We start from the raw sequence: 144,179 nt of genomic DNA on the forward strand, positions 1-144,179 counted from the left end.
AAACAAAAGGCGACATACTGTTTTTACAGGAAACGCATTTCAATACTACGGTCCCCCAAACAACTTCCAGAGGGTTTTTCCACAGGCGTATTATGCGTCTTGCCCCACAAAAAAAAGAGGGGTAGCGGTCCTATTTAAGCATACTGTCAAGTTCTCGTTAAAACAAGAGACTGCTGACCCAGAAGGGAGATACATTATCCTACAGGGCACCCTGTCGGGTGTGGATGTCACTCTTGTTAACATTTACGCCCCAAACGAAGGCCAGGCCAAATTCTTAAGAGATCTATGTGACCTTATAGACCCCCAAACTCGAACTACATTGTTACTAGCAGGAGATTTAAACATGATAGCAATGCCGGAATTAGATAGAACAAGCCCCACAGGGACTCCACATCCCCGGGTCACGGAAAAAAATGCCAGAGAATTTAGACAGATAATGAAGGAGTTCTCCCTGACAGAGATATGGAGGGCCCAGCACCAGGGGCAGCGGGACTACTCCTATTTCTCCCCCCCCCCCCACACCAAACCTACTCAAGGATTGATTATTTTCTGGGTACTAAAGACATCTTCCAGGCAACCTCCCAGTCAGACATAGGATCAATATCTTGGTCGGATCACGCCCCGGTCTCGCTGACACTCTCCCTCCCCTTCTATAGAACTAACCAATACAATTGGAAACTGAACGATTCTCTGTTAAACCAAGTAGATGTAGAAATAGAGATTAAACAAAAACTCAGAGAATACTTCACGCTGAATAAGGGCTCTGTAGAGTCACCAGCAATGTTATGGGAAGCCCATAAGGCGACAATCAGACGGAATATCATCTCCATAGCATCACATAAGAAAAAAATAAAGCAAAAACTCTATAATGAGCTAGCGGAGAAAGTCCAACTCCTGGAGCAGAAACATAAAACTAATCCCTCAAAAAAACTATTCAAATTGCTAGATAAAACCAGATCTGAACTTAAGCAGACCCAAATGGATGAGGTGGAGAGGGCGTTGCGGTGGACCAAACAAAACTATTATGACAAAGATAATAAAGCCGACCGTTTACTCGCCTCCAAATTGCGCGGTATGAGAGCTAAATCCCAAATATCAGCTATTCTGACTAAATCAGGTACGAAGACACATTGTGAGATGCAAATAGCGAACGAATTCTCAGATTTTTATAGCAAACTATATAACCTAAATTTCCCAAAAAACAAATCCTCAGACGCGGAGGCTATCTATACATACTTGGAAGCGTGTAAACTTCCGACACTTTCGGAAAGTAACCTCTCAGACCTAAATAAGGAAATATCCCCAGAAGAATTGATAGATGCAATCGCCCAATTAAAACCCGGCAAAACGCCAGGCCCAGATGTGTTCTCCAATCAGTACTACAAAAAATTTAAGTCGGTTCTGGCCCCGTATCTACTCGATGTGTTTAATGCGTTTCTGGAAGGAACAGTCATCCCACCATCTATGTCTAAAGCTAATTTAGCAGTCATACCAAAGGAAGGGAGAGACCCACTACAGTGTGGTAACTATCGCCCCATAGCCCTCCTTAATTCGGATCTAAAACTGTTCAGCAAAATTCTAGCAAATAGACTGAACCCCCATACTCCCAAGCCTAATACATATAGATCAAGTCGGGTTTATTTCCGGCAGACAGGCTTCAGACAATACTAGGAAAATTATAGACATAATCGACCATGTACATCTCTCATCCACGAAGGCCATCCTGTTGAGCTTGGATGCGGAAAAAGCATTCGACAGGATTAGGTGGGACTTCCTAGACCAAACACTAATTAAATATGGATTTAAGGGCCCATATCTTGAAGGGGTCAGAGCCCTATACAGATCTCCCACGGCCGTAGTGAAACTCCCAGGAGGAGACTCAAACCCTATAAAAATAAAGAATGGTACTCGACAGGGATGCCCCTTGTCTCCGCTTCTGTTTGCTCTCTCTATTGAACCTTTGGCAGCAACAATCAGAGACGAAAAAAATATAAATGGAATTGTAATAGGAGAGACAAACTATAAAATATCCCTATTTGCTGACGACATTATCCTAACTCTCGCCAACCCTTTGATTTCACTCCCGAACCTACATTCACAACTAGATAAATTCAGCAGAATCTCGGGATATAAAATTAACATGGATAAGTCGGAAGCATTGAACCTAACTCTATCAGATCCAGAAGTTAAATTACTACAAGCACATTTTAAATATAAGTGGAACTCCACAAAGATCAAATATCTAGGAATCCAAATAACAAGGGAGTATAAATTGCTATACATACATAATTATCCACCCTTATTTGAGAGGCTTAAAAAGGACCTCCAGAGCTGGAACGAATACAAGATATCTTGGTTAGGAAGAATAGCCACGATCAAAATGAATATCCTACCAAGGCTCCTGTATTAATTCCAGACTCTTCCTATAGATATTCCAATGCCGGAGCTTAAAAATATACAAAACAGAATTTTCCAATTTATCTGGCAAAATAAAAGACCCAGGGTAGCTAGATCTATTATGCTAGCCCCCAAAGATAGCGGAGGCTTGGCAGTCCCGGATATCATTAAATACTATTTGGCGGCCCAACTCAAACAAGCAATAATGTGGAATAACGATCCAATCACAAGTTGCTGGGTGGGACTTGAGTCTACCTATACGAGACCTCTCTCTCTCCCGGCCGCTATGTGGACCGAGAGGGGAGGAGAGACCCTCTTGGAAACATTAAAACTGGGAGCAATGAAATGTACATGGCGGATATGGTCTAGAAATAAAAATAAATATGGTCTGACAGCCAGTCCAACACTACTAACCCCTATATTCAACAACCCGGAATTCCCCCCAGGCTGGCTCCCACAGGGACTCGGTAAATTCAAGACGTTAAAGCTGATGGTAGCTGACGACTTTGTAGATAACGGTATAATTCAATCACTCCAGGCGCTGGAGAAGAAACACCAAATCGTTAATATACCAGTGTTTGGTTTCCTTCAAATCAGGCACTACCTGCAATCAGTCTCCAAAGATTCGGCATTCAAACCTTTAACACATTTTGAAAGACTGTGTAGGAAAGGATATTACTGTAAAGGGCTGATTTCTGAGATATATCTGGGCCTGGCGCGATCAGCGGGTTGTTCCCAACATAGCTATATGGTCAAATGGGCAGAGGATCTGAATACAGAGATCGATAGAGAAGACTGGGTGGACATTTGGGAGGTAGCTGCAAAAACGTCAATCTGCACCACGATCAAAGAGAATATTTATAAAATTCTATTTCATTGGTACCTAACCCCGAGCAGGCTGGCTAAGATCTTCCCCGGGTCCCCGGATTTGTGCTGGAGGGGATGCGGGCAAAAAGGAGATATGGTTCATATTTGGTGGAGTTGGCCAAAAATTCACGTATTCTGGGTCATGATACAAACATTGATCAGAGAGTACCTAGGGGTGGAGGTTGGGGTGGAACCGCTGACCATGGTGCTGGCCAAACCAATAGATGAATTAGGAACGGCAGAAAGTAAGATGATCACTCATGTAATGACGGCTGCCCGCTGTGTTATTGCGGCGGCCTGGAAAAAGGTGAACGCGCCTTCTAGGCAGACTGTCTTACGGAGACAAAGGGAAATAAAGATGATGGAGCTCCTCACAGCACAGTTGAGCCAAAAAACTGACAAATTTCACAAAATTTGGGAAATATGGCCAGGAAATTAGGGACCCCACAGAAATAAATACAGAGAGACCAGACAAATGGGCTCTCCCCCCCCCCTTTCCACCCCCACCCACCCCCCCATCTTTTTCTTCTTTCCTACGCTCTTCTCTTTCCTTTGTTAAGTTCACGAGAGACGCTCACGGAAGCGGCTGCTTCCCTAACACAACCGGAAATAAGAAGACAGACCACATAAGCAGTGATGACGAACTGTTAATGCTTTTTGTTGTATGGACAAGTGACACTGTTAAAACATCACATGTATTCCAAGGTCAAATATTTGTTATGTCTCTCCAAAACAATAAAAAAAATTGAAACTAAAAAATCTGCTTTTCTGGCGCAATTTCTTCTCAATCTTAAAAACTGCCCGTAGGGGATATTATTTTTCCAAGTTTGCAGGTGATTGCTTTAATAGTTGCGATAACTGTTGGAATCAACTTTAAAAAAAAAAAAAAAAAGGTTTTTGTTAAAATTTGGTTTTCATCATGAAATAAAACAATATCAAGGAAGTCTATATAGTGTTAATATCAAACTTGTGTGAAAGTGTCAGATTTAGGTCATTCCTACTGTATTTATAAAAGAGATAAAATCCATCAGTAAGGTCTCGCTCCCTTTCCAAATGAATATTAGATCATCTATAAATCACCTGTATACAACTATATTACCAGCAAAGGGATTATTTTCCCCGTTAAATTCTTCTCCCAGATCCCCGTGTACAAATTCGCAAAACGTGGAGCAAATTGTGTCCCTGTGGCCATAACGCATGTTTTTTTGGTAAAAATTCTCTTCAAATAAAAAATAATTATTTATAAGTATAAAATCCATATTTTCCAAGATAAAATGATTTGGTGACTCAGTCAGCAGGGGGTCTGTGTTAAGGAACTTTATATGTTCAATGCTTGTGTATAATGCATCAACATCACAAGTTACGCAGATACAATCTTCATTCCACTTTATTTCAAGGTGTTGTGTGTCTCTGACACAGCATCGAGGGTTGCTAACATATGGTTGTAAAAAGAAGTCGACATATTCTGACATGTTTGATGTAAATGAACCAATTCCTGAAACTATCGGCCTGCCCTTTAAACAATGATTTATTATTAAGGTATTAAGAGCAGGACATAATTATATATATATATATATACAAATTAACCCAAGTCAAACACTAGCGCACCTTTGTTCACCTACAGTAGTTGTTCCATTTTCTGCTGTTATTGTACTTACAAGATAACAGAGAAGTGAACAGATAAATGCAGCGCCCCAATTGAAAAATAAGTAAATGTCATACTTCAACCAGTTAAATTACAAATGTTAAAAGTGAAATTGTCTGTGTTACCCAAACCAAGAGGTGTGTGATTGGGGCAGGGTTATACAGAGAAGTATCAGCAATAACAGAAGTGACATTCTCTGTTACCCAAACCAAGAGGAGTGTGATTAGGGCAGGGTTATACAGAGAAGTATCAGCAATAACAGAAGTGACATTCTCTGTGTTACCCAAACCAAGAGGTGTGTGATTAGGGCAGGGTTATACAGAGAAGTATCAGAAATAACAGAAGTGACATTCTCTGTTACCCAAACCAAGAGGAGTGTGATTAGGGCAGGGTTATACAGAGAAGTATCAGCAATAACAGAAGTGACATTCTCTGTTACCCAAACCAAGAGGTGTGTGATTAGGGCAGGGTTATACAGAGAAGTATCAGCAATAACAGAAGTGACATTCTCTGTGTTACCCAAACCAAGAGGAGTGTGATTAGGGCAGGGTTATACAGGGAAGTATCAGCAATAACAGAAGCGACATTCTCTGTTACCCAAACCAAGAGGTGTGTGATTAGGGCAGGGTTATACAGAGAAGTATCAGCAATAACAGAAGTGACATTCTCTGTGTTACCCAAACCAAGAGGAGCGTGATTAGGGCAGGGTTATACAGAGAAGTATCAGCAATAACAGAAGTGACATTCTCTGTGTTACCCAAACCAAGAGGAGTGTGATTAGGGCAGGGTTATACAGAGAAGTATCAGCAATAACAGAAGTGACATTCTCTGTGTTACCCAAACCAAGAGGAGTGTGATTAGGGCAGGGTTATACAGAGAAGTATCAGCAATAACAGAAGTGACATTCTATGTGTTACCCAAACCAAGAGGAGTGTGATTAGGGCAGGGTTATACAGAGAAGTATCAGCAATAACAGAAGTGACATTCTCTGTGTTACCCAAACCAAGAGGTGTGTGATTAGGGCAGGGTTATACAGGGAAGTATCCGCAATAACAGAAGTGACATTCTCTGTGTTACCCAAACCAAGAGGTGTGTGATTAGGGCAGGGTTATACAGAGAAGTATCAGCAATAACAGAAGTGACATTCTCTGTGTTACCCAAACCAAGAGGAGTGTGATTAGGGCAGGGTTATACAGAGAAGTATCAGCAATAACAGAAGTGACATTCTCTGTGTTACCCAAACCAAGAGGAGAGTGATTAGGGCAGGGTTATACAGAGAAGTATCAGCAATAACAGAAGTGACATTCTCTGTGTTACCCAAACCAAGAGGTGTGTGATTAGGGCAGGGTTATACAGAGAAGTATCAGCAATAACAGAAGTGACATTCTCTGTTACCCAAACCAAGAGGTGTGTGATTGGGGCAGGGTTATACAGAGAAGTATCAGCAATAACAGAAGTGACATTCTCTGTTACCCAAACCAAGAGGTGTGTGATTAGGGCAGGGTTATACAGAGAAGTTTCAGCAATAACAGAAGTGACATTCTCTGTTACCCAAACCAAGAGGAGTGTGATTAGGGCAGGGTTATACAGGGAAGTATCAGCAATAACAGAAGTGACATTCTCTGTTACCCAAACCAAGAGGAGAGTGATTAGGGCAGGGTTATACAGAGAAGTATCAGCAATAACAGAAGTGACATTCTCTGTGTTACCCAAACCAAGAGGAGTGTGATTAGGGCAGGGTTATACAGAGAAGTATCAGCAATAACAGAAGTGACATTCTCTGTGTTACCCAAACCAAGAGGAGTGTGATTAGGGCAGGGTTATACAGAGAAGTATCAGCAATAACAGAAGTGACATTCTCTGTTACCCAAACCAAGAGGAGTGTGATTAGGGCAGGGTTATACAGAGAAGTATCAGCAATAACAGAAGTGACATTCTCTGTTACCCAAACCAAGAGGTGTGTGATTGGGGCAGGGTTATACAGAGAAGTATCAGCAATAACAGGAGTGAAATTCTCTGTGTTACCCAAACCAAGAGGAGTGTGATTAGGGCAGGGTTATACAGAGAAGTATCAGCAATAACAGAAGTGACATTCTCTGTGTTACCCAAACCAAGAGGTGTGTGATTGGGGCAGGGTTATACAGAGAAGTATCAGCAATAACAGAAGTGACATTCTCTGTGTTACCCAAACCAAGAGGTGTGTGATTGGGGCAGGGTTATACAGAGAAGTATCAGCAATAACAGGAGTGAAATTCTCTGTGTTACCCAAACCAAGAGGAGTGTGATTAGGGCAGGGTTATACAGGGAAGTATCAGCAACAACAGAAGTGACATTCTCTGTTACCCAAACCAAGAGGTGTGTGATTAGGGCAGGGTTATACAGAGAAGTATCAGCAATAACAGGAGTGAAATTCTCTGTGTTACCCAAACCAAGAGGAGTGAGATTAGGGCAGGGTTATACAGAGAAGTATCAGCAATAACAGGAGTGAAATTATCTGTGTTACCCAAACCAAGAGGAGCGTGATTAGGGCAGGGTTATACAGAGAAGTATCAGCAATAACAGAAGTGACATTCTCTGTTACCCAAACCAAGAGGAGTGTGATTAGGGCAGGGTTATACAGAGAAGTATCAGCAATAACAGGAGTGAAATTATCTGTGTTACCCAAACCAAGAGGAGTGTGATTAGGGCAGGGTTATACAGAGAAGTATCAGCAATAACAGGAGTGAAATTATCTGTGTTACCCAAACCAAGAGGAGTGTGATTAGGGCAGGGTTATACAGAGAAGTATCAGCAATAACAGAAGTGACATTCTCTCTGTTACCCAAACCAAGAGGAGTGTGATTAGGGCAGGGTTATACAGAGAAGTATCAGCAATAACAGAAGTGACATTCTCTGTTACCCAAACCAAGAGGAGTGTGATTAGGGCAGGGTTATACAGAGAAGTATCAGCAATAACAGAAGTGACATTCTCTGTGTTACCCAAACCAAGAGGTGTGTGATTAGGGCAGGGTTATACAGAGAAGTATCAGCAATAACAGAAGTGACATTCTCTGTGTTACCCAAACCAAGAGGAGTGTGATTAGGGCAGGGTTATACAGAGAAGTATCAGCAATAACAGAAGTGACATTCTCTGTGTTACCCAAACCAAGAGGAGTGTGATTAGGGCAGGGTTATACAGAGAAGTATCAGCAATAACAGAAGTGACATTCTCTGTGTTACCCAAACCAAGAGGAGTGTGATTAGGGCAGGGTTATACAGAGAAGTATCAGCAATAACAGAAGTGACATTCTCTGTGTTACCCAAACCAAGAGGTGTGTGATTAGGGCAGGGTTATACAGAGAAGTATCAGCAATAACAGAAGTGACATTCTCTGTGTTACCCAAACCAAGAGGAGTGTGATTAGGGCAGGGTTATACAGAGAAGTATCAGCAATAACAGGAGTGACATTCTCTGTGTTACCCAAACCAAGAGGAGTGTGATTAGGGCAGGGTTATACAGAGAAGTATCAGCAATAACAGAAGTGACATTCTCTGTTACCCAAACCAAGAGGAGTGTGATTAGGGCAGGGTTATACAGAGAAGTATCAGCAATAACAGAAGTGATATTCTCTGTTACCCAAACCAAGAGGTGTGTGATTAGGGCAGGGTTATACAGAGAAGTATCAGCAATAACAGAAGTGACATTCTCTGTTACCCAAACCAAGAGGAGTGTGATTAGGGCAGGGTTATACAGAGAAGTATCAGCAATAACAGAAGTGACATTCTCTGTGTTACCCAAACCAAGAGGAGTGTGATTAGGGCAGGGTTATACAGAGAAGTATCAGCAATAACAGAAGTGACATTCTCTGTGTTACCCAAACCAAGAGGAGTGTGATTAGGGCAGGGTTATACAGAGAAGTATCAGCAATAACAGAAGTGACATTCTCTATTACCCAAACCAAGAGGAGTGTGATTAGGGCAGGGTTATACAGGGAAGTATCAGCAATAACAGAAGTGACATTCTCTGTGTTACCCAAACCAAGAGGAGTGTGATTAGGGCAGGGTTATACAGGGAAGTATCAGCAATAACAGAAGTGACATTCTCTGTTACCCAAACCAAGAGGAGTGAGATTAGGGCAGGGTTATACAGAGAAGTATCAGCAATAACAGAAGTGACATTCTCTGTTACCCAAACCAAGAGGAGCGTGATTAGGGCAGGGTTATACAGAGAAGTATCAGCAATAACAGAAGTGACATTCTCTGTGTTACCCAAACCAAGAGGAGTGTGATTAGGGCAGGGTTATACAGAGAAGTATCAGCAATAACAGAAGTGACATTCTCTGTTACCCAAACCAAGAGGTGTGTGATTAGGGCAGGGTTATACAGAGAAGTATCAGCAATAACAGAAGTGACATTCTCTGTTACCCAAACCAAGAGGAGTGTGATTAGGGCAGGGTTATACAGAGAAGTATCAGCAATAACAGAAGTGACATTCTCTGTGTTACCCAAACCAAGAGGTGTGTGATTAGGGCAGGGTTATACAGAGAAGTATCAGCAATAACAGAAGTGACATTCTCTGTGTTACCCAAACCAAGAGGAGTGTGATTAGGGCAGGGTTATACAGACAAGTATCAGCAATAACAGAAGTGACATTCTCTGTTACCCAAACCAAGAGGAGTGTGATTAGGGCAGGGTTATACAGAGAAGTATCAGCAATAACAGAAGTGACATTCTCTGTGTTACCCAAACCAAGAGGTGTGTGATTAGGGCAGGGTTATACAGAGAAGTATCAGCAATAACAGAAGTGACATTCTCTGTGTTACCCAAACCAAGAGGAGTGTGATTAGGGCAGGGTTATACAGAGAAGTATCAGCAATAACAGAAGTGACATTCTCTGTTACCCAAACCAAGAGGAGTGTGAGTAGGGCAGGGTTATACAGAGAAGTATCAGCAATAACAGAAGTGACATTCTCTGTTACCCAAACCAAGAGGAGTGTGATTAGGGCAGGGTTATACAGAGAAGTATCAGCAATAACAGAAGTGACATTCTCTGTGTTACCCAAACCAAGAGGAGTGTGATTAGGGCAGGGTTATACAGAGAAGTATCAGCAATAACAGAAGTGACATTCTCTGTGTTACCCAAACCAAGAGGAGAGTGATTAGGGCAGGGTTATACAGAGAAGTATCAGCAATAACAGAAGTGACATTCTCTGTTACCCAAACCAAGAGGAGTGTGATTAGGGCAGGGTTATACAGGGAAGTATCAGCAATAACAGAAGTGACATTCTCTGTTACCCAAACCAAGAGGAGAGTGATTAGGGCAGGGTTATACAGGGAAGTATCAGCAATAACAGAAGTGACATTCTCTGTTACCCAAACCAAGAGGAGTGTGATTAGGGCAGGGTTATACAGAGAAGTATCAGCAATAACAGAAGTGACATTCTCTGTTACCCAAACCAAGAGGTGTGTGATTAGGGCAGGGTTATACAGAGAAGTATCAGCAATAACAGAAGTGACATTCTCTGTGTTACCCAAACCAAGAGGAGTGTGATTAGGGCAGGGTTATACAGAGAAGTATCAGCAATAACAGAAGTGACATTCTCTGTTACCCAAACCAAGAGGTGTGTGATTAGGGCAGGGATATACAGAGAAGTATCAGCAATAACAGAAGTGACATTCTCTGTTACCCAAACCAAGAGGAGTGTGATTAGGGCAGGGTTATACAGAGAAGTATCAGCAATAACAGGAGTGACAGTCTCTGTGTTACCCAAACCAAGAGGAGTGTGATTAGGGCAGGGTTATACAGAGAAGTATCAGCAATAACAGGAGTGACATTCTCTGTGTTACCCAAACCAAGAGGAGTGTGATTAGGGCAGGGTTATACAGAGAAGTATCAGCAATAACAGAAGTGACATTCTCTCTGTTACCCAAACCAAGAGGAGTGTGATTAGGGCAGGGTTATACAGAGAAGTATCAGCAATAACAGGAGTGACATTCTCTGTGTTACCCAAACCAAGAGGAGTGTGATTAGGGCAGGGTTATACAGAGAAGTATCAGCAATAACAGAAGTGACATTCTATGTGTTACCCAAACCAAGAGGTGTGTGATTAGGGCAGGGTTATACAGGGAAGTATCAGCAATAACAGAAGTGACATTCTATGTGTTACCCAAACCAAGAGGTGTGTGATTAGGGCAGGGTTATACAGGGAAGTATCAGCAATAACAGAAGCGACATTCTCTGTTACCCAAACCAAGAGGAGTGTGATTAGGGCAGGGTTATACAGAGAAGTATCAGCAATAACAGAAGTGACATTCTCTGTGTTACCCAAACCAAGAGGAGTGTGATTAGGGCAGGGTTATACAGAGAAGTATCAGCAATAACAGAAGTGACATTCTCTGTTACCCAAACCAAGAGGAGTGTGATTAGGGCAGGGTTATACAGAGAAGTATCAGCAATAACAGAAGTGACATTCTCTGTGTTACCCAAACCAAGAGGAGTGTGATTAGGGCAGGGTTATACAGAGAAGTATCAGCAATAACAGAAGTGACATTCTCTGTTACCCAAACCAAGAGGAGTGTGATTAGGGCAGGGTTATACAGAGAAGTATCAGCAATAACAGAAGTGACATTCTCTGTTACCCAAACCAAGAGGAGTGTGAGTAGGGCAGGGTTATACAGAGAAGTATCAGCAATAACAGAAGTGACATTCTATGTGTTACCCAAACCAAGAGGTGTGTGATTAGGGCAGGGTTATACAGAGAAGTATCAGCAATAACAGAAGTGACATTCTCTGTTACCCAAACCAAGAGGAGTGTGATTAGGGCAGGGTTATACAGAGAAGTATCAGCAATAACAGAAGTGACATTCTCTGTTACCCAAACCAAGAGGTGTGTGATTAGGGCAGGGTTATACAGAGAAGTATCAGCAATAACAGAAGTGACATTCTCTGTGTTACCCAAACCAAGAGGAGTGTGATTAGGGCAGGGTTATACAGAGAAGTATCAGCAATAACAGAAGTGACATTCTCTGTTACCCAAACCAAGAGGAGTGTGATTAGGGCAGGGTTATACAGAGAAGTATCAGCAATAACAGAAGTGACATTCTCTGTGTTACCCAAACCAAGAGGAGTGTGATTAGGGCAGGGTTATACAGGGAAGTATCAGCAATAACAGAAGTGACATTCTCTGTTACCCAAACCAAGAGGAGTGTGATTAGGGCAGGGTTATACAGAGAAGTATCAGCAATAACAGAAGTGACATTCTATGTGTTACCCAAACCAAGAGGAGTGTGATTAGGGCAGGGTTATACAGAGAAGTATCAGCAATAACAGAAGTGACATTCTCTGTTACCCAAACCAAGAGGAGTGTGATTAGGGCAGGGTTATACAGAGAAGTATCAGCAATAACAGAAGTGATATTCTCTGTTACCCAAACCAAGAGGAGTGTGATTAGGGCAGGGTTATACAGAGAAGTATCAGCAATAACAGAAGTGACATTCTCTGTTACCCAAACCAAGAGGTGTGTGATTAGGGCAGGGTTATACAGAGAAGTATCAGCAATAACAGAAGTGACATTCTCTGTTACCCAAACCAAGAGGAGTGTGATTAGGGCAGGGTTATACAGAGAAGTATCAGCAATAACAGAAGTGACATTCTCTGTTACCCAAACCAAGAGGAGTGTGATTAGGGCAGGGTTATACAGAGAAGTATCAGCAATAACAGAAGTGACATTCTCTGTTACCCAAACCAAGAGGTGTGTGATTAGGGCAGGGTTATACAGAGAAGTATCAGCAATAACAGAAGTGACATTCTCTGTGTTACCCAAACCAAGAGGAGTGTGATTAGGGCAGGGTTATACAGAGAAGTATCAGCAATAACAGAAGTGACATTCTCTGTTACCCAAACCAAGAGGAGTGTGATTAGGGCAGGGTTATACAGAGAAGTATCAGCAATAATAGAAGTGACATTCTCTGTGTTACCCAAACCAAGAGGAGTGTGATTAGGGCAGGGTTATACAGGGAAGTATCAGCAATAACAGAAGTGACATTCTCTGTTACCCAAACCAAGAGGAGTGTGATTAGGGCAGGGTTATACAGAGAAGTATCAGCAATAACAGAAGTGACATTCTATGTGTTACCCAAACCAAGAGGTGTGTGATTAGGGCAGGGTTATACAGAGAAGTATCAGCAATAACAGGAGTGACATTCTCTGTTACCCAAACCAAGAGGAGAGTGATTAGGGCAGGGTTATACAGGGAAGTATCAGCAATAACAGAAGTTACATTCTCTGTTACCCAAACCAAGAGGAGTGTGATTAGGGCAGGGTTATACAGAGAAGTATCAGCAATAACAGAAGTGACATTCTCTGTTACCCAAACCAAGAGGTGTGTGATTAGGGCAGGGTTATACAGAGAAGTATCAGCAATAACAGAAGTGACATTCTCTGTGTTACCCAAACCAAGAGGAGTGTGATTAGGGCAGGGTTATACAGAGAAGTATCAGCAATAACAGAAGTGACATTCTCTGTGTTACCCAAACCAAGAGGAGCGTGATTAGGGCAGGGTTATACAGAGAAGTATCAGCAATAACAGAAGTGACATTCTCTGTGTTACCCAAACCAAGAGGAGTGTGATTAGGGCAGGGTTATACAGAGAAGTATCAGCAATAACAGAAGTGACATTCTCTGTGTTACCCAAACCAAGAGGAGTGTGATTAGGGCAGGGTTATAGAGAGAAGTATCAGCAATAACAGAAGTGACATTCTCTGTGTTACCCAAACCAAGAGGAGAGTGATTAGGGCAGGGTTATACAGAGAAGTATCAGCAATAACAGAAGTGACATTCTCTGTTACCCAAACCAAGAGGAGTGTGATTAGGGCAGGGTTATACAGAGAAGTATCAGCAATAACAGGAGTGACATTCTCTGTGTTACCCAAACCAAGAGGAGTGTGATTAGGGCAGGGTTATACAGAGAAGTATCAGCAATAACAGAAGTGACATTCTCTGTTACCCAAACCAAGAGGTGTGTGATTAGGGCAGGGTTATACAGAGAAGTATCAGCAAAAACAGAAGTGAAATTCTCTGTGTTACCCAAACCAAGAGGTGTGTGATTAGGGCAGGGTTATACAGAGAAGTATCAGCAATAACAGAAGTGACATTCTCTGTTACCCAAACCAAGAGGAGTGTGATTAGGGCAGGGTTATACAGAGAAGTATCAGCAATAACAGAAGTGACATTCTCTGTTACCCAAACCAAGAGGAGTGTGATTAGGGCAGGGTTATACAGAGAAGTATCAGCAACAACAGAAGTGACATTCTATGTGTTACCCAAACCAAGAGGAGCGTGATTAGGGCAGGGTTATACAGAGAAGTATCAGCAATAACAGAAGTGACATTCTCTGTGTTACCCAAACCAAGAGGAGAGTGATTAGGGCAGGGTTATACAGAGAAGTATCAGCAATAACAGAAGTGACATTCTCTGTTACCCAAACCAAGAGGAGTGTGATTAGGGCAGGGTTATACAGAGAAGTATCAGCAATAACAGAAGTGACATTCTCTGTTACCCAAACCAAGAGGTGTGTGATTAGGGCAGGGTTATACAGAGAAGTATCAGCAATAACAGAAGTGACATTCTCTGTGTTACCCAAACCAAGAGGAGTGTGATTAGGGCAGGGTTATACAGAGAAGTATCAGCAATAACAGAAGTGACATTCTCTGTTACCCAAACCAAGAGGAGTGTGATTAGGGCAGGGTTATACAGAGAAGTATCAGCAATAACAGAAGTGACATTCTCTGTGTTACCCAAACCAAGAGGAGTGTGATTAGGGCAGGGTTATACAGAGAAGTATCAGCAATAACAGAAGTGACATTCTCTGTGTTACCCAAACCAAGAGGAGTGTGATTAGGGCAGGGTTATACAGAGAAGTATCAGCAATAACAGGAGTGACATTCTCTGTGTTACCCAAACCAAGAGGAGTGTGATTAGGGCAGGGTTATACAGAGAAGTATCAGCAATAACAGAAGTGACATTCTCTGTTACCCAAACCAAGAGGTGTGTGATTAGGGCAGGGTTATACAGAGAAGTATCAGCAATAACAGAAGTGACATTCTCTGTGTTACCCAAACCAAGAGGTGTGTGATTAGGGCAGGGTTATACAGAGAAGTATCAGCAATAACAGAAGTGACATTCTCTGTTACCCAAACCAAGAGGTGTGTGATTAGGGCAGGGTTATACAGAGAAGTATCAGCAATAACAGAAGTGACATTCTCTGTTACCCAAACCAAGAGGTGTGTGATTAGGGCAGGGTTATACAGAGAAGTATCAGCAATAACAGAAGTGAAATTCTCTGTGTTACCCAAACCAAGAGGAGTGTGATTAGGGCAGGGTTATACAGAGAAGTATCAGCAATAACAGGAGTGACATTCTCTGTGTTACCCAAACCAAGAGGAGTGTGATTAGGGCAGGGTTATACAGAGAAGTATCAGCAATAACAGAAGTGACATTCTCTGTTACCCAAACCAAGAGGAGTGTGATTAGGGCAGGGTTATACAGAGAAGTATCAGCAATAACAGAAGTGACATTCTCTGTTACCCAAACCAAGAGGAGTGTGATTAGGGCAGGGTTATACAGAGAAGTATCAGCAACAACAGAAGTGACATTCTCTGTTACCCAAACCAAGAGGAGTGTGATTAGGGCAGGGTTATACAGAGAAGTATCAGCAATAACAGGAGTGACATTCTCTGTGTTACCCAAACCAAGAGGAGTGTGATTAGGGCAGGGTTATACAGAGAAGTATCAGCAATAACAGAAGTGACATTCTCTGTTACCCAAACCAAGAGGAGTGTGATTAGGGCAGGGTTATACAGAGAAGTATCAGCAATAACAGAAGTGACATTCTCTGTGTTACCCAAACCAAGAGGAGTGTGATTAGGGCAGGGATATACAGAGAAGTATCAGCAATAACAGAAGTGACATTCTCTGTGTTACCCAAACCAAGAGGTGTGTGATTGGGGCAGGGTTATACAGAGAAGTATCAGCAATAACAGAAGCGACATTCTCTGTTACCCAAACCAAGAGGTGTGTGATTGGGGCAGGGTTATACAGAGAAGTATCAGCAATAACAGAAGTGACATTCTCTGTTACCCAAACCAAGAGGAGTGTGATTAGGGCAGGGTTATACAGAGAAGTATCAGCAATAACAGAAGTGACATTCTCTGTGTTACCCAAACCAAGAGGAGTGTGATTAGGGCAGGGTTATACAGGGAAGTATCAGCAATAACAGAAGTGACATTGTCTCTGTTACCCAAACCAAGAGGAGCGTGATTAGGGCAGGGTTATACAGAGAAGTATCAGCAATAACAGAAGTGACATTCTCTGTGTTACCCAAACCAAGAGGTGTGTGATTAGGGCAGGGTTATACAGAGAAGTATCAGCAATAACAGAAGTGACATTCTCTGTTACCCAAACCAAGAGGTGTGTGATTAGGGCAGGGTTATACAGAGAAGTATCAGCAATAACAGAAGTGACATTCTCTGTTACCCAAACCAAGAGGTGTGTGATTAGGGCAGGGTTATACAGAGAAGTATCAGAAATAACTGAAGTGACATTCTCTGTGTTACCCAAACCAAGAGGAGTGTGATTAGGGCAGGGTTATACAGAGAAGTATCAGCAATAACAGAAGTGACATTCTCTGTTACCCAAACCAAGAGGAGTGTGATTAGGGCAGGGTTATACAGAGAAGTATCAGCAATAACAGAAGTGACATTCTCTGTGTTACCCAAACCAAGAGGAGTGTGATTAGGGCAGGGTAATACAGAGAAGTATCAGCAACAACAGAAGTGACATTCTCTGTTACCCAAACCAAGAGGAGTGTGATTAGGGCAGGGTTATACAGAGAAGTATCAGCAATAACAGAAGTGACATTCTCTATTACCCAAACCAAGAGGAGTGTGATTAGGGCAGGGTTATACAGAGAAGTATCAGCAACAACAGAAGTGACATTCTCTGTTACCCAAACCAAGAGGAGTGTGATTAGGGCAGGGTTATACAGAGAAGTATCCGCAATAACAGAAGTGACATTCTCTGTGTTACCCAAACCAAGAGGAGTGTGATTAGGGCAGGGATATACAGAGAAGTATCAGCAATAACAGAAGTGACATTCTCTGTGTTACCCAAACCAAGAGGAGTGTGATTAGGGCAGGGTTATACAGAGAAGTATCAGCAATAACAGGAGTGACATTCTCTGTTACCCAAACCAAGAGGAGTGTGATTAGGGCAGGGTTATACAGAGAAGTATCAGCAATAACAGAAGTGACATTCTCTGTGTTACCCAAACCAAGAGGAGTGTGATTAGGGCAGGGTTATACAGGGAAGTATCAGCAATAACAGAAGTGACATTGTCTCTGTTACCCAAACCAAGAGGAGCGTGATTAGGGCAGGGTTATACAGAGAAGTATCAGCAATAACAGAAGTGACATTCTCTGTGTTACCCAAACCAAGAGGTGTGTGATTAGGGCAGGGTTATACAGAGAAGTATCAGCAATAACAGAAGTGACATTCTCTGTTACCCAAACCAAGAGGTGTGTGATTAGGGCAGGGTTATACAGAGAAGTATCAGCAATAACAGAAGTGACATTCTCTGTTACCCAAACCAAGAGGTGTGTGATTAGGGCAGGGTTATACAGAGAAGTATCAGAAATAACTGAAGTGACATTCTCTGTGTTACCCAAACCAAGAGGAGTGTGATTAGGGCAGGGTTATACAGAGAAGTATCAGCAATAACAGAAGTGACATTCTCTGTTACCCAAACCAAGAGGAGTGTGATTAGGGCAGGGTTATACAGAGAAGTATCAGCAATAACAGAAGTGACATTCTCTGTGTTACCCAAACCAAGAGGAGTGTGATTAGGGCAGGGTAATACAGAGAAGTATCAGCAACAACAGAAGTGACATTCTCTGTTACCCAAACCAAGAGGAGTGTGATTAGGGCAGGGTTATACAGAGAAGTATCAGCAATAACAGAAGTGACATTCTCTATTACCCAAACCAAGAGGAGTGTGATTAGGGCAGGGTTATACAGAGAAGTATCAGCAACAACAGAAGTGACATTCTCTGTTACCCAAACCAAGAGGAGTGTGATTAGGGCAGGGTTATACAGAGAAGTATCCGCAATAACAGAAGTGACATTCTCTGTGTTACCCAAACCAAGAGGAGTGTGATTAGGGCAGGGATATACAGAGAAGTATCAGCAATAACAGAAGTGACATTCTCTGTGTTACCCAAACCAAGAGGAGTGTGATTAGGGCAGGGTTATACAGAGAAGTATCAGCAATAACAGGAGTGACATTCTCTGTTACCCAAACCAAGAGGTGTGTGATTAGGGCAGGGTTATACAGAGAAGTATCAGCAATAACAGAAGTGACATTCTCTGTTACCCAAACCAAGAGGAGTGTGATTAGGGCAGGGTTATACAGAGAAGTATCAGCAATAACAGAAGTGACATTCTCTGTGTTACCCAAACCAAGAGGTGTGTGATTGGGGCAGGGTTATACAGAGAAGTATCAGCAATAACAGAAGTGACATTCTCTGTGTTACCCAAACCAAGAGGTGTGTGATTAGGGCAGGGTTATACAGAGAAGTATCAGCAATAACAGAAGTGACATTCTCTGTGTTACCCAAACCAAGAGGAGTGAGATTAGGGCAGGGTTATACAGGGAAGTATCAGCAATAACAGAAGTGACATTCTCTGTTACCCAAACCAAGAGGTGTGTGATTAGGGCAGGGTTATACAGAGAAGTATCAGCAATAACAGAAGTGACATTCTCTGTTACCCAAACCAAGAGGAGCGTGATTAGGGCAGGGTTATACAGGGAAGTATCAGCAATAACAGAAGTGACATTCTCTGTGTTACCCAAACCAAGAGGAGTGTGATTAGGGCAGGGTTATACAGAGAAGTATCAGCAATAACAGAAGTGACATTCTCTGTGTTACCCAAACCAAGAGGAGTGTGATTAGGGCAGGGTTATACAGAGAAGTATCAGCAATAACAGAAGTGACATTCTCTGTTACCCAAACCAAGAGGTGTGTGATTAGGGCAGGGTTATACAGAGAAGTATCAGCAATAACAGAAGTGACATTCTCTGTGTTACCCAAACCAAGAGGTGTGTGATTAGGGCAGGGTTATACAGAGAAGTATCAGCAATAACAGAAGTGACATTCTCTGTGTTACCCAAACCAAGAGGTGTGTGATTAGGGCAGGGTTATACAGAGAAGTATCAGCAATAACAGAAGTGACATTCTCTCTGTTACCCAAACCAAGAGGAGTGTGATTAGGGCAGGGTTATACAGAGAAGTATCAGCAATAACAGAAGTGACATTCTCTCTGTTACCCAAACCAAGAGGAGTGTGATTAGGGCAGGGTTATACAGAAAAGTATCAGCAATAACAGAAGTGACATTCTCTGTTACCCAAACCAAAAGGAGTGTGATTAGGGCAGGGTTTTACAGAGAAGTATCAGCAATAACAGAAGTGACATTCTCTGTTACCCAAACCAAGAGGAGTGTGATTAGGGCAGGGTTATACAGGGAAGTATCAGCAATAACAGAAGTGACATTCTCTGTTACCCAAACCAAGAGGAGAGTGATTAGGGCAGGGTTATACAGAGAAGTATCAGCAATAACAGAAGTGACATTCTCTGTTACCCAAACCAAGAGGAGCGTGATTAGGGCAGGGTTATACAGAGAAGTATCAGCAATAACAGAAGTGACATTCTCTGTGTTACCCAAACCAAGAGGAGAGTGATTAGGGCAGGGTTATACAGAGAAGTATCAGCAATAACAGAAGTGACATTCTCTGTTACCCAAACCAAGAGGTGTGTGATTAGGGCAGGGTTATACAGAGAAGTATCAGCAATAACAGAAGTGACATTCTCTGTGTTACCCAAACCAAGAGAAGTGTGATTAGGGCAGGGTTATACAGAGAAGTATCAGCAATAACAGAAGTGACATTCTGTGTGTTACCCAAACCAAGAGGAGAGTGATTAGGGCAGGGTTATACAGAGAAGTATCAGCAATAACAGAAGTGACATTCTCTGTTACCCAAACCAAGAGGAGTGTGATTAGGGCAGGGTTATACAGAGAAGTATCAGCAATAACAGAAGTGACATTCTCTGTTACCCAAACCAAGAGGAGTGTGATTAGGGCAGGGTTATACAGAGAAGTATCAGCAATAACAGGAGTGACATTCTCTGTGTTACCCAAACCAAGAGGTGTGTGATTAGGGCAGGGTTATACAGAGAAGTATCAGCAATAACAGAAGTGACATTCTCTGTGTTACCCAAACCAAGAGGAGAGTGATTAGGGCAGGGTTATACAGAGAAGTATCAGCAATAACAGAAGTGACATTCTCTGTTACCCAAACCAAGAGGAGCGTGATTAGGGCAGGGTTATACAGAGAAGTATCAGCAATAACAGAAGTGACATTCTCTGTTACCCAAACCAAGAGGAGTGTGATTAGGGCAGGGTTATACAGAGAAGTATCAGCAATAACAGAAGTGACATTCTCTGTTACCCAAACCAAGAGGTGTGTGATTAGGGCAGGGTTATACAGAGAAGTATCAGCAATAACAGAAGTGACATTCTCTGTGTTACCCAAACCAAGAGAAGTGTGATTAGGGCAGGGTTATACAGAGAAGTATCAGCAATAACAGAAGTGACATTCTGTGTGTTACCCAAACCAAGAGGAGAGTGATTAGGGCAGGGTTATACAGAGAAGTATCAGCAATAACAGAAGTGACATTCTCTGTTACCCAAACCAAGAGGAGTGTGATTAGGGCAGGGTTATACAGAGAAGTATCAGCAATAACAGAAGTGACATTCTCTGTTACCCAAACCAAGAGGAGTGTGATTAGGGCAGGGTTATACAGAGAAGTATCAGCAATAACAGGAGTGACATTCTCTGTGTTACCCAAACCAAGAGGTGTGTGATTAGGGCAGGGTTATACAGAGAAGTATCAGCAATAACAGAAGTGACATTCTCTGTTACCCAAACCAAGAGGAGTGTGATTAGGGCAGGGTTATACAGAGAAGTATCAGCAATAACAGAAGTGACATTCTCTGTTACCCAAACCAAGAGGTGTGTGATTAGGGCAGGGTTATACAGAGAAGTATCAGCAATAACAGAAGTGACATTCTCTGTTACCCAAACCAAGAGGAGTGTGATTAGGGCAGGGTTATACAGGGAAGTATCAGCAATAACAGAAGTGATATTCTCTGTGTTACCCAAACCAAGAGGTGTGTGATTAGGGCAGGGTTATACAGAGAAGTATCAGCAATAACAGAAGTGACATTCTGTGTGTTACCCAAACCAAGAGGAGTGTGATTAGGGCAGGGTTATACAGAGAAGTATCAGCAATAACAGAAGTGATATTCTCTGTGTTACCCAAACCAAGAGGAGTGTGATTAGGGCAGGGTTATACAGAGAAGTATCAGCAATAACAGAAGTGACATTCTCTGTTACCCAAACCAAGAGGAGTGTGATTAGGGCAGGGTTATACAGAGAAGTATCAGCAATAACAGAAGTGACATTCTCTGTTACCCAAACCAAGAGGAGTGTGATTAGGGCAGGGTTATACAGGGAAGTATCAGCAATAACAGAAGTGATATTCTCTGTGTTACCCAAACCAAGAGGAGTGTGATTAGGGCAGGGTTATACAGAGAAGTATCAGCAATAACAGAAGTGACATTCTGTGTGTTACCCAAACCAAGAGGAGTGTGATTAGGGCAGGGTTATACAGAGAAGTATCAGCAATAACAGAAGTGACATTCTCTGTTACCCAAACCAAGAGGAGTGTGATTAGGGCAGGGTTATACAGAGAAGTATCAGCAATAACAGAAGTGACATTCTCTGTGTTACCCAAACCAAGAGGAGTGTGATTAGGGCAGGGTTATACAGAGAAGTATCAGCAATAACAGAAGTGACATTCTCTGTTACCCAAACCAAGAGGTGTGTGATTAGGGCAGGGTTATACAGAGAAGTATCAGCAATAACAGGAGTGACATTCTCTGTGTTACCCAAACCAAGAGGTGTGTGATTGGGGCAGGGTTATACAGAGAAGTATCAGCAATAACAGAAGTGACATTCTCTGTTACCCAAACCAAGAGGAGTGTGATTAGGGCAGGGTTATACAGAGAAGTATCAGCAATAACAGAAGTGACATTCTCTGTTACCCAAACCAAGAGGTGTGTGATTAGGGCAGGGTTATACAGAGAAGTATCAGCAATAACAGAAGTGACATTCTCTGTGTTACCCAAACCAAGAGGAGAGTGATTAGGGCAGGGTTATACAGAGAAGTATCAGCAATAACAGAAGTGACATTCTCTGTGTTACCCAAACCAAGAGGAGTGTGATTGGGGCAGGGTTATACAGAGAAGTATCTGCAATAACAGAAGTGACATTCTCTGTGTTACCCAAACCAAGAGGAGAGTGATTAGGGCAGGGTTATACAGAGAAGTATCAGCAATAACAGAAGTGACATTCTCTGTGTTACCCAAACCAAGAGGAGAGTGATTAGGGCAGGGTTATACAGAGAAGTATCAGCAATAACAGAAGTGACATTCTCTGTGTTACCCAAACCAAGAGGAGTGTGATTAGGGCAGGGTTATACAGAGAAGTATCAGCAATAACAGAAGTGACATTCTCTGTGTTACCCAAACCAAGAGGAGTGTGATTAGGGCAGGGTTATACAGAGAAGTATCAGCAATAACAGAAGTGACATTCTCTGTTACCCAAACCAAGAGGTGTGTGATTAGGGCAGGGTTATACAGAGAAGTATCAGCAATAACAGAAGTGACATTCTCTCTGTTACCCAAACCAAGAGGAGTGTGATTAGGGCAGGGTTATACAGAGAAGTATCAGCAATAACAGAAGCGACATTCTCTGTGTTACCCAAACCAAGAGGTGTGTGATTAGGGCAGGGTTATACAGAGAAGTATCAGCAATAACAGAAGTGACATTCTCTCTGTTACCCAAACCAAGAGGAGTGTGATTAGGGCAGGGTTATACAGAGAAGTATCAGCAATAACAGAAGCGACATTCTCTGTGTTACCCAAACCAAGAGGTGTGTGATTAGGGCAGGGTTATACAGAGAAGTATCAGCAATAACAGAAGTGACATTCTCTGTGTTACCCAAACCAAGAGGAGAGTGATTAGGGCAGGGTTATACAGAGAAGTATCAGCAATAACAGAAGTGACATTCTCTGTGTTACCCAAACCAAGAGGAGAGTGATTAGGGCAGGGTTATACAGAGATGTATCAGCAATAACAGAAGTGACATTCTCTGTTACCCAAACCAAGAGGAGTGTGATTAGGGCAGGGTTATACAGAGAAGTATCAGCAATAACAGAAGTGACATTCTCTGTGTTACCCAAACCAAGAGGAGTGTGATTAGGGCAGGGTTATACAGAGAAGTATCAGCAATAACAGAAGTGACATTCTCTGTGTTACCCAAACCAAGAGGAGTGTGATTAGGGCAGGGTTATACAGAGAAGTATCAGCAATAACAGGAGTGACATTCTCTGTTACCCAAACCAAGAGGTGTGTGATTAGGGCAGGGTTATACAGAGAAGTATCAGCAATAACAGAAGTGACATTCTCTGTGTTACCCAAACCAAGAGGAGTGTGATTAGGGCAGGGTTATACAGAGAAGTATCAGCAATAACAGAAGTGACATTCTCTGTTACCCAAACCAAGAGGTGTGTGATTAGGGCAGGGTTATACAGGGAAGTATCAGCAATAACAGAAGTGACATTCTCTGTTACCCAAACCAAGAGGAGTGTGATTAGGGCAGGGTTATACAGAGAAGTATCAGCAACAACAGAAGTGACATTCTCTGTTACCCAAACCAAGAGGAGTGTGATTAGGGCAGGGTTATACAGAGAAGTATCTGCAATAACAGAAGTGACATTCTCTGTGTTACCCAAACCAAGAGGAGTGTGATTAGGGCAGGGTTATACAGAGAAGTATCAGCAATAACAGAAGTGACATTCTCTATTACCCAAACCAAGAGGAGTGTGATTAGGGCAGGGTTATACAGAGAAGTGTCAGCAACAACAGAAGTGACATTCTCTGTTACCCAAACCAAGAGGAGTGTGATTAGGGCAGGGTTATACAGAGAAGTATCTGCAATAACAGAAGTGACATTCTCTGTGTTACCCAAACCAAGAGGAGTGTGATTAGGGCAGGGTTATACAGAGAAGTATCAGCAATAACAGAAGTGACATTCTCTGTGTTACCCAAACCAAGAGGAGTGTGATTAGGGCAGGGTTATACAGAGAAGTATCAGCAATAACAGAAGTGACATTCTCTGTTACCCAAACCAAGAGGAGTGTGATTAGGGCAGGGTTATACAGAGAAGTATCAGCAACAACAGAAGTGACATTCTCTGTTACCCAAACCAAGAGGAGTGTGATTAGGGCAGGGTTATACAGAGAAGTATCAGCAATAACAGAAGTGACATTCTCTGTGTTACCCAAACTAAGAGGTGTGTGATTAGGGCAGGGTTATACAGAGAAGTATCAGCAATAACAGAAGTGACATTCTCTGTTACCCAAACCAAGAGGAGTGTGATTAGGGCAGGGTTATACAGAGAAGTATCAGCAATAACAGAAGTGACATTCTCTGTTACCCAAACCAAGAGGAGAGTGATTAGGGCAGGGTTATACAGAGAAGTATCAGCAATAACAGAAGTGACATTCTCTGTGTTACCCAAACCAAGAGGAGTGTGATTAGGGCAGGGTTATACAGGGAAGTATCAGCAATAACAGAAGTGACATTCTCTGTTACCCAAACCAAGAGGAGTGTGATTAGGGCAGGGTTATACAGAGAAGTATCAGCAATAACAGAAGTGACATTCTCTGTTACCCAAACCAAGAGGAGAGTGATTAGGGCAGGGTTATACAGAGAAGTATCAGCAATAACAGAAGTGACATTCTCTGTGTTACCCAAACCAAGAGGAGTGTGATTAGGGCAGGGTTATACAGAGAAGTATCAGCAATAACAGAAGTGACATTCTCTGTTACCCAAACCAAGAGGAGTGTGATTAGGGCAGGGTTATACAGAGAAGTATCAGCAATAACAGAAGTGACATTCTCTGTTACCCAAACCAAGAGGAGAGTGATTAGGGCAGGGTTATACAGAGAAGTATCAGCAATAACAGAAGTGACATTCTCTGTGTTACCCAAACCAAGAGGTGTGTGATTAGGGCAGGGTTATACAGGGAAGTATCAGCAATAACAGAAGTGACATTCTCTGTTACCCAAACCAAGAGGAGTGTGATTAGGGCAGGGTTATACAGAGAAGTATCAGCAATAACAGAAGTGACATTCTCTGTGTTACCCAAACCAAGAGGAGTGTGATTAGGGCAGGGTTATACAGAGAAGTATCAGCAATAACAGAAGTGACATTCTCTGTTACCCAAACCAAGAGGAGAGTGATTAGGGCAGGGTTATACAGAGAAGTATCAGCAATAACAGAAGTGACATTCTCTGTGTTACCCAAACCAAGAGGAGAGTGATTAGGGCAGGGTTATACAGAGAAGTATCAGCAATAACAGAAGTGACATTCTCTGTGTTACCCAAACCAAGAGGAGAGTGATTAGGGCAGGGTTATACAGAGAAGTATCAGCAATAACAGAAGTGACATTCTCTGTTTTACCCAAACCAAGAGGAGTGTGATTAGGGCAGGGTTATACAGAGAAGTATCAGCAATAACAGAAGTGACATTCTCTGTGTTACCCAAACCAAGAGGAGAGTGATTAGGGCAGGGTTATACAGAGAAGTATCAGCAATAACAGAAGTGACATTCTCTGTTACCCAAACCAAGAGGTGTGTGATTAGGGCAGGGTTATACAGAGAAGTATCAGCAATAACAGAAGTGACATTCTCTGTTACCCAAACCAAGAGGTGTGTGATTAGGGCAGGGTTATACAGGGAAGTATCAGCAATAACAGAAGTGACATTCTCTGTGTTACCCAAACCAAGAGGAGTGTGATTAGGGCAGGGTTATACAGAGAAGTATCAGCAATAACAGAAGTGACATTCTCTGTGTTACCCAAACCAAGAGGAGTGTGATTAGGGCAGGGTTATACAGAGAAGTATCAGCAATAACAGAAGTGACATTCTCTGTGTTACCCAAACCAAGAGGTGTGTGATTAGGGCAGGGTTATACAGAGAAGTATCAGCAATAACAGAAGTGACATTCTCTGTTACCCAAACCAAGAGGTGTGTGATTAGGGCAGGGTTATACAGAGAAGTATCAGCAATAACAGAAGTGACATTCTCTCTGTTACCCAAACCAAGAGGAGTGTGATTAGGGCAGGGTTATACAGAGAAGTATCAGCAATAACAGAAGTGACATTCTCTCTGTTACCCAAACCAAGAGGTGTGTGATTGGGGCAGGGTTATACAGAGAAGTATCAGCAATAACAGAAGTGACATTCTCTGTTACCCAAACCAAGAGGAGCGTGATTAGGGCAGGGTTATACAGAGAAGTATCAGCAATAACAGAAGTGACATTCTCTTTGTTACCCAAACCAAGAGGAGAGTGATTAGGGCAGGGTTATACAGAGAAGTATCAGCAATAACAGAAGTGACATTCTCTGTTACCCAAACCAAGAGGTGTGTGATTAGGGCAGGGTTATACAGAGAAGTATCAGCAATAACAGAAGTGACATTCTCTCTGTTACCCAAACCAAGAGGAGTGTGATTAGGGCAGGGTTATAGAGAAAAGTATCAGCAATAACAGAAGTGACATTCTCTGTTACCCAAACCAAGAGGAGTGTGATTAGGGCAGGGTTATACAGAGAAGTATCAGCAATAACAGAAGTGACATTCTCTGTTACCCAAACCAAGAGGAGCGTGATTAGGGCAGGGTTATACAGAGAAGTATCAGCAATAACAGAAGTGACATTCTCTGTGTTACCCAAACCAAGAGGAGAGTGATTAGGGCAGGGTTATACAGAGAAGTATCAGCAATAACAGAAGTGACATTCTCTGTTACCCAAACCAAGAGGTGTGTGATTAGGGCAGGGTTATACAGAGAAGTATCAGCAATAACAGAAGTGACATTCTCTGTTACCCAAACCAAGAGGAGTGTGATTAGGGCAGGGTTATACAGAGAAGTATCAGCAATAACAGAAGTGACATTCTCTGTGTTACCCAAACCAAGAGGAGTGTGATTAGGGCAGGGTTATACAGAGAAGTATCAGCAATAACAGAAGTGACATTCTGTGTGTTACCCAAACCAAGAGGAGTGTGATTAGGGCAGGGTTATACAGAGAAGTATCAGCAATAACAGAAGTGACATTCTCTGTGTTACCCAAACCAAGAGGAGTGTGATTAGGGCAGGGTTATACAGAGAAGTATCAGCAATAACAGAAGTGACATTCTGTGTGTTACCCAAACCAAGAGGAGTGTGATTAGGGCAGGGTTATACAGAGAAGTATCAGCAATAACAGAAGTGACATTCTCTGTTACCCAAACCAAGAGGAGTGTGATTAGGGCAGGGTTATACAGAGAAGTATCAGCAATAACAGAAGTGACATTCTCTGTTACCCAAACCAAGAGGAGTGTGATTAGGGCAGGGTTATACAGAGAAGTATCAGCAATAACAGGAGTGACATTCTCTGTGTTACCCAAACCAAGAGGTGTGTGATTGGGGCAGGGTTATACAGAGAAGTATCAGCAATAACAGAAGTGACATTCTCTGTGTTACCCAAACCAAGAGGTGTGTGATTAGGGCAGGGTTATACAGAGAAGTATCAGCAATAACAGGAGTGACATTCTCTGTGTTACCCAAACCAAGAGGAGTGTGATTAGGGCAGGGTTATACAGAGAAGTATCAGCAATAACAGAAGTGACATTCTGTGTGTTACCCAAACCAAGAGGAGTGTGATTAGGGCAGGGTTATACAGAGAAGTATCAGCAATAACAGAAGTGACATTCTCTGTTACCCAAACCAAGAGGAGTGTGATTAGGGCAGGGTTATACAGAGAAGTATCAGCAATAACAGAAGTGACATTCTCTGTTACCCAAACCAAGAGGAGTGTGATTAGGGCAGGGTTATACAGAGAAGTATCAGCAATAACAGAAGTGACATTCTCTGTTACCCAAACCAAGAGGAGTGTGATTAGGGCAGGGTTATACAGAGAAGTATCAGCAATAACAGAAGTGACATTCTCTGTTACCCAAACCAAGAGGAGTGTGATTAGGGCAGGGTTATACAGAGAAGTATCAGCAATAACAGAAGTGACATTCTCTGTTACCCAAACCAAGAGGAGTGTGATTAGGGCAGGGTTATACAGAGAAGTATCAGCAATAACAGAAGTGACATTCTCTGTTACCCAAACCAAGAGGAGTGTGATTAGGGCAGGGTTATACAGAGAAGTATCAGCAATAACAGAAGTGACATTCTCTGTGTTACCCAAACCAAGAGGAGTGTGATTAGGGCAGGGTTATACAGGGAAGTATCAGCAATAACAGAAGTGATATTCTCTGTGTTACCCAAACCAAGAGGAGTGTGATTAGGGCAGGGTTATACAGAGAAGTATCAGCAATAACAGAAGTGACATTCTCTGTTACCCAAACCAAGAGGAGTGTGATTAGGGCAGGGTTATACAGAGAAGTATCAGCAATAACAGATGTGATATTGTCTCTGTTACCCAAACCAAGAGGAGTGTGATTAGGGCAGGGTTATACAGAGAAGTATCAGCAATAACAGAAGTGACATTCTCTGTTACCCAAACCAAGAGGAGTGTGATTAGGGCAGGGTTATACAGAGAAGTATCAGCAATAACAGATGTGATATTGTCTCTGTTACCCAAACCAAGAGGAGTGTGATTAGGGCAGGGTTATACAGAGAAGTATCAGCAATAACAGAAGTGACATTCTCTGTGTTACCCAAACCAAGAGGTGTGTGATTAGGGCAGGGTTATACAGAGAAGTATCAGCAATAACAGAAGTGACATTCTCTCTGTTACCCAAACCAAGAGGAGTGTGATTAGGGCAGGGTTATACAGAGAAGTATCAGCAATAACAGAAGTGACATTCTCTGTTAACCAAAGCAAGAGGTGTGTGATTAGGGCAGGGTTATACAGAGAAGTATCAGCAATAACAGAAGTGACATTCTCTGTTACCCAAACCAAGAGGAGTGTGATTAGGGCAGGGTTATACAGAGAAGTATCAGCAATAACAGAAGTGACATTCTCTGTTAACCAAAGCAAGAGGAGTGTGATTAGGGCAGGGTTATACAGAGAAGTATCAGCAATAACAGAAGTGACATTCTCTGTTACCCAAACCAAGAGGAGTGTGATTAGGGCAGGGTTATATGAAAAGTATCAGCAATAACAGAAGTGACATTCTCTGTTACCCAAACCAAGAGGAGTGTGATTGGGGCAGGGTTATACAGAGAAGTATCAGCAATAACAGAAGTGACATTCTCTGGGTTACCCAAACCAAGAGGAGTGTGATTAGGGCAGGGTTATACAGAGAAGTATCAGCAATAACAGAAGTGACATTCTCTGTGTTACCCAAACCAAGAGGTGTGTGATTAGGGCAGGGTTATACAGAGAAGTATCAGCAATAACAGAAGTGACATTCTCTGTGTTACCCAAACCAAGAGGTGTGTGATTAGGGCAGGGTTATACAGGGAAGTATCAGCAATAACAGAAGTGACATTCTATGTGTTACCCAAACCAAGAGGAGTGTGATTAGGGCAGGGTTATACAGAGAAGTATCAGCAATAACAGAAGTGACATTCTCTGTGTTACCCAAACCAAGAGGAGTGTGATTAGGGCAGGGTTATACAGAGAAGTATCAGCAATAACAGAAGTGACATTCTCTGTTACCCAAACCAAGAGGTGTGTGATTGGGGCAGGGTTATACAGAGAAGTATCAGCAATAACAGGAGTGAAATTCTCTGTGTTACCCAAACCAAGAGGAGTGTGATTAGGGCAGGGTTATACAGAGAAGTATCAGCAATAACAGGAGTGAAATTCTCTGTGTTACCCAAACCAAGAGGAGTGTGATTAGGGCAGGGTTATACAGAGAAGTATCAGCAATAACAGAAGTGACATTCTCTGTTACCCAAACCAAGAGGAGAGTGATTAGGGCAGGGTTATACAGAGAAGTATCAGCAATAACAGAAGTGACATTCTCTGTGTTACCCAAACCAAGAGGAGTGTGATTAGGGCAGGGTTATACAGAGAAGTATCAGCAATAACAGAAGTGACATTCTCTGTTACCCAAACCAAGAGGAGTGTGATTAGGGCAGGGTTATACAGAGAAGTATCAGCAATAACAGAAGTGACATTCTCTGTTACCCAAACCAAGAGGAGAGTGATTAGGGCAGGGTTATACAGAGAAGTATCAGCAATAACAGAAGTGACATTCTCTGTGTTACCCAAACCAAGAGGTGTGTGATTAGGGCAGGGTTATACAGGGAAGTATCAGCAATAACAGAAGTGACATTCTCTGTTACCCAAACCAAGAGGAGTGTGATTAGGGCAGGGTTATACAGAGAAGTATCAGCAATAACAGAAGTGACATTCTCTGTGTTACCCAAACCAAGAGGAGTGTGATTAGGGCAGGGTTATACAGAGAAGTATCAGCAATAACAGAAGTGACATTCTCTGTTACCCAAACCAAGAGGAGAGTGATTAGGGCAGGGTTATACAGAGAAGTATCAGCAATAACAGAAGTGACATTCTCTGTGTTACCCAAACCAAGAGGTGTGTGATTAGGGCAGGGTTATACAGAGAAGTATCAGCAATAACAGAAGTGACATTCTCTGTGTTACCCAAACCAAGAGGAGAGTGATTAGGGCAGGGTTATACAGAGAAGTATCAGCAATAACAGAAGTGACATTCTCTGTGTTACCCAAACCAAGAGGAGAGTGATTAGGGCAGGGTTATACAGAGAAGTATCAGCAATAACAGAAGTGACATTCTCTGTGTTACCCAAACCAAGAGGAGTGTGATTAGGGCAGGGTTATACAGAGAAGTATCAGCAATAACAGAAGTGACATTCTCTGTTACCCAAACCAAGAGGTGTGTGATTAGGGCAGGGTTATACAGGGAAGTATCAGCAATAACAGAAGTGACATTCTCTGTGTTACCCAAACCAAGAGGAGTGTGATTAGGGCAGGGTTATACAGAGAAGTATCAGCAATAACAGAAGTGACATTCTCTGTGTTACCCAAACCAAGATGAGTGTGATTAGGGCAGGGTTATACAGAGAAGTATCAGCAATAACAGAAGTGACATTCTCTGTGTTACCCAAACCAAGAGGTGTGTGATTAGGGCAGGGTTATACAGAGAAGTATCAGCAATAACAGAAGTGACATTCTCTGTTACCCAAACCAAGAGGTGTGTGATTAGGGCAGGGTTATACAGAGAAGTATCAGCAATAACAGAAGTGACATTCTCTCTGTTACCCAAACCAAGAGGAGTGTGATTAGGGCAGGGTTATACAGAGAAGTATCAGCAATAACAGAAGTGACATTCTCTCTGTTACCCAAACCAAGAGGTGTGTGATTGGGGCAGGGTTATACAGAGAAGTATCAGCAATAACAGAAGTGACATTCTCTGTTACCCAAACCAAGAGGAGCGTGATTAGGGCAGGGTTATACAGAGAAGTATCAGCAATAACAGAAGTGACATTCTCTGTGTTACCCAAACCAAGAGGAGAGTGATTAGGGCAGGGTTATACAGAGAAGTATCAGCAATAACAGAAGTGACATTCTCTGTTACCCAAACCAAGAGGTGTGTGATTAGGGCAGGGTTATACAGAGAAGTATCAGCAATAACAGAAGTGACATTCTCTCTGTTACCCAAACCAAGAGGAGTGTGATTAGGGCAGGGTTATAGAGAAAAGTATCAGCAATAACAGAAGTGACATTCTCTGTTACCCAAACCAAGAGGAGTGTGATTAGGGCAGGGTTATACAGAGAAGTATCAGCAATAACAGAAGTGACATTCTCTGTTACCCAAACCAAGAGGAGTGTGATTAGGGCAGGGTTATACAGAGAAGTATCAGCAATAACAGAAGTGACATTCTCTGTGTTACCCAAACCAAGAGGAGAGTGATTAGGGCAGGGTTATACAGAGAAGTATCAGCAATAACAGAAGTGACACTCTCTGTTACCCAAACCAAGAGGAGTGTGATTAGGGCAGGGTTATACAGAGAAGTATCAGCAATAACAGAAGTGACATTCTCTGTGTTACCCAAACCAAGAGGAGTGTGATTAGGGCAGGGTTATACAGAGAAGTATCAGCAATAACAGAAGTGACATTCTGTGTGTTACCCAAACCAAGAGGAGTGTGATTAGGGCAGGGTTATACAGAGAAGTATCAGCAATAACAGAAGTGACATTCTCTGTGTTACCCAAACCAAGAGGAGTGTGATTAGGGCAGGGTTATACAGAGAAGTATCAGCAATAACAGAAGTGACATTCTGTGTGTTACCCAAACCAAGAGGAGTGTGATTAGGGCAGGGTTATACAGAGAAGTATCAGCAATAACAGAAGTGACATTCTATGTGTTACCCAAACCAAGAGGTGTGTGATTAGGGCAGGGTTATACAGAGAAGTATCAGCAATAACAGAAGTGACATTCTCTGTTACCCAAACCAAGAGGAGTGTGATTAGGGCAGGGTTATACAGAGAAGTATCAGCAATAACAGAAGTGACATTCTCTGTTACCCAAACCAAGAGGAGTGTGATTAGGGCAGGGTTATACAGAGAAGTATCAGCAATAACAGGAGTGACATTCTCTGTGTTACCCAAACCAAGAGGTGTGTGATTGGGGCAGGGTTATACAGAGAAGTATCAGCAATAACAGAAGTGACATTCTCTGTGTTACCCAAACCAAGAGGAGTGTGATTAGGGCAGGGTTATACAGAGAAGTATCAGCAATAACAGGAGTGACATTCTCTGTGTTACCCAAACCAAGAGGAGTGTGATTAGGGCAGGGTTATACAGAGAAGTATCAGCAATAACAGGAGTGACATTCTCTGTGTTACCCAAACCAAGAGGAGTGTGATTAGGGCAGGGTTATACAGAGAAGTATCAGCAATAACAGAAGTGACATTCTGTGTGTTACCCAAACCAAGAGGAGTGTGATTAGGGCAGGGTTATACAGAGAAGTATCAGCAATAACAGAAGTGACATTCTCTGTTACCCAAACCAAGAGGAGTGTGATTAGGGCAGGGTTATACAGAGAAGTATCAGCAATAACAGAAGTGACATTCTCTGTTACCCAAACCAAGAGGAGTGTGATTAGGGCAGGGTTATACAGAGAAGTATCAGCAATAACAGAAGTGACATTCTCTGTTACCCAAACCAAGAGGAGTGTGATTAGGGCAGGGTTATACAGAGAAGTATCAGCAATAACAGAAGTGACATTCTCTGTTACCCAAACCAAGAGGAGTGTGATTAGGGCAGGGTTATACAGAGAAGTATCAGCAATAACAGAAGTGACATTCTCTGTTACCCAAACCAAGAGGAGAGTGATTAGGGCAGGGTTATACAGAGAAGTATCAGCAACAACAGAAGTGACATTCTCTGTTACCCAAACCAAGAGGAGTGTGATTAGGGCAGGGTTATACAGAGAAGTATCAGCAATAACAGAAGTGACATTCTCTGTTACCCAAACCAAGAGGAGTGTGATTAGGGCAGGGTTATACAGAGAAGTATCAGCAATAACAGAAGTGACATTCTGTGTGTTACCCAAACCAAGAGGTGTGTGATTAGGGCAGGGTTATACAGAGAAGTATCAGCAATAACAGAAGTGACATTCTCTGTTACCCAAACCAAGAGGAGTGTGATTAGGGCAGGGTTATACAGAGAAGTATCAGCAATAACAGAAGTGACATTCTGTGTGTTACCCAAACCAAGAGGAGAGTGATTAGGGCAGGGTTATACAGAGAAGTATCAGCAACAACAGAAGTGACATTCTCTGTTACCCAAACCAAGAGGTGTGTGATTAGGGCAGGGTTATACAGAGAAGTATCAGCAATAACAGAAGTGACATTCTCTGTTACCCAAACCAAGAGGAGTGTGATTAGGGCAGGGTTATACAGAGAAGTATCAGCAATAACAGAAGTGACATTCTGTGTGTTACCCAAACCAAGAGGTGTGTGATTAGGGCAGGGTTATACAGGGAAGTATCAGCAATAACAGAAGTGATATTCTCTGTTACCCAAACCAAGAGGAGTGTGATTAGGGCAGGGTTATACAGAGAAGTATCAGCAATAACAGAAGTGACATTCTCTGTTACCCAAACCAAGAGGAGTGTGATTAGGGCAGGGTTATACAGAGAAGTATCAGCAATAACAGAAGTGACATTCTCTGTTACCCAAACCAAGAGGAGTGTGATTAGGGCAGGGTTATACAGAGAAGTATCAGCAATAACAGAAGTGACATTCTGTGTGTTACCCAAACCAAGAGGTGTGTGATTAGGGCAGGGTTATACAGGGAAGTATCAGCAATAACAGAAGTGATATTCTCTGTGTTACCCAAACCAAGAGGAGTGTGATTAGGGCAGGGTTATACAGAGAAGTATCAGCAATAACAGAAGTGACATTCTCTGTTACCCAAACCAAGAGGAGTGTGATTAGGGCAGGGTTATACAGAGAAGTATCAGCAATAACAGATGTGATATTGTCTCTGTTACCCAAACCAAGAGGAGTGTGATTAGGGCAGGGTTATACAGAGAAGTATCAGCAATAACAGAAGTGACATTCTCTGTTACCCAAACCAAGAGGAGTGTGATTAGGGCAGGGTTATACAGAGAAGTATCAGCAATAACAGATGTGATATTGTCTCTGTTACCCAAACCAAGAGGAGTGTGATTAGGGCAGGGTTATACAGAGAAGTATCAGCAATAACAGAAGTGACATTCTCTGTGTTACCCAAACCAAGAGGTGTGTGATTAGGGCAGGGTTATACAGAGAAGTATCAGCAATAACAGAAGTGACATTCTCTCTGTTACCCAAACCAAGAGGAGTGTGATTAGGGCAGGGTTATACAGAGAAGTATCAGCAATAACAGAAGTGACATTCTCTGTTAACCAAAGCAAGAGGTGTGTGATTAGGGCAGGGTTATACAGAGAAGTATCAGCAATAACAGAAGTGACATTCTCTGTTACCCAAACCAAGAGGAGTGTGATTAGGGCAGGGTTATACAGAGAAGTATCAGCAATAACAGAAGTGACATTCTCTGTTAACCAAAGCAAGAGGAGTGTGATTAGGGCAGGGTTATACAGAGAAGTATCAGCAATAACAGAAGTGACATTCTCTGTTACCCAAACCAAGAGGAGTGTGATTAGGGCAGGGTTATACAGAGAAGTATCAGCAATAACAGAAGTGACATTCTCTGGGTTACCCAAACCAAGAGGAGTGTGATTAGGGCAGGGTTATATGAAAAGTATCAGCAATAACAGAAGTGACATTCTCTGTTACCCAAACCAAGAGGAGTGTGATTGGGGCAGGGTTATACAGAGAAGTATCAGCAATAACAGAAGTGACATTCTCTGGGTTACCCAAACCAAGAGGAGTGTGATTAGGGCAGGGTTATACAGAGAAGTATCAGCAATAACAGAAGTGACATTCTCTGTGTTACCCAAACCAAGAGGTGTGTGATTAGGGCAGGGTTATACAGAGAAGTATCAGCAATAACAGAAGTGACATTCTCTGTGTTACCCAAACCAAGAGGAGTGTGATTAGGGCAGGGTTATACAGAGAAGTATCAGCAATAACAGAAGTGACATTCTCTGTGTTACCCAAACCAAGAGGAGTGTGATTAGGGCAGGGTTATACAGAGAAGTATCAGCAATAACAGAAGTGACATTCTCTGTTACCCAAACCAAGAGGTGTGTGATTGGGGCAGGGTTATACAGAGAAGTATCAGCAATAACAGGAGTGAAATTCTCTGTGTTACCCAAACCAAGAGGAGTGTGATTAGGGCAGGGTTATACAGAGAAGTATCAGCAATAACAGGAGTGAAATTCTCTGTGTTACCCAAACCAAGAGGAGTGTGATTAGGGCAGGGTTATACAGAGAAGTATCAGCAATAACAGAAGTGACATTCTCTGTTACCCAAACCAAGAGGAGTGTGATTAGGGCAGGGTTATACAGAGAAGTATCAGCAATAACAGAAGTGACATTCTCTGTGTTACCCAAACCAAGAGGTGTGTGATTAGGGCAGGGTTATACAGAGAAGTATCAGCAATAACAGAAGTGACATTCTCTGTTACCCAAACCAAGAGGAGAGTGATTAGGGCAGGGTTATACAGGGAAGTATCAGCAATAACAGAAGTGACATTCTCTGTGTTACCCAAACCAAGAGGAGTGTGATTAGGGCAGGGTTATACAGGGAAGTATCAGCAATAACAGAAGTGACATTCTCTGTTACCCAAACCAAGAGGTGTGTGATTAGGGCAGGGTTATACAGAGAAGTATCAGCAATAACAGAAGTGACATTCTCTGTGTTACCCAAACCAAGAGGTGTGTGATTAGGGCAGGGTTATACAGAGAAGTATCAGCAATAACAGAAGTGACATTCTCTGTGTTACCCAAACCAAGAGGAGTGTGATTAGGGCAGGGTTATACAGAGAAGTATCAGCAATAACAGAAGTGACATTCTCTGTGTTACCCAAACCAAGAGGAGAGTGATTAGGGCAGGGTTATACAGAGAAGTATCAGCAATAACAGAAGTGACATTCTCTGTGTTACCCAAACCAAGAGGAGTGTGATTAGGGCAGGGTTATACAGAGAAGTATCAGCAATAACAGAAGTGACATTCTCTGTGTTACCCAAACCAAGAGGTGTGTGATTAGGGCAGGGTTATACAGAGAAGTATCAGCAACAACAGAAGTGACATTCTCTGTATTACCCAAACCAAGAGGAGTGTGATTAGGGCAGGGTTATACAGAGAAGTATCAGCAATAACAGAAGTGACATTCTCTGTTACCCAAACCAAGAGGAGTGTGATTAGGGCAGGGTTATACAGAGAAGTATCAGCAATAACAGAAGTGACATTCTCTGTTACCCAAACCAAGAGGAGTGTGATTAGGGCAGGGTTATACAGAGAAGTATCAGCAATAACAGAAGTGACATTCTCTGTTACCCAAACCAAGAGGAGTGTGATTAGGGCAGGGTTATACAGAGAAGTATCAGCAATAACAGAAGTGACATTCTCTGTTACCCAAACCAAGAGGTGTGTGATTGGGGCAGGGTTATACAGAGAAGTATCAGCAACAACAGAAGTGACATTCTCTGTATTACCCAAACCAAGAGGAGTGTGATTAGGGCAGGGTTATACAGAGAAGTATCAGCAATAACAGAAGTGACATTCTCTGTATTACCCAAACCAAGAGGAGTGTGATTAGGGCAGGGTTATACAGGGAAGTATCAGCAATAACAGAAGTGACATTCTCTGTGTTACCCAAACCAAGAGGAGTGTGATTAGGGCAGGGTTATACAGAGAAGTATCAGCAATAACAGAAGTGACATTCTCTGTGTTACCCAAACCAAGAGGTGTGTGATTAGGGCAGGGTTATACAGAGAAGTATCAGCAATAACAGAAGTGACATTCTCTGTTACCCAAACCAAGAGGTGTGTGATTAGGGCAGGGTTATACAGAGAAGTATCAGCAATAACAGAAGTGACATTCTCTCTGTTACCCAAACCAAGAGGAGTGTGATTAGGGCAGGGTTATACAGAGAAGTATCAGCAATAACAGAAGTGACATTCTCTCTGTTACCCAAACCAAGAGGAGTGTGATTAGGGCAGGGTTATACAGAGAAGTATCAGCAATAACAGAAGTGACATTCTCTGTTACCCAAACCAAGAGGTGTGTGATTAGGGCAGGGTTATACAGAGAAGTATCAGCAATAACAGAAGTGACATTCTCTCTGTTACCCAAACCAAGAGGAGTGTGATTAGGGCAGGGTTATACAGAAAAGTATCAGCAATAACAGAAGTGACATTCTCTGTTACCCAAACCAAGAGGAGTGTGATTAGGGCAGGGTTATACAGAGAAGTATCAGCAATAACAGAAGTGACATTCTCTGTTACCCAAACCAAGAGGAGCGTGATTAGGGCAGGGTTATACAGAGAAGTATCAGCAATAACAGAAGTGACATTCTCTGTTACCCAAACCAAGAGGTGTGTGATTAGGGCAGGGTTATACAGAGAAGTATCAGCAATAACAGAAGTGACATTCTCTGTGTTACCCAAACCAAGAGGAGAGTGATTAGGGCAGGGTTATACAGAGAAGTATCAGCAATAACAGAAGTGACATTCTCTGTTACCCAAACCAAGAGGTGTGTGATTAGGGCAGGGTTATACAGAGAAGTATCAGCAATAACAGAAGTGACATTCTCTGTTACCCAAACCAAGAGGAGTGTGATTAGGGCAGGGTTATACAGAGAAGTATCAGCAATAACAGAAGTGACATTCTCTGTGTTACCCAAACCAAGAGGAGTGTGATTAGGGCAGGGTTATACAGAGAAGTATCAGCAATAACAGAAGTGACATTCTGTGTGTTACCCAAACCAAGAGGAGTGTGATTAGGGCAGGGTTATACAGAGAAGTATCAGCAATAACAGAAGTGACATTCTCTGTGTTACCCAAACCAAGAGGAGTGTGATTAGGGCAGGGTTATACAGAGAAGTATCAGCAATAACAGAAGTGACATTCTGTGTGTTACCCAAACCAAGAGGAGTGTGATTAGGGCAGGGTTATACAGAGAAGTATCAGCAATAACAGAAGTGACATTCTCTGTTACCCAAACCAAGAGGAGTGTGATTAGGGCAGGGTTATACAGAGAAGTATCAGCAATAACAGAAGTGACATTCTCTGTGTTACCCAAACCAAGAGGTGTGTGATTGGGGCAGGGTTATACAGAGAAGTATCAGCAATAACAGGAGTGACATTCTCTGTGTTACCCAAACCAAGAGGAGTGTGATTAGGGCAGGGTTATACAGAGAAGTATCAGCAATAACAGAAGTGACATTCTGTGTGTTACCCAAACCAAGAGGAGTGTGATTAGGGCAGGGTTATACAGAGAAGTATCAGCAATAACAGAAGTGACATTCTCTGTTACCCAAACCAAGAGGAGTGTGATTAGGGCAGGGTTATACAGAGAAGTATCAGCAATAACAGAAGTGACATTCTCTGTTACCCAAACCAAGAGGTGTGTGATTAGGGCAGGGTTATACAGAGAAGTATCAGCAATAACAGGAGTGACATTCTCTGTGTTACCCAAACCAAGAGGAGTGTGATTAGGGCAGGGTTATACAGAGAAGTATCAGCAATAACAGGAGTGACATTCTCTGTGTTACCCAAACCAAGAGGAGTGTGATTAGGGCAGGGTTATACAGAGAAGTATCAGCAATAACAGAAGTGACATTCTGTGTGTTACCCAAACCAAGAGGAGTGTGATTAGGGCAGGGTTATACAGAGAAGTATCAGCAATAACAGAAGTGACATTCTCTGTGTTACCCAAACCAAGAGGAGTGTGATTAGGGCAGGGTTATACAGAGAAGTATCAGCAATAACAGAAGTGACATTCTCTGTTACCCAAACCAAGAGGAGTGTGATTAGGGCAGGGTTATACAGAGAAGTATCAGCAATAACAGAAGTGACATTCTCTGTTACCCAAACCAAGAGGAGTGTGATTAGGGCAGGGTTATACAGAGAAGTATCAGCAATAACAGAAGTGACATTCTCTGTTACCCAAACCAAGAGGAGTGTGATTAGGGCAGGGTTATACAGAGAAGTATCAGCAATAACAGAAGTGACATTCTCTGTTACCCAAACCAAGAGGAGTGTGATTAGGGCAGGGTTATACAGAGAAGTATCAGCAATAACAGAAGTGACATTCTCTGTTACCCAAACCAAGAGGAGTGTGATTAGGGCAGGGTTATACAGAGAAGTATCAGCAATAACAGGAGTGACATTCTCTGTTACCCAAACCAAGAGGAGTGTGATTAGGGCAGGGTTATACAGAGAAGTATCAGCAATAACAGAAGTGACATTCTGTGTGTTACCCAAACCAAGAGGTGTGTGATTAGGGCAGGGTTATACAGGGAAGTATCAGCAATAACAGAAGTGATATTCTCTGTGTTACCCAAACCAAGAGGAGTGTGATTAGGGCAGGGTTATACAGAGAAGTATCAGCAATAACAGAAGTGACATTCTCTGTTACCCAAACCAAGAGGAGTGTGATTAGGGCAGGGTTATACAGAGAAGTATCAGCAATAACAGATGTGATATTGTCTCTGTTACCCAAACCAAGAGGAGTGTGATTAGGGCAGGGTTATACAGAGAAGTATCAGCAATAACAGATGTGATATTGTCTCTGTTACCCAAACCAAGAGGTGTGTGATTAGGGCAGGGTTATACAGAGAAGTATCAGCAATAACAGAAGTGACATTCTCTGTTACCCAAACCAAGAGGAGTGTGATTAGGGCAGGGTTATACAGAGAAGTATCAGCAATAACAGATGTGATATTGTCTCTGTTACCCAAACCAAGAGGAGTGTGATTAGGGCAGGGTTATACAGAGAAGTATCAGCAATAACAGATGTGATATTGTCTCTGTTACCCAAACCAAGAGGTGTGTGATTAGGGCAGGGTTATACAGAGAAGTATCAGCAATAACAGAAGTGACATTCTCTGTTACCCAAACCAAGAGGAGTGTGATTAGGGCAGGGTTATACAGAGAAGTATCAGCAATAACAGATGTGATATTCTCTGTTAACCAAAGCAAGAGGAGTGTGATTAGGGCAGGGTTATACAGAGAAGTATCAGCAATAACAGAAGTGACATTCTCTGTTACCCAAACCAAGAGGAGTGTGATTAGGGCAGGGTTATACAGAGAAGTATCAGCAATAACAGAAGTGACATTCTCTGGGTTACCCAAACCAAGAGGAGTGTGATTAGGGCAGGGTTATATGAAAAGTATCAGCAATAACAGAAGTGACATTCTCTGTTACCCAAACCAAGAGGAGTGTGATTGGGGCAGGGTTATACAGAGAAGTATCAGCAATAACAGAAGTGACATTCTCTGGGTTACCCAAACCAAGAGGAGTGTGATTAGGGCAGGGTTATACAGAGAAGTATCAGCAATAACAGAAGTGACATTCTCTGTGTTACCCAAACCAAGAGGTGTGTGATTAGGGCAGGGTTATACAGAGAAGTATCAGCAATAACAGAAGTGACATTCTCTGTGTTACCCAAACCAAGAGGTGTGTGATTAGGGCAGGGTTATACAGAGAAGTATCAGCAATAACAGAAGTGACATTCTCTGTGTTACCCAAACCAAGAGGAGTGTGATTAGGGCAGGGTTATACAGAGAAGTATCAGCAATAACAGAAGTGACATTCTCTGTTACCCAAACCAAGAGGTGTGTGATTGGGGCAGGGTTATACAGAGAAGTATCAGCAATAACAGGAGTGAAATTCTCTGTGTTACCCAAACCAAGAGGAGTGTGATTAGGGCAGGGTTATACAGAGAAGTATCAGCAATAACAGGAGTGAAATTCTCTGTGTTACCCAAACCAAGAGGAGTGTGATTAGGGCAGGGTTATACAGAGAAGTATCAGCAATAACAGAAGTGACATTCTCTGTTACCCAAACCAAGAGGAGTGTGATTAGGGCAGGGTTATACAGAGAAGTATCAGCAATAACAGAAGTGACATTCTCTGTGTTACCCAAACCAAGAGGTGTGTGATTAGGGCAGGGTTATACAGAGAAGTATCAGCAATAACAGAAGTGACATTCTCTGTTACCCAAACCAAGAGGAGTGTGATTAGGGCAGGGTTATACAGGGAAGTATCAGCAATAACAGAAGTGACATTCTCTGTGTTACCCAAACCAAGAGGAGTGTGATTAGGGCAGGGTTATACAGGGAAGTATCAGCAATAACAGAAGTGACATTCTCTGTTACCCAAACCAAGAGGTGTGTGATTAGGGCAGGGTTATACAGAGAAGTATCAGCAATAACAGAAGTGACATTCTCTGTGTTACCCAAACCAAGAGGTGTGTGATTAGGGCAGGGTTATACAGAGAAGTATCAGCAATAACAGAAGTGACATTCTCTGTGTTACCCAAACCAAGAGGAGTGTGATTAGGGCAGGGTTATACAGAGAAGTATCAGCAATAACAGGAGTGACATTCTCTGTGTTACCCAAACCAAGAGGAGTGTGATTAGGGCAGGGTTATACAGAGAAGTATCAGCAATAACAGAAGTGACATTCTCTGTGTTACCCAAACCAAGAGGAGTGTGATTAGGGCAGGGTTATACAGAGAAGTATCAGCAATAACAGAAGTGACATTCTCTGTGTTACCCAAACCAAGAGGTGTGTGATTAGGGCAGGGTTATACAGAGAAGTATCAGCAACAACAGAAGTGACATTCTCTGTATTACCCAAACCAAGAGGAGTGTGATTAGGGCAGGGTTATACAGAGAAGTATCAGCAATAACAGAAGTGACATTCTCTGTTACCCAAACCAAGAGGAGTGTGATTAGGGCAGGGTTATACAGAGAAGTATCAGCAATAACAGAAGTGACATTCTCTGTTACCCAAACCAAGAGGAGTGTGATTAGGGCAGGGTTATACAGAGAAGTATCAGCAATAACAGAAGTGACATTCTCTGTTACCCAAACCAAGAGGAGTGTGATTAGGGCAGGGTTATACAGAGAAGTATCAGCAATAACAGAAGTGGCATTCTCTGTTACCCAAACCAAGAGGAGTGTGATTAGGGCAGGGTTATACAGAGAAGTATCAGCAATAACAGAAGTGACATTCTCTGTGTTACCCAAACCAAGAGGAGTGTGATTAGGGCAGGGTTATACAGAGAAGTATCAGCAATAACAGAAGTGACATTCTCTGTGTTACCCAAACCAAGAGGAGTGTGATTAGGGCAGGGTTATACAGAGAAGTATCAGCAACAACAGAAGTGACATTCTCTGTATTACCCAAACCAAGAGGAGTGTGATTAGGGCAGGGTTATACAGAGAAGTATCAGCAATAACAGAAGTGACATTCTCTGTGTTACCCAAACCAAGAGGAGTGTGATTAGGGCAGGGTTATACAGAGAAGTATCAGCAATAACAGAAGTGACATTCTCTGTGTTACCCAAACCAAGAGGTGTGTGATTAGGGCAGGGTTATACAGAGAAGTATCAGCAATAACAGAAGTGACATTCTCTGTTACCCAAACCAAGAGGTGTGTGATTAGGGCAGGGTTATACAGAGAAGTATCAGCAATAACAGAAGTGACATTCTCTCTGTTACCCAAACCAAGAGGAGTGTGATTAGGGCAGGGTTATACAGAGAAGTATCAGCAATAACAGAAGTGACATTCTCTCTGTTACCCAAACCAAGAGGAGTGTGATTAGGGCAGGGTTATACAGAGAAGTATCAGCAATAACAGAAGTGACATTCTCTGTTACCCAAACCAAGAGGTGTGTGATTAGGGCAGGGTTATACAGAGAAGTATCAGCAATAACAGAAGTGACATTCTCTCTGTTACCCAAACCAAGAGGAGTGTGATTAGGGCAGGGTTATACAGAAAAGTATCAGCAATAACAGAAGTGACATTCTCTGTTACCCAAACCAAGAGGAGTGTGATTAGGGCAGGGTTATACAGAGAAGTATCAGCAATAACAGAAGTGACATTCTCTGTTACCCAAACCAAGAGGAGCGTGATTAGGGCAGGGTTATACAGAGAAGTATCAGCAATAACAGAAGTGACATTCTCTGTGTTACCCAAACCAAGAGGAGAGTGATTAGGGCAGGGTTATACAGAGAAGTACAAGCAATAACAGAAGTGACATTCTCTGTTACCCAAACCAAGAGGTGTGTGATTAGGGCAGGGTTATACAGAGAAGTATCAGCAATAACAGAAGTGACATTCTCTGTTACCCAAACCAAGAGGAGTGTGATTAGGGCAGGGTTATACAGAGAAGTATCAGCAATAACAGAAGTGACATTCTCTGTGTTACCCAAACCAAGAGGAGTGTGATTAGGGCAGGGTTATACAGAGAAGTATCAGCAATAACAGAAGTGACATTCTGTGTGTTACCCAAACCAAGAGGAGTGTGATTAGGGCAGGGTTATACAGAGAAGTATCAGCAATAACAGAAGTGACATTCTCTGTGTTACCCAAACCAAGAGGAGTGTGATTAGGGCAGGGTTATACAGAGAAGTATCAGCAATAACAGAAGTGACATTCTGTGTGTTACCCAAACCAAGAGGAGTGTGATTAGGGCAGGGTTATACAGAGAAGTATCAGCAATAACAGAAGTGACATTCTCTCTGTTACCCAAACCAAGAGGAGTGTGATTAGGGCAGGGTTATACAGAGAAGTATCAGCAATAACAGAAGTGACATTCTCTGTTACCCAAACCAAGAGGAGTGTGATTAGGGCAGGGTTATACAGAGAAGTATCAGCAATAACAGAAGTGACATTCTCTGTTACCCAAACCAAGAGGAGTGTGATTAGGGCAGGGTTATACAGAGAAGTATCAGCAATAACAGGAGTGACATTCTCTGTGTTACCCAAACCAAGAGGTGTGTGATTGGGGCAGGGTTATACAGAGAAGTATCAGCAATAACAGAAGTGACATTCTCTGTGTTACCCAAACCAAGAGGAGTGTGATTAGGGCAGGGTTATACAGAGAAGTATCAGCAATAACAGAAGTGACATTCTGTGTGTTACCCAAACCAAGAGGAGTGTGATTAGGGCAGGGTTATACAGAGAAGTATCAGCAATAACAGAAGTGACATTCTCTGTTACCCAAACCAAGAGGAGTGTGATTAGGGCAGGGTTATACAGAGAAGTATCAGCAATAACAGGAGTGACATTCTCTGTGTTACCCAAACCAAGAGGAGTGTGATTAGGGCAGGGTTATACAGGGAAGTATCAGCAATAACAGAAGTGACATTCTCTGTTACCCAAACCAAGAGGAGTGTGATTAGGGCAGGGTTATACAGAGAAGTATCAGCAATAACAGAAGTGACATTCTGTGTGTTACCCAAACCAAGAGGAGTGTGATTAGGGCAGGGTTATACAGAGAAGTATCAGCAATAACAGAAGTGACATTCTCTGTGTTACCCAAACCAAGAGGAGTGTGATTAGGGCAGGGTTATACAGAGAAGTATCAGCAATAACAGAAGTGACATTCTCTGTTACCCAAACCAAGAGGAGTGTGATTAGGGCAGGGTTATACAGAGAAGTATCAGCAATAACAGAAGTGACATTCTCTGTTACCCAAACCAAGAGGAGTGTGATTAGGGCAGGGTTATACAGAGAAGTATCAGCAATAACAGAAGTGACATTCTCTGTTACCCAAACCAAGAGGAGTGTGATTAGGGCAGGGTTATACAGAGAAGTATCAGCAATAACAGAAGTGACATTCTCTGTTACCCAAACCAAGAGGAGTGTGATTAGGGCAGGGTTATACAGAGAAGTATCAGCAATAACAGAAGTGACATTCTGTGTGTTACCCAAACCAAGAGGTGTGTGATTAGGGCAGGGTTATACAGGGAAGTATCAGCAATAACAGAAGTGATATTCTCTGTGTTACCCAAACCAAGAGGAGTGTGATTAGGGCAGGGTTATACAGAGAAGTATCAGCAATAACAGAAGTGACATTCTCTGTTACCCAAACCAAGAGGAGTGTGATTAGGGCAGGGTTATACAGAGAAGTATCAGCAATAACAGATGTGATATTGTCTCTGTTACCCAAACCAAGAGGAGTGTGATTAGGGCAGGGTTATACAGAGAAGTATCAGCAATAACAGATGTGATATTGTCTCTGTTACCCAAACCAAGAGGTGTGTGATTAGGGCAGGGTTATACAGAGAAGTATCAGCAATAACAGAAGTGACATTCTCTGTTACCCAAACCAAGAGGAGTGTGATTAGGGCAGGGTTATACAGAGAAGTATCAGCAATAACAGATGTGATATTGTCTCTGTTACCCAAACCAAGAGGAGTGTGATTAGGGCAGGGTTATACAGAGAAGTATCAGCAATAACAGATGTGATATTGTCTCTGTTACCCAAACCAAGAGGTGTGTGATTAGGGCAGGGTTATACAGAGAAGTATCAGCAATAACAGAAGTGACATTCTCTGTTACCCAAACCAAGAGGAGTGTGATTAGGGCAGGGTTATACAGAGAAGTATCAGCAATAACAGATGTGATATTGTCTCTGTTACCCAAACCAAGAGGAGTGTGATTAGGGCAGGGTTATACAGAGAAGTATCAGCAATAACAGAAGTGACATTCTCTGTGTTACCCAAACCAAGAGGTGTGTGATTAGGGCAGGGTTATACAGAGAAGTATCAGCAATAACAGAAGTGACATTCTCTCTGTTACCCAAACCAAGAGGAGTGTGATTAGGGCAGGGTTATACAGAGAAGTATCAGCAATAACAGAAGTGACATTCTCTGTTAACCAAAGCAAGAGGTGTGTGATTAGGGCAGGGTTATACAGAGAAGTATCAGCAATAACAGAAGTGACATTCTCTGTTACCCAAACCAAGAGGAGTGTGATTAGGGCAGGGTTATACAGAGAAGTATCAGCAATAACAGAAGTGACATTCTCTGTTAACCAAAGCAAGAGGAGTGTGATTAGGGCAGGGTTATACAGAGAAGTATCAGCAATAACAGAAGTGACATTCTCTGTTACCCAAACCAAGAGGAGTGTGATTAGGGCAGGGTTATACAGAGAAGTATCAGCAATAACAGAAGTGACATTCTCTGGGTTACCCAAACCAAGAGGAGTGTGATTAGGGCAGGGTTATATGAAAAGTATCAGCAATAACAGAAGTGACATTCTCTGTTACCCAAACCAAGAGGAGTGTGATTGGGGCAGGGTTATACAGAGAAGTATCAGCAATAACAGAAGTGACATTCTCTGGGTTACCCAAACCAAGAGGAGTGTGATTAGGGCAGGGTTATACAGAGAAGTATCAGCAATAACAGAAGTGACATTCTCTGTGTTACCCAAACCAAGAGGTGTGTGATTAGGGCAGGGTTATACAGAGAAGTATCAGCAATAACAGAAGTGACATTCTCTGTGTTACCCAAACCAAGAGGTGTGTGATTAGGGCAGGGTTATACAGAGAAGTATCAGCAATAACAGGAGTGACATTCTCTGGGTTACCCAAACCAAGAGGAGTGTGATTAGGGCAGGGTTATACAGAGAAGTATCAGCAATAACAGAAGTGACATTCTCTGTGTTACCCAAACCAAGAGGAGCGTGATTAGGGCAGGGTTATACAGAGAAGTATCAGCAATAACAGAAGTGACATTCTCTGTGTTACCCAAACCAAGAGGAGTGTGATTAGGGCAGGGTTATACAGAGAAGTATCAGCAATAACAGAAGTGACATTCTCTGTGTTACCCAAACCAAGAGGAGTGTGATTAGGGCAGGGTTATACAGAGAAGTATCAGCAATAACAGAAGTGACATTCTCTGTTACCCAAACCAAGAGGTGTGTGATTGGGGCAGGGTTATACAGAGAAGTATCAGCAATAACAGGAGTGAAATTCTCTGTGTTACCCAAACCAAGAGGAGTGTGATTAGGGCAGGGTTATACAGAGAAGTATCAGCAATAACAGGAGTGAAATTCTCTGTGTTACCCAAACCAAGAGGAGTGTGATTAGGGCAGGGTTATACAGAGAAGTATCAGCAATAACAGAAGTGACATTCTCTGTTACCCAAACCAAGAGGAGAGTGATTAGGGCAGGGTTATACAGAGAAGTATCAGCAATAACAGAAGTGACATTCTCTGTGTTACCCAAACCAAGAGGTGTGTGATTAGGGCAGGGTTATACAGAGAAGTATCAGCAATAACAGAAGTGACATTCTCTGTTACCCAAACCAAGAGGAGTGTGATTAGGGCAGGGTTATACAGGGAAGTATCAGCAATAACAGAAGTGACATTCTCTGTGTTACCCAAACCAAGAGGAGTGTGATTAGGGCAGGGTTATACAGGGAAGTATCAGCAATAACAGAAGTGACATTCTCTGTTACCCAAACCAAGAGGTGTGTGATTAGGGCAGGGTTATACAGAGAAGTATCAGCAATAACAGAAGTGACATTCTCTGTGTTACCCAAACCAAGAGGTGTGTGATTAGGGCAGGGTTATACAGAGAAGTATCAGCAATAACAGAAGTGACATTCTCTGTGTTACCCAAACCAAGAGGAGTGTGATTAGGGCAGGGTTATACAGAGAAGTATCAGCAATAACAGAAGTGACATTCTCTGTGTTACCCAAACCAAGAGGAGTGTGATTAGGGCAGGGTTATACAGAGAAGTATCAGCAATAACAGAAGTGACATTCTCTGTGTTACCCAAACCAAGAGGAGTGTGAATAGGGCAGGGTTATACAGAGAAGTATCAGCAATAACAGAAGTGACATTCTCTGTGTTACCCAAACCAAGAGGTGTGTGATTAGGGCAGGGTTATACAGAGAAGTATCAGCAACAACAGAAGTGACATTCTCTGTATTACCCAAACCAAGAGGAGTGTGATTAGGGCAGGGTTATACAGAGAAGTATCAGCAATAACAGAAGTGACATTCTCTGTTACCCAAACCAAGAGGAGTGTGATTAGGGCAGGGTTATACAGAGAAGTATCAGCAATAACAGAAGTGACATTCTCTGTTACCCAAACCAAGAGGAGTGTGATTAGGGCAGGGTTATACAGAGAAGTATCAGCAATAACAGAAGTGACATTCTCTGTTACCCAAACCAAGAGGAGTGTGATTAGGGCAGGGTTATACAGAGAAGTATCAGCAATAACAGAAGTGACATTCTCTGTTACCCAAACCAAGAGGAGTGTGATTAGGGCAGGGTTATACAGAGAAGTATCAGCAATAACAGAAGTGGCATTCTCTGTTACCCAAACCAAGAGGAGTGTGATTAGGGCAGGGTTATACAGAGAAGTATCAGCAACAACAGAAGTGACATTCTCTGTATTACCCAAACCAAGAGGAGTGTGATTAGGGCAGGGTTATACAGGGAAGTTTCAGCAATAACAGAAGTGACATTCTCTGTGTTACCCAAACCAAGAGGTGTGTGATTAGGGCAGAGTTATACAGAGAAGTATCAGCAATAACAGAAGTGACATTCTCTGTTACCCAAACCAAGAGGTGTGTGATTAGGGCAGGGTTATACAGAGAGCTATCAGCAATAACAGAAGTGACATTCTCTGTGTTACCCAAACCAAGAGGTGTGTGATTAGGGCAGGGTTATACAGAGAAGTATCAGCAATAACAGAAGTGACATTCTCTGTTACCCAAACCAAGAGGAGTGTGATTAGGGCAGGGTTATACAGAGAAGTATCAGCAATAACAGAAGTGACATTCTCTGTTACCCAAACCAAGAGGAGTGTGATTAGGGCAGGGTTATACAGGGAAGTATCAGCAATAACAGAAGTGACATTCTCTGTGTTACCCAAACCAAGAGGAGTGTGATTAGGGCAGGGTTATACAGAGAAGTATCAGCAATAACAGAAGTGACATTCTCTGTTACCCAAACCAAGAGGAGTGTGATTAGGGCAGGGTTATACAGAGAAGTATCAGCAATAACAGAAGTGACATTCTCTGTGTTACCCAAACCAAGAGGTGTGTGATTAGGGCAGGGTTATACAGAGAAGTATCAGCAATAACAGAAGTGACATTCTCTGTTACCCAAACCAAGAGGAGTGTGATTAGGGCAGGGTTATACAGAGAAGAATCAGCAATAACAGAAGTGACATTCTCTGTTACCCAAACCAAGAGGAGTGTGATTAGGGCAGGGTTATACAGAGAAGTATCAGCAATAACAGAAGTGACATTCTCTGTGTTACCCAAACCAAGAGGTGTGTGATTAGGGCAGGGTTATACAGGGAAGTATCAGCAATAACAGAAGTGACATTCTCTGTGTTACCCAAACCAAGAGGAGTGTGATTAGGGCAGGGTTATACAGAGAAGTATCAGCAATAACAGAAGTGACATTCTCTCTGTTACCCAAACCAAGAGGAGTGTGATTAGGGCAGGGTTATACAGAGAAGTATCAGCAATAACAGAAGCGACATTCTCTGTTACCCAAACCAAGAGGTGTGTGATTAGGGCAGGGTTATACAGAGAAGTATCAGCAATAACAGAAGTGACATTCTCTGTTACCCAAACCAAGAGGTGTGTGATTAGGGCAGGGTTATACAGGGAAGTATCAGCAATAACAGAAGTGACATTCTCTGTGTTACCCAAACCAAGAGGTGTGTGATTAGGGCAGGGTTATACAGGGAAGTATCAGCAATAACAGAAGTGACATTCTCTGTGTTACCCAAACCAAGAGGAGTGTGATTGGGGCAGGGTTATACAGAGAAGTATCAGCAATAACAGAAGTGACATTCTCTGTTACCCAAACCAAGAGGAGTGTGATTAGGGCAGGGTTATACAGAGAAGTATCAGCAATAACAGAAGTGACATTCTCTGTGTTACCCAAACCAAGAGGAGTGAGATTAGGGCAGGGTTATACAGAGAAGTATCAGCAATAACAGAAGTGACATTCTCTGTTACCCAAACCAAGAGGAGTGTGATTAGGGCAGGGTTATACAGAGAAGTATCAGCAATAACAGAAGTGACATTCTCTGGGTTACCCAAACCAAGAGGAGTGTGATTAGGGCAGGGTTATACAGAGAAGTATCAGCAATAACAGAAGTGACATTCTCTGTGTAACCCAAACCAAAAGGTGTGTGATTAGGGCAGGGTTATACAGAGAAGTATCAGCAATAACAGAAGTGACATTCTCTGTGTTACCCAAACCAAGAGGAGTGTGAGTAGGGCAGGGTTATACAGGGAAGTATCAGCAATAACAGAAGTTACATTCTCTGTTACCCAAACCAAGAGGAGTGTGATTAGGGCAGGGTTATACAGGGAAGTATCAGCAATAACAGAAGTGACATTCTCTGTTACCCAAACCAAGAGGTGTGTGATTAGGGCAGGGTTATACAGAGAAGTATCAGCAATAACAGAAGTGACATTCTCTGTTACCCAAACCAAGAGGAGTGTGATTAGGGCAGGGTTATACAGAGAAGTATCAGCAATAACAGAAGTGACATTCTCTGTTACCCAAACCAAGAGGAGTGTGATTAGGGCAGGGTTATACAGAGAAATATCAGCAATAACAGAAGTGACATTCTCTGTGTTACCCAAACCAAGAGGAGTGTGATTAGGGCAGGGTTATACAGAGAAGTATCAGCAATAACAGAAGTGACATTCTCTGTGTTACCCAAACCAAGAGGAGTGTGATTAGGGCAGGGTTATACAGAGAAGTATCAGCAATAACAGAAGTGACATTCTCTGTTACCCAAACCAAGAGGAGTGTGATTAGGGCAGGGTTATACAGAGAAATATCAGCAATAACAGAAGTGACATTCTCTGTGTTACCCAAACCAAGAGGAGTGTGATTAGGGCAGGGTTATACAGAGAAATATCAGCAATAACAGAAGTGACATTCTCTGTGTTACCCAAACCAAGAGGAGTGTGATTAGGGCAGGGTTATACAGAGAAGTATCAGCAATAACAGAAGTGACATTCTCTGTGTTACCCAAACCAAGAGGAGAGTGATTAGGGCAGGGTTATACAGAGAAGTATCAGCAATAACAGAAGTGACATTCTCTGTGTTACCCAAACCAAGAGGTGTGTGATTAGGGCAGGGTTATACAGAGAAGTATCAGCAATAACAGAAGTGACATTCTCTGTGTTACCCAAACCAAGAGGAGTGTGATTAGGGCAGGGTTATACAGAGAAATATCAGCAATAACAGAAGTGACATTCTCTGTGTTACCCAAACCAAGAGGAGTGTGATTAGGGCAGGGTTATACAGAGAAGTATCAGCAATAACAGAAGTGACATTCTCTGTGTTACCCAAACCAAGAGGTGTGTGATAAGGGCAGGGTTATACAGAGAAGTATCAGCAATAACAGAAGTGACATTCTCTGTTACCCAAACCAAGAGGTGTGTGATTAGGGCAGGGTTATACAGAGAAGTATCAGCAATAACAGAAGTGACATTCTCTGTGTTACCCAAACCAAGAGGAGTGTGATTAGGGCAGGGTTATACAGAGAAGTATCAGCAATAACAGAAGTGACATTCTCTGTTACCCAAACCAAGAGGTGTGTGATTAGGGCAGGGTTATACAGAGAAGTATCAGCAATAACAGGAGTGACATTCTCTGTTACCCAAACCAAGAGGTGTGTGATTAGGGCAGGGTTATACAGAGAAGTATCAGCAATAACAGAAGTGACATTTTCTGTTACCCAAACCAAGAGGTGTGTGATTAGGGCAGGGTTATACAGAGAAGTATCAGCAATAACAGAAGTGACATTCTCTGTGTTACCCAAACCAAGAGGAGTGTGATTGGGGCAGGGTTATACAGAGAAGTATCAGCAATAACAGAAGTGACATTCTCTGTTACCCAAACCAAGAGGTGTGTGATTAGGGCAGGGTTATACAGAGAAGTATCAGCAATAACAGAAGTGACATTCTCTGTGTTACCCAAACCAAGAGGAGCGTGATTAGGGCAGGGTTATACAGAGAAGTATCAGCAATAACAGAAGCGACATTCTCTGTTACCCAAACCAAGAGGTGTGTGATTAGGGCAGGGTTATACAGAGAAGTATCAGCAATAACAGGAGTGACATTCTCTGTGTTACCCAAACCAAGAGGAGAGTGATTAGGGCAGGGTTATACAGAGAAGTATCAGCAATAACAGAAGTGACATTCTCTGTTACCCAAACCAAGAGGTGTGTGATTAGGGCAGGGTTATACAGAGAAGTATCAGCAATAACAGAAGTGACATTCTCTGTTACCCAAACCAAGAGGTGTGTGATTAGGGCAGGGTTATACAGAGAAGTATCAGCAATAACATCAGTGACATTCTCTCTGTTACCCAAACCAAGAGGAGTGTGATTAGGGCAGGGTTATACAGAGAAGTATCAGCAATAACATAAGTGACATTCTCTCTGTTACCCAAACCAAGAGGAGTGTGATTAGGGCAGGGTTATACAGAGAAGTATCAGCAATAACAGAAGTGACATTCTCTGTGTTACCCAAACCAAGAGGAGAGTGATTAGGGCAGGGTTATACAGAGAAGTATCAGCAATAACAGAAGTGACATTCTCTGTGTTACCCAAACCAAGAGGAGTGTGATTAGGGCAGGGATATACAGAGAACTATCAGCAATAACAGAAGTGACATTCTCTGTTACCCAAACCAAGAGGAGTGTGATTAGGGCAGGGTTATACAGGGAAGTATCAGCAATAACAGAAGTGACATTCTCTGTGTTAACCAAACCAAGAGGAGCGTGATTAGGGCAGGGTTATACAGAGAAGTATCAGCAATAACAGAAGTGACATTCTCTGTTACCCAAACCAAGAGGTGTGTGATTAGGGCAGGGTTATACAGGGAAGTATCAGCAATAACAGAAGTGACATTCTCTGTGTTACCCAAACCAAGAGGAGTGTGATTAGGGCAGGGTTATACAGGGAAGTATCAGCAATAACAGAAGTGACATTCTCTCTGTTACCCAAACCAAGAGGAGTGTGATTGGGGCAGGGTTATACAGAGAAGTATCAGCAATAACAGAAGTGACATTCTCTGTGTTAACCAAACCAAGAGGAGCGTGATTAGGGCAGGGTTATACAGAGAAGTATCAGCAATAACAGAAGTGACATTCTCTGTGTTACCCAAACCAAGAGGAGTGTGATTAGGGCAGGGTTATACAGAGAAGTATCAGCAATAACAGAAGTGACATTCTCTGTTACCCAAACCAAGAGGTGTGTGATTAGGGCAGGGTTATACAGGGAAGTATCAGCAATAACAGAAGTGACATTCTCTGTGTTACCCAAACCAAGAGGAGTGTGATTAGGGCAGGGTTATACAGGGAAGTATCAGCAATAACAGAAGTGACATTCTCTCTGTTACCCAAACCAAGAGGAGTGTGATTGGGGCAGGGTTATACAGAGAAGTATCAGCAATAACAGAAGTGACATTCTCTGTGTTACCCAAACCAAGAGGTGTGTGATTAGGGCAGGGTTATACAGAGAAGTATCAGCAATAACAGAAGTGACATTCTCTGTGTTACCCAAACCAAGAGGTGTGTGATTAGGGCAGGGTTATACAGAGAAGTATCAGCAATAACAGAAGTGACATTCTCTGTGTTACCCAAACCAAGAGGAGTGTGATTAGGGCAGGGTTATACAGAGAAGTATCAGCAATAACAGAAGTGACATTCTCTCTGTTACCCAAACCAAGAGGAGTGTGATTAGGGCAGGGTTATACAGAGAAGTATCAGCAATAACAGAAGTGACATTCTCTGTGTTACCCAAACCAAGAGGTGTGTGATTAGGGCAGGGTTATACAGAGAAGTATCAGCAATAACAGAAGTGACATTCTCTGTGTTACCCAAACCAAGAGGAGAGTGATTAGGGCAGGGTTATACAGAGAAGTATCAGCAATAACAGAAGTGACATTCTCTGTGTTACCCAAACCAAGAGGAGAGTGATTAGGGCAGGGTTATACAGAGAAGTATCAGCAATAACAGAAGTGACATTCTCTGTGTTACCCAAACCAAGAGGAGTGTGATTAGGGCAGGGTTATACAGAGAAGTATCAGCAATAACAGAAGTGACATTCTCTGTGTTACCCAAACCAAGAGGAGAGTGATTAGGGCAGGGTTATACAGAGAAGTATCAGCAATAACAGGAGTGACATTCTCTGTTACCCAAACCAAGAGGAGTGTGATTAGGGCAGGGTTATACAGAGAAGTATCAGCAACAACAGAAGTGACATTCTCTGTGTTACCCAAACCAAGAGGAGTGTGATTAGGGCAGGGTTATACAGAGAAGTATCAGCAATAACAGAAGTGACATTCTCTGTTACCCAAACCAAGAGGAGTGTGATTAGGGCAGGGTTATACAGAGAAGTATCAGCAATAACAGAAGTGACATTCTCTGTGTTACCCAAACCAAGAGGAGTGTAATTAGGGCAGGGTTATACAGAGAAGTATCAGCAATAACAGAAGTGACATTCTCTGTGTAACCCAAACCAAGAGGTGTGTGATTAGGGCAGGGTTATACAGAGAAGTATCAGCAATAACAGAAGTGACATTCTCTGTGTTACCCAAACCAAGAGGAGTGTGATTAGGGCAGGGTTATACAGGGAAGTATCAGCAATAACAGAAGTGACATTCTCTGTTACCCAAACCAAGAGGTGTGTGATTAGGGCAGGGTTATACAGAGAAGTATCAGCAATAACAGAAGTGACATTCTCTGTTACCCAAACCAAGAGGTGTGTGATTAGGGCAGGGTTATACAGAGAAGTATCAGCAATAACAGAAGTGGCATTCTCTGTTACCCAAACCAAGAGGAGTGTGATTAGGGCAGGGTTATACAGAGAAGTATCAGCAATAACAGAAGTGACATTCTCTGTTACCCAAACCAAGAGGAGTGTGATTAGGGCAGGGTTATACAGAGAAGTATCAGCAATAACAGAAGTGACATTCTCTGTTACCCAAACCAAGAGGAGTGTGATTAGGGCAGGGTTATACAGAGAAATATCAGCAATAACAGAAGTGACATTCTCTGTGTTACCCAAACCAAGAGGAGTGTGATTAGGGCAGGGTTATACAGAGAAATATCAGCAATAACAGAAGTGACATTCTCTGTGTTACCCAAACCAAGAGGAGTGTGATTAGGGCAGGGTTATACAGAGAAGTATCAGCAATAACAGAAGTGACATTCTCTGTGTTACCCAAACCAAGAGGTGTGTGATTAGGGCAGGGTTATACAGAGAAGTATCAGCAATAACAGAAGTGACATTCTCTGTTAGCCAAACCAAGAGGTGTGTGATTAGGGCAGGGTTATACAGAGAAGTATTAGCAATAACAGAAGTGACATTCTCTGTGTTACCCAAACCAAGAGGTGTGTGATTAGGGCAGGGTTATACAGAGAAGTATCAGCAATAACAGAAGTGACATTCTCTGTGTTACCCAAACCAAGAGGTGTGTGATTAGGGCAGGGTTATACAGAGAAGTATCAGCAATAACAGGAGTGACATTCTCTGTGTTACCCAAACCAAGAGGAGTGTGATTGGGGCAGGGTTATACAGAGAAGTATCAGCAATAACAGGAGTGACATTCTCTGTTACCCAAACCAAGAGGAGTGTGATTGGGGCAGGGTTATACAGAGAAGTATCAGCAATAACAGAAGCGACATTCTCTGTTACCCAAACCAAGAGGTGTGTGATTAGGGCAGGGTTATACAGAGAAGTATCAGCAATAACAGGAGTGACATTCTCTGTGTTACCCAAACCAAGAGGTGTGTGATTAGGGCAGGGTTATACAGAGAAGTATCAGCAATAACAGAAGTGACATTCTCTGTGTTACCCAAACCAAGAGGAGTGTGATTAGGGCAGGGTTATACAGAGAAGTATCAGCAATAACATAAGTGACATTCTCTCTGTTACCCAAACCAAGAGGAGTGTGATTAGGGCAGGGTTATACAGAGAAGTATCAGCAATAACAGAAGTGACATTCTCTGTGTTACCCAAACCAAGAGGAGAGTGATTAGGGCAGGGTTATACAGAGAAGTATCAGCAATAACAGAAGTGACATTCTCTGTGTTACCCAAACCAAGAGGAGTGTGATTAGGGCAGGGTTATACAGAGAAGTATCAGCAATAACAGAAGTGACATTCTCTGTGTTACCCAAACCAAGAGGAGTGAGATTAGGGCAGGGTTATACAGAGAAGTATCAGCAATAACAGAAGTGACATTCTCTGTGTTACCCAAACCAAGAGGTGTGTGATTAGGGCAGGGTTATACAGAGAAGTATCAGCAATAACAGAAGTGACATTCTCTGTTACCCAAACCAAGAGGTGTGTGATTAGGGCAGGGTTATACAGGGAAGTATCAGCAATAACAGAAGTGACATTCTCTGTGTTACCCAAACCAAGAGGAGTGTGATTAGGGCAGGGTTATACAGAGAAGTATCAGCAATAACAGAAGTGACATTCTCTCTGTTACCCAAACCAAGAGGAGTGTGATTGGGGCAGGGTTATACAGAGAAGTATCAGCAATAACAGAAGTGACATTCTCTGTGTTACCCAAACCAAGAGGAGAGTGATTAGGGCAGGGTTATACAGAGAAGTATCAGCAATAACAGAAGTGACATTCTCTGTGTTACCCAAACCAAGAGGTGTGTGATTAGGGCAGGGTTATACAGAGAAGTATCAGCAATAACAGGAGTGACATTCTCTGTGTTACCCAAACCAAGAGGAGTGTGATTAGGGCAGGGTTATACAGAGAAGTATCAGCAATAACAGAAGTGACATTCTCTGTGTTACCCAAACCAAGAGGAGTGTGATTAGGGCAGGGTTATACAGAGAAGTATCAGCAATAACAGAAGTGACATTCTCTGTGTTACCCAAACCAAGAGGAGTGTGATTAGGGCAGGGTTATACAGGGAAGTATCAGCAACAACAGAAGTGACATTCTCTGTGTTACCCAAACCAAGAGGAGTGTGATTAGGGCAGGGTTATACAGAGAAGTATCAGCAATAACAGAAGTGACATTCTCTGTGTTACCCAAACCAAGAGGAGTGAGATTAGGGCAAGGTTATACAGAGATGTATCAGCAATAACAGAAGTGACATTCTCTGTTACCCAAACCAAGAGGTGTGTGATTAGGGCAGGGTTATACAGAGAAGTATCAGCAATAACAGAAGTGACATTCTCTGTGTTACCCAAACCAAGAGGAGAGTGATTAGGGCAGGGTTATACAGAGAAGTATCAGCAATAACAGAAGTGACATTCTCTGTTACCCAAACCAAGAGGAGTGTGATTAGGGCAGGGTTATACAGAGAAGTATCAGCAATAACAGAAGTGACATTCTCTGTTACCCAAACCAAGAGGAGAGTGATTAGGGCAGGGTTATACAGAGAAGTATCAGCAATAACAGAAGTGACATTCTCTGTGTTACCCAAACCAAGAGGAGTGTAATTAGGGCAGGGTTATACAGAGAAGTATCAGCAATAACAGAAGTGACATTCTCTGTGTAACCCAAACCAAGAGGTGTGTGATTAGGGCAGGGTTATACAGAGATGTATCAGCAATAACAGAAGTGACATTCTCTGTTACCGAAACCAAGAGGTGTGTGATTAGGGCAGGGTTATACAGAGAAGTATCAGCAATAACAGAAGTGACATTCTCTGTGTTACCCAAACCAAGAGGAGTGTGATTAGGGCAGGGTTATACAGAGAAGTATCAGCAATAACAGAAGTGACATTCTCTGTGTTACCCAAACCAAGAGGAGTGTGATTAGGGCAGGGTTATACAGAGAAGTATCAGCAATAACAGAAGTGACATTCTCTGTTACCCAAACCAAGAGGTGTGTGATTAGGGCAGGGTTATACAGAGAAGTATCAGCAATAACAGAAGTGACATTCTCTGTGTTACCCAAACCAAGAGGAGTGTGATTAGGGCAGGGTTATACAGAGAAGTATCAGCAATAACAGAAGTGACATTCTCTGTGTTACCCAAACCAAGAGGAGTGTGATTAGGGCAGGGTTATACAGGGAAGTATCAGCAATAACAGAAGTGACATTCTCTGTTACCCAAACCAAGAGGTGTGTGATTAGGGCAGGGTTATACAGAGAAGTATCAGCAATAACAGAAGTGACATTCTCTGTTACCCAAACCAAGAGGTGTGTGATTAGGGCAGGGTTATACAGAGAAGTATCAGCAATAACAGAAGTGACATTCTCTGCTACCCAAACCAAGAGGAGTGTGATTAGGGCAGGGTTATACAGAGAAGTATCAGCAATAACAGAAGTGACATTCTCTGTTACCCAAACCAAGAGGAGTGTGATTAGGGCAGGGTTATACAGAGAAGTATCAGCAATAACAGAAGTGACATTCTCTGTTACCCAAACCAAGAGGAGTGTGATTAGGGCAGGGTTATACAGAGAAATATCAGCAATAACAGAAGTGACATTCTCTGTGTTACCCAAACCAAGAAGAGTGTGATTAGGGCAGGGTTATACAGAGAAGTATCAGCAATAACAGAAGTGACATTCTCTGTTACCCAAACCAAGAGGAGTGTGATTAGGGCAGGGTTATACAGAGAAATATCAGCAATAACAGAAGTGACATTCTCTGTGTTACCCAAACCAAGAGGAGTGTGATTAGGGCAGGGTTATACAGAGAAGTATCAGCAATAACAGAAGTGACATTCTCTGTGTTACCCAAACCAAGAGGAGTGTGATTAGGGCAGGGTTATACAGAGAAGTATCAGCAATAACAGAAGTGACATTCTCTGTGTTACCCAAACCTAGAGGAGTGTGATTAGGGCAGGGTTATACAGAGAAGTATCAGCAATAACAGAAGTGACATTCTCTGTTACCCAAACCAAGAGGTGTGTGATTAGGGCAGGGTTATACAGAGAAGTATCAGCAATAACAGAAGTGACATTCTCTGTTACCCAAACCAAGAGGAGAGTGATTAGGGCAGGGTTATACAGAGAAGTATCAGCAATAACAGAAGTGACATTCTCTGTGTTACCCAAACCAAGAGGAGTGTGATTAGGGCAGGGTTATACAGGGAAGTATCAGCAATAACAGAAGTGACATTCTCTGTGTTACCCAAACCAAGAGGAGTGTGATTAGGGCAGGGTTATACAGAGAAGTATCAGCAATAACAGAAGTGACATTCTCTGTGTTACCCAAACCAAGAGGAGTGTGATTAGGGCAGGGTTATACAGAGAAGTATCAGCAATAACAGAAGTGACATTCTCTGTGTTACCCAAACCAAGAGGAGTGAGATTAGGGCAGGGTTATACAGAGAAGTATCAGCAATAACAGAAGTGACATTCTCTGTTACCCAAACCAAGAGGTGTGTGATTAGGGCAGGGTTATACAGAGAAGTATCAGCAATAACAGAAGTGACATTCTCTGTGTTACCCAAACCAAGAGGAGTGTGATTAGGGCAGGGTTATACAGAGAAGTATCAGCAATAACAGAAGTGACATTCTCTGTGTTACCCAAACCAAGAGGTGTGTGATTAGGGCAGGGTTATACAGAGAAGTATCAGCAATAACAGAAGTGCCATTCTCTGTGTTACCCAAACCAAGAGGAGTGTGATTAGGGCAGGGTTATACAGAGAAGTATCAGCAATAACAGAAGTGACATTCTCTGCTACCCAAACCAAGAGGAGTGTGATTAGGGCAGGGTTATACAGAGAAGTATCAGCAATAACAGAAGTGACATTCTCTGTTACCCAAACCAAGAGGAGTGTGATTAGGGCAGGGTTATACAGAGAAGTATCAGCAATAACAGAAGTGACATTCTCTGTGTTACCCAAACCAAGAGGTGTGTGATTAGGGCAGGGTTATACAGAGAAGTATCAGCAATAACAGAAGTGACATTCTCTGTTACCCAAACCAAGAGGTGTGTGATTAGGGCAGGGTTATACAGAGAAGTATCAGCAATAACAGAAGTGACATTCTCTGTGTTACCCAAACCAAGAGGAGTGTGATTAGGGCAGGGTTATACAGAGAAGTATCAGCAATAACAGAAGTGACATTCTCTGTTACCCAAACCAAGAGGAGTGTGATTAGGGCAGGGTTATACAGAGAAGTATCAGCAATAACAGAAGTGACATTCTCTGTGTTACCCAAACCAAGAGGAGTGTGATTAGGGCAGGGTTATACAGAGAAGTATCAGCAATAACAGAAGTGACATTCTCTGTGTTACCCAAACCAAGAGGAGTGTGATTAGGGCAGGGTTATACAGAGAAGTATCAGCAATAACAGAAGTGACATTCTCTGTGTTACCCAAACCAAGAGGAGTGTGATTAGGGCAGGGTTATACAGAGAAGTATCAGCAATAACAGAAGTGACATTCTCTGTTACCCAAACCAAGAGGAGTGTGATTAGGGCAGGGTTATACAGAGAAGTATCAGCAATAACAGAAGTGACATTCTCTGTGTTACCCAAACCAAGAGGAGTGTGATTAGGGCAGGGTTATACAGGGAAGTATCAGCAACAACAGAAGTGACATTCTCTGTGTTACCCAAACCAAGAGGTGTGTGATTAGGGCAGGGTTATACAGAGAAGTATCAGCAATAACAGAAGTGACATTCTCTGTTACCCAAACCAAGAGGAGAGTGATTAGGGCAGGGTTATACAGAGAAGTATCAGCAATAACAGAAGTGACATTCTCTGTTACCCAAACCAAGAGGAGTGTGATTAGGGCAGGGTTATACAGAGAAGTATCAGCAATAACAGAAGTGACATTCTCTGTGTTACCCAAACCAAGAGGAGTGTGATTAGGGCAGGGTTATACAGAGAAGTATCAGCAATAACAGAAGTGACATTCTCTGTGTTACCCAAACCAAGAGGAGCGTGATTAGGGCAGGGTTATACAGAGAAGTATCAGCAATAAGAGAAGTGATATTCTCTGTTACCCAAACCAAGAGGAGAGTGATTAGGGCAGGGTTATACAGAGAAGTATCAGCAGTAACAGGAGTGACATTCTCTGTGTTACCCAAACCAAGAGGAGTGTGATTAATGCAGGGTTATACAGAGAAGTATCAGCAATAAGAGAAGTGATATTCTCTGTTACCCAAACCAAGAGGAGAGTGATTAGGGCAGGGTTATACAGAGAAGTATCAGCAGTAACAGGAGTGACATTCTCTGTGTTACCCAAACCAAGAGGAGTGTGATTAGGGCAGGGTTATACAGAGAAGTTAAAACCAGAGACATAACATAAAACACAGACAAAGCTCAGTGCACATCCAGAAAAACTTATATACGGTACAGTGCCTAAATATACATGTATAAATAACTAATAAATAAAATGGTCTTTTAGTTTAACATTTTGGCCAAATTGTTGTAAGCCCTTGAGCCAAACTTCACGGCAGACCACGTTCAAGGGTCCCTACACTAATATAAATTCTTAATAACCTGTGCATTGCCAGGAAGAATGATTTATAATAAATCTGTCAATATGAGTTGCAAAAGTTCTAAGTCTGATTGAAGCTTTTATTAACCTGTACATTACCAGGAAAAGCACTCTGTAATAGATTTGTCACAATCACACTGCATGCTGGCAAGTTCCCCTGATAGTTGGAGATGCCATGGAGTCAATCAGACTTAGAACTTTTGCAACTCATATTGACAGATTTATTATAAATCATTCTTCCTGGCAATGCACAGGTTATTAAGAATTTATATTAGTGTAGGGACCCTTGAACGTGGTCTGCCGTGAAGTTTGGCTCAAGGGCTTACAACAATTTGGCCAAAATGTTAAACTAAAAGACCATTTTATTTATTAGTTATTTATACATGTATATTTAGGCACTGTACCGTATATAAGTTTTTCTGGATGTGCACTGAGCTTTGTCTGTGTTTTATGTTATGTCTCTGGTTTTAAATATAAATTGCCATGCTCAGTAGCACTCCTCTGTGAAACTTATATGCTTATATATATGTTGTGGGTATTTTGGGGGTTCAATTTGAGCTTGTAGGTGTTCTGTATGTTTTATACAGAGAAGTATCAGCAATAACAGAAGTGACATTCTCTGTTACCCAAACCAAGAGGAGAGTGATTAGGGCAGGGTTATACAGAGAAGTATCAGCAATAACAGAAGTGACATTCTCTGTGTTACCCAAACCAAGAGGTGTGTGATTAGGGCAGGGTTATACAGAGAAGTATCAGCAATAACAGGAGTGACATTCTCTGTGTTACCCAAACCAAGAGGTGTGTGATTAGGGCAGGGTTATACAGAGAAGTATCAGCAATAACAGGAGTGACATTCTCTGTGTTACCCAAACCAAGAGGTGTGTGATTAGGGCAGGGTTATACAGAGAAGTATCAGCAATAACAGAAGTGACATTCTCTGTTACCCAAACCAAGAGGAGAGTGATTAGGGCAGGGTTATACAGAGAAGTATCAGCAACAACAGAAGTGACATTCTCTGTGTTACCCAAACCAAGAGGAGTGTGATTAGGGCAGGGTTATACAGAGAAGTATCAGCAATAACAGGAGTGACATTCTCTGTGTTACCCAAACCAAGAGGTGTGTGATTAGGGCAGGGTTATACAGAGAAGTATCAGCAATAACAGGAGTGACATTCTCTGTGTTACCCAAACCAAGAGGTGTGTGATTAGGGCAGGGTTATACAGAGAAGTATCAGCAATAACAGGAGTGACATTCTCTGTGTTACCCAAACCAAGAGGTGTGTGATTAGGGCAGGGTTATACAGAGAAGTATCAGCAATAACAGAAGTGACATTCTCTGTTACCCAAACCAAGAGGAGAGTGATTAGGGCAGGGTTATACAGAGAAGTATCAGCAACAACAGAAGTGACATTCTCTGTGTTACCCAAACCAAGAGGTGTGTGATTAGGGCAGGGTTATACAGAGAAGTATCAGCAATAACAGGAGTGACATTCTCTGTGTTACCCAAACCAAGAGGTGTGTGATTAGGGCAGGGTTATACAGAGAAGTATCAGCAATAACAGAAGTGACATTCTCTGTTACCCAAACCAAGAGGAGTGTGATTAGGGCAGGGTTATACAGAGAAGTATCAGCAATAACAGAAGTGACATTCTCTGTGTTACCCAAACCAAGAGGAGCGTGATTAGGGCAGGGTTATACAGAGAAGTATCAGCAATAACAGAAGTGACATTCTCTGTGTTACCCAAACCAAGAGGAGTGTGATTAGGGCAGGGTTATACAGAGAAGTATCAGCAATAACAGAAGTGACATTCTCTGTTACCCAAACCAAGAGGAGTGTGATTAGGGCAGGGTTATACAGAGAAGTATCAGCAATAACAGAAGTGACATTCTCTGTGTTACCCAAACCAAGAGGAGTGTGATTAGGGCAGGGTTATACAGGGAAGTATCAGCAACAACAGAAGTGACATTCTCTGTGTTACCCAAACCAAGAGGTGTGTGATTAGGGCAGGGTTATACAGAGAAGTATCAGCAATAACAGAAGTGACATTCTCTGTTACCCAAACCAAGAGGAGAGTGATTAGGGCAGGGTTATACAGAGAAGTATCAGCAATAACAGAAGTGACATTCTCTGTGTTACCCAAACCAAGAGGAGTGTGATTAGGGCAGGGTTATACAGAGAAGTATCAGCAATAACAGAAGTGACATTCTCTGTTACCCAAACCAAGAGGAGTGTGATTAGGGCAGGGTTATACAGAGAAGTATCAGCAATAACAGAAGTGACATTCTCTGTGTTACCCAAACCAAGAGGAGTGTGATTAGGGCAGGGTTATACAGAGAAGTATCAGCAATAAGAGAAGTGATATTCTCTGTTACCCAAACCAAGAGGAGAGTGATTAGGGCAGGGTTATACAGAGAAGTATCAGCAATAACAGAAGTGACATTCTCTGTGTTACCCAAACCAAGAGGAGAGTGATTAGGGCAGGGTTATACAGAGAAGTATCAGCAATAACAGAAGTGACATTCTCTGTGTTACCCAAACCAAGAGGAGTGTGATTAGGGCAGGGTTATACAGAGAAGTATCAGCAATAACAGAAGTGACATTCTCTGTGTTACCCAAACCAAGAGGAGTGTGATTAGGGCAGGGATATACAGAGAAGTATCAGCAATAACAGAAGTGACATTCTCTGTGTTACCCAAACCAAGAGGAGTGTGATTAGGGCAGGGATATACAGAGAAGTATCAGCAATAACAGAAGTGACATTCTCTGTGTTACCCAAACCAAGAGGAGTGTGATTAGGGCAGGGTTATACAGAGAAGTATCAGCAATAACAGAAGTGACATTCTATGTGTTACCCAAACCAAGAGGAGTGTGATTAGGGCAGGGTTATACAGAGAAGTATCAGCAATAACAGAAGTGACATTCTCTGTGTTACCCAAACCAAGAGGAGTGTGATTAGGGCAGGGTTATACAGAGAAGTATCAGCAATAACAGAAGTGACATTCTCTGTGTTACCCAAACCAAGAGGAGTGTGATTAGGGCAGGGTTATACAGAGAAGTATCAGCAATAACAGAAGTGACATTCTCTGTTACCCAAACCAAGAGGAGAGTGATTAGGGCAGGGTTATACAGAGAAGTATCAGCAATAACAGAAGTGACATTCTCTGTGTTACCCAAACCAAGAGGAGTGTGATTAGGGCAGGGTTATACAGAGAAGTATCAGCAATAATAGAAGTGAAATTCTCTGTGTTACCCAAACCAAGAGGAGTGTGATTAGGGCAGGGTTATACAGAGAAGTATCAGCAATAACAGAAGTGACATTCTCTGTTACCCAAACCAAGAGGAGTGTGATTAGGGCAGGGTTATACAGAGAAGTATCAGCAATAACAGAAGTGACATTCTCTGTTACCCAAACCAAGAGGAGCGTGATTAGGGCAGGGTTATACAGAGAAGTATCAGCAATAACAGAAGTGAAATTCTCTGTGTTACCCAAACCAAGAGGAGCGTGATTAGGGCAGGGTTATACAGAGAAGTATCAGCAATAACAGAAGTGACATTCTCTGTGTTACCCAAACCAAGAGGATAGTGATTAGGGCAGGGTTATACAGAGAAGTATCAGCAATAACAGAAGTGACATTCTCTGTGTTACCCAAACCAAGAGGAGTGTGATTAGGGCAGGGTTATACAGAGAAGTATCAGCAATAACATAAGTGACATTCTCTGTGTTACCCAAACCAAGAGGAGTGTGATTAGGGCAGGGTTATACAGAGAAGTATCAGCAATAACAGAAGTGACATTCTCTGTGTTACCCAAACCAAGAGGAGCGTGATTAGGGCAGGGTTATACAGAGAAGTATCAGCAATAAGAGAAGTGATATTCTCTGTTACCCAAACCAAGAGGAGAGTGATTAGGGCAGGGTTATACAGAGAAGTATCAGCAATAACAGAAGTGACATTCTCTGTGTTACCCAAACCAAGAGGAGTGTGATTAGGGCAGGGTTATACAGAGAAGTATCAGCAGTAACAGGAGTGACATTCTCTGTGTTACCCAAACCAAGAGGAGTGTGATTAATGCAGGGTTATACAGAGAAGTATCAGCAATAAGAGAAGTGATATTCTCTGTTACCCAAACCAAGAGGAGAGTGATTAGGGCAGGGTTATACAGAGAAGTATCAGCAGTAACAGGAGTGACATTCTCTGTGTTACCCAAACCAAGAGGAGTGTGATTAGGGCAGGGTTATACAGAGAAGTTAAAACCAGAGACATAACATAAAACACAGACAAAGCTCAGTGCACATCCAGAAAAACTTATATACGGTACAGTGCCTAAATATACATGTATAAATAACTAATAAATAAAATGGTCTTTTAGTTTAACATTTTGGCCAAATTGTTGTAAGCCCTTGAGCCAAACTTCACGGCAGACCACGTTCAAGGGTCCCTACACTAATATAAATTCTTAATAACCTGTGCATTGCCAGGAAGAATGATTTATAATAAATCTGTCAATATGAGTTGCAAAAGTTCTAAGTCTGATTGAAGCTTTTATTAACCTGTACATTACCAGGAAAAGCACTCTGTAATAGATTTGTCACAATCACACTGCATGCTGGCAAGTTCCCCTGATAGTTGGAGATGCCATGGAGTCAATCAGACTTAGAACTTTTGCAACTCATATTGACAGATTTATTATAAATCATTCTTCCTGGCAATGCACAGGTTATTAAGAATTTATATTAGTGTAGGGACCCTTGAACGTGGTCTGCCGTGAAGTTTGGCTCAAGGGCTTACAACAATTTGGCCAAAATGTTAAACTAAAAGACCATTTTATTTATTAGTTATTTATACATGTATATTTAGGCACTGTACCGTATATAAGTTTTTCTGGATGTGCACTGAGCTTTGTCTGTGTTTTATGTTATGTCTCTGGTTTTAAATATAAATTGCCATGCTCAGTAGCACTCCTCTGTGAAACTTATATGCTTATATATATGTTGTGGGTATTTTGGGGGTTCAATTTGAGCTTGTAGGTGTTCTGTATGTTTTATACAGAGAAGTATCAGCAATAACAGAAGTGACATTCTCTGTTACCCAAACCAAGAGGAGAGTGATTAGGGCAGGGTTATACAGAGAAGTATCAGCAATAACAGAAGTGACATTCTCTGTGTTACCCAAACCAAGAGGTGTGTGATTAGGGCAGGGTTATACAGAGAAGTATCAGCAATAACAGGAGTGACATTCTCTGTGTTACCCAAACCAAGAGGTGTGTGATTAGGGCAGGGTTATACAGAGAAGTATCAGCAATAACAGGAGTGACATTCTCTGTGTTACCCAAACCAAGAGGTGTGTGATTAGGGCAGGGTTATACAGAGAAGTATCAGCAATAACAGAAGTGACATTCTCTGTTACCCAAACCAAGAGGAGAGTGATTAGGGCAGGGTTATACAGAGAAGTATCAGCAACAACAGAAGTGACATTCTCTGTGTTACCCAAACCAAGAGGAGTGTGATTAGGGCAGGGTTATACAGAGAAGTATCAGCAATAACAGAAGTGACATTCTCTGTGTTACCCAAACCAAGAGGAGTGTGATTAGGGCAGGGTTATACAGAGAAGTATCAGCAATAACAGAAGTGACATTCTCTGTTACCCAAACCAAGAGGAGTGTGATTAGGGCAGGGTTATACAGAGAAGTATCAGCAATAACAGAAGTGACATTCTCTGTGTTACCCAAACCAAGAGGAGTGTGATTAGGGCAGGGTTATACAGGGAAGTATCAGCAACAACAGAAGTGACATTCTCTGTGTTACCCAAACCAAGAGGTGTGTGATTAGGGCAGGGTTATACAGAGAAGTATCAGCAATAACAGAAGTGACATTCTCTGTTACCCAAACCAAGAGGAGAGTGATTAGGGCAGGGTTATACAGAGAAGTATCAGCAATAACAGAAGTGACATTCTCTGTGTTACCCAAACCAAGAGGAGTGTGATTAGGGCAGGGTTATACAGAGAAGTATCAGCAATAACAGAAGTGACATTCTCTGTTACCCAAACCAAGAGGAGTGTGATTAGGGCAGGGTTATACAGAGAAGTATCAGCAATAACAGAAGTGACATTCTCTGTGTTACCCAAACCAAGAGGAGTGTGATTAGGGCAGGGTTATACAGAGAAGTATCAGCAATAAGAGAAGTGATATTCTCTGTTACCCAAACCAAGAGGAGAGTGATTAGGGCAGGGTTATACAGAGAAGTATCAGCAATAACAGAAGTGACATTCTCTGTGTTACCCAAACCAAGAGGAGAGTGATTAGGGCAGGGTTATACAGAGAAGTATCAGCAATAACAGAAGTGACATTCTCTGTGTTACCCAAACCAAGAGGAGTGTGATTAGGGCAGGGTTATACAGAGAAGTATCAGCAATAACAGAAGTGACATTCTCTGTGTTACCCAAACCAAGAGGAGTGTGATTAGGGCAGGGATATACAGAGAAGTATCAGCAATAACAGAAGTGACATTCTCTGTGTTACCCAAACCAAGAGGAGTGTGATTAGGGCAGGGATATACAGAGAAGTATCAGCAATAACAGAAGTGACATTCTCTGTGTTACCCAAACCAAGAGGAGTGTGATTAGGGCAGGGTTATACAGAGAAGTATCAGCAATAACAGAAGTGACATTCTATGTGTTACCCAAACCAAGAGGAGTGTGATTAGGGCAGGGTTATACAGAGAAGTATCAGCAATAACAGAAGTGACATTCTCTGTGTTACCCAAACCAAGAGGAGTGTGATTAGGGCAGGGTTATACAGAGAAGTATCAGCAATAACAGAAGTGACATTCTCTGTTACCCAAACCAAGAGGAGTGTGATTAGGGCAGGGTTATACAGAGAAGTATCAGCAATAACAGAAGTGACATTCTCTGTTACCCAAACCAAGAGGAGAGTGATTAGGGCAGGGTTATACAGAGAAGTATCAGCAATAACAGAAGTGACATTCTCTGTGTTACCCAAACCAAGAGGAGTGTGATTAGGGCAGGGTTATACAGAGAAGTATCAGCAATAACAGAAGTGACATTCTCTGTTACCCAAACCAAGAGGAGAGTGATTAGGGCAGGGTTATACAGAGAAGTATCAGCAATAACAGAAGTGACATTCTCTGTGTTACCCAAACCAAGAGGAGTGTGATTAGGGCAGGGTTATACAGAGAAGTATCAGCAATAACAGAAGTGACATTCTCTGTGTTACCCAAACCAAGAGGAGTGTGATTAGGGCAGGGTTATACAGAGAAGTATCAGCAATAACAGAAGTGACATTCTCTGTTACCCAAACCAAGAGGAGAGTGATTAGGGCAGGGTTATACAGAGAAGTATCAGCAATAACAGAAGTGACATTGTCTCTGTTACCCAAACCAAGAGGAGTGTGATTAGGGCAGGGTTATACAGAGAAGTATCAGCAATAACAGAAGTGACATTCTCTGTGTTACCCAAACCAAGAGGAGTGTGATTAGGGCAGGGTTATACAGAGAAGTATCAGCAATAACAGAAGTGACATTCTCTGTTACCCAAACCAAGAGGAGAGTGATTAGGGCAGGGTTATACAGAGAAGTATCAGCAATAACAGAAGTGACATTCTCTGTGTTACCCAAACCAAGAGGAGTGTGATTAGGGCAGGGTTATACAGAGAAGTATCAGCAATAATAGAAGTGAAATTCTCTGTGTTACCCAAACCAAGAGGAGTGTGATTAGGGCAGGGTTATACAGAGAAGTATCAGCAATAACAGAAGTGACATTCTCTGTTACCCAAACCAAGAGGAGTGTGATTAGGGCAGGGTTATACAGAGAAGTATCAGCAATAACAGAAGTGACATTCTCTGTTACCCAAACCAAGAGGAGCGTGATTAGGGCAGGGTTATACAGAGAAGTATCAGCAATAACAGAAGTGAAATTCTCTGTGTTACCCAAACCAAGAGGAGCGTGATTAGGGCAGGGTTATACAGAGAAGTATCAGCAATAACAGAAGTGACATTCTCTGTGTTACCCAAACCAAGAGGATAGTGATTAGGGCAGGGTTATACAGAGAAGTATCAGCAATAACAGAAGTGACATTCTCTGTGTTACCCAAACCAAGAGGAGTGTGATTAGGGCAGGGTTATACAGAGAAGTATCAGCAATAACAGAAGTGATATTCTCTGTTACCCAAACCAAGAGGAGAGTGATTAGGGCAGGGTTATACAGAGAAGTATCAGCAATAACAGAAGTGACATTCTCTGTGTTACCCAAACCAAGAGGTGTGTGATTAGGGCAGGGTTATACAGAGAAGTATCAGCAATAACAGAAGTGACATTCTCTGTTACCCAAACCAAGAGGATTGTGATTAGGGCAGGGTTATACAGAGAAGTATCAGCAATAACAGAAGTGACATTCTCTGTTACCCAAACCAAGAGGAGTGTGATTAGGGCAGGGTTATACAGAGAAGTATCAGCAATAACAGGAGTGAAATTCTCTGTGTTACCCAAACCAAGAGGAGTGTGATTAGGGCAGGGTTATACAGAGAAGTATCAGCAATAACAGAAGTGACATTCTCTGTTACCCAAACCAAGAGGAGAGTGATTAGGGCAGGGTTATACAGAGAAGTATCAGCAATAACAGAAGTGATATTCTCTGTTACCCAAACCAAGAGGAGAGTGATTAGGGCAGGGTTATACAGAGAAGTATCAGCAATAACAGAAGTGACATTCTCTGTTACCCAAACCAAGAGGAGTGTGATTAGGGCAGGGTTATACAGAGAAGTATCAGCAATAACAGAAGTGAAATTCTCTGTTACCCAAACCAAGAGGAGTATGATTAGGGCAGGGTTATACAGAGAAGTATCAGCAATAACAGAAGTGACATTCTCTGTTACCCAAACCAAGAGGAGTGTGATTAGGGCAGGGTTATACAGAGAAGTATCAGCAATAACAGAAGTGACATTCTCTGTTACCCAAACCAAGAGGTGTGTGATTAGGGCAGGGTTATACAGAGAAGTATCAGCAATAACAGAAGTGACATTCTCTGTGTTACCCAAACCAAGAGGAGTGTGATTAGGGCAGGGTTATACAGAGAAGTATCAGCAATAACAGAAGTGACATTCTCTGTGTTACCCAAACCAAGAGGAGTGTGATTAGGGCAGGGTTATACAGAGAAGTATCAGCAATAACAGAAGTGACATTCTCTGTGTTACCCAAACCAAGAGGAGTGTGATTAGGGCAGGGTTATACAGAGAAGTATCAGCAATAACAGGAGTGACATTCTCTGTGTTACCCAAACCAAGAGGTGTGTGATTAGGGCAGGGATATACAGAGAAGTATCAGCAATAACAGAAGTGACATTCTCTGTGTTACCCAAACCAAGAGGTGTGTGATTAGGGCAGGGTTATACAGAGAAGTATCAGCAATAACAGGAGTGACATTCTCTGTGTTACCCAAACCAAGAGGAGTGTGATTAGGGCAGGGTTATACAGAGAAGTATCAGCAATAACAGAAGTGACATTCTCTGTTACCCAAACCAAGAGGAGTGTGATTAGGGCAGGGATATACAGAGAAGTATCAGCAATAACAGAAGTGACATTCTCTGTTACCCAAACCAAGAGGAGTGTGATTAGGGCAGGGTTATACAGAGAAGTATCAGCAATAACAGAAGTGACATTCTCTGTGTTACCCAAACCAAGAGGAGTGTGATTAGGGCAGGGTTATACAGAGAAGTATCAGCAATAACAGAAGTGACATTCTCTGTGTTACCCAAACCAAGAGGTGTGTGATTAGGGCAGGGTTATACAGAGAAGTATCAGCAATAACAGAAGTGACATTCTCTGTGTTACCCAAACCAAGAGGAGTGTGATTAGGGCAGGGTTATACAGGAAGTATCAGCAATAACAGAAGTGACATTCTCTGTGTTACCCAAACCAAGAGGTGTGTGATTAGGGCAGGGTTATACAGGGAAGTATCAGCAATAACAGAAGTGACATTCTCTGTTACCCAAACCAAGAGGAGAGTGATTAGGGCAGGGTTATACAGAGAAGTTTCAGCAATAACAGGAGTGACATTCTCTGTGTTACCCAAACCAAGAGGAGTGTGATTAGGGCAGGGTTATACAGAGAAGTATCAGCAATAACAGAAGTGACATTCTCTGTTACCCAAACCAAGAGGAGTGTGATTAGGGCAGGGTTATACAGAGAAGTATCAGCAATAACAGGAGTGACATTCTCTGTGTTACCCAAACCAAGAGGAGTGTGATTAGGGCAGGGTTATACAGAGAAGTATCAGCAATAACAGAAGTGACATTCTCTGTGTTACCCAAACCAAGAGGTGTGTGATTAGGGCAGGGTTATACAGAGAAGTATCAGCAATAACAGAAGTGACATTCTCTGTGTTACCCAAACCAAGAGGAGAGTGATTAGGGCAGGGTTATACAGAGAAGTATCAGCAATAACAGAAGTGACATTCTCTGTTACCCAAACCAAGAGGAGTGTGATTAGGGCAGGGTTATACAGAGAAGTATCAGCAATAACAGAAGTGACATTCTCTGTTACCCAAACCAAGAGGTGTGTGATTAGGGCAGGGTTATACAGAGAAGTATCAGCAATAACAGAAGTGACATTCTCTGTTACCCAAACCAAGAGGTGTGTGATTAGGGCAGGGTTATACAGAGAAGTATCAGCAATAACAGAAGTGACATTCTCTGTTACCCAAACCAAGAGGTGTGTGATTAGGGCAGGGTTATACAGAGAAGTATCAGCAATAACAGGAGTGACATTCTCTGTGTTACCCAAACCAAGAGGAGTGTGATTAGGGCAGGGTTATACAGAGAAGTATCAGCAATAACAGAAGTGACATTCTCTGTGTTACCCAAACCAAGAGGAGTGTGATTAGGGCAGGGTTATACAGAGAAGTATCAGCAATAACAGAAGTGACATTCTCTGTTACCCAAACCAAGAGGAGTGTGATTAGGGCAGGGTTATACAGAGAAGTATCAGCAATAACAGAAGTGACATTCTCTGTTACCCAAACCAAGAGGTGTGTGATTAGGGCAGGGTTATACAGAGAAGTATCAGCAATAACAGAAGTGACATTCTCTGTGTTACCCAAACCAAGAGGAGTGTGATTAGGGCAGGGTTATACAGAGAAGTATCAGCAATAACAGAAGTGACATTCTCTGTTACCCAAACCAAGAGGTGTGTGATTAGGGCAGGGTTATACAGAGAAGTATCAGCAATAACAGAAGTGACATTCTCTGTGTTACCCAAACCAAGAGGAGTGTGATTAGGGCAGGGATATACAGAGAAGTATCAGCAATAACAGAAGTGACATTCTCTGTGTTACCCAAACCAAGAGGAGAGTGATTAGGGCAGGGTTATACAGAGAAGTATCAGCAATAACAGAAGTGACATTCTCTGTTACCCAAACCAAGAGGAGTGTGATTAGGGCAGGGTTATACAGAGAAGTATCAGCAATAACAGAAGTGACATTCTCTGTTACCCAAACCAAGAGGTGTGTGATTAGGGCAGGGTTATACAGAGAAGTATCAGCAATAACAGAAGTGACATTCTCTGTTACCCAAACCAAGAGGTGTGTGATTAGGGCAGGGTTATACAGAGAAGTATCAGCAATAACAGGAGTGACATTCTCTGTGTTACCCAAACCAAGAGGAGTGTGATTAGGGCAGGGTTATACAGAGAAGTATCAGCAATAACAGAAGTGACATTCTCTGTGTTACCCAAACCAAGAGGAGTGTGATTAGGGCAGGGTTATACAGAGAAGTATCAGCAATAACAGAAGTGACATTCTCTGTTACCCAAACCAAGAGGAGTGTGATTAGGGCAGGGTTATACAGAGAAGTATCAGCAATAACAGAAGTGACATTCTCTGTTACCCAAACCAAGAGGTGTGTGATTAGGGCAGGGTTATACAGAGAAGTATCAGCAATAACAGAAGTGACATTCTCTGTGTTACCCAAACCAAGAGGAGTGTGATTAGGGCAGGGTTATACAGAGAAGTATCAGCAATAACAGAAGTGACATTCTCTGTTACCCAAACCAAGAGGTGTGTGATTAGGGCAGGGTTATACAGAGAAGTATCAGCAATAACAGAAGTGACATTCTCTGTGTTACCCAAACCAAGAGGAGTGTGATTAGGGCAGGGATATACAGAGAAGTATCAGCAATAACAGAAGTGACATTCTCTGTGTTACCCAAACCAAGAGGAGTGTGATTAGGGCAGGGTTATACAGAGAAGTATCAGCAATAACAGAAGTGACATTCTCTGTTACCCAAACCAAGAGGAGTGTGATTAGGGCAGGGTTATACAGAGAAGTATCAGCAATAACAGAAGTGACATTCTCTGTTACCCAATCCAAGAGGAGTGTGATTAGGGCAGGGTTATACAGGGAAGTATCAGCAATAACAGAAGTAACATTCTCTGTGTTACCCAAACTAAGAGGAGTGTGATTAGGGCAGGGTTATACAGAGAAGTATCAGCAATAACAGAAGTGACATTCTCTGTGTTACCCAAACCAAGAGGAGTGTGATTAGGGCAGGGTTATACAGAGAAGTATCAGCAATAACAGAAGTGACATTCTCTGTTACCCAAACCAAGAGGAGTGTGATTAGGGCAGGGTTATACAGAGAAGTATCAGCAATAATAGAAGTGAAATTCTCTGTGTTACCCAAACCAAGAGGAGTGTGATTAGGGCAGGGTAATACAGAGAAGTATCAGCAATAACAGAAGTGACATTCTCTGTTACCCAAACCAAGAGGAGTGTGATTAGGGCAGGGTTATACAGAGAAGTATCAGCAATAACAGAAGTGGCATTCTCTGTTACCCAAACCAAGAGGTGTGTGATTAGGGCAGGGTTATACAGAGAAGTATCAGCAATAACAGAAATGACATTCTCTGTTACCCAAACCAAGAGGAGTGTGATTAGGGCAGGGTTATACAGAGAAGTATCAGCAATAACAGAAGTGACATTCTCTGTGTTACCCAAACCAAGAGGAGTGTGATTAGGGCAGGGTTATACAGAGAAGTATCAGCAATAACAGAAATGACATTCTCTGTTACCCAAACCAAGAGGAGTGTGATTAGGGCAGGGTTATACAGAGAAGTATCAGCAATAACAGAAGTGACATTCTCTGTTACCCAAACCAAGAGGTGTGTGATTAGGGCAGGGTTATACAGGGAAGTATCAGCAATAACAGAAGTGACATTCTCTGTTACCCAAACCAAGAGGAGTGTGATTAGGGCAGGGTTATACAGAGAAGTATCAGCAATAACAGAAGTGACATTCTCTGTGTTACCCAAACCAAGAGGAGTGTGATTAGGGCAGGGTTATACAGAGAAGTATCAGCAATAACAGAAGTGACATTCTCTGTTACCCAAACCAAGAGGAGTGTGATTAGGGCAGGGTTATACAGAGAAGTATCAGCAATAACAGAAGTGACATTCTCTGTTACCCAAACCAAGAGGTGTGTGATTAGGGCAGGGTTATACAGAGAAGTATCAGCAATAACAGAAGTGACATTCTCTGTTACCCAAACCAAGAGGTGTGTGATTAGGGCAGGGTTATACAGAGAAGTATCAGCAATAACAGAAGTGACATTCTCTGTTAACCAAACCAAGAGGAGTGTGATTAGGGCAGGGTTATACAGAGAAGTATCAGCAACAACAGAAGTGACATTCTCTGTTACCCAAACCAAGAGGAGAGTGATTAGGGCAGGGTTATACAGAGAAGTATCAGCAACAACAGAAGTGACATTCTCTGTTACCCAAACCAAGAGGAGTGTGATTAGGGCAGGGTTATACAGAGAAGTATCAGCAATAACAGAAGTGACATTCTCTGTTACCCAAACCAAGAGGAGTGTGATTAGGGCAGGGTTATACAGGGAAGTATCAGCAATAACAGAAGTGACATTCTCTGTTACCCAAACCAAGAGGTGTGTGATTAGGGCAGGGTTATACAGAGAAGTATCAGCAACAACAGAAGTGACATTCTCTGTGTTACCCAAACCAAGAGGAGTGTGATTAGGGCAGGGTTATACAGAGAAGTATCAGCAATAACAGAAGTGACATTCTCTGTTACCCAAACCAAGAGGTGTGTGATTAGGGCAGGGTTATACAGAGAAGTATCAGCAATAATAGTAGTGAAATTCTCTGTGTTACCCAAACCAAGAGGAGTGTGATTAGGGCAGGGTTATACAGAGAAGTATCAGCAATAACAGAAGTGACATTCTCTGTTACTCAAACCAAGAGGAGTGTGATTAGGGCAGGGTTATACAGAGAAGTATCAGCAATAACAGGAGTGACATTCTCTGTGTTACCCAAACCAAGAGGTGTGTGATTAGGGCAGGGATATACAGAGAAGTATCAGCAATAACAGAAGTGACATTCTCTGTGTTACCCAAACCAAGAGGTGTGTGATTAGGGCAGGGTTATACAGAGAAGTATCAGCAATAACAGGAGTGACATTCTCTGTGTTACCCAAACCAAGAGGAGTGTGATTAGGGCAGGGTTATACAGAGAAGTATCAGCAATAACAGAAGTGACATTCTCTGTGTTACCCAAACCAAGAGGAGAGTGATTAGGGCAGGGTTATACAGAGAAGTATCAGCAATAACAGAAGTGACATTCTCTGTTACCCAAACCAAGAGGAGTGTGATTAGGGCAGGGATATACAGAGAAGTATCAGCAATAACAGAAGTGACATTCTCTGTTACCCAAACCAAGAGGAGTGTGATTAGGGCAGGGTTATACAGAGAAGTATCAGCAATAACAGAAGTGACATTCTCTGTGTTACCCAAACCAAGAGGAGTGTGATTAGGGCAGGGTTATACAGAGAAGTATCAGCAATAACAGAAGTGACATTCTCTGTGTTACCCAAACCAAGAGGTGTGTGATTAGGGCAGGGTTATACAGAGAAGTATCAGCAATAACAGAAGTGACATTCTCTGTGTTACCCAAACCAAGAGGAGTGTGATTAGGGCAGGGTTATACAGGGAAGTATCAGCAATAACAGAAGTGACATTCTCTGTTACCCAAACCAAGAGGTGTGTGATTAGGGCAGGGTTATACAGAGAAGTATCAGCAATAACAGGAGTGACATTCTCTGTGTTACCCAAACCAAGAGGAGAGTGATTAGGGCAGGGTTATACAGAGAAGTATCAGCAATAACAGAAGTGACATTCTCTGTGTTACCCAAACCAAGAGGAGTGTGATTAGGGCAGGGTTATACAGGGAAGTATCAGCAATAACAGAAGTGACATTCTCTGTTACCCAAACCAAGAGGTGTGTGATTGGGGCAGGGTTATACAGAGAAGTTTCAGCAATAACAGGAGTGACATTCTCTGTGTTACCCAAACCAAGAGGAGTGTGATTAGGGCAGGGTTATACAGAGAAGTATCAGCAATAACAGAAGTGACATTCTCTGTTACCCAAACCAAGAGGAGTGTGATTAGGGCAGGGTTATACAGAGAAGTATCAGCAATAACAGGAGTGACATTCTCTGTGTTACCCAAACCAAGAGGAGTGTGATTAGGGCAGGGTTATACAGAGAAGTATCAGCAATAACAGAAGTGACATTCTCTGTGTTACCCAAACCAAGAGGTGTGTGATTAGGGCAGGGTTATACAGAGAAGTATCAGCAATAACAGAAGTGACATTCTCTGTGTTACCCAAACCAAGAGGAGAGTGATTAGGGCAGGGTTATACAGAGAAGTATCAGCAATAACAGAAGTGACATTCTCTGTTACCCAAACCAAGAGGAGTGTGATTAGGGCAGGGTTATACAGAGAAGTATCAGCAATAACAGAAGTGACATTCTCTGTTACCCAAACCAAGAGGTGTGTGATTAGGGCAGGGTTATACAGAGAAGTATCAGCAATAACAGAAGTGACATTCTCTGTTACCCAAACCAAGAGGTGTGTGATTAGGGCAGGGTTATACAGAGAAGTATCAGCAATAACAGGAGTGACATTCTCTGTGTTACCCAAACCAAGAGGAGTGTGATTAGGGCAGGGTTATACAGAGAAGTATCAGCAATAACAGAAGTGACATTCTCTGTGTTACCCAAACCAAGAGGAGTGTGATTAGGGCAGGGTTATACAGAGAAGTATCAGCAATAACAGAAGTGACATTCTCTGTTACCCAAACCAAGAGGAGTGTGATTAGGGCAGGGTTATACAGAGAAGTATCAGCAATAACAGAAGTGACATTCTCTGTTACCCAAACCAAGAGGTGTGTGATTAGGGCAGGGTTATACAGAGAAGTATCAGCAATAACAGAAGTGACATTCTCTGTGTTACCCAAACCAAGAGGAGTGTGATTAGGGCAGGGTTATACAGAGAAGTATCAGCAATAACAGAAGTGACATTCTCTGTTACCCAAACCAAGAGGTGTGTGATTAGGGCAGGGTTATACAGAGAAGTATCAGCAATAACAGAAGTGACATTCTCTGTGTTACCCAAACCAAGAGGAGTGTGATTAGGGCAGGGATATACAGAGAAGTATCAGCAATAACAGAAGTGACATTCTCTGTGTTACCCAAACCAAGAGGAGAGTGATTAGGGCAGGGTTATACAGAGAAGTATCAGCAATAACAGAAGTGACATTCTCTGTTACCCAAACCAAGAGGAGTGTGATTAGGGCAGGGTTATACAGAGAAGTATCAGCAATAACAGAAGTGACATTCTCTGTTACCCAAACCAAGAGGTGTGTGATTAGGGCAGGGTTATACAGAGAAGTATCAGCAATAACAGAAGTGACATTCTCTGTTACCCAAACCAAGAGGTGTGTGATTAGGGCAGGGTTATACAGAGAAGTATCAGCAATAACAGGAGTGACATTCTCTGTGTTACCCAAACCAAGAGGAGTGTGATTAGGGCAGGGTTATACAGAGAAGTATCAGCAATAACAGAAGTGACATTCTCTGTGTTACCCAAACCAAGAGGAGTGTGATTAGGGCAGGGTTATACAGAGAAGTATCAGCAATAACAGAAGTGACATTCTCTGTTACCCAAACCAAGAGGAGTGTGATTAGGGCAGGGTTATACAGAGAAGTATCAGCAATAACAGAAGTGACATTCTCTGTTACCCAAACCAAGAGGTGTGTGATTAGGGCAGGGTTATACAGAGAAGTATCAGCAATAACAGAAGTGACATTCTCTGTGTTACCCAAACCAAGAGGAGTGTGATTAGGGCAGGGTTATACAGAGAAGTATCAGCAATAACAGAAGTGACATTCTCTGTTACCCAAACCAAGAGGTGTGTGATTAGGGCAGGGTTATACAGAGAAGTATCAGCAATAACAGAAGTGACATTCTCTGTGTTACCCAAACCAAGAGGAGTGTGATTAGGGCAGGGTTATACAGAGAAGTATCAGCAATAACAGAAGTGACATTCTCTGTTACCCAAACCAAGAGGAGTGTGATTAGGGCAGGGTTATACAGAGAAGTATCAGCAATAACAGAAGTGACATTCTCTGTTACCCAATCCAAGAGGAGTGTGATTAGGGCAGGGTTATACAGGGAAGTATCAGCAATAACAGAAGTAACATTCTCTGTGTTACCCAAACTAAGAGGAGTGTGATTAGGGCAGGGTTATACAGAGAAGTATCAGCAATAACAGAAGTGACATTCTCTGTGTTACCCAAACCAAGAGGAGTGTGATTAGGGCAGGGTTATACAGAGAAGTATCAGCAATAACAGAAGTGACATTCTCTGTTACCCAAACCAAGAGGAGTGTGATTAGGGCAGGGTTATACAGAGAAGTATCAGCAATAATAGAAGTGAAATTCTCTGTGTTACCCAAACCAAGAGGAGTGTGATTAGGGCAGGGTAATACAGAGAAGTATCAGCAATAACAGAAGTGACATTCTCTGTTACCCAAACCAAGAGGAGTGTGATTAGGGCAGGGTTATACAGAGAAGTATCAGCAATAACAGAAGTGGCATTCTCTGTTACCCAAACCAAGAGGTGTGTGATTAGGGCAGGGTTATACAGAGAAGTATCAGCAATAACAGAAATGACATTCTCTGTTACCCAAACCAAGAGGAGTGTGATTAGGGCAGGGTTATACAGAGAAGTATCAGCAATAACAGAAGTGACATTCTCTGTGTTACCCAAACCAAGAGGAGTGTGATTAGGGCAGGGTTATACAGAGAAGTATCAGCAATAACAGAAATGACATTCTCTGTTACCCAAACCAAGAGGAGTGTGATTAGGGCAGGGTTATACAGAGAAGTATCAGCAATAACAGAAGTGACATTCTCTGTTACCCAAACCAAGAGGTGTGTGATTAGGGCAGGGTTATACAGGGAAGTATCAGCAATAACAGAAGTGACATTCTCTGTTACCCAAACCAAGAGGAGTGTGATTAGGGCAGGGTTATACAGAGAAGTATCAGCAATAACAGAAGTGACATTCTCTGTGTTACCCAAACCAAGAGGAGTGTGATTAGGGCAGGGTTATACAGAGAAGTATCAGCAATAACAGAAGTGACATTCTCTGTTACCCAAACCAAGAGGAGTGTGATTAGGGCAGGGTTATACAGAGAAGTATCAGCAATAACAGAAGTGACATTCTCTGTTACCCAAACCAAGAGGTGTGTGATTAGGGCAGGGTTATACAGAGAAGTATCAGCAATAACAGAAGTGACATTCTCTGTTACCCAAACCAAGAGGTGTGTGATTAGGGCAGGGTTATACAGAGAAGTATCAGCAATAACAGAAGTGACATTCTCTGTTAACCAAACCAAGAGGAGTGTGATTAGGGCAGGGTTATACAGAGAAGTATCAGCAACAACAGAAGTGACATTCTCTGTTACCCAAACCAAGAGGAGAGTGATTAGGGCAGGGTTATACAGAGAAGTATCAGCAACAACAGAAGTGACATTCTCTGTTACCCAAACCAAGAGGAGTGTGATTAGGGCAGGGTTATACAGAGAAGTATCAGCAATAACAGAAGTGACATTCTCTGTTACCCAAACCAAGAGGAGTGTGATTAGGGCAGGGTTATACAGGGAAGTATCAGCAATAACAGAAGTGACATTCTCTGTTACCCAAACCAAGAGGTGTGTGATTAGGGCAGGGTTATACAGAGAAGTATCAGCAACAACAGAAGTGACATTCTCTGTGTTACCCAAACCAAGAGGAGTGTGATTAGGGCAGGGTTATACAGAGAAGTATCAGCAATAACAGAAGTGACATTCTCTGTTACCCAAACCAAGAGGTGTGTGATTAGGGCAGGGTTATACAGAGAAGTATCAGCAATAATAGTAGTGAAATTCTCTGTGTTACCCAAACCAAGAGGAGTGTGATTAGGGCAGGGTTATACAGAGAAGTATCAGCAATAACAGAAGTGACATTCTCTGTTACTCAAACCAAGAGGTGTGTGATTAGGGCAGGGTTATACAGAGAAGTATCAGCAATAACAGAAGTGACATTCTCTGTTACCCAAACCAAGAGGAGTGTGATTAGGGCAGGGTTATACAGAGAAGTATCAGCAATAACAGAAGTGACATTCTCTGTGTTACCCAAACCAAGAGGAGAGTGATTAGGGCAGGGTTATACAGAGAAGTATCAGCAATAACAGAAGTGACATTCTCTGTGTTACCCAAACCAAGAGGAGTGTGATTAGGGCAGGGTTATACAGAGAAGTATCAGCAATAACAGAAGTGACATTCTGTGTGTTACCCAAATCAAGAGGAGTGTGATTAGGGCAGGGTTATACAGAGAAGTATCAGCAATAACAGAAGTGACATTCTCTGTGTTACCCAAACCAAGAGGAGTGTGATTAGGGCAGGGTTATACAGAGAAGTATCAGCAATAACAGAAGTGACATTCTGTGTGTTACCCAAATCAAGAGGAGTGTGATTAGGGCAGGGTTATACAGAGAAGTATCAGCAATAACAGAAGTGACATTCTCTGTGTTACCCAAACCAAGAGGAGAGTGATTAGGGCAGGGTTATACAGAGAAGTATCAGCAATAACAGGAGTGACATTCTCTGTTACCCAAACCAAGAGGAGTGTGATTAGGGCAGGGTTATACAGAGAAGTATCAGCAATAACAGAAGTGACATTCTCTGTGTTACCCAAACCAAGAGGAGTGTGATTAGGGCAGGGTTATACAGAGAAGTATCAGCAATAACAGAAGTGACATTCTCTGTGTTACCCAAACCAAGAGGAGTGTGATTAGGGCAGGGTTATACAGGGAAGTATCAGCAATAACAGAAGTGACATTCTCTGTTACCCAAACCAAGAGGAGTGTGATTAGGGCAGGGTTATACAGAGAAGTATCAGCAACAACAGAAGTGAAATTCTCTGTGTTACCCAAACCAAGAGGTGTGTGATTAGGGCAGGGTTATACAGAGAAGTATCAGCAATAACAGAAGTGACATTCTCTGTTACCCAAACCAAGAGGAGTGTGATTAGGGCAGGGTTATACAGAGAAGTATCAGCAATAACAGAAGTGGCATTCTCTGTTACCCAAACCAAGAGGAGTGTGATTAGGGCAGGGTTATACAGAGAAGTATCAGCAATAACAGAAGTGACATTCTCTGTGTTACCCAAACCAAGAGGAGTGTGATTAGGGCAGGGTTATACAGAGAAATATCAGCAATAACAGAAGTGACATTCTCTGTGTTACCCAAACCAAGAGGAGTGTGATTGGGGCAGGGTTATACAGAGAAGTATCAGCAATAACAGAAGTGACATTCTCTGTTACCCAAACCAAGAGGTGTGTGATTGGGGCAGGGTTATACAGAGAAGTATCAGCAATAACAGAAGTGACATTCTCTGTGTTACCCAAACCAAGAGGAGTGTGATTAGGGCAGGGTTATACAGAGAAGTATCAGCAATAACAGGAGTGACATTCTCTGTTACCCAAACCAAGAGGTGTGTGATTAGGGCAGGGTTATACAGAGAAGTATCAGCAATAACAGAAGTGACATTCTCTGTGTTACCTAAACCAAGAGGTGTGTGATTAGGGCAGGGTTATACAGAGAAGTATCAGCAATAACAGAAGTGACATTCTCTGTGTTACCCAAACCAAGAGGAGTGTGATTAGGGCAGGGTTATACAGAGAAGTATCAGCAATAACAGAAGTGACATTCTCTGTTACCCAAACCAAGAGGTGTGTGATTAGGGCAGGGTTATACAGAGAAGTATCAGCAATAACAGAAGTGGCATTCTCTGTTACCCAAACCAAGAGGAGTGTGATTAGGGCAGGGTTATACAGAGAAGTATCAGCAATAACAGAAGTGACATTCTCTGTGTTACCCAAACCAAGAGGAGTGTGATTAGGGCAGGGTTATACAGAGAAGTATCAGCAATAACAGAATTGACATTCTCTGTTACCCAAACCAAGAGGTGTGTGATTGGGGCAGGGTTATACAGAGAAGTATCAGCAATAACAGAAGTGACATTCTCTGTTACCCAAACCAAGAGGAGAGTGATTAGGGCAGGGTTATACAGAGAAGTATCAGCAATAACAGAAGTGACATTCTCTGTGTTACCCAAACCAAGAGGAGTGTGATTAGGGCAGGGTTATACAGAGAAGTATCAGCAATAACAGGAGTGACATTCTCTGTGTTACCCAAACCAAGAGGAGTGTGATTAGGGCAGGGTTATACAGAGAAGTATCAGCAATAACAGGAGTGACATTCTCTGTTACCCAAACCAAGAGGAGTGTGATTAGGGCAGGGTTATACAGAGAAGTATCAGCAATAACAGAAGTGACATTCTCTGTGTTACCCAAACCAAGAGGAGTGTGATTAGGGCAGGGTTATACAGAGAAGTATCAGCAATAACAGGAGTGACATTCTCTGTTACCGAAACCAAGAGGTGTGTGATTAGGGCAGGGTTATACAGAGAAGTATCAGCAATAACAGAAGTGACATTCTCTGTGTTACCCAAACCAAGAGGTGTGTGATTAGGGCAGGGTTATACAGAGAAGTATCAGCAATAACAGAAGTGATATTCTCTGTGTTACCCAAACCAAGAGGAGTGTGATTAGGGCAGGGTTATACAGAGAAGTATCAGCAATAACAGAAGTGACATTCTCTGTGTTACCCAAACCAAGAGGAGTGTGATTAGGGCAGGGTTATACAGGGAAGTATCAGCAATAACAGAAGTGACATTCTCTGTGTTACCCAAACCAAGAGGAGTGTGATTAGGGCAGGGTTATACAGGGAAGTATCAGCAATAACAGAAGTGACATTCTCTGTTACCCAAACCAAGAGGAGTGTGATTAGGGCAGGGTTATACAGAGAAGTATCAGCAATAACAGAAGTGACATTCTCTGTTACCCAAACCAAGAGGAGTGTGATTAGGGCAGGGTTATACAGAGAAGTATCAGCAATAACAGAAGTGACATTCTCTGTGTTACCCAAACCAAGAGGAGTGTGATTAGGGCAGGGTTATACAGAGAAGTATCAGCAATAACAGAAGTGACATTCTCTGTTACCCAAACCAAGAGGAGTGTGATTAGGGCAGGGTTATACAGAGAAGTATCAGCAATAACAGAAGTGACATTCTCTGTGTTACCCAAACCAAGAGGTGTGTGATTAGGGCAGGGTTATACAGAGAAGTATCAGCAATAACAGAAGTGACATTCTCTGTGTTACCCAAACCAAGAGGAGTGTGATTAGGGCAGGGTTATACAGAGAAGTATCAGCAATAACAGAAGTGACATTCTCTCTGTTACCCAAACCAAGAGGAGTGTGATTAGGGCAGGGTTATACAGAGAAGTATCAGCAATAACAGAAGTGACATTCTCTGTTACCCAAACAAAGAGGAGTGAGATTAGGGCAGGGTTATACAGAGAAGTATCAGCAATAACAGAAGTGACATTCTCTGTGTTACCCAAACCAAGAGGAGTGTGATTAGGGCAGGGTTATACAGAGAAGTATCAGCAATAACAGAAGTGATATTCTCTGTTACCCAAACCAAGAGGTGTGTGATTAGGGCAGGGTTATACAGAGAAGTATCAGCAATAACAGGAGTGACATTCTATGTGTTACCCAAACCAAGAGGTGTGTGATTAGGGCAGGGTTATACAGAGAAGTATCAGCAATAACAGAAGTGACATTCTCTGTTACCCAAACCAAAGGAGTGTGATTAGGGCAGGGTTATACAGAGAAGTATCAGCAATAACAGAAGTGACATTCTCTGTTACCCAAACCAAGAGGAGTGTGATTAGGGCAGGGTTATACAGAGAAGTATCAGCAATAACAGAAGTGACATTCTCTGTGTTACCCAAACCAAGAGGAGTGTGATTAGGGCAGGGTTATACAGAGAAGTATCAGCAATAACAGAAGTGACATTCTCTGTGTTACCCAAACCAAGAGGAGTGTGATTAGGGCAGGGTTATACAGAGAAGTATCAGCAATAACAGAAATGACATTCTCTGTTACCCAAACCAAGAGGAGTGTGATTAGGGCAGGGTTATACAGAGAAGTATCAGCAATAACAGAAGTGACATTCTCTGTTACCCAAACCAAGAGGAGTGTGATTAGGGCAGGGTTATACAGAGAAGTATCAGCAATAACAGAAGTGACATTCTCTGTGTTACCCAAACCAAGAGGAGTGTGATTAGGGCAGGGTTATACAGAGAAGTATCAGCAATAACAGAAGTGACATTCTCTGTTAACCAAACCAAGAGGTGTGTGATTGGGGCAGGGTTATACAGAGAAGTATCAGCAATAACAGAAGTGACATTCTCTGTTACCCAAACCAAGAGGTGTGTGATTGGGGCAGGGTTATACAGAGAAGTATCATCAATAACAGAAGTGACATTCTCTGTTACCCAAACCAAGAGGTGTGTGATTAGGGCAGGATTATACAGAGAAGTTTCAGCAATAACAGAAGTGACATTCTCTGTTACCCAAACCAAGAGGAGTGTGATTAGGGCAGGGTTATACAGAGAAGTATCAGCAATAACAGAAGTGACATTCTGTGTGTTACCCAAACCAAGAGGTGTGTGATTAGGGCAGGGTTATACAGAGAAGTATCAGCAATAACAGGAGTGAAATTCTCTGTTACCCAAACCAAGAGGAGTGTGATTAGGGCAGGGTTATACAGGGAAATATCAGCAATAACAGAAGTGATATTCTCTGTGTTACCCAAACCAAGAGGAGTGTGATTAGGGCAGGGATATACAGAGAAGTATCAGCAATAACAGAAGTGACATTCTCTGTGTTACCCAAACCAAGAGGAGTGTGATTAGGGCAGGGTTATACAGAGAAGTATCAGCAATAACAGAAGTGACATTCTCTGTGTTACCCAAACCAAGAGGTGTGTGATTAGGGCAGGGTTATACAGAGAAGTATCAGCAATAACAGAAGTGACATTCTCTGTGTTACCCAAACCAAGAGGAGTGTGATTAGGGCAGGGTTATACAGAGAAGTATCAGCAATAACAGAAGTGATATTCTCTGTGTTACCCAAACCAAGAGGAGTGTGATTAGGGCAGGGTTATACAGAGAAGTATCAGCAATAACAGAAGTGACATTCTCTGTTACCCAAACCAAGAGGAGTGTGATTAGGGCAGGGATATACAGAGAAGTATCAGCAATAACAGAAGTGACATTCTCTGTTACCCAAACCAAGAGGAGTGTGATTAGGGCAGGGTTATACAGAGAAGTATCAGCAATAACAGGAGTGACATTCTCTGTGTTACCCAAACCAAGAGGAGTGTGATTAGGGCAGGGTTATACAGAGAAGTATCAGCAATAACAGAAGTGACATTCTCTGTGTTACCCAAACCAAGAGGAGTGTGATTAGGGCAGGGTTATACAGAGAAGTATCAGCAATAACAGAAGTGACATTCTCTGTTACCCAAACCAAGAGGAGAGTGATTAGGGCAGGGTTATACAGAGAAGTATCAGCAATAACAGAAGTGACATTCTCTGTGTTACCCAAACCAAGAGGAGTGTGATTAGGGCAGGGTTATACAGAGAAGTATCAGCAATAACAGAAGTGACATTCTCTGTGTTACCCAAACCAAGAGGAGTGTGATTAGGGCAGGGTTATACAGAGAAGTATCAGCAATAACAGAAGTGACATTCTCTGTTACCCAAACCAAGAGGAGTGTGATTAGGGCAGGGTTATACAGAGAAGTATCAGCAATAACAGAAGTGACATTCTCTGTTACCCAAACCAAGAGGTGTGTGATTAGGGCAGGGTTATACAGAGAAGTATCAGCAATAACAGAAGTGACATTCTCTGTTACCCAAACCAAGAGGTGTGTGATTAGGGCAGGGTTATACAGAGAAGTATCAGCAATAACAGAAGTGACATTCTCTGTTACCCAAACCAAGAGGTGTGTGATTGGGGCAGGGTTATACAGAGAAGTATCAGCAATAACAGGAGTGAAATTCTCTGTGTTACCCAAACCAAGAGGAGTGTGATTAGGGCAGGGTTATACAGAGAAGTATCAGCAATAACAGAAGTGACATTCTCTGTGTTACCCAAACCAAGAGGAGTGTGATTAGGGCAGGGTTATACAGAGAAGTATCAGCAATAACAGAAGTGACATTCTCTGTTACCCAAACCAAGAGGAGTGTGATTAGGGCAGGGTTATACAGAGAAGTATCAGCAATAACAGAAGTGACATTCTCTGTTACCCAAACCAAGAGGAGTGTGATTAGGGCAGGGTTATACAGAGAAGTATCAGCAATAACAGAAGTGACATTCTCTGTTACCCAAACCAAGAGGTGTGTGATTGGGGCAGGGTTATACAGAGAAGTATCAGCAATAACAGGAGTGAAATTCTCTGTGTTACCCAAACCAAGAGGAGCGTGATTAGGGCAGGGTTATACAGAGAAGTATCAGCAATAACAGAAGTGACATTCTCTGTTACCCAAACCAAGGGGAGTGTGATTAGGGCAGGGTTATACAGAGAAGTATCAGCAATAACAGAAGTGACATTCTTGGTTACCCAAACCAAGAGGTGTGTGATTAGGGCAGGGTTATACAGAGAAGTATCAGCAATAACAGAAGTGACATTCTCTGTGTTACCCAAACCAAGAGGAGTGTGATTAGGGCAGGGTTATACAGAGAAGTATCAGCAATAACAGAAGTGACATTCTCTGTGATACCCAAACCAAGAGGTGTGTGATTGGGGCAGGGTTATACAGAGAAGTATCAGCAATAACAGGAGTGAAATTCTCTGTGTTACCCAAACCAAGAGGAGTGTGATTAGGGCAGGGTTATACAGAGAAGTATCAGCAATAACAGGAGTGAAATTCTCTGTGTTACCCAAACCAAGAGGAGTGTGATTAGGGCAGGGTTATACAGAGAAGTATCAGCAATAACAGAAGTGACATTCTCTGTTACCCAAACCAAGAGGTGTGTGATTAGGGCAGGGTTATACAGAGAAGTATCAGCAATAACAGAAGTGACATTCTCTGTTACCCAAACCAAGAGGTGTGTGATTAGGGCAGGGTTATACAGAGAAGTATCAGCAATAACAGAAGTGACATTCTCTGTGTTACCCAAACCAAGAGGTGTGTGATTGGGGCAGGGTTATACAGAGAAGTATCAGCAATAACAGAAGTGACATTCTCTGTGTTACCCAAACCAAGAGGTGTGTGATTGGGGCAGGGTTATACAGAGAAGTATCAGCAATAACAGAAGTGACATTCTCTGTTACCCAAACCAAGAGGTGTGTGATTAGGGCAGGGTTATACAGAGCAGTATCAGCAATAACAGAAGTGACATTCTCGGTTACCCAAACCAAGAGGTGTGTGATTGGGGCAGGGTTATACAGAGAAGTATCAGCAATAACAGAAGTGACATTCTCTGTGATACCCAAACCAAGAGGTGTGTGATTGGGGCAGGGTTATACAGAGAAGTATCAGCAATAACAGGAGTGAAATTCTCTGTGTTACCCAAACCAAGAGGAGTGTGATTAGGGCAGGGTTATACAGAGAAGTATCAGCAATAACAGAAGTGACATTCTCTGTGTTACCCAAACCAAGAGGAGTGTGATTAGGGCAGGGTTATACAGAGAAGTATCAGCAATAACAGAAGTGACATTCTCTGTGTTACCCAAACCAAGAGGAGTGTGATTAGGGCAGGGTTATACAGAGAAATATCAGCAATAACAGGAGTGAAATTCTCTGTGTTACCCAAACCAAGAGGAGAGTGATTAGGGCAGGGTTATACAGAGAAGTATCAGCAATAACAGAAGTGACATTCTCTGTTACCCAAACCAAGAGGTGTGTGATTAGGGCAGGGTTATACAGAGAAGTATCAGCAATAACAGAAGTGACATTCTCTGTTACCCAAACCAAGAGGTGTGTGATTAGGGCAGGGTTATACAGAGAAGTATCAGCAATAACAGAAGTGACATTCTCTGTGTTACCCAAACCAAGAGGTGTGTGATTGGGGCAGGGTTATACAGAGAAGTATCAGCAATAACAGAAGTGACATTCTCTGTGTTACCCAAACCAAGAGGTGTGTGATTGGGGCAGGGTTATACAGAGAAGTATCAGCAATAACAGGAGTGAAATTCTCTGTGTTACCCAAACCAAGAGGAGTGTGATTAGGGCAGGGTTATACAGAGAAGTATCAGCAATAACAGGAGTGAAATTCTCTGTGTTACCCAAACCAAGAGGTGTGTGATTGGGGCAGGGTTATACAGAGAAGTATCAGCAATAACAGGAGTGAAATTCTCTGTGTTACCCAAACCAAGAGGAGTGTGATTGGGGCAGGGTTATACAGAGAAGTATCAGCAATAACAGGAGTGAAATTCTCTGTGTTACCCAAACCAAGAGGAGTGTGATTAGGGCAGGGTTATACAGAGAAGTATCAGCAATAACAGGAGTGAAATTCTCTGTGTTACCCAAACCAAGAGGAGCGTGATTAGGGCAGGGTTATACAGAGAAGTATCAGCAATAACAGAAGTGACATTCTCTGTTACCCAAACCAAGAGGAGTGTGATTAGGGCAGGGTTATACAGGGAAGTATCAGCAATAACAGAAGTGACATTCTCTGTGTTACCCAAACCAAGAGGTGTGTGATTAGGGCAGGGTTATACAGAGAAGTATCAGCAATAACAGAAGTGACATTCTCTGTTACCCAAACCAAGAGGTGTGTGATTAGGGCAGGGTTATACAGAGAAGTATCAGCAATAACAGAAGTGACATTCTCTGTGTTACCCAAACCAAGAGGTGTGTGATTAGGGCAGGGTTATACAGAGAAGTATCAGCAATAACAGAAGTGACATTCTCTGTGTTACCCAAACCAAGAGGAGTGTGATTAGGGCAGGGTTATACAGAGAAGTATCAGCAATAACAGGAGTGACATTCTCTGTGTTACCCAAACCAAGAGGAGTGTGATTAGGGCAGGGTTATACAGAGAAGTATCAGCAATAACAGAAGTGACATTCTCTGTGTTACCCAAACCAAGAGGAGTGTGATTAGGGCAGGGTTATACAGAGAAGTATCAGCAATAACAGAAGTGACATTCTCTGTTACCCAAACCAAGAGGTGTGTGATTAGGGCAGGGTTATACAGAGAAGTATCAGCAATAACAGAAGTGACATTCTCTGTGTTACCCAAACCAAGAGGTGTGTGATTGGGGCAGGGTTATACAGAGAAGTATCAGCAATAACAGAAGTGACATTCTCTGTGTTACCCAAACCAAGAGGTGTGTGATTGGGGCAGGGTTATACAGAGAAGTATCAGCAATAACAGGAGTGAAATTCTCTGTGTTACCCAAACCAAGAGGAGTGTGATTAGGGCAGGGTTATACAGAGAAGTATCAGCAATAACAGGAGTGAAATTCTCTGTGTTACCCAAACCAAGAGGTGTGTGATTGGGGCAGGGTTATACAGAGAAGTATCAGCAATAACAGGAGTGAAATTCTCTGTGTTACCCAAACCAAGAGGAGTGTGATTGGGGCAGGGTTATACAGAGAAGTATCAGCAATAACAGGAGTGAAATTCTCTGTGTTACCCAAACCAAGAGGTGTGTGATTAGGGCAGGGTTATACAGAGAAGTATCAGCAATAACAGGAGTGAAATTCTCTGTGTTACCCAAACCAAGAGGAGCGTGATTAGGGCAGGGTTATACAGAGAAGTATCAGCAATAACAGGAGTGAAATTCTCTGTGTTACCCAAACCAAGAGGAGAGTGATTAGGGCAGGGTTATACAGGGAAGTATCAGCAATAACAGAAGTGACATTCTCTGTGTTACCCAAACCAAGAGGTGTGTGATTAGGGCAGGGTTATACAGAGAAGTATCAGCAATAACAGAAGTGACATTCTGTGTGTTACCCAAACCAAGAGGAGTGTGATTAGGGCAGGGTTATACAGAGAAGTATCAGCAATGTCAGAAGTGACATTCTCTGTTACCCAAACCAAGAGGTGTGTGATTAGGGCAGGGTTATACAGAGAAGTATCAGCAATAACAGAAGTGACATTCTCTGTGTTACCCAAACCAAGAGGAGTGTGATTAGGGCAGGGTTATACAGAGAAGTATCAGCAATAACAGAAGTGACATTCTCTGTGTTACCCAAACCAAGAGGAGTGTGATTAGGGCAGGGTTATACAGAGAAGTATCAGCAATAACAGGAGTGACATTCTCTGTGTTACCCAAACCAAGAGGAGTGTGATTAGGGCAGGGTTATACAGAGAAGTATCAGCAATAACAGAAGTGACATTCTCTGTGTTACCCAAACCAAGAGGAGTGTGATTAGGGCAGGGTTATACAGAGAAGTATCAGCAATAACAGAAGTGACATTCTCTGTTACCCAAACCAAGAGGTGTGTGATTAGGGCAGGGTTATACAGAGAAGTATCAGCAATAACAGAAGTGACATTCTCTGTTACCCAAACCAAGAGTAGTGTGATTAGGGCAGGGTTATACAGAGAAGTATCAGCAATAACAGAAGTGACATTCTCTGTTACCCAAACCAAGAGGTGTGTGATTAGGGCAGGGTTATACAGAGAAGTATCAGCAATAACAGAAGTGACATTCTCTGTGTTACCCAAACCAAGAGGAGTGTGATTAGGGCAGGGTTATACAGAGAAGTATCAGCAATAACAGAAGTGACATTCTCTGTGTTACCCAAACCAAGAGGAGTGTGATTAGGGCAGGGTTATACAGAGAAGTATCAGCAATAACAGAAGTGACATTCTCTGTGTTACCCAAACCAAGAGGAGTGTGATTAGGGCAGGGTTATACAGAGAAGTATCAGCAACAACAGAAGTGACATTCTCTGTTACCCAAACCAAGAGGAGTGTGATTAGGGCAGGGTTATACAGAGAAGTATCAGTAATAACAGAAGTGACATTCTCTGTGTTACCCAAACCAAGAGGTGTGTGATTGGGGCAGGGTTATACAGAGAAGTATCAGCAATAACAGAAGTGACATTCTCTGTGTTACCCAAACCAAGAGGAGCGTGATTAGGGCAGGGTTATACAGAGAAGTATCAGCAATAACAGAAGTGACATTCTCTGTGTTACCCAAACCAAGAGGTGTGTGATTAGGGCAGGGTTATACAGAGAAGTATCAGCAATAACAGAAGTGACATTCTCTGTGTTACCCAAACCAAGAGGAGTGTGATTAGGGCAGGGTTATACAGAGAAGTATCAGCAATAACAGAAGTGACATTCTCTGTGTTACCCAAACCAAGAGGAGTGTGATTAGGGCAGGGTTATATAGAGAAGTATCAGCAATAACAGAAGTGACATTCTCTGTTACCCAAACCAAGAGGTGTGTGATTAGGGCAGGGTTATACAGAGAAGTATCAGCAATAACAGAAGTGACATTCTCTGTTACCCAAACCAAGAGGTGTGTGATTAGGGCAGGGTTATACAGAGAAGTATCAGCAATAACAGAAGTGACATTCTCTGTTACCCAAATCAAGAGGTGTGTGATTAGGGCAGGGTTATACAGGGAAGTATCAGCAATAACAGAAGTGACATTCTCTGTTACCCAAACAGGGAGGTGTGTGATTAGGGCAGGGTTATACAGAGAAGTATCAGCAATAACAGAAGTGACATTCTCTGTTACCCAAACCAAGAGGAGTGTGATTAGGGCAGGGTTATACAGAGAAGTATCAGCAATAACAGAAGTGACATTCTCTGTTACCCAAACCAAGAGGAGTGTGATTAGGGCAGGGTTATACAGAGAAGTATCAGCAATAACAGAAGTGACATTCTCTGTGTTACCCAAACCAAGAGGAGTGTGATTAGGGCAGGGTTATACAGGGAAGTATCAGCAATAACAGAAGTGACATTCTCTGTTACCCAAACCAAGAGGAGTGTGATTAGGGCAGGGTTATACAGAGAAGTATCAGCAATAACAGAAGTGACATTCTCTGTGTTACCCAAACCAAGAGGTGAGTGATTGGGGCAGGGTTATACAGAGAAGTATCAGCAATAACAGAAGTGACATTCTCTGTGTTACCCAAACCAAGAGGTGTGTGATTAGGGCAGGGTTATACAGAGAAGTATCAGCAATAACAGAAGTGACATTCTCTGTTACCCAAACCAAGAGGAGTGTGATTGGGGCAGGGTTATACAGAGAAGTATCAGCAATAACAGAAGTGACATTCTCTGTGTTACCCAAACCAAGAGGTGTGTGATTGGGGCAGGGTTATACAGAGAAGTATCAGCAATAACAGGAGTGAAATTCTCTGTGTTACCCAAACCAAGAGGAGTGTGATTAGGGCAGGGTTATACAGAGAAGTATCAGCAATAACAGGAGTGAAATTCTCTGTGTTACCCAAACCAAGAGGAGCGTGATTAGGGCAGGGTTATACAGAGAAGTATCAGCAATAACAGAAGTGACATTCTCTGTGTTACCCAAACCAAGAGGAGTGTGATTAGGGCAGGGTTATACAGGGAAGTATCAGCAATAACAGAAGTGACATTCTCTGTGTTACCCAAACCAAGAGGTGTGTGATTAGGGCAGGGTTATACAGAGAAGTTTCAGCAATAACAGGAGTGACATTCTCTGTTACCCAAACCAAGAGGTGTGTGATTAGGGCAGGGTTATACAGAGAAGTATCAGCAATAACAGAAGTGACATTCTCTGTGTTACCCAAACCAAGAGGTGTGTGATTAGGGCAGAGTTATACAGAGAAGTATCAGCAATAACAGGAGTGACATTCTCTGTTACCCAAACCAAGAGGAGTGTGATTAGGGCAGGGTTATACAGAGAAGTATCAGCAATAACAGAAGTGACATTCTCTGTTACCCAAACCAAGAGGTGTGTGATTAGGGCAGGGTTATACAGAGAAGTATCAGCAATAACAGAAGTGACATTCTCTGTGTTACCCAAACCAAGAGGAGTGTGATTAGGGCAGGGTTATACAGAGAAGTATCAGCAATAACAGAAGTGACATTCTCTGTGTTACCCAAACCAAGAGGAGCGTGATTAGGGCAGGGTTATACAGAGAAGTATCAGCAATAACAGAAGTGCCATTCTCTGTGTTACCCAAACCAAGAGGAGTGTGATTAGGGCAGGGTTATACAGAGAAGTATCAGCAATAACAGAAGTGACATTCTCTGTGTTACCCAAACCAAGAGGAGTGTGATTAGGGCAGGGTTATACAGAGAAGTATCAGCAATAACAGAAGTGACATTCTCTGTTACCCAAACCAAGAGGAGTGTGATTAGGGCAGGGTTATACAGAGAAGTATCAGCAATAACAGAAGTGACATTCTCTGTTACCCAAACCAAGAGGAGTGTGATTAGGGCAGGGTTATACAGAGAAGTATCAGCAATAACAGAAGTGACATTCTCTGTTACCCAAACCAAGAGGAGTGTGATTAGGGCAGGGTTATACAGAGAAGTATCAGCAATAACAGAAGTGACATTCTCTGTGTTACCCAAACCAAGAGGAGAGTGATTAGGGCAGGGTTATACAGAGAAGTATCAGCAATAACAGAAGTGACATTCTCTGTGTTACCCAAACCAAGAGGAGTGTGATTAGGGCAGGGTTATACAGAGAAGTATCAGCAATAACAGGAGTGACATTCTCTGTTACCCAAACCAAGAGGAGTGTGATTAGGGCAGGGTTATACAGAGAAGTATCAGCAATAACAGAAGTGACATTCTCTGTGTTACCCAAACCAAGAGGAGTGTGATTAGGGCAGGGTTATACAGAGAAGTATCAGCAATAACAGAAGTGACATTCTCTGTGTTACCCAAACCAAGAGGAGTGTGATTAGGGCAGGGTTATACAGAGAAGTATCAGCAATAACAGAAGTGACATTCTCTGTGTTACCCAAACCAAGAGGAGAGTGATTAGGGCAGGGTTATACAGAGAAGTATCAGCAATAACAGAAGTGACATTCTCTGTGTTACCCAAACCAAGAGGAGTGTGATTAGGGCAGGGTTATACAGAGAAGTATCAGCAATAACAGAAGTGACATTCTCTGTGTTACCCAAACCAAGAGGAGTGTGATTAGGGCAGGGTTATACAGAGAAGTATCAGCAATAACAGAAGTGACATTCTCTGTGTTACCCAAACCAAGAGGAGTGTGATTAGGGCAGGGTTATACAGGGAAGTATCAGCAATAATAGAAGTGACATTCTCTGTTACCCAAACCAAGAGGAGTGTGATTAGGGCAGGGTTATACAGAGAAGTATCAGCAATAACAGAAGTGACATTCTCTGTGTTACCCAAACCAAGAGGAGTGTGATTAGGGCAGGGTTATACAGAGAAGTATCAGCAATAACAGAAGTGACATTCTCTGTTACCCAAACCAAGAGGTGTGTGATTAGGGCAGGGTTATACAGAGAAGTATCAGCAATAACAGAAGTGACATTCTCTGTGTTACCCAAACCAAGAGGAGTGTGATTAGGGCAGGGTTATACAGAGAAGTATCAGCAATAACAGAAGTGACATTCTCTGTGTTACCCAAACCAAGAGGAGTGAGATTAGGGCAGGGTTATACAGAGAAGTATCAGCAATAACAGAAGTGACATTCTCTGTTACCCAAACCAAGAGGAGTGTGATTAGGGCAGGGTTATACAGAGAAGTATCAGCAATAACAGAAGTGACATTCTCTGTGTTACCCAAACCAAGAGGAGTGTGATTAGGGCAGGGTTATACAGAGAAGTATCAGCAATAACAGAAGTGACATTCTCTGTTACCCAAACCAAGAGGTGTGTGATTAGGGCAGGGTTATACAGAGAAGTATCAGCAATAACAGAAGTGACATTCTCTGTGTTACCCAAACCAAGAGGAGTGTGATTAGGGCAGGGTTATACAGAGAAGTATCAGCAATAACAGAAGTGACATTCTCTGTTACCCAAACCAAGAGGAGTGTGATTAGGGCAGGGTTATACAGAGAAGTATCAGCAATAACAGAAGTGACATTCTCTGTTACCCAAACCAAGAGGAGTGTGATTAGGGCAGGGTTATACAGGGAAGTATCAGCAACAACAGAAGTGACATTCTCTGTTACCCAAACCAAGAGGAGTGTGATTAGGGCAGGGTTATACAGGGAAGTATCAGCAACAACAGAAGTGACATTCTCTGTTACCCAAACCAAGAGGAGTGTGATTAGGGCAGGGTTATACAGAGAAGTATCAGCAATAACAGGAGTGACATTCTCTGTTACCCAAACCAAGAGGTGTGTGATTAGGGCAGGGTTATACAGAGAAGTATCAGCAATAACAGAAGTGACATTCTCTGTTACCCAAACCAAGAGGTGTGTGATTAGGGCAGGGTTATACAGAGAAGTATCAGCAATAACAGAAGTGACATTCTCTGTTACCCAAACCAAGAGGTGTGTGATTAGGGCAGGGTTATACAGGGAAGTATCAGCAACAACAGAAGTGACATTCTCTGTTACCCAAACCAAGAGGAGTGTGATTAGGGCAGGGTTATACAGAGAAGTATCAGCAATAACAGAAGTGACATTCTCTGTTACCCAAACCAAGAGGTGTGTGAGTAGGGCAGGGTTATACAGAGAAGTATCAGCAATAACAGAAGTGACATTCTCTGTGTTACCCAAACCAAGAGGTGTGTGATTAGGGCAGGGTTATACAGAGAAGTATCAGCAATAACAGAAGTGACATTCTCTGTGTTACCCAAACCAAGAGGTGTGTGATTAGGGCAGGGTTATACAGAGAAGTATCAGCAATAACAGAAGTGACATTCTCTGTGTTACCCAAACCAAGAGGAGTGTGATTAGGGCAGGGTTATACAGAGAAGTATCAGCAATAACAGAAGTGACATTCTCTGTTACCCAAACCAACAGGGACCGTGATTAGGGCAGGGTTATACAGAGAAGTATCAGCAATAACAGAAGTGATATTCTCTGTTACCCAAACCAAGAGGAGAGTGATTAGGGCAGGGTTATACAGAGAAGTATCAGCAATAACAGAAGTGATATTCTCTGTTACCCAAACCAAGAGGAGAGTGATTAGGGCAGGGTTATACAGAGAAGTATCAGCAATAACAGAAGTGACATTCTCTGTGTTACCCAAACCAAGAGGAGTGTGATTAGGGCAGGGTTATACAGAGAAGTATCAGCAATAACAGAAGTGACATTCTCTGTGTTACCCAAACCAAGAGGAGTGTGATTAGGGCAGGGTTATACAGAGAAGTATCAGCAATAACAGAAGTGACATTCTATGTGTTACCCAAACCAAGAGGTGTGTGATTAGGGCAGGGTTATACAGGGAAGTATCAGCAATAACAGAAGTGACATTCTCTGTGTTACCCAAACCAAGAGGTGTGTGATTAGGGCAGGGTTATACAGAGAAGTATCAGCAATAACAGAAGTGACATTCTCTGTGTTTCCCAAACCAAGAGGTGTGTGATTAGGGCAGGGTTATACAGAGAAGTATCAGCAATAACAGAAGTGATATTCTCTGTTACCCAAACCAAGAGGAGAGTGATTAGGGCAGGGTTATACAGAGAAGTATCAGCAATAACAGAAGTGATATTCTCTGTTACCCAAACCAAGAGGAGTGTGATTAGGGCAGGGTTATACAGAGAAGTATCAGCAATAACAGAAGTGACATTCTCTGTGTTACCCAAACCAAGAGGAGAGTGATTAGGGCAGGGTTATACAGAGAAGTATCAGCAATAACAGAAGTGACATTCTCTGTGTTACCCAAACCAAGAGGTGTGTGATTAGGGCAGGGTTATACAGAGAAGTATCAGCAATAACAGGAGTGACATTCTCTGTGTTACCCAAACCAAGAGGTGTGTGATTAGGGCAGGGATATACAGAGAAGTATCAGCAATAACAGAAGTGACATTCTCTGTGTTACCCAAACCAAGAGGTGTGTGATTAGGGCAGGGTTATACAGAGAAGTATCAGCAATAACAGAAGTGACATTCTCTGTGTTACCCAAACCAAGAGGAGTGTGATTAGGGCAGGGTTATACAGAGAAGTATCAGCAATAACAGAAGTGACATTCTCTGTGTTACCCAAACCAAGAGGTGTGTGATTAGGGCAGGGTTATACAGAGAAGTATCAGCAATAACAGGAGTGACATTCTCTGTGTTACCCAAACCAAGAGGTGTGTGATTAGGGCAGGGATATACAGAGAAGTATCAGCAATAACAGAAGTGACATTCTCTGTGTTACCCAAACCAAGAGGTGTGTGATTAGGGCAGGGTTATACAGAGAAGTATCAGCAATGACAGGAGTGACATTCTCTGTGTTACCCAAACCAAGAGGTGTGTGATTAGGGCAGGGTTATACAGAGAAGTATCAGCAATAACAGAAGTGACATTCTCTGTTACCCAAACCAAGAGGTGTGTGATTAGGGCAGGGTTATACAGAGAAGTATCAGCAATAACAGAAGTGACATTCTCTGTGTTACCCAAACCAAGAGGAGTGTGATTAGGGCAGGGTTATACAGAGAAGTATCAGCAATAACAGAAGTGACATTCTCTGTGTTACCCAAACCAAGAGGAGTGTGATTAGGGCAGGGTTTTACAGAGAAGTATCAGCAATAACAGAAGTGATATTCTCTGTTACCCAAACCAAGAGGAGAGTGATTAGGGCAGGGTTATACAGAGAAGTATCAGCAATAACAGAAGTGACATTCTCTGTGTTACCCAAACCAAGAGGTGTGTGATTAGGGCAGGGTTAAACAGAGAAGTATCAGCAATAACAGGAGTGACATTCTCTGTGTTACCCAAACCAAGAGGTGTGTGATTAGGGCAGGGATATACAGAGAAGTATCAGCAATAACAGAAGTGACATTCTCTGTGTTACCCAAACCAAGAGGTGTGTGATTAGGGCAGGGTTATACAGAGAAGTATCAGCAATGACAGGAGTGACATTCTCTGTGTTACCCAAACCAAGAGGTGTGTGATTAGGGCAGGGTTATACAGAGAAGTATCAGCAATAACAGAAGTGACATTCTCTGTTACCCAAACCAAGAGGTGTGTGATTAGGGCAGGGTTATACAGAGAAGTATCAGCAATAACAGAAGTGACATTCTCTGTGTTACCCAAACCAAGAGGAGTGTGATTAGGGCAGGGTTATACAGAGAAGTATCAGCAATAACAGAAGTGACATTCTCTGTGTTACCCAAACCAAGAGGAGTGTGATTAGGGCAGGGTTATACAGAGAAGTATCAGCAATAACAGAAGTGACATTCTCTGTGTTACCCAAACCAAGAGGTGTGTGATTAGGGCAGGGTTATACAGAGAAGTATCAGCAATAACAGAAGTGACATTCTCTGTGTTACCTAAACCAAGAGGAGTGTGATTAGGGCAGGGTTATACAGAGAAGTATCAGCAATAACAGAAGTGACATTCTCTGTTACCCAAACCAAGAGGAGTGTGATTAGGGCAGGGTTACACAGAGAAGTATCAGCAATAACAGAAGTGACATTCTCTGTTACCCAAACCAAGAGGTGTGTGATTAGGGCAGGGTTATACAGGGAAGTATCAGCAACAACAGAAGTGACATTCTCTGTTACCCAAACCAAGAGGAGTGTGATTAGGGCAGGGTTATACAGAGAAGTATCAGCAATAACAGAAGTGACATTCTCTGTGTTACCCAAACCAAGAGGAGTGTGATTAGGGCAGGGTTATACAGAGAAGTATCAGCAATAACAGAAGTGACATTCTCTGTTACCCAAACCAAGAGGAGTGTGATTAGGGCAGGGTTATACAGAGAAGTATCAGCAATAACAGAAGTGACATTCTCTGTTACCCAAACCAAGAGGTGTGTGATTAGGGCAGGGTTATACAGAGAAGTATCAGCAATAACAGAAGTGACATTCTCTGTGTTACCCAAACCAAGAGGTGTGTGATTAGGGCAGGGTTATACAGAGAAGTATCAGCAATAACAGAAGTGACATTCTCTGTGTTACCCAAACCAAGAGGAGTGTGATTAGGGCAGGGTTATACAGAGAAGTATCAGCAATAACAGAAGTGACATTCTCTGTGTTACCCAAACCAAGAGGTGTGTGATTAGGGCAGGGTTATACAGAGAAGTATCAGCAATAACAGAAGTGACATTCTCTGTTACCCAAACCAAGAGGAGTGTGATTAGGGCAGGGTTATACAGAGAAGTATCAGCAATAACAGAAGTGACATTCTCTGTTACCCAAACCAAGAGGAGTGTGATTAGGGCAGGGTTATACAGAGAAGTATCAGCAATAACAGAAGTGACATTCTCTGTTACCCAAACCAAGAGGAGTGTGATTAGGGCAGGGTTATACAGAGAAGTATCAGCAATAACAGAAGTGACATTCTCTGTGTTACCCAAACCAAGAGGAGTGTGATTAGGGCAGGGTTATACAGAGAAGTATCAGCAATAACAGAAGTGACATTCTCTGTGTTACCCAAACCAAGAGGAGTGTGATTAGGGCAGGGTTATACAGAGAAGTATCAGCAATAACAGAAGTGACATTCTCTGTGTTACCCAAACCAAGAGGTGTGTGATTAGGGCAGGGTTATACAGAGAAGTATCAGCAATAACAGAAGTGACATTCTCTGTGTTACCCAAACCAATAGGAGTGTGATTAGGGCAGGGTTATACAGAGAAGTATCAGCAATAACAGAAGTGACATTCTCTGTTACCCAAACCAAGAGGAGAGTGATTAGGGCAGGGTTATACAGAGAAGTATCAGCAATAACAGAAGTGATAGAAAAAAGGGGGGTCCTCCGGCGCGTTGCTCTGCTTGTGGCTCCACGGCGTTTAAGGCATATAAGTGAGGGAGAGAAGAGAGGGGACCACAGTAAGGGACCAATACAGTGATTTTACACAGCTCTTCGTTTGATTGGGGAGGGAGGGAGGGGGGGGAGTAGGGATGTTGGGGGATCAATAGAGATTGAACGATACTGCTACATAAAGGAGACACACTTACATCAAAAATATCCTCAACTTTGCTCCCACAAATAGGGCATCTGCATTCCAAACATTTATGGATGCTCAGAAATACATACGGAGATTAACCTTAAAAAGGTACTTTGAAAAAACTAAAAATGATTATAGAGACAAAGTCCCAACAAATATAGAAAATACATCCAATCCCTATACACACACGTCCTTAAAAAACCCTTCATCCTTCTACCCAAGTTTCTGTAAGGGTCCCTATTTAGAGACCTTCCAGAAACTAGTGGAAGAAGATTTGAAAACAATAGGGGATAAAAAATCTAAAATAAGACCCAATTTCACAAAAAAGGAAAGAGCAGTTCTGGATGAATTGTCAGAGAACAAAGAGTTGGTAATTAAACCAGCAGACAAGGGAGGTGGAGTAGTAATTTTAAACACTGAAGATTACATAAAAGAGGCAGAACGCCTATTGGGGGATACTACTACTTATGTAAAGTTAAAATCCAACCCAATTGCACTCTACACCAAAGAACTAACAAAATTGTTAGATGAAGGCCTGGAGAAAGGTATTCTCCTCAAAAAAGAGTATGAATTTATTGCAACGAAGAATCCTAGAATACCGGTCTTCTATTATCTGCCAAAATTACATCAATCTTTAATTAACCCCCCCGGAAGACCCATAATATCTGGGATTGGCTCACTAACCCAAAACTTTTCAGCTTACATTGATACCTTACTCCAACCTGCGGTTAAGAAGTTGCCTTCCTACCTAAAAGACACAACCCAAGTGATACAATCACTGGACAGGATAGAATGGCAATCAGATTATATACTTGCTACATGTGACATCACATCCCTGTACACATGTATAGACCATGCCCAGGGTTGTGAGGCTACATTGTATTGTCTGGAAAAGTATTTGAACTTAGAAGAAACACAGAAAAAGTTTTTAATTGATGGAATTGGTTTTATCTTGAATCACAATACCTTTTGGTTCGAGGGCAACTACTTCCTGCAAAAAAGAGGGACCGCAATGGGTACCAGGTTTGCCCCCAGCTATGCCAACCTCTTCCTTGGATGGTGGGAGGATCAAACAATTTGGCCAAATAAGATGTGGGAGGCAAACCTGGTACTCTACAGGCGCTATATAGATGATATCATCATCATATGGAAAGGCGACCCTGAATCTCTACATAATTTTTTTACCACAATCAATATTAACAATTTGAATTTAATTTTTACCTATAGTGTGAGTTTGACTGAGGTGATATTTCTAGATTTGGAGGTTTTTATTGATAAAGGTATTATTAACACTAAGACACATTTTAAAACAGTGAATTGCAACAATTTTATCAAAGCCAATAGCTGCCATAAGAAGAACTGGCTAGAAAATATCCCCTACGGCGAGTTTAGACGTTTAAAGCGAAATTGTACGCAACATAGTGACTTTGAACAACAAATAATACCAATGAAGAATAAATTTCTGGAGAAAAAATATAACATACATATAATCGACAAAGCACTCAAAAAGGTAGGAGAGGTAGACAGACAGGACATGTTAGTCTATAAAGAAACGAAGCCTAAAAATAGAGACGAAGCTTTTATTCCTTTTATTACACCGTATAGCACAAATTTTAAGCAAATAGAAGGTGTTTTAAACAAGCATTGGCACATTTTAAAACAAGACGACCTTTTAAAAGAAATAATCGGAAATAAACCAGCGGTTATTTATTCCAAAGCTCCAAACATTAAACAAAAACTCGTACCGAGCTTTTTACCCCCAAAAACTAAGAGCTGCTGGCTAGACCAATTAACAAAGGGTTTTAAAAGATGTGTAAACTGCAAGGCATGTGGAAACAATAGAATACCAGATATTAGAACAACTTCCTTCAATTGCACTATATCTAACCTAGATTATGTTATCAAGTCACACATTACTTGTGATAGCAAAGGTGTGATCTATGTACTACAGTGTAGTTGCAACCTGCAGTATGTAGGTAGGACAATTCGAAAATTGAAAACAAGAGTGGGAGAACACATAAGAAATATATGTAATGGTTTAGAGACTCATAGCGTCTCAAACCATTATAAAATTAAACACGATCAGAATCCTTCTTGTTTGAAATTCTTTGGAATTGAACTAGTAAAACCCGATTGGAGGGGAGGAGATTACATAAAGAAAATTAATAAAAGAGAATCCTTTTGGATTTTCACCCTCCAAACACTGGCACCTAAGGGGTTAAATATAGACATGGAGGTTACAGCCTTTCTACCATAACATCAAGTGACCTACTTAATCTATTACCGTTTTTTAACAACTAAGTTAATATTCACCTCAATAGAAAAACTTAAGATTACAAGTATCCCTATTTTAGGACTGAAAACTGCTGAAAATCTATGTTCCTGATAAACAAATGGCATCTCTAAGATCTCTTTCTTCTCCATGAGTCATAGCATTGGATTCATTGGTAATACCCATATTTTAGATCAACATCTTTTTAAATGCCAAATTTAGGTTTTATCCAAATATTTTAAAGCAACATTAACTTATATTTTAATTACAATTTAAGAATATCTAGCCAATAAGTAAACTATCTCCCCTTCCTAATTATCCATCTTATCTATCTTGTTTTTAATTAAATAGTATCCACACAAAAGGCTTGCCACCATTAAAGTTTTTTAGGCATGCCATTTGTTCTTAATCATGCTGTATTTAATTATTTAATCACCATGTATAAATTGTATCACGACACTAAGTCAACAAAGTAAGAGCAATTGAGTTTAAGGACCTACACCTATGTTATGAGTCAAACCAGCACCCTTGGAGTTAAACTGACGATTCTACAGTGTATATAAGATTGCTGCTACCCTTTGCCTATACACGTCACTGAGGAAGCATTGGCGAAACGCGTTTGACGTTTTTTGGCCATTACAAGCCACCGTAGTGAGGACTTGACTCCCCTGTACTATCTGGCTCGGCGATCCCGCCGTCTGCGCATGCGCATGCGCACCGGAGCAGGGAGCTGAAATCTGTATGCTGTGTATGCTGAGGGACAGGCCGTTTTTGAGGAGGACATAGCCTGTGCACGGGCTTTTGGAAACTCTCAATCCCAGCCACCCGAAGTGAAGATCAACACAGCAACCATCTGCCAACAGGGAAACAGCCAGGACAAATCACTCCAACCCAGGAAGGGATCCGTTGTGGAGTCTGGCAGCATCTCCTCTCTATGCCTGAAATTATCGGCCGCTTGTAAGTGTTCAATCTCTTTTTTTCCATTGTTAATAAACTGTATTGCACTATTTTTTCCCTTTATTTTTTGCTAAGGAGGATACCAGAAGGTTTTTCCTCACCCTCAACAACACGCAGCTATATAAGGAGAAGAGTAGAAGAATTCAAGATATTAGATATTTTTGATGTAAGTGTGTCTCCTTTATGTAGCAGTATCGTTCAATCTCTATTGATCCCCCAACATCCCTACTCCCCCCCCTCCCTCCCTCCCCAATCAAACGAAGAGCTGTGTAAAATCACTGTATTGGTCCCTTACTGTGGTCCCCTCTCTTCTCTCCCTCACTTATATGCCTTAAACGCCGTGGAGCCACAAGCAGAGCAACGCGCCGGAGGACCCCCCTTTTTTCTACCAGTATCCACACAGAGGTTGGTGAATCACCTCTGAGAGACTCAGGCTGCGGAACTGCTTTGTGCCAAGGACAGGAGCCATATATTGAACAGTAGGCTAATTCTTTTTTGGCGCAACTTTTCTCTCTTTTTATCAATAACAGAAGTGACATTCTCTGTTACCCAAACCAAGAGGAGTGTGATTAGGGCAGGGTTATACAGAGAAGTATCAGCAATAACAGAAGTGACATTCTCTGTTACCCAAACCAAGAGGAGTGTGATTAGGGCAGGGTTATACAGAGAAGTATCAGCAATAAGAGAAGTGATATTCTCTGTTACCCAAACCAAGAGGTGTGTGATTAGGGCAGGGTTATACAGAGAAGTATCAGCAGTAACAGGAGTGACATTCTCTGTGTTACCCAAACCAAGAGGTGTGTGATTAGGGCAGGGATATACAGAGAAGTATCAGCAATAACAGAAGTGACATTCTCTGTTACCCAAACCAAGAGGAGAGTGATTAGGGCAGGGTTATACAGAGAAGTATCAGCAATAACAGAAGTGACATTCTCTGTTACCCAAACCAAGAGGAGAGTGATTAGGGCAGGGTTATACAGAGAAGTATCAGCAATAACAGAAGTGACATTCTCTGTGTTACCCAAACCAAGAGGTGTGTGATTAGGGCAGGGTTATACAGAGAAGTATCAGCAATAACAGAAGTGACATTCTCTGTGTTACCCGAACCAAGAGGAGTGTGATTAGGGCAGGGTTATACAGAGAAGTATCAGCAATAACAGAAGTGACATTCTCTGTTACCCAAACCAAGAGGAGTGTGATTAGGGCAGGGTTATACAGAGAAGTATCAGCAATAACAGAAGTGACATTCTCTGTTACCCAAACCAAGAGGAGTGTGATTAGGGCAGGGTTATACAGAGAAGTATCAGCAATAACAGAAGTGACATTCTCTGTGTTACCCAAACCAAGAGGAGTGTGATTAGGGCAGGGTTATACAGAGAAGTATCAGCAATAACAGAAGTGACATTCTCTGTTACCCAAACCAAGAGGTGTGTGATTAGGGCAGGGTTATACAGAGAAGTATCAGCAATAACAGAAGTGACATTCTCTGTTACCCAAACCAAGAGGAGTGTGATTAGGGCAGGGTTATACAGAGAAGTATCAGCAATAACAGGAGTGACATTCTCTGTGTTACCCAAACCAAGAGGTGTGTGATTAGGGCAGGGTTATACAGAGAAGTATCAGCAATAACAGAAGTGACATTCTCTGTGTTACCCAAACCAAGAGGTGTGTGATTAGGGCAGGGTTATACAGAGAAGTATCAGCAATAACAGAAGGGACATTCTCTGTTACCCAAACCAAGAGGTGTGTGATTAGGGCAGGGTTATACAGAGAAGTATCAGCAATAACAGAAGTGACATTCTCTGTGTTACCCAAACCAAGATGAGCGTGATTAGGGCAGGGTTATACAGAGAAGTATCAGCAATAACAGAAGTGACATTCTCTGTTACCCAAACCAAGAGGAGTGTGATTAGGGCAGGGTTATACAGAGAAGTATCAGCAATAACAGAAGTGACATTCTCTGTTACCCAAACCAAGAGGAGTGTGATTAGGGCAGGGTTATACAGAGAAGTATCAGCAATAATAGAAGTGACATTCTCTGTGTTACCCAAACCAAGAGGAGTGTGATTAGGGCAGGGTTATACAGAGAAGTATCAGCAATAACAGAAGTGACATTCTCTGTTACCCAAACCAAGAGGTGTGTGATTAGGGCAGGGTTATACAGAGAAGTATCAGCAATAACAGAAGTGACATTCTCTGTGTTACCCAAACCAAGAGGAGTGTGATTAGGGCAGGGTTATACAGAGAAGTATCAGCAATAACAGAAGTGACATTCTCTGTGTTACCCAAACCAAGAGGAGCGTGATTAGGGCAGGGTTATACAGAGAAGTATCAGCAATAACAGAAGTGACATTCTCTGTTACCCAAACCAAGAGGTGTGTGATTAGGGCAGGGTTATACAGAGAAGTATCAGCAATAACAGAAGTGACATTCTCTGTGTTACCCAAACCAAGAGGAGTGTGATTAGGGCAGGGTTATACAGAGAAGTATCAGCAATAACAGAAGTGACATTCTCTGTTACCCAAACCAAGAGGAGCGTGATTAGGGCAGGGTTATACAGAGAAGTATCAGCAATAACAGAAGTGACATTCTCTGTTACCCAAACCAAGAGGTGTGTGATTAGGGCAGGGTTATACAGAGAAGTATCAGCAATAACAGAAGTGACATTCTCTGTTACCCAAACCAAGAGGAGCGTGATTAGGGCACGGTTATACAGAGAAGTATCAGCAATAACAGAAGTGACATTCTCTGTTACCCAAACCAAGAGGTGTGTGATTAGGGCAGGGTTATACAGAGAAGTATCAGCAATAACAGAAGTGACATTCTCTGTTACCCAAACCAAGAGGAGTGTGATTAGGGCAGGGTTATACAGAGAAGTATCAGCAATAACAGAAGTGACATTCTCTGTTACCCAAACCAAGAGGAGCGTGATTAGGGCAGGGTTATACAGAGAAGTATCAGCAATAACAGAAGTGACATTCTCTGTGTTACCCAAACCAAGAGGTGTGTGATTAGGGCAGGGTTATACAGAGAAGTATCAGCAATAACAGAAGTGACATTCTCTGTGTTACCCAAACCAAGAGGAGAGTGATTAGGGCAGGGTTATACAGAGAAGTATCAGCAATAACAGAAGTGACATTCTCTGTTACCCAAACCAAGAGGTGTGTGATTAGGGCAGGGTTATACAGAGAAGTATCAGCAATAACAGAAGTGACATTCTCTGTGTTACCCAAACCAAGAGGTGTGTGATTAGGGCAGGGTTATACAGAGAAGTATCAGCAATAACAGAAGTGACATTCTCTGTGTTACCCAAACCAAGAGGAGTGTGATTAGGGCAGGGTTATACAGAGAAGTATCAGCAATAACATAAGTGACATTCTCTGTGTTACCCAAACCAAGAGGAGTGTGATTAGGGCAGGGTTATACAGAGAAGTATCAGCAATAACAGAAGTGACATTCTCTGTGTTACCCAAACCAAGAGGAGTGTGATTAGGGCAGGGTTATACAGAGAAGTATCAGCAATAACAGAAGTGACATTCTCTGTGTTACCCAAACCAAGAGGAGTGTGATTAGGGCAGGGTTATACAGAGAAGTATCAGCAATAACAGGAGTGACATTCTCTGTGTTACCCAAACCAAGAGGTGTGTGATTAGGGCAGGGATATACAGAGAAGTATCAGCAATAACAGAAGTGACATTCTCTGTGTTACCCAAACCAAGAGGTGTGTGATTAGGGCAGGGTTATACAGAGAAGTATCAGCAATAACAGGAGTGACATTCTCTGTTACCCAAACCAAGAGGTGTGTGATTAGGGCAGGGTTATACAGAGAAGTATCAGCAATAACAGAAGTGACATTCTCTGTGTTACCCAAACCAAGAGGTGTGTGATTAGGGCAGGGTTATACAGAGAAGTATCAGCAATAACAGAAGTGACATTCTCTGTTACCCAAACCAAGAGGAGTGTGATTAGGGCAGGGTTATACAGAGAAGTATCAGCAATAACAGAAGTGACATTCTCTGTGTTACCCAAACCAAGAGGTGTGTGATTAGGGCAGGGTTATACAGAGAAGTATCAGCAATAACATAAGTGACATTCTCTGTGTTACCCAAACCAAGAGGAGTGTGATTAGGGCAGGGTTATACAGAGAAGTATCAGCAATAACAGAAGTGACATTCTCTGTTACCCAAACCAAGAGGTGTGTGATTAGGGCAGGGTTATACAGAGAAGTATCAGCAATAACAGAAGTGACATTCTCTGTTACCCAAACCAAGAGGAGTGTGATTAGGGCAGGGTTATACAGAGAAGTATCAGCAATAACAGAAGTGACATTCTGTTACGCCGGTGCTGCCCGCAGACCAGACCCGTTCCTTTCACTGAGGTGAGGAACGTATAGAAGCACGCACCCGCAGCAAAGGGAGCGTGTCCGGAGTGTGGTGATTTTGGCGTTGCCAGGCCAGGTGTATTTCGCTAGCAATACTTGCCGGTACCGGTGTAGAAATGCCGTTGTCGTTGCCGTTAGCCAAGGTCTGGGATTGGAGAATACTGGAAGGTCGTTTGTCCAAGCAGGGGTCTAGAGCCAGAGAGAGACGTCCGCCAAGCCAAGTCGTAACCTGAGTGAATGAGAGAGAAAACGCCAGAGTAGTAATCCAAGTGAAAACTATGTCGAGCAATGAATGATAGGAAGGACTGGCATTATAAAGTGTGGCTGACCAATCAGAAGTGAAGGCAGACCTGGAGGACTGCGTGGAGCCATCCTGGATAGGTTCCCTTGATTGGCAGGCAGGTGAGGACTCTTGTCTTGACAGGAGATCATATTTCTGTATTGGGGGCGGGTCTTCACTGCCAGAGCAGTGAATAAATTAACTTCGCCCGGCGCGCGCTGTTCAGGCGCGCGCCCGAGCAACATGGCGGCCGCGTGAGGTACTGCTGGAAACCGGGGACGCCGAGGACGACGGGGAACCCCCAGCACCGACGGAGGTGAGTGGCGCTGGCGAGAGGTGCGCGCCACGGCAGCAGGAGGGAATATATCAGCAGAGGAACCAGGGCGCGGGCGCCGCGATCCCTGATTCCTCACAGTACCCCCCCCTTCAGGATCGACCTCAGGACGATCCCTCCATGGTTTTGATGGAAACTTCTTACGAAAGCGTTTGAGGAGTCCTGGCGCATGAATATCTTTCAGGGGTACCCATGACCTCTCTTCGGGTCCAAAACCTCTCCAGTGGACCAAGAAGTGGACTTTACCTCTTGAAAGACGGGAATCCAGTAGAGCCTGTATTTCATACTCTTCGTTACCCTGTACCATCACAGGATCTGGTTTCGAAGTGTGATCCGGAAAGAGGCTACTGGAGATAAAAGGTTTGAGAAGTGAGGTGTGAAAGACATTCGGAATTCTCATGCTTTGAGGAAGTTGGAGTCGAAAAGAAACCGGATTAACCTGCTCCAAAATGGAAAAGGGACCCAGGAACCTAGGAGCCAATTTGAGGGAAGGCGTTTTGAGACGGATGTTCTTGGAAGATAGCCAAACCTTGTCCCCGGGTTTGTATTCGGGTGCCGGACGACGGTGACGATCAGCCTGATTTTTAGATGTCAAGGATGCTTTTTGTAATGCAGATTGTATTCTGGACCAAGAGTCTTGTAAGAGAGCAATATGTTCGTCCACGGCTGGTACCCCAGAGGATTCTTTAGTAATAGGTAGGCGAGCCGGATGGAATCCGTAGTTGATAAAGAAGGGAGTCTCGTGGGTGGACTCATTCCTGGAAGAATTGAATGCGTACTCAGCCCAGATAAGTAATTCTGCCCAGTCATCCTGAGAATTAGAGACGAAGCACCTTAAGTATTTCTCGAGGGATTGATTAACCCTCTCGGTCTGTCCGTTGGATTGAGGGTGATATCCCGAAGAAAAGGAAGACGAGATACCTAGTCTCTTGGTGAAATTTCTCCAGAACTTGGAGACGAACTGGGAACCTCGATCGGACACGATGGATGTAGGAATCCCATGGATCCGGAAAATCTCTTTGGCAAAAATATCCGCAAGGGCGGGTGAGGAGGGTAATCCTTTGAGAGGGATAAAGTGTGCCATCTTGGAAAACCGATCTACTACCACAAGAATGGTATTCATGCCATTCGACCTAGGCAACTCCACAATAAAATCCATCGAAATGTGGGACCAGGGACGCTCCGGAATAGGTAAAGGTAAGAGAAGACCCTGAGGTTTCTGACGAGGAATCTTGTTACGCGCACATACCGGACAGGACCGTGTAAATTCCAGAATGGTTTTAGCCATATTGGGCCACCAAAAGGTACGACGGATGAGGTCCAAGGTTTTCTTGAATCCAGGATGCCCTGCCGAACGGACGGCGTGTCCCCAGTCCAGTATTTCAGGGATAAATTTGGGTTCCACATACAAAGAGTCTTTAGGAACCACCAGACCGGACGGGAGGTTCTCTTGAGATTTGATGATCCTCTCCAGATTCTTGAATGCCACAGCTGCTAAGATTCTTTGTTTAGGGAGGATGAACTCAGTAGTTTTCTCTGATCTCTCTTCAGAAGAGTATTGCCGGGAGAGAGCATCCGCCTTGACGTTCTTAGTGCCGGGAATGTATGAGAGAACAAAATTGAATCTAGAGAAAAATAACGACCAGCGAGCTTGGCGAGGACCTAAGCGACGAGCATTCTCAATGTATAATAAGTTCTTATGGTCCGTAAGGATGGTGAATGGCTCTTTTGACCCCTCCAGAAGATGTCTCCATTCTTGAAGAGCCATTTTGACGGCCAAAAGTTCCCTATTGCCCACGTCATAATTCCTTTCTGCCGATGAAAATCTTTTGGAGAAAAACCCGCAAGGATGAAGTTTATCCTGGGAAGAAAATTTCTGCGACAGAACCGCCCCAGCCCCACAGTCCGAAGCGTCAACCTCTAAGGTGAAGGGGAAATTCGTGTTAGGGTGTCGAAGGATGGGAGCAGAGACAAAAGTTTGTTTCAGTGTCTCGAATGCCGTGACAGCTTCTGGAGACCAAGATGAAGGGTCTGCACCTTTTTTGGTCAGTGCCGTGATAGGAGCGACAATGGTGGAAAAGTTGCGGATAAACTTCCGGTAATAATTAGAAAAACCCAAAAACCGTTGAACAGATTTGAGGGAATTGGGTTGTGGCCAATCCACGACGGCCTTTAGCTTCTCTGGGTCCATGGCCAAACCTTTGTTGGAGATGATGTATCCGAGAAAAGAAGTGGTAGACTGATGAAAAATGCATTTCTCCATTTTAGCAAACAACCGGTTCTCGCGGAGGCGTGAAAGCACAAACTTCGTATGGATGATATGATCCTGTAAGTTTTGAGAAAAAATAAGGATGTCATCCAGGTATACAATGACAAATATATTAAGAACGTCTCGAAAGATGTCATTGATGAAGTCCTGAAAAACTGCCGGTGCGTTGCATAACCCGAAGGGCATCACTAGATATTCGTAGTGTCCGCTACGGGTGTTGAAGGCAGTCTTCCATTCATCGCCCTCCCGGATGCGGATGAGGTTGTATGCCCCACGGAGATCCAGTTTAGTAAAGAGATTGGCCCCCTGAAGTCTATCAAAGAGTTCGGAGATGAGTGGGAGTGGATAACGATTCTTCACCGTGATATGGTTCAGACCCCGGTAATCAATACATGGTCTGAGGGTACCATCTTTCTTTTTGACAAAGAAGAATCCAGCCCCCGCAGGAGAATTGGAATGACGTATGAAACCCCGCTTAAGATTCTCACGAATATATTCGTCCATAGCTTTGGTCTCGGGCAACGAGAGAGGATAAGATTTGGCTTTCGGCAAGGTATAACCAGGTATCAGATCAATCGGACAATCGTAGGAACGATGAGGAGGTAGAAGTTCAGACTGAGCCTTGCTGAAAACGTCCAAGAATTCGGCGTATGGAGAAGGCAACTCCCTCAGAGAACTTGATGTATTGGCTAATAGAAAGGATGGTTGCTTGATAGAGGGAAAATGTTTCTCTGACCGTGACCTCCAGTTAATAGGGTTAGGAGACACCCAATCGATGAGTGGATTATGCTTCTGTAACCAGGGCAAGCCAAGCGTGATAGGTGTTCCTGGGGCATGAATAACATCAAAACCCAGAGTCTCTTTGTGAGAATGAGTAGAAAGGGTGATAGGTCCGGTCTCTAAGGAGATATAAGCCGGGGTGAGAGGTCGATTATCAATCCCGACCAAGGCAACGGGAGATTCCTTCCTGGAAAGCGGAATTTGATTTTGCTCAGAAAAGGTTTGATCTATGAAATTCCCTCCTGCGCCAGAATCGATAAATGCAGCAGTGGAGGTGCGGAAAGTCGGTCCTGAAAGGGAGACGGGAATAGTCAATCTTTTGGGAAGTTCCCTTCTTGGAGGGGGACAAGGAGATTCAGTACCCAGAGAGCGCCCCTTCGTACTCACTGGGCTTAGTCGTTTCCCGGAGATGGAGGATGGTTACGGGTACGCTGCTCAGAAGCTCCGCAATGATGGCACGATTCCCCAGTAGAGCGAAGTTGTCGTGACGGTACCCGAGGTTGCTGAACTCCAAGTTGCATCGGCTCTGGAGCCTCCAGCGCCGGTAACGGGGATACGACGGGTCTCTGGTTAGTAGAGAACCTGGAAAAGGAAGTACGGAAAGGCGTAGCCCGGGGAAGCTGACGCTGAGCGCGGCGTACCTGAAGGCGCTGATCCATACGAGTAGCCAGGGTGATGAGATCCTCCAGTAACACTGGCCTGGTGTGGGAAGCAAGTTCATCCTTCAGAGACTCCGATAGACCTTTCCAGAAGGCGGCGACTAAAGCCTCCTGACCCCAATGAGTCTCAGCTGCTACGGTTCTGAATTCCAAGGCGTATTGACCCACAGGCCGACGTCCCTGTGTAAGCTCTAGCAGGGTATCAGAAGCAGTCTCTTGACGTGCGGGGATATCAAAAACCTGTCGAAAGTCCCGTCTGAAGGCCGCGTAATCGCGGGTAATATCAGGGCGTAGTTCCCAGATCGGAGAAGCCCATGCCAGTGCATTACCTGTGAGCAGACTATATACGTAGGCTACCTTTTTCCGGCCAGTAGCATACAGCTGGGGAGCCATCTCGAACTGGATCTCGCACTGGTTGAGAAAGCCACGACAGGTGTGTGGATCCCCTGCGTAGGGCCTTGGAGCCGGAATCTTCGGAACTGAAAATGAAGTGGAAGATAAGTCAGGCTGCGCCGGGGGTGCAGCCGCAGGCGGAGCCTGTAAAGGGCGGTCCGATACCTGTTGGGAGAGGAGAGCCACTTGATCCGTTAAGGCCTGTATTTGTTGGTACATGGCCGTCATCATAGAGTCCACAGTCTGGTCTGCGTCTTGTGGGCTCGACATAATGTTACGCCGGTGCTGCCCGCAGACCAGACCCGTTCCTTTCACTGAGGTGAGGAACGTATAGAAGCACGCACCCGCAGCAAAGGGAGCGTGTCCGGAGTGTGGTGATTTTGGCGTTGCCAGGCCAGGTGTATTTCGCTAGCAATACTTGCCGGTACCGGTGTAGAAATGCCGTTGTCGTTGCCGTTAGCCAAGGTCTGGGATTGGAGAATACTGGAAGGTCGTTTGTCCAAGCAGGGGTCTAGAGCCAGAGAGAGACGTCCGCCAAGCCAAGTCGTAACCTGAGTGAATGAGAGAGAAAACGCCAGAGTAGTAATCCAAGTGAAAACTATGTCGAGCAATGAATGATAGGAAGGACTGGCATTATAAAGTGTGGCTGACCAATCAGAAGTGAAGGCAGACCTGGAGGACTGCGTGGAGCCATCCTGGATAGGTTCCCTTGATTGGCAGGCAGGTGAGGACTCTTGTCTTGACAGGAGATCATATTTCTGTATTGGGGGCGGGTCTTCACTGCCAGAGCAGTGAATAAATTAACTTCGCCCGGCGCGCGCTGTTCAGGCGCGCGCCCGAGCAACATGGCGGCCGCGTGAGGTACTGCTGGAAACCGGGGACGCCGAGGACGACGGGGAACCCCCAGCACCGACGGAGGTGAGTGGCGCTGGCGAGAGGTGCGCGCCACGGCAGCAGGAGGGAATATATCAGCAGAGGAACCAGGGCGCGGGCGCCGCGATCCCTGATTCCTCACACATTCTCTGTGTTACCCAAACCAAGAGGTGTGTGATTAGGGCAGGGTTATACAGGGAAGTATCAGCAACAACAGAAGTGACATTCTCTGTGTTACCCAAACCAAGAGGAGTGTGATTAGGGCAGGGTTATACAGAGAAGTATCAGCAATAACAGAAGTGACATTCTCTGTGTTACCCAAACCAAGAGGAGTGTGATTAGGGCAGGGTGATACAGAGAAGTATCAGCAATAACAGAAGTGACATTCTCTGTGTTACCCAAACCAAGAGGAGAGTGATTAGGGCAGGGTTATACAGAGAAGTATCAGCAATAACAGAAGTGACATTCTCTGTGTTACCCAAACCAAGAGGAGTGTGATTAGGGCAGGGTTATACAGAGAAGTATCAGCAATAACAGAAGTGACATTCTCTGTTACCCAAACCAAGAGGTGTGTGATTAGGGCAGGGTTATACAGAGAAGTATCAGCAATAACAGAAGTGACATTCTCTGTGTTACCCAAACCAAGAGGAGAGTGATTAGGGCAGGGTTATACAGAGAAGTATCAGCAATAACAGAAGTGACATTCTCTGTTACCCAAACCAAGAGGAGTGTGATTAGGGCAGGGTTATACAGAGAAGTATCAGCAATAACAGAAGTGACATTCTCTGTTACCCAAACCAAGAGGAGAGTGATTAGGGCAGGGTTATACAGAGAAGTATCAGCAATAACAGAAGTGACATTCTCTGTTACCCAAACCAAGAGGAGAGTGATTAGGGCAGGGTTATACAGAGAAGTATCAGCAATAACAGAAGTGACATTCTCTGTTACCCAAACCAAGAGGAGTGTGATTGGGGCAGGGTTATACAGAGAAGTATCAGCAATAACAGAAGTGATATTCTCTGTTACCCAAACCAAGAGGAGTGTGATTAGGGCAGGGTTATACAGAGAAGTATCAGCAATAACAGGAGTGACATTCTCTGTTACCCAAACCAAGAGGAGTGTGATTGGGGCAGGGTTATACAGAGAAGTATCAGCAATAACAGAAGTGATATTCTCTGTTACCCAAACCAAGAGGAGTGTGATTAGGGCAGGGTTATACAGAGAAGTATCAGCAATAACAGAAGTGATATTCTCTGTTACCCAAACCAAGAGGAGTGTGATTAGGGCAGGGTTATACAGAGAAGTATCAGCAATAACAGAAGTGATATTCTCTGTTACCCAAACCAAGAGGTGTGTGATTAGGGCAGGGTTATACAGAGAAGTATCAGCAATAACATAAGTGACATTCTCTGTGTTACCCAAACCAAGAGGTGTGTGATTAGGGCAGGGTTATACAGAGAAGTATCAGCAATAACAGGAGTGACATTCTCTGTTACCCAACCCAAGAGGTGTGTGATTAGGGCAGGGTTATAGAGAGAAGTATCAGCAATAACAGAAGTGACATTCTCTGTTACCCAAACCAAGAGGTGTGTGATTAGGGCAGGGTTATACAGAGAAGTATCAGCAATAACATAAGTGACATTCTCTGTGTTACCCAAACCAAGAGGAGTGTGATTAGGGCAGGGTTATACAGAGAAGTATCAGCAATAACAGAAGTGACATTCTCTGTGTTACCCAAACCAAGAGGAGTGTGATTAGGGCAGGGTTATACAGAGAAGTATCAGCAATAACAGATGTGACATTCTCTGTGTTACCCAAACCAAGAGGAGTGTGATTAGGGCAGGGTTATACAGAGAAGTATCAGCAATAACAGAAGTGACATTCTCTGTTACCCAAACCAAGAGGTGTGTGATTAGGGCAGGGTTATACAGAGAAGTATCAGCAATAACAGAAGTGACATTCTCTGTGTTACCCAAACCAAGAGGAGTGAGATTAGGGCAGGGTTATACAGAGAAGTATCAGCAATAACAGATGTGACATTCTCTGTGTTACCCAAACCAAGAGGTGTGTGATTAGGGCAGGGTTATACAGGGAAGTATCAGCAACAACAGAAGTGACATTCTCTGTGTTACCCAAACCAAGAGGAGTGTGATTAGGGCAGGGTTATACAGAGAAGTATCAGCAATAACAGAAGTGACATTCTCTGTTACCCAAACCAAGAGGAGTGTGATTAGGGCAGGGTTATACAGAGAAGTATCAGCAATAACAGAAGTGACATTCTCTGTGTTACCCAAACCAAGAGGAGAGTGATTAGGGCAGGGTTATACAGAGAAGTATCAGCAATAACAGAAGTGACATTCTCTGTTACCCAAACCAAGAGGAGTGTGATTAGGGCAGGGTTATACAGAGAAGTATCAGCAATAACAGATGTGACATTCTCTGTGTTACCCAAACCAAGAGGAGTGTGATTAGGGCAGGGTTATACAGAGAAGTATCAGCAATAACAGAAGTGACATTCTCTGTGTTACCCAAACCAAGAGGTGTGTGATTAGGGCAGGGTTATACAGAGAAGTATCAGCAATAACAGAAGTGACATTCTCTGTTACCCAAACCAAGAGGAGTGTGATTAGGGCAGGGTTATACAGAGAAGTATCAGCAATAACAGATGTGACATTCTCTGTGTTACCCAAACCAAGAGGTGTGTGATTAGGGCAGGGTTATACAGGGAAGTATCAGCAACAACAGAAGTGACATTCTCTGTGTTACCCAAACCAAGAGGAGTGTGATTAGGGCAGGGTTATACAGAGAAGTATCAGCAATAACAGAAGTGACATTCTCTGTTACCCAAACCAAGAGGAGTGTGATTAGGGCAGGGTTATACAGAGAAGTATCAGCAATAACAGAAGTGACATTCTCTGTGTTACCCAAACCAAGAGGAGAGTGATTAGGGCAGGGTTATACAGAGAAGTATCAGCAATAACAGAAGTGACATTCTCTGTTACCCAAACCAAGAGGAGTGTGATTAGGGCAGGGTTATACAGAGAAGTATCAGCAATAACAGAAGTGACATTCTCTGTTACCCAAACCAAGAGGTGTGTGATTAGGGCAGGGTTATACAGAGAAGTATCAGCAATAACAGAAGTGACATTCTCTGTTACCCAAACCAAGAGGAGTGTGATTAGGGCAGGGTTATACAGAGAAGTATCAGCAATAACAGAAGTGACATTCTCTGTGTTACCCAAACCAAGAGGAGTGTGATTAGGGCAGGGTTATACAGAGAAGTATCAGCAATAACAGGAGTGACATTCTCTGTTACCCAAACCAAGAGGAGTGTGATTAGGGCAGGGTTATACAGAGAAGTATCAGCAATAACAGAAGTGATATTCTCTGTGTTACCCAAACCAAGAGGTGTGTGATTAGGGCAGGGTTATACAGAGAAGTATCAGCAATAACAGAAGTGACATTCTCTGTGTTACCCAAACCAAGAGGAGAGTGATTAGGGCAGGGTTATACAGGGAAGTATCAGCAACAACAGAAGTGACATTCTCTGTGTTACCCAAACCAAGAGGAGTGTGATTAGGGCAGGGTTATACAGAGAAGTATCAGCAATAACAGAAGTGACATTCTCTGTTACCCAAACCAAGAGGTGTGTGATTAGGGCAGGGTTATACAGGGAAGTATCAGCAACAACAGAAGTGACATTCTCTGTGTTACCCAAACCAAGAGGAGTGTGATTAGGGCAGGGTTATACAGAGAAGTATCAGCAATAACAGAAGTGACATTCTCTGTGTTACCCAAACCAAGAGGAGTGTGATTAGGGCAGGGTTATACAGAGAAGTATCAGCAATAACAGAAGTGACATTCTCTGTTACCCAAACCAAGAGGAGTGTGATTAGGGCAGGGTTATACAGAGAAGTATCAGCAATAACAGAAGTGACATTCTCTGTTACCCAAACCAAGAGGTGTGTGATTAGGGCAGGGTTATACAGAGAAGTATCAGCAATAACAGAAGTGACATTGTCTCTGTTACCCAAACCAAGAGGAGTGTGATTAGGGCAGGGTTATACAGAGAAGTATCAGCAATAACAGAAGTGACATTCTCTGTGTTACCCAAACCAAGAGGTGTGTGATTAGGGCAGGGTTATACAGAGAAGTATCAGCAATAACATAAGTGACATTCTCTGTGTTACCCAAACCAAGAGGAGTGTGATTAGGGCAGGGTTATACAGAGAAGTATCAGCAATAACTTAAGTGACATTCTCTGTGTTACCCAAACCAAGAGGTGTGTGATTAGGGCAGGGTTATACAGAGAAGTATCAGCAATAACAGAAGTGACATTCTCTGTTACCCAACCCAAGAGGTGTGTGATTAGGGCAGGGTTATAGAGAGAAGTATCAGCAATAACAGAAGTGACATTCTCTGTTACCCAAACCAAGAGGTGTGTGATTAGGGCAGGGTTATACAGAGAAGTATCAGCAATAACATAAGTGACATTCTCTGTGTTACCCAAACCAAGAGGAGTGTGATTAGGGCAGGGTTATACAGAGAAGTATCAGCAATAACAGAAGTGACATTCTCTGTGTTACCCAAACCAAGAGGAGTGTGATTAGGGCAGGGTTATACAGAGAAGTATCAGCAATAACAGAAGTGACATTCTCTGTGTTTCCCAAACCAAGAGGAGAGTGATTAGGGCAGGGTTATACAGAGAAGTATCAGCAATAACAGATGTGATATTGTCTCTGTTACCCAAACCAAGAGGAGTGTGATTAGGGCAGGGTTATACAGGGAAGTATCAGCAACAACAGAAGTGACATTCTCTGTGTTACCCAAACCAAGAGGAGTGTGATTAGGGCAGGGTTATACAGAGAAGTATCAGCAATAACAGAAGTGACATTCTCTGTTACCCAAACCAAGAGGAGTGTGATTAGGGCAGGGTTATACAGAGAAGTATCAGCAATAACAGAAGTGACATTCTCTGTGTTACCCAAACCAAGAGGAGAGTGATTAGGGCAGGGTTATACAGAGAAGTATCAGCAATAACAGAAGTGACATTCTCTGTTACCCAAACCAAGAGGAGTGTGATTAGGGCAGGGTTATACAGAGAAGTATCAGCAATAACAGAAGTGACATTCTCTGTTACCCAAACCAAGAGGTGTGTGATTAGGGCAGGGTTATACAGAGAAGTATCAGCAATAACAGAAGTGATATTCTCTGTGTTACCCAAACCAAGAGGAGTGTGATTAGGGCAGGGTTATACAGAGAAGTATCAGCAATAACAGAAGTGACATTCTCTCTGTTACCCAAACCAAGAGGAGTGTGATTAGGGCAGGGTTATACAGAGAAGTATCAGCAATAACAGAAGTGACATTCTCTGTTACCCAAACCAAGAGGTGTGTGATTAGGGCAGGGTTATACAGAGAAGTATCAGCAATAACAGAAGTGACATTCTCTGTTACCCAAACCAAGAGGTGTGTGATTGGGGCAGGGTTATACAGAGAAGTATCAGCAATAACAGAAGTGACATTCTCTGTGTTACCCAAACCAAGAGGAGTGTGATTAGGGCAGGGTTATACAGAGAAGTATCAGCAATAACAGAAGTGACATTCTCTGTGTTACCCAAACCAAGAGGAGTGTGATTAGGGCAGGGTTATACAGAGAAGTATCAGCAATAACAGAAGTGACATTCTCTGTTACCCAAACCAAGAGGTGTGTGATTAGGGCAGGGTTATACAGAGAAGTATCAGCAATAACAGAAGTGACATTCTCTGTTACCCAAACCAAGAGGAGTGTGATTAGGGCAGGGTTATACAGAGAAGTATCAGCAATAACAGAAGTGACATTCTCTGTTACCCAAACCAAGAGGAGTGTGATTAGGGCAGGGTTATACAGAGAAGTATCAGCAATAACAGAAGTGACATTCTCTGTTACCCAAACCAAGAGGTGTGTGATTGGGGCAGGGTTATACAGAGTAGTATCAGCAATAACAGAAGTGACATTCTCTGTGTTACCCAAACCAAGAGGAGTGTGATTAGGGCAGGGTTATACAGAGAAGTATCAGCAATAACAGGAGTGACATTCTCTGTGTTACCCAAACCAAGAGGTGTGTGATTAGGGCAGGGTTATACAGAGAAGTATCAGCAATAACAGAAGTGACATTCTCTGTTACCCAAACCAAGAGGAGCGTGATTAGGGCAGGGTTATACAGAGAAGTATCAGCAATAACAGAAGTGACATTCTCTGTTACCCAAACCAAGAGGAGTGTGATTAGGGCAGGGTTATACAGGGAAGTATCAGCAATAACAGAAGTGATATTCTCTGTGTTACCCAAACCAAGAGGAGTGTGATTAGGGCAGGGTTATACAGAGAAGTATCAGCAATAACAGAAGTGACATTCTCTGTGTTACCCAAACCAAGAGGAGTGTGATTAGGGCAGGGTTATACAGAGAAGTATCAGCAATAACAGAAGTGACATTCTGTGTGTTACCCAAACCAAGAGGAGCGTGATTAGGGCAGGGTTATACAGAGAAGTATCAGCAATAACAGAAGTGACATTCTCTGTTACCCAAACCAAGAGGAGTGTGATTAGGGCAGGGTTATACAGAGAATTATCAGCAATAACAGAAGTAACATTCTCTGTGTTACCCAAACCAAGAGGAGTGTGATTAGGGCAGGGTTATACAGAGAAGTATCAGCAATAACAGAAGTGACATTCTCTGTGTTACCCAAACCAAGAGGAGAGTGATTAGGGCAGGGTTATACAGAGAAGTATCAGCAATAACAGAAGTGACATTCTCTGTTACCCAAACCAAGAGGAGTGTGATTAGGGCAGGGTTATACAGAGAAGTATCAGCAATAACAGAAGTAACATTCTCTGTTACCCAAACCAAGAGGAGTGTGATTAGGGCAGGGTTATACAGAGAAGTATCAGCAATAACAGAAGTGACATTCTCTGTGTTACCCAAACCAAGAGGAGTGTGATTAGGGCAGGGTTATACAGAGAAGTATCAGCAATAACAGAAGTGACATTCTCTGTGTTACCCAAACCAAGAGGAGTGTGATTAGGGCAGGGTTATACAGAGAAGTATCAGCAATAACAGAAGTGACATTCTCTGTTACCCAAACCAAGAGGTGTGTGATTAGGGCAGGGTTATACAGAGAAGTATCAGCAATAACAGAAGTGACATTCTCTGTTACCCAAACCAAGAGGAGTGTGATTAGGGCAGGGTTATACAGAGAAGTATCAGCAATAACAGAAGTGACATTCTCTGTTACCCAAACCAAGAGGAGTGTGATTAGGGCAGGGTTATACAGAGAAGTATCAGCAATAACAGAAGTGACATTCTCTGTTACCCAAACCAAGAGGTGTGTGATTGGGGCAGGGTTATACAGAGTAGTATCAGCAATAACAGAAGTGACATTCTCTGTGTTACCCAAACCAAGAGGAGTGTGATTAGGGCAGGGTTATACAGAGAAGTATCAGCAATAACAGGAGTGACATTCTCTGTGTTACCCAAACCAAGAGGTGTGTGATTAGGGCAGGGTTATACAGAGAAGTATCAGCAATAACAGAAGTGACATTCTCTGTTACCCAAACCAAGAGGAGCGTGATTAGGGCAGGGTTATACAGAGAAGTATCAGCAATAACAGAAGTGACATTCTCTGTTACCCAAACCAAGAGGAGTGTGATTAGGGCAGGGTTATACAGGGAAGTATCAGCAATAACAGAAGTGATATTCTCTGTGTTACCCAAACCAAGAGGAGTGTGATTAGGGCAGGGTTATACAGAGAAGTATCAGCAATAACAGAAGTGACATTCTCTGTGTTACCCAAACCAAGAGGAGTGTGATTAGGGCAGGGTTATACAGAGAAGTATCAGCAATAACAGAAGTGACATTCTGTGTGTTACCCAAACCAAGAGGAGCGTGATTAGGGCAGGGTTATACAGAGAAGTATCAGCAATAACAGAAGTGACATTCTCTGTTACCCAAACCAAGAGGAGTGTGATTAGGGCAGGGTTATACAGAGAATTATCAGCAATAACAGAAGTAACATTCTCTGTGTTACCCAAACCAAGAGGAGTGTGATTAGGGCAGGGTTATACAGAGAAGTATCAGCAATAACAGAAGTGACATTCTCTGTGTTACCCAAACCAAGAGGAGAGTGATTAGGGCAGGGTTATACAGAGAAGTATCAGCAATAACAGAAGTGACATTCTCTGTTACCCAAACCAAGAGGAGTGTGATTAGGGCAGGGTTATACAGAGAAGTATCAGCAATAACAGAAGTAACATTCTCTGTTACCCAAACCAAGAGGAGTGTGATTAGGGCAGGGTTATACAGAGAAGTATCAGCAATAACAGGAGTGACATTCTCTCTGTTACCCAAACCAAGAGGAGTGTGATTAGGGCAGGGTTATACAGAGAAGTATCAGCAATAACAGAAGTGACATTCTCTGTTACCCAAACCAAGAGGAGTGTGATTAGGGCAGGGTTATACAGAGAAGTATCAGCAATAACAGAAGTAACATTCTCTGTTACCCAAACCAAGAGGAGTGTGATTAGGGCAGGGTTATACAGAGAAGTATCAGCAATAACAGGAGTGACATTCTCTCTGTTACCCAAACCAAGAGGAGTGTGATTAGGGCAGGGTTATACAGAGAAGTATCAGCAATAACAGAAGTGAAGCAACAAAACATTGTATCAAGTGTAAAAATAAAAGTCTGCTGCTCTCCGGATAAGACGCTCGTCATCTTAATGCACAAAAAGTGACAGAAGGACACGCGCGTGACTCTCAGTGTGTAGTATTAAAATAGATATTGCATAAGGGTAACCGGTGAGTATCGCACGTACAAGAAAACAAATCTTTAAAGCATATCATGTAACAATGACATAGGTTACCACAGAGAAACACAGTCACCACGCACATACATGTAACAATGACATGGGTTACCACAGAGAAACACAGTCACCACGCACGTACATGTAACAATGACATGGGTTACCACAGAGAAACACAGTCACCACGCACATACATGTAACAATGACATGGGTTACCACAGAGAAACACAGTCATCACGCACGTACATGTAACAATGACATGGGTTACCCCAGAGAAACACATTCACCACGCACGTACATGTAACAATGACATGGGTTACCACAGAGAAACACAGTCACCATGCACGTACATGTAACAATGACATGGGTTACCACAGAGAAACACAGTCACCACGCACGTACATGTAACAATGACATGGGTTACCACAGAGAAACACAGTCACCACGCACATACATGTAACAATGACATAAGTTACCACAGAGAAACACAGTCACCACGCACATACATGTAACAATGACATGGGTTACCACAGAGAAACACAGTCACCACGCACGTACATGTAACAATGACATGGGTTACCACAGAGAAACACAGTCACCACGCACGTACATGTAACAATGACATGGGTTACCACAGAGAAACACAGTCACCACGCACGTACATGTAACAATGACATGGGTTACCACAGAGAAACACAGTCACCACGCACATACATGAAACAATGACATGGGTTACCACAGAGAAACACAGTCACCACGCACGTACATGTAACAATGACATGGGTTACCACAGAGAAACACAGTCACCATGCACATACATGTAACAATGACATGGGTTACCACAGAGAAACACAGTCACCACGCACGTACATGTAACAATGACATGGGTTACCACAGAGAAACACAGTCACCACGCACATACATGTAACAATGACATGGGTTACCACAGAGAAACAAAGTCACCACGCACATACATGTAACAATGACATGGGTTACCACAGAGAAACACAGTCACCACGCACATACATGTAACAATGACATGGGTTACCACAGAGAAACACAGTCACCACGCACATACATGTAACAATGACATGGGTTACCACAGAGAAACACAGTCACCACGCACGTACATGTAACAATGACATGGGTTACCACAGAGAAACACAGTCACCACGCACATACATGTAACAATGACATGGGTTACCACAGGGAAACACAGTCACCATGCACATACATGTAACAATGACATGGGTTACCCCAGAGAAACACAGTCACCACGCAGATACATGTAACAATGACATGGGTTACCACAGAGAAACACAGTCACCACGCACATACATGTAACAATGACATGGGTTACCACAGAGAAACACAGTCACCACGCACATACATGTAACAATGACATGGGTTACCACAGAGAAACACAGTCACCACGCACACATACATGTAACAATGACATGGGTTACTACAGAGAAACAAAGTCTCCACGCGCACATACATGTAACAATGACATGGGTTACCACAGAGAAACACTGTCACCACGCACATACATGTAACAATGACATGGGTTACTACAGAGAAACACAGTCTCCACGCACACACACATGTAACAATGACATGGGTTACTACAGAGAAACAGTCTCCACGCACATACATGTAACAATGACATGGGTTACTACAGAGAAACAGTCTCCACGCACACATACATGTAACAATGACATGGGTTACTACAGAGAAACAGTCTCCACGCACATACATGTAACAATGACATGGGTTACTACAGAGAAACAGTCTCCACGCACACACATGTAACAATGACATGGGTTACTACAGAGAAACAGTCTCCACGCACATACACATGTAACAATGACATGGGTAACTACAGAGAAACAGTGTCCTCGCGCACATACATGTAATAATGATATGGGTTACTACAGAGAAACACAGTCAACACGCACATACATGTAACAATGACATGGGTTACTACAGAGAAACAGTCTCCACGCACAAACACATATAACAATGACATGGGTTACTACAGAGAAACACAGTCACCACGCACATACATTTAACAATGACATGGGTTACTACAGAGAAACAGTCTCCACGCACATACATGTAACAATGACATGGGTTACTACAGAGAAACAGTCTCCACGCACACATACATGTAACAATGACATGGGTTACTACAGAGAAACAGTCTCCACGCACACACACATGTAACAATGACATGGGTTACTACAGAGAAACAGTCTCCACGCACACATACATGTAACAATGACATGGGTTACTACAGAGAAACAGTCTCCACGCACATACATGTAACAATGACATGGGTTACTGCAGAGAAACACAGTCTCCACGCACATACATGTAACAATGACATGGGTTACCACAGAGAAACACAGTCTCCACGCACATACATGTAACAATGACATGGGTTACCACAGAGAAACAGTCTCCACGCACACATACATGTAACAGTGACATGGGTTACTACAGAGAAACACAGTCTCCACGCACACATACATGTAACAATGACATGGGTTGCTACAGAGAAACAGTCTCCACGCACATACATGTAACAATGACATGGGTTACCACAGAGAAACACAGTCTCCACGCACATACATGTAACAATGACATGGGTTACCACAGAGAAACACAGTCACCACGCACATACATGTAACAATGACATGGGTTACTACAGAGAAACAGTCTCCACGCACATACATGTAACAATGACATGGGTTACCACAGAGAAACAGTCTCCACGCACACATACATGTAACAATGACATGGGTTACTACAGAGAAACAGTCTCCACGCACATATATGTAACAATGACATGGGTTACTACAGAGAAACAGTCTCCACGCACACACACACATGTAACAATGACATGGGTTACTACAGAGAAACAGTCTCCACGCACACATACATGTAACAATGACATGGGTTACTACAGAGAAACAGTGTCCACGCACATACATGTAACAATGACATGGGTTACCACAGAGAAACAGTCTCCACGCACACACACATGTAACAATGACATGGGTTACCACAGAGAAACAGTCTCCACGCACACACATGTAACAATGACATGGGTTACTACAGAGAAACAGTCTCCACGCACACACACATGTAACAATGACATGGGTTACTACAGAGAAACAGTCTCCATGCACACATACATGTAACAATGACATGGGTTACTACAGAGAAACAGTCTCCATGCACATACATGTAACAATGACATGGGTTACCACAGAGAAACAGTCTCCACGCACACACAAATGTAACAATGACATGGGTTACTACAGAGAAACACAGTCACCACGCACACACACATGTAACAATGACATGGGTTACCACAGAGAAACAGTCTCCACGCACACATACATGTAACAATGACATGGGTTAAAACAGAGAAACAGTCTCCACGCACACATACATGTAACAATGACATGGGTTACTACAGAGAAACACAGTCATCACGCACACACACATGTAACAATGACATGGGTTACCACAGAGAAACAGTCTCCACGCACACATACATGTAACAATGACATGGGTTACTACAGAGAAACAGTCTCCACGCACACATACATGTAACAATGACATGGGTTACTACAGAGAAACAGTCTCCACGCACACATACATGTAACAATGACATGGGTTACTACAGAGAAACACAGTCACCACGCACATACACATGTAACAATGACATGGGTTACCACAGAGAAACAGTCTCCACGCACACATACATGTAACAATGACATGGGTTACTACAGAGAAACAGTCTCCACGCACACATACATGTAACAATGACATGGGTTACTACAGAGAAACAGTCTCCATGCACATACATGTAACAATGACATGGGTTACCACAGAGAAACAGTCTCCACGCACACACACATGTAACAATGACATGGGTTACCACAGAGAAACAGTCTCCACGCACACACACATTTAAACAATGACATGGGTTACTACAGAGAAACAGTCTCCACGCACACATACATGTAACAATGACATGGGTTACTACAGAGAAACACAGTCTCCACGCACACATACATGTAACAATGACATGGGTTACTACAGAGAAACAGTCTCCACGCACACACACATGTAACAATGACATGGGTTACTACAGAGAAACACAGTCACCACGCACACACACATGTAACAATGACATGGGTTACCACAGAGAAACAGCCTCCACGCACACATACATGTAACAATGACATGGGTTAATACAGAGAAACAGTCTCCACGCACACATACATGTAACAATGACATGGGTTACTACAGAGAAACACAGTCACCACGCACACACACATGTAACAATGACATGGGTTACCACAGAGAAACAGTCTCCACGCACACATACATGTAACAATGACATGGGTTACTACAGAGAAACAGTCTCCACGCACACATACATGTAACAATGACATGGGTTACTACAGAGAAACAGTCTCCACGCACACATACATGTAACAATGACATGGGTTACTACAGAGAAACACAGTCTCCACACACACACACATGTAACAATGACATGGGTTACTACAGAGAAACACAGTCTCCACGCACACACACATGTAACAATGACATGGGTTACTACAGAGAAACACAGTCTCCACGCACACACACATGTAACAATGACATGGGTTACTACAGAGAAACACAGTCTACACGCACACACACATGTAACAATGACATGGGTTACCACAGAGAAACACAGTCTCCATGCACACATACATGTAACAATGACATGGGTTACCACAGAGAAACACAGTCACCACGCACATACATTTAACAATGACATGGGTTACTACAGAGAAACACAGTCACCACGCACATACATGTAACAATGACATGGGTTACTACAGAGAAACAGTCTCCACGCACATACATGTAACAATGACATGGGTTACTACAGAGAAACAGTCTCCACGCACACACACATGTAACAATGACATGGGTTACTACAGAGAAACAGTCTCCACGCACACATACATGTAACAATGACATGGGTTACTACAGAGAAACAGTCTCCACGCTCACATACATGTAACAATGACATGGGTTACTACAGAGAAACAGTCTCCACGCACACATACATGTAACAATGACATGGGTTACTACAGAGAAACAGTCTCCACGCACACACACATGTAACAATGACATGGGTTACCACAGAGAAACACAGTCTCCATGCACACATACATGTAACAATGACATGGGTTACCACAGAGAAACACAGTCACCACGCACATACATTTAACAATGACATGGGTTACTACAGAGAAACAGTCTCCACGCACATACATGTAACAATGACATGGGTTACTACAGAGAAACAGTCACCACGCACATACACATGTAACAATGACATGGGTTACTACAGAGAAACAGTCTCCACGCGCACATACATGTAACAATGACATGGGTTACTACAGAGAAACAGTCTCCACGCACACACACATGTAACAATGACATGGGTTACTACAGAGAAACAGTCTCCACGCACACATACATGTAACAATGACATGGGTTACTACAGAGAAACAGTCTCCACGCACATACATGTAACAATGACATGGGTTACTACAGAGAAACAGTCTCCACGCACACATACATGTAACAATGACATGGGTTACTACAGAGAAACAGTCTCCACGCACATACATGTAACAATGACATGGGTTACCACAGAGAAACAGTCTCCACGCACACACACATGTAACAATGACATGGGTTACCACAGAGAAACAGTCTCCACGCACACACACATGTAACAATGACATGGGTTACTACAGAGAAACAGTCTCCACGCACACACACATGTAACAATGACATGGGTTACTACAGAGAAACACAGTCACCACGCACACATACATGTAACAATGACATGGGTTACTACAGAGAAACACAGTCACCACGCACATACAGATGTAACAATGACATGGGTTACCACAGAGAAACAGTCTCCACGCACACATACATGTAACAATGACATGGGTTACTACAGAGAAACAGTCTCCATGCACACATACATGTAACAATGACATGGGTTACTACAGAGAAACACAGTCACCACGCACACACACATGTAACAATGACATGGGTTACTACAGAGAAACAGTCTCCACGCACACATACATGTAACAATGACATGGGTTACTACAGAGAAACAGTCTCCACGCACATACATGTAACAATGACATGGGTTACTACAGAGAAACAGTCTCCACGCACACACACATGTAACAATGACATGGGTTACTACAGAGAAACAGTCTCCACGCACACATACATGTAACAATGACATGGGTTACTACAGAGAAACAGTCTCCACGCACATACATGTAACAATGACATTGGTTACTGCAGAGAAACACAGTCTCCACGCACATACATGTAACAATGACATGGGTTACCACAGAGAAACACAGTCTCCACGCACATACATGTAACAATGACATGGGTTACCACAGAGAAACAGTCTCCACGCACACATACATGTAACAGTGACATGGGTTACTACAGAGAAACACAGTCTCCACGCACACATACATGTAACAATGACATGGGTTACTACAGAGAAACAGTCTCCACGCACATACATGTAACAATGACATGGGTTACCACAGAGAAACACAGTCTCCACGCACATACATGTAACAATGACATGGGTTACCACAGAGAAACACAGTCACCACGCACATACATGTAACAATGACATGGGTTACTACAGAGAAACACAGTCTCCACGCACACACACATGTAACAATGACATGGGTTACTACAGAGAAACACAGTCTACACGCACACACACATGTAACAATGACATGGGTTACCACAGAGAAACACAGTCTCCATGCACACATACATGTAACAATGACATGGGTTACCACAGAGAAACACAGTCACCACGCACATACATTTAACAATGACATGGGTTACTACAGAGAAACACAGTCACCACGCACATACATGTAACAATGACATGGGTTACTACAGAGAAACAGTCTCCACGCACATACATGTAACAATGACATGGGTTACTACAGAGAAACAGTCTCCACGCACACACACATGTAACAATGACATGGGTTACTACAGAGAAACCGTCTCCACGCACACATACATGTAACAATGACATGGGTTACTACAGAGAAACAGTCTCCACGCTCACATACATGTAACAATGACATGGGTTACTACAGAGAAACAGTCTCCACGCACACATACATGTAACAATGACATGGGTTACTACAGAGAAACACAGTCTACACGCACACACACATGTAACAATGACATGGGTTACCACAGAGAAACACAGTCTCCATGCACACATACATGTAACAATGACATGGGTTACCACAGAGAAACACAGTCACCACGCACATACATTTAACAATGACATGGGTTACTACAGAGAAACACAGTCACCACGCACATACATGTAACAATGACATGGGTTACTACAGAGAAACAGTCTCCACGCACATACATGTAACAATGACATGGGTTACTACAGAGAAACAGTCTCCACGCACACACACATGTAACAATGACATGGGTTACTACAGAGAAACCGTCTCCACGCACACATACATGTAACAATGACATGGGTTACTACAGAGAAACAGTCTCCACGCTCACATACATGTAACAATGACATGGGTTACTACAGAGAAACAGTCTCCACGCACACATACATGTAACAATGACATGGGTTACTACAGAGAAACAGTCTCCACGCACACACACATGTAACAATGACATGGGTTACTACAGAGAAACCGTCTCCACGCACACATACATGTAACAATGACATGGGTTACTACAGAGAAACAGTCTCCATGCACACATACATGTAACAATGACATGGGTTACTACAGAGAAACACAGTCACCACGCACACACACATGTAACAATGACATGGGTTACTACAGAGAAACAGTCTCCACGCACACATACATGTAACAATGACATGGGTTACTACAGAGAAACAGTCTCCACGCACATACATGTAACAATGACATGGGTTACTACAGAGAAACAGTCTCAACGCACACACACATGTAACAATGACATGGGTTACTACAGAGAAACAGTCTCCACGCACACATACATGTAACAATGACATGGGTTACTACAGAGAAACAGTCTCCACGCACATACATGTAACAATGACATTGGTTACTGCAGAGAAAGACAGTATCCACGCACATACATGTAACAATGACATGGGTTACCACAGAGAAACACAGTCTCCTCGCACATACATGTAACAATGACATGGGTTACCACAGTGAAACAGTCTCCACGCACACATACATGTAACAGTGACATGGGTTACTACAGAGAAACACAGTCTCCACGCACACATACATGTAACAATGACATGGGTTACTACAGAGAAACAGTCTCCACGCACATACATGTAACAATGACATGGGTTACCACAGAGAAACACAGTCTCCACGCACATACATGTAACAATGACATGGGTTACCACAGAGAAACACAGTCACCACAAACATATATGTAACAATGACATGGGTTACTACAGAGAAACACAGTCTCCACGCACACACACATGTAACAATGACATGGGTTACTACAGAGAAACACAGTCTACACGCACACACACATGTAACAATGACATGGGTTACCACAGAGAAACACAGTCTCCATGCACACATACATGTAACAATGACATGGGTTACCACAGAGAAACACCCCGTCACCACGCACATACATTTAACAATGACATGGGTTACTACAGAGAAACACAGTCACCACGCACATACATGTAACAATGACATGGGTTACTACAGAGAAACAGTCTCCACGCACATACATGTAACAGTGACATGGGTTACTACAGAGAAACACAGTCTCCACGCACACATACATGTAACAATGACATGGGTTACTACAGAGAAACAGTCTCCACGCACATACATGTAACAATGACATGGGTTACCACAGAGAAACACAGTCTCCACGCACATACATGTAACAATGACATGGGTTACCACAGAGAAACACAGTCACCACAAACATATATGTAACAATGACATGGGTTACTACAGAGAAACACAGTCTCCACGCACACACACATGTAACAATGACATGGGTTACTACAGAGAAACACAGTCTACACGCACACACACATGTAACAATGACATGGGTTACCACAGAGAAACACAGTCTCCATGCACACATACATGTAACAATGACATGGGTTACCACAGAGAAACACCCCGTCACCACGCACATACATTTAACAATGACATGGGTTACTACAGAGAAACACAGTCACCACGCACATACATGTAACAATGACATGGGTTACTACAGAGAAACCGTCTCCACGCACACATACATGTAACAATGACATGGGTTACTACAGAGAAACAGTCTCCACGCTCACATACATGTAACAATGACATGGGTTACTACAGAGAAACAGTCTCCACGCACACATACATGTAACAATGACATGGGTTACTACAGAGAAACAGTCTCCACGCACACACACATGTAACAATGACATGGGTTACCACAGAGAAACACAGTCTCCATGCACACATACATGTAACAATGACATGGGTTACTACAGAGAAACAGTCACCACGCACACACACATGTAACAATGACATGGGTTACTACAGAGAAACAGTCTCCACGCACACATACATGTAACAATGACATGGGTTACTACAGAGAAACAGTCTCCACGCACATACATGTAACAATGACATGGGTTACTACAGAGAAACAGTCTCCACGCACACATACATGTAACAATGACATGGGTTACTACAGAGAAACAGTCTCCACGCACATACATGTAACAATGACATGGGTTACCACAGAGAAACAGTCTCCACGCACACACACATGTAACAATGACATGGGTTACCACAGAGAAACAGTCTCCACGCACACACACATGTAACAATGACATGGGTTACTACAGAGAAACAGTCTCCACGCACACACACATGTAACAATGACATGGGTTACTACAGAGAAACACAGTCACCACGCACACATACATGTAACAATGACATGGGTTACTACAGAGAAACACAGTCACCACGCACACACACATGTAACAATGACATGGGTTACTACAGAGAAACACAGTCACCACGCACACATACATGTAACAATGACATGGGTTACTACAGAGAAACACAGTCACCACGCACATACAGATGTAACAATGACATGGGTTACCACAGAGAAACAGTCTCCACGCACACATACATGTAACAATGACATGGGTTACTACAGAGAAACAGTCTCCATGCACACATACATGTAACAATGACATGGGTTACTACAGAGAAACACAGTCACCACGCACACACACATGTAACAATGACATGGGTTACTACAGAGAAACAGTCTCCACGCACACATACATGTAACAATGACATGGGTTACTACAGAGAAACAGTCTCCACGCGCACATACATGTAACAATGACATGGGTTACTACAGAGAAACAGTCTCCACGCACACACACATGTAACAATGACATGGGTTACTACAGAGAAACAGTCTCCACGCACACATACATGTAACAATGACATGGGTTACTACAGAGAAACAGTCTCCACGCACATACATGTAACAATGACATGGGTTACTACAGAGAAACAGTCTCCACGCACACATACATGTAACAATGACATGAGTTATACAGAGAAACAGTCTCCACGCACATACATGTAACAATGACATGGGTTACCACAGAGAAACAGTCTCCACGCACACACACATGTAACAATGACATGGGTTACCACAGAGAAACAGTCTCCACGCACACACACATGTAACAATGACATGGGTTACTACAGAGAAACAGTCTCCACGCACACACACATGTAACAATGACATGGGTTACTACAGAGAAACACAGTCACCACGCACACATACATGTAACAATGACATGGGTTACTACAGAGAAACACAGTCACCACGCACATACAGATGTAACAATGACATGGGTTACCACAGAGAAACAGTCTCCACGCACACATACATGTAACAATGACATGGGTTACTACAGAGAAACAGTCTCCATGCACACATACATGTAACAATGACATGGGTTACTACAGAGAAACACAGTCACCACGCACACACACATGTAACAATGACATGGGTTACTACAGAGAAACAGTCTCCACGCACACATACATGTAACAATGACATGGGTTACTACAGAGAAACAGTCTACACGCACATACATGTAACAATGACATGGGTTACTACAGAGAAACAGTCTCCATGCACATACATGTAACAATGACATGGGTTACCACAGAGAAACAGTCTTCACGCACACACACATGTAACAATGACATGGGTTACCACAGAGAAACAGTCTCCACGCACACACACATGTAACAATGACATGGGTTACTACAGAGAAACAGTCTCCACGCACACACACATGTAACAATGACATGGGTTACTACAGAGAAACACAGTCACCACGCACAAACACATGTAACAATGACATGGGTTACCACAGAGAAACAGTCTCCACGCACACATACATGTAACAATGACATGGGTTACTACAGAGAAACAGTCTCCACGCACACATACATGTAACAATGACATGGGTTACTACAGAGAAACACAGTCACATGACATGGGTTACTACAGAGAAACAGTCTCCACGCACACACACATGTAACAATGACATGGGTTACTACAGAGAAACAGTCTCCACGCTCACATACATGTAACAATGACATGGGTTACTACAGAGAAACAGTCTCCACGCACACACACATGTAACAATGACATGGGTTACTACAGAGAAACAGTCTCCACGCACATACATGTAACAATGACATGGGTTACTACAGAGAAACAGTCTCCACGCACACATACATGTAACAATGACATGGGTTACTACAGAGAAACAGTCTCCACGCACACACACATGTAACAATGACATGGGTTACTACAGAGAAACAGTCTCCACGCACACATACATGTAACAATGACATGGGTTACTACAGAGAAACAGTCTCCACGCACATACATGTAACAATGACATGGGTTACTATAGAGAAATAGTCTCCACGCACATACATGTAACAATGACATGGGTTACTACAGAGAAACAGTCTCCACGCACACATACATGTAACAATGACATGGGTTACTACAGAGAAACAGTCTCCACGCACATACATGTAACAATGACATGGGTTACTACAGAGAAACACAGTCACCATGCACACATACATGTAACAATGACATGGGTTACCGCAGCAGAACACAGTCTCCACGCACACATACATGTAACAATGACATGGGTTACCGCAGAGAAACACAGTCACCACGCACATACATGTAACAATGACATGGGTTACTACAGAGAAACAGTCTCCACGCACACATACATGTAACAATGACATGGGTTACTACAGAGAAACACAGTCACATGACATGGGTTACTACAGAGAAACACAGTCACCACGCACATACATGTAACAATGACATGGGTTACTACAGAGAAACAGTCTCCACGCACATACATGTAACAATGACATGGGTTACTACAGAGAAACAGTCTCCACGCACACACACATGTAACAATGACATGGGTTACTACAGAGAAACAGTCTCCACGCTCACATACATGTAACAATGACATGGGTTACTACAGAGAAACAGTCTCCACGCACACATACATGTAACAATGACATGGGTTACTACAGAGAAACCGTCTCCACGCACACACACATGTAACAATGACATGGGTTACTACAGAGAAACAGTCTCCACGCACATACATGTAACACTGACATGGGTTACTACAGAGAAACAGTCTCCACGCACATACATGTAACAATGACATGGGTTACTATAGAGAAACAGTCTCCACGCACATACATGTAACAATGACATGGGTTACTACAGAGAAACAGTCTCCACGCACACATACATGTAACAATGACATGGGTTACTACAGAGAAACAGTCTCCACGCACATACATGTAACAATGACATGGGTTACTACAGAGAAACACAGTCACCATGCACACATACATGTAACAATGACATGGGTTACCGCAGCAGAACACAGTCTCCACGCACACATACATGTAACAATGACATGGGTTACCGCAGAGAAACACAGTCACCACGCACATACATGTAACAATGACATGGGTTACTACAGAGAAACAGTCTCCACGCACATACATGTAACAATGACATGGGCTACTACAGAGAAACAGTCTCCACGCACATACATGTAACAATGACATGGGTTACTACAGAGAAACAGTCTCCACGCACACATACATGTAACAATGACATGGGTTACTACAGAGAAACAGTCTCCACGTACACATACATGTAACAATGACATGGGTTACTACAGAGAAACAGTCTCCACGCACACATACATGTAACAATGACATGGGTTACCACGGAGAAACAGTCTCCACGCACAGATACATGTATCAATGACATGGGTTACTACAGAGAAACACAGTCACCACGCACATACATGTAACAATGACATGGGTTACTACAGAGAAACAGTCTCCACGCACATACATGTAACAATGACATGGGTTACCACAGAGAAACAGTCTCCACGCACACATACATGTAACAATGACATGGGTTACTACAGAGAAACAGTCTCCACGCACATACATGTAACAATGACATGGGTTACTACAGAGAAACAGTCTCCACGCACACACACATGTAACAATGACATGGGTTACTACAGAGAAACAGTCTCCACGCACACATACATGTAACAATGACATGGGTTACTACAGAGAAACAGTCTCCACGCACATACATGTAACAATGACATGGGTTACCACAGAGAAACAGTCTCCACGCACACACACATGTAACAATGACATGGGTTACCACAGAGAAACAGTCTCCACGCACACACACATGTAACAATGATATGGGTTACTACAGAGAAACACAGTCACCAGGCACACATACATGTAACAATGACATGGGTTACTACAGAGAAACACAGTCACCACGCACATACACATGTAACAATGACATGGGTTACCACAGAGAAACAGTCTCCACGCACACATACATGTAACAATGACATGGGTTACTACAGAGAAACAGTCTCCACGCACACATACATGTAACAATGACATGGGTTACTACAGAGAAACACAGTCACCACGCACACACACATGTAACAATGACATGGGTTACTACAGAGAAACAGTATCCACGCACACATACATGTAACAATGACATGGGTTACTACAGAGAAACAGTCTCCACGCACATACATGTAACAATGACATGGGTTACTACAGAGAAACAGTCTCCATGCACATACATGTAACAATGACATGGGTTACCACAGAGAAACAGTATCCACGCACACACACATGTAACAATGACATGGGTTACCACAGAGAAACAGTCTCCACGCACACACACATGTAACAATGACATGGGTTACTACAGAGAAACAGTCTCCACGCACACACACATGTAACAATGACATGGGTTACTACAGAGAAACACAGTCACCACGCACACACACATGTAACAATGACATGGGCTACCACAGAGAAACAGTCTCCACGCACACATACATGTAACAATGACATGGGTTACTACAGAGAAACAGTCTCCACGCACACATACATGTAACAATGACATGGGTTACTACAGAGAAACACAGTCACCACGCACACACACATGTAACAATGACATGGGTTACCACAGAGAAACAGTCTCCACGCACACATACATGTAACAATGACATGGGTTACTACAGAGAAACAGTCTCCACGCACACATACATGTAACAATGACATGGGTTACTACAGAGAAACAGTCTCCACGCACACATACATGTAACAATGACATGGGTTACTACAGAGAAACACAGTCTCCACGCACACACACATGTAACAATGACATGGGTTACTACAGAGAAACACAGTCTCCACGCACACACACATGTAACAATGACATGGGTTACTACAGAGAAACACAGTCTCCACGCACACACACATGTAACAATGACATGGGTTACTACAGAGAAACACAGTCTACACGCACACACACATGTAACAATGACATGGGTTACCACAGAGAAACACAGTCTCCATGCACACATACATGTAACAATGACATGGGTTACCACAGAGAAACACAGTCACCACGCACATACATTTAACAATGACATGGGTTACTACAGAGAAACACAGTCACCACGCACATACATGTAACAATGACATGGGTTACTACAGAGAAACAGTCTCCACGCACATACATGTAACAATGACATGGGTTACTACAGAGAAACAGTCTCCACGCACACACATGTAACAATGACATGGGTTACTACAGAGAAACAGTCTTCACGCACACATACATGTAACAATGACATGGGTTACTACAGAGAAACAGTCTCCACGCTCACATACATGTAACAATGACATGGGTTACTACAGAGAAACAGTCTCCACGCACACATACATGTAACAATGACATGGGTTACTACAGAGAAACAGTCTCCACGCACACACACATGTAACAATGACATGGGTTACCACAGAGAAACACAGTCTCCATGCACACATACATGTAACAATGACATGGGTTACCACAGAGGAACACAGTCTCCACGCACATACATGTAACAATGACATGGGTTACCACAGAGAAACAGTCTCCACGCACACATACATGTAACAGTGACATGGGTTACTACAGAGAAACACAGTCTCCACGCACACATACATGTAACAATGACATGGGTTACTACAGAGAAACAGTCTCCACGCACACATACATGTAACAATGACATGGGTTACTACAGAGAAACAGTCTCCACGCACATACTGTACACATGTAACAATAACATGGGTTACTACAGAGAAACAGTCTCCACGCGCACATACATGTAACAATGACATGGGTTACTACAGAGAAACAGTCTCCACGCACACACACATGTAACAATGACATGGGTTACTACAGAGAAACAGTCTCCACGCACATACATGTAACAATGACATGGGTTACTGCAGAGAAACACAGTCTCCACGCACATACATGTAACAATGACATTGGTTACCACAGAGAAACACAGTCTCCACGCACATACATGTAACAATGACATGGGTTACCACAGAGAAACAGTCTCCACGCACACATACATGTAACAGTGACATGGGTTACTACAGAGAAACACAGTCTCCACGCACACATACATGTAACAATGACATGGGTTACTACAGAGAAACAGTCTCCACGCACATACATGTAACAATGACATGGGTTACCACAGAGAAACACAGTCTCCACGCACATACATGGAACAAATACATGGGTTACCACAGAGAAACACAGTCACCACGCACATACATGTAACATTGACATGGGTTACTACAGAGAAACAGTCTCCACGCACATACATGTAACAATGACATGGGTTACCACAGAGAAACAGTCTCCACGCACACATACATGTAACAATGACATGGGTTACTACAGAGAAACAGTCTCCACGCACATACATGTAACAATGACATGGGTTACTACAGAGAAACAGTCTCCACGCACACACATGTAACAATGATATGGGTTACTACAGACAAACAGTCTCCACGCACACATACATGTAACAATGACATGGGTTACTACAGAGAAACAGTCTCCACGCACATACATGTAACAATGACATGGGTTACCACAGAGAAACAGTCCCCACGCACACACACATGTAACAATGACATGGGTTACTACAGAGAAACAGTCTCCACGCACACACACATGTAACAATGACATGGGTTACTACAGAGAAACACAGTCACCACGCACACACACATGTAACAATGACATGGGTTACCACAGAGAAACAGTCTCCACGCACACATACATGTAACAATGACATGGGTTACTACAGAGAAACAGTCTCCACGCACACATACATGTAACAATGACATGGGTTACTACAGAGAAACACAGTCACCACGCACACACACATGTAACAATGACATGGGTTACCACAGAGAAACAGTCTCCACGCACACATACATGTAACAATGACATGGGTTACTACAGAGAAACAGTCTCCACGCACACATACATGTAACAATGACATGGGTTACTACAGAGAAACAGTCTCCACGCACACATACATGTAACAATGACATGGGTTACTACAGAGAAACACAGTCTCCACGCACACACACATGTAACAATGACATGGGTTACTACAGAGAAACACAGTCTCCACGCACACACACATGTAACAATGACATGGGTTACTACAGAGAAACACAGTCTCCACGCACACACACATGTAACAATGACATGGGTTACTACAGAGAAACACAGTCTACACGCACACACACATGTAACAATGACATGGGTTACCACAGAGAAACACAGTCTCCATGCACACATACATGTAACAATGACATGGGTTACCACAGAGAAACACAGTCACCACGCACATACATTTAACAATGACATGGGTTACTACAGAGAAACAGTCTCCACGCACATACATGTAACAATGACATGGGTTACTACAGAGAAACACAGTCTCCACGCACACACACATGTAACAATGACATGGGTTACTACAGAGAAACACAGTCTCCACGCACACACACATGTAACAATGACATGGGTTACTACAGAGAAACACAGTCTCCACGCACACACACATGTAACAATGACATGGGTTACTACAGAGAAACACAGTCTACACGCACACACACATGTAACAATGACATGGGTTACCACAGAGAAACACAGTCTCCATGCACACATACATGTAACAATGACATGGGTTACCACAGAGAAACACAGTCACCACGCACATACATTTAACAATGACATGGGTTACTACAGAGAAACACAGTCACCACGCACATACATGTAACAATGACATGGGTTACTACAGAGAAACAGTCTCCACGCACATACATGTAACAATGACATGGGTTACTACAGAGAAACAGTCTCCACGCACACACACATGTAACAATGACATGGGTTACTACAGAGAAACAGTCTTCACGCACACATACATGTAACAATGACATGGGTTACTACAGAGAAACAGTCTCCACGCTCACATACATGTAACAATGACATGGGTTACTACAGAGAAACAGTCTCCACGCACACACACATGTAACAATGACATGGGTTACTACAGAGAAACAGTCTCCACGCACACATACATGTAACAATGACATGGGTTACTACAGAGAAACAGCCTCCACGCACATACATGTAACAATGACATGGGTTACCACAGAGAAACAGTCCCCACGCACACACACATGTAACAATGACATGGGTTACTACAGAGAAACAGTCTCCACGCACACACACATGTAACAATGACATGGGTTACTACAGAGAAACACAGTCACCACGCACACACACATGTAACAATGACATGGGTTACCACAGAGAAACAGTCTCCACGCACACATACATGTAACAATGACATGGGTTACTACAGAGAAACAGTCTCCACGCACACATACATGTAACAATGACATGGGTTACTACAGAGAAACACAGTCACCACGCACACACACATGTAACAATGACATGGGTTACCACAGAGAAACAGTCTCCACGCACACATACATGTAACAATGACATGGGTTACTACAGAGAAACAGTCTCCACGCACACATACATGTAACAATGACATGGGTTACTACAGAGAAACAGTCTCCACGCACACATACATGTAACAATGACATGGGTTACTACAGAGAAACACAGTCTCCACGCACACACACATGTAACAATGACATGGGTTACTACAGAGAAACACAGTCTCCACGCACACACACATGTAACAATGACATGGGTTACTACAGAGAAACACAGTCTCCACGCACACACACATGTAACAATGACATGGGTTACTACAGAGAAACACAGTCTACACGCACACACACATGTAACAATGACATGGGTTACCACAGAGAAACACAGTCTCCATGCACACATACATGTAACAATGACATGGGTTACCACAGAGAAACACAGTCACCACGCACATACATTTAACAATGACATGGGTTACTACAGAGAAACACAGTCACCACGCACATACATGTAACAATGACATGGGTTACTACAGAGAAACAGTCTCCACGCACATACATGTAACAATGACATGGGTTACTACAGAGAAACAGTCTCCACGCACACACACACATGTAACAATGACATGGGTTACTACAGAGAAACAGTCTTCACGCACACATACATGTAACAATGACATGGGTTACTACAGAGAAACAGTCTCCACGCTCACATACATGTAACAATGACATGGGTTACTACAGAGAAACAGTCTCCACGCACACATACATGTAACAATGACATGGGTTACTACAGAGAAACAGTCTCCACGCACACACACATGTAACAATGACATGGGTTACCACAGAGAAACACAGTCTCCATGCACACATACATGTAACAATGACATGGGTTACCACAGAGGAACACAGTCACCACGCACATACATTTAACAATGACATGGGTTACTACAGAGAAACAGTCTCCACGCACATACATGTAACAATGACATGGGTTACTACAGAGAAACAGTCTCCACGCACACATACATGTAACAATGACATGGGTTACTACAGAGAAACAGTCTCCACGCACATACACATGTAACAATGACATGGGTTACTACAGAGAAACAGTCTCCACGCGCACATACATGTAACAATGACATGGGTTACTACAGAGAAACAGTCTCCACGCACACACACATGTAACAATGACATGGGTTACTACAGAGAAACAGTCTCCACGCACATACATGTAACAATGACATGGGTTACTGCAGAGAAACACAGTCTCCACGCACATACATGTAACAATGACATGGGTTACCACAGAGAAACACAGTCTCCACGCACATACATGTAACAATGACATGGGTTACCACAGAGAAACAGTCTCCACGCACACATACATGTAACAGTGACATGGGTTACTACAGAGAAACACAGTCTCCACGCACACATACATGTAACAATGACATGGGTTACTACAGAGAAACAGTCTCCACGCACACACACATGTAACAATGACATGGGTTACTACAGAGAAACAGTCTCCACGCACATACATGTAACAATGACATGGGTTACCACAGAGAAACACAGTCTCCACGCACATACATGGAACAATGACATGGGTTACCACAGAGAAACACAGTCACCACGCACATACATGTAACAATGACATGGGTTACTACAGAGAAACAGTCTCCACGCACATACATGTAACAATGACATGGGTTACCACAGAGAAACAGTCTCCACGCACACATACATGTAACAATGACATGGGTTACTAGAGAGAAACAGTCTCCACGCACACATACATGTAACAATGACATGGGTTACTACAGAGAAACAGTCTCCACGCACATACATGTAACAATGACATGGGTTACCACAGAGAAACAGTCTCCACGCACACACATATGTAACAATGACATGGGTTACTACAGAGAAACAGTCTCCACGCACACACACATGTAACAATGACATGGGTTACTACAGAGAAACACAGTCACCACGCACACATACATGTAACAATGACATGGGTTACTACAGAGAAACACAGTCACCACGCACATACACATGTAACAATGACATGGGTTACCACAGAAAAACAGTCTCCACGCACACATACATGTAACAATGACATGGGTTACTACAGAGAAACAGTCTCCACGCACACATACATGTAACAATGACATGGGTTACTTCAGAGAAACACAGTCACCAC

This window comes from Ascaphus truei, chromosome 5 (genome assembly GCF_040206685.1).
Source record: "Ascaphus truei isolate aAscTru1 chromosome 5, aAscTru1.hap1, whole genome shotgun sequence".
NCBI classification, from domain to species: Eukaryota; Metazoa; Chordata; class Amphibia; order Anura; family Ascaphidae; genus Ascaphus; species Ascaphus truei.